General features: G+C 40.6%; 1 protein-coding gene, 2 non-coding genes and 1 pseudogene across 5 annotated transcripts; all 4 read left to right on the top strand.

The window, feature by feature from the left end:
* The first annotated feature begins 26703 nt into the window (after positions 1-26703).
* On the top strand, positions 26704-121160 carry LOC117259856 (acidic amino acid decarboxylase GADL1-like; annotated as a pseudogene).
* trnas-gcu (transfer RNA serine (anticodon GCU)) lies at positions 85149-85230 on the top strand. The gene has a single exon. It is a non-coding gene; the product is annotated as a tRNA-Ser (tRNA).
* Positions 86587-86668, top strand: trnas-gcu (transfer RNA serine (anticodon GCU)). Its single transcript has one exon. It is a non-coding gene; the product is annotated as a tRNA-Ser (tRNA).
* A 7461-nt stretch (positions 121161-128621) lies between the features above and the next one.
* LOC144462836 (uncharacterized) lies at positions 128622-134346 on the top strand. Of its 3 annotated transcripts, none has more exons than XM_078167487.1 (4): positions 128622-129195; positions 130611-130721; positions 131110-131270; positions 134223-134346. In XM_078167487.1, exons 1-4 carry the CDS (start codon positions 129144-129146, stop codon positions 134322-134324), a joined length of 426 nt encoding a protein of 141 aa, XP_078023613.1. In that variant the 5' UTR covers positions 128622-129143; the 3' UTR covers positions 134325-134346. The 3 variants fall into 3 exon arrangements, with proteins under 3 accessions (XP_078023613.1, XP_078023614.1, XP_078023612.1); XM_078167488.1 differs by having other exon boundaries at positions 131110-131284; XM_078167486.1 differs by having other exon boundaries at positions 131110-131284; positions 134193-134346.
* Positions 134347-144179: the final 9833 nt, after the last annotated feature.

The raw sequence follows: 144179 nt of genomic DNA, 5'->3' as shown, positions 1-144179 counted from the left end.
ACACAAACAACTAAACACTTTTCCACCACAAGACACACTCCACACCACAAAACTGTGGTTTTAGGCCTATTCTCACTGGAACAAGTTGTGTTGGATTTTAATGAATTACACACACACACACACACACACACACACAAAACAATAATAGCCCAAGTACACCTGGAGAGGCTAACAACGCCTGATCTGCTTACTCTGATACACACTGTTTTCCTGGACTTCCCAAACCTCTACTACAGACATGTTTTGCCGTAACACAGGGCACAAATATGTAGTTTCATCTCCTAAAACAGCTGGTGTTTATGAAATGTTAGTCAAACAGAGGGAAACACTCCATTTGGTTGACTATTTTCAGCAGCAGATTCACATTTCCTGCTCTTGTGGGTATTTCTGGCAGCAGTACGTGGATATGTGAATAAAAATCAACTCCGGTGTGTGTTTGATCATGATAATGAAGGAATATGTCACTCAGTGCAATAGTATGGTTCACTGATGTGTTCTCAATAGTTTTTGAAAAACAATAGAGCTCTATGGCACAGAGGAAGACAATATATCAGACACACCTAATACTTGTTAGTATGCCGCATTCGTTTATTCTATTTATTAATTTTTTTATGTGATGCAGGCAAACATCAGCCTTATTCACTAAAAGCTGCATTGTTTGTATTAACGATAATATCTTACACTGAACCACTGACAATTTGCAGCCATTTGACACCAGTTTGTCATCGTGTAGTTCTACCAAATGGGAGATAACATAGTAGTCCGAAATTTACCATATTGCACTAAAGTACTTGGTATTATAACATGGAGTCATACATGAAGTATAACTCACTCAGCTACTACTCACTCAGCTGCTTCAGTCTATAAGTGTGGCCTTAAGGCAGGCTTCATAGTTCTGGCATAATAAGCACCAACATATTTCCAGTGGTAACATATCAGCCCAAAATCCCTAGAAAGAGCATCCGCACCTCAAAATTTACGTCTAGTACTAACATTCACCTCCAGGAGGTAGGGTGTGTTTCAGCAAGACAGACAGTAAGGGCCAGGGGGTTGTGGTGGTGGATATGTGTATGGGACATCTCCTTTTTAAGCAGGGTACCAGAGTTTGCACCCCATTACAAACCTGCAATTAACTTTCACCCTTTAATTAACCCTAACCTACAATCTTTGATCAACCATAAACCCTATCTTGATCAGTTTATGTGTATTTTTTCCTTATCTTAACCATACTGTAGTTGAAATGCAGATATTGCAGAAAGTAAGACATTGGTGTTAGATGTAGAAAAATGTTGCTGCTGAACATGTTAAACAGGATTTTGAGGAATAATGATGGGGTACTAACATAAGGATTGCTGATGTTTGAGGATAGATTAAAAAAATCCTATGTCCATTTATCAGTGAGAAATCTGCTACTTTAGCTGTATGAAAAAGCGATAACATGATGCAAAAAATAATGTTTTTAGCCTTGTTGTGGAGACACCTTGAGTTTAGAACATAATGAGTATACAAAGAGTTTGAACACTGGAGAAGTGAACTATGCTGCAAGTGTGGTTTCAAAAGTTTCAAAAGATGACTGTAAGGATGAGATGTTTCTAAGAGAACTTGAAGATTTCCAATAAAGCATCCTTTTAAAGCATCCTGCTTCCTGCAGTTTCTTAACTGAAGCCATCCAACCTTCTGGATGTTTTTATAAGGTTTAAAATAAAAGTCTGTCAGTTTGTTCACATCGCTTGTTGCGTCCAAAACACCAGCATTTATCCCTCTTCCTTTTGACCTCCCATAAGTTGAGATGGTGAGCTGGAATTCTCTGTGGCTCAGCTGAAATGGCGATTATTGGCACACTACTCTGGGCTCTGCACCCTGCCCTGTGGAGCCAGGATGACCTCTGCGGGACGGGGGGCCCAGTGATTGATTAGCTGGCCTGGGAGGACCACCACTCCCCCACTGGCTAGGGCATATGGAGCTGCATGTCCTATGGACAGCTGCGTCGGCAACACTCATAATCACTGTATGTGTGTGTGTTGTCTGTGTGTGTAAAAGAACCCAGCCTTGTTATTCTGTATGGTCATCTCAGTGGCACGTCCTCCCTTAGCTATGCTGCTCTACATCCTGTTGTGCTACTGCTTCATTTTTGTGTTTACTAACTGAAATCAGGACTTTAAATGTGGCTGACTGAATTTGTCAAAACACTCACACAGTAAAAGCTCTAGTACTCCAATCCACTGAAATCAATTGCTTAGCAGGGAGCACAGAAGTCCATACTGAAAACGGACAAGTATTCAAAAGTTCAGCAAATTTAATTTAAAGTAGAGATGCTCCAACCCCTTTTTATTTCTTTTTGCAGCTGGTACCGATAGCCGATTGTCTATGAGATATATCTACCCATACCAATCGTTGTTGTTGATTTGTTATAGCAGCTGGTATTGTTGCATTACAGTATGTAAATTGGACTGCCTTGTACTTTATTGGGATCTCCTCCAGGTCACATCGTAACCTGGGCTATAAGTGCTGTGTAACACTGTACCTAACTGAATGTGAGTGTCAGATGATCACGCCACATCGCGTTACATCGGATGCTCTCTGCCCACATTGGATCCAGTAAATATGGAACTCTATCTCATTATGTAAACAAACCACTTACCAAGCAGCTATGGTCTCAGAATACCCACAGACAAGATGGGTAAGTACGTGCTACCTTATTATTCATATTCACAACAATACTTAGAGGTATTGTTGTAGATACCATACTATTTCATACCACCATTTCCACTTGTTAAACAAGCTAGTTTGCTTGCATCCCACACAATTCTTACCAGACACACTGATCTTCCTGGAGATCTCCCTCCATCCAGATGCCAACTTATTTATGTTTTTGTAGTGAAATAAGGAGGTATCCTGTACGTAATTCCGCATTCAAACCTCAGGAATCAGCTGGTCCTCATCCATTGTGGCTCTTCCAATGAGAGTGACAGAGTGAAAATAGAAAGTTCAGCTCAAAACGGCATGATGCGACACAGTGCAATGAAGCTCGTGGGCAGTTGGGACAGTCCAGTAGAAAGCAATGCAATTGATCTGATTTAGTCACTGACACTTGCTCGAGTCACATCCATTTAAGACACAGTGTTACTGTACAGTGTACATTACAGTATTTCCTATATTCAGATTACTGTTGAAAAGCCATTGAAATAAAAAACATATTCTCACAGAACAGTTTGTATATCCTACGAAAAGTGCATGCACAACATTTGTTATGATCTCCAACAAACATGCGCCCCAGGAATGATGTTACATCCTAAACTACAGTTATGTAATCAACATAAAATTGAAAGCTGTGGTTAGGTTTAGGAAAAGAAACAAGGTGAGGATGTACATTAATATAACTCAAAGTTCACTCAAAATTCTCACGGATCTGAACGTGCGACCCCAAGGGAGAGTCCTGGGTGAAAGTCTGTTTTTTGTGAACTATCGACCACTCCAACCTGCTTCTTTACAAGTGCCCAGGACTGCTTCCTTGTTTACTGCCTTCAGTGCATTGACCACCTGATCGCCTTTATGGTATGTACAAATTTGGGCGCGCTGCTTTTCATAGGAAAGTGTATTAAAAAATGGTGAGAACAGTGTGAAATAAACTGAAAGAAACCTAAGCTACTTTGGGTCTGATACCACCTGCCTCTATCTGCAGTCACCACTCTGTAGCCTCACTCAATGTCCCACCCACAGCACTATCTGATTGGTTACATGTCATGAGTAATAGCCGATCAACATGGAGGGCTGCTGTGTCTCTGATGGACAAAGATGAAAGCGTAGTGTTTCTAAGTATAGCAAAGACATTACCCACCCTACTCTTCTACTGATTGGCTAGTACTCCTTGCCCTTCATTGTTTGGGTTGATTAGGTTTAGGTAGGAGGAGTAAGATTGGTTAGGATTAGGGTAAGAATGTCCAGTTAAGCAAATCAGAGACACAGTAAGGCTGAGAGGGGCGGGTCGTGCCTTTGCTATCCCAGGAAACGCAAAGTCCCCACTTGGACATGGTGGGAGAAGTGACCATGGTATGATAGTTAAGAAAAATGCAGCAAAATGACGATGCGGACATTTCATACACCAGACCTGCTGATGCGCTCATATAAGCAAGCCGTCACTCCATTTGTCACTGTGAGTAGAGACCTCAGTCTGCAGTGCGGTTCATTCACTTCACTGATAAACCAGAGACTTATACAGTACATAACACTGGGTTTCATGATCAAAGACAACTCTTAACCCCGCATTTACCGTTACCCTCTCTCTCTGTCTCTCCCTACACACACACACTAATCAGCGACTAAATGCATTAATCCTGATCTCTTGATCGCATATTGGCCGATGATAAGTGGCAGCCAATCGATCAAACCCTAATTTTAAGTTTCAGATGGTACTAATTAACAGTTCCTAAATAAATCCAGTATAGAAGAACTTGACTGATACAGGCCCGTTTGACACCGTTAGGATCTTTTGGAACTACGACTGTATGCGGTTGAATGAGAGCAAACTCCTGCAGTCAAGATCCAAGATGGATGGAGGGGATGATGTTTTTAACTTAACTGTAAACTAAACCTGGGAAGTAGGCAGAAGGAAAGAAGTCGAGTAAGGAAGAAAGACGAAATGTAAGAAAGTAAGGCTATGTAGGTGTGGGTATTGGTAGAGATTACTGATAAATTGAGATGGCCAACTTTAGATTCATTCCTGTTTTTGTGTCACGTGGGTTTCTCCACTGACCCGCCCCTTTAGGAGACTAGTGGCTGAGTCCATTCATTCCAATGGGAAAAGTGAATGGAGTGGGGATTAGGACCATTTCCTACTTTGTACTGGACCACAAGCCCCAGCCCTTCTAAACATTATGACTGTGATACCGTGACCGTAATCAGGAGAAAATGAACTTTGTTCAAGACATGTCTCTGTTTTAGCAACATACTCTTGTAAGATCTGGCAACAACTGATGTGATCTTATATTCAGTTGCTATCAGACATTAAGCTATCTGATAAAAACAAGCGGCAAAATAAGAAACAAACATTAAATTTGTACTGTATATACTATTGTAATGTTCTGAATCTGATTACATCCTTCCACACAAAGTTTACTACACTTACATATGAGGTGGAGGCATGCAGGGGAGAGAGGACCACTCAGGAGACTGGAAGTCTATACCATTTTGTACTGTTGGTGCAGCTTCTTATGCTTTATCCTCTGTCACAGAGCATCTTTGGTATTTGATGAGTGTGTAGTACCTCACACTATCATGAAAGACTAAACTTTGGTTACTAATGTGGTTTGCTTAGGCTAACCTTAACCAAGAGTTGTGGCTGCCTAATCTTAACCGTACCTTACAGTCACCGACATCTTTCCTACCCTTAAGCTTACCAATGTTGTCATGTGTACATATTATGAGAATTTTAAAATAGTTGTTGTTGGACACATTAAACACAATGCAGGTTTTTACAGAGTTATCCAGGCTTGTCTGGTGATACAGTTGCACATACCCTTCTAGACACACTCAATTTGACTTATGTGCTCTATTCAGCCAACTATGTTAGCAAAGTTTACCAATGTACAATCTTTTCAAATTACACCAAGGCAGTCTTCACTGCTTATTAAAGTTATATACACATACAGTATATATCCCTACACACACAAAGCCCCTCATAACCACCTCAACTATCTATCAGTCATCCTATCACACAAATGCTTGCACCTGCAACTTTTAAATGGACTGACTTCATATTTTAATCTAATGTATGTGGTTTTAAAGTGGGATGGTGGGTCGGGGGGTGGGGTGGAGTATAAAGCAGAAGAGAAGAAAAGAAAAAAAAAACAGATGATTTGCGGAGGTAAGTTCAAGTGGATATCTGTCCGGGGTTAAAAGTGAAAGTAATTCATTACTGGGAGATAGTGCTTGGCGATATTCCTCATCTTGACGCTTTGCGGTGTGGCAGTTGAGAGGGGTGAGGTGAACGGGGGTGGGGGTGGGTTAAAATGGCTGGCGGTGGCGGGAAGGGGCTGGGGGGTGAGTAACATCTACAGGCCCCATTGGAGGAGGAGGAACGGGCGATGAAGGGATAAGGGCCAAATTGATGGTCATATTTTACAGTGGGTCAGCGTGGAGCACGCTGTCCAACACTGTAATTACAAGTTTGGTTAGAGGAGAGGGGGAGAGAGAGGGGAAGAAGAGAGACAGTAGTCTTTGTCATGGCCGTAAATGAACAGCCAGGCTTAATTGAGTGGTAACCTCTGAAGCTGTTGTGCTAACACTGCAGAGAGATGGGGAGATGGAGGGAGAGAGGGGTAAAAAAAAGAGGAGAGAAGTGCTGATGAGGTCTTTTGTGTTCGTCAGTTCCCTGCCTTATCCCTCCCTACCCTAACACTGCTGAAAGCAAGCATTTCACATAGACACAGTCTGTACAAGGCAACATTTTAACACAAAACACTTGAGCTTTAAGGTTTATTATTGATACTAATAGCAGACAAACATTTTTTTTTGCTTAAGGTCCACTTACTCTCACTTACTTAGCCTACTAAGCTCTGGTGCAAAGAATTCTCAATAACAGATGGATTGTCATGAGGTTTGGTCACCATGGTCCCAGGAGAATGATGCACAATGACTGTGATGGTGATCAAAATACATCAACATCTATGGGCTGGCACAAAATTTGTCTCAGACATTAATGGTTACCAGACAATGCATCCTAATGATTTTTGTGATCCTCTGACTCTTTAACTGGTGCCATGAGTTCTGCTTTTGAAAAATGTCTTGACAGTTATTGGATTGGCTAGCTACAAAATTTGGTACAGACGCTCACGTCCACATAAGTGTCATTTAAATGGGGGATGGTGGGGACATCTTATCACTACTTTCTGGAATGACCAATTTGTCTCTATCATATTTTAAAAACATTATTTGCAACAAATGTCCTGAAAAGTACAGTAGCTTGCATCTAGAAATATTAACTAACAAATTAGAATGCTTTGAGAAAGGCTTAAATGCACACTAAGAAAACATAAAATGCAATGTAAATATACAAGAAACAAATGTGCATTGTCCAAAGCAAGTATTGTAAGCTAAAAAAAAAGACCCCCAGCCTAGTGATTGTAAAATTACCCAAAAATGTGCATGTACCAATCAGTAACTTTAACAAAGAGGAATTAAAAATTTAAAATAAATTGTGTTGTTGACATTAATAGGTTCCATCTGCACATTTAAAAAGGTTACCTAAACAGAAGACTAGGTAAGAGTAAATCATGCCTATGTACTGACTCAACAGGGCTAACATTAAATGAGAAAAGTTGATCTACAGGAGAATAAATATTTGAAAACAGTGCAGAATGCTCGAGAGCCTAACTGTATTATATAACATTAGATTTTTATATTTTGAATTGTCACCTGCTGCCTGAATTGTGTGTTCGTCTGACATAAATAAAGACTTTTCCAACATAAAAATTCACCAGAATGCAGGAAATTAAGTGTTTGATGCTCAACTTTTCCTGGGGAAGGACCTCCACTTTTTGCATGTCACCCCTCAACCCAATGTTGAAACTTATCCTACGCCCTTGGTAGCAGTCCAGGCTATGCCCTTTTGATGTGTTATTTCTTGCCGACCCCCTGTAATGATCCACTCTGACCTCACACTGATCCCCCAATTACTTTACCTAAAAATGCTGAAGTGTTGAAATGTTGAAGACTGTTTAAAAAAATGTTTATTTTCATCTGAGCTCTTATGTCCTCACCACTTTTCAACACAAAGTGACATCCTTGCATGTTCCCCACAGGATGAAATGTAATAACTTTGGCGACCTCCTAACATCAGGTCAAAATAATAATGTGTCCAACACCAGCACAACAAATGACATTCCTATCCAGCCTCAGCTGTACTTTGTGTTAAGTGCTAGTGAGCAAATGTTAAAATGCAAGCTAATCTAAAATGGTGACATCCTTGCCTGTCGATGTTAGCATTTAGCTGAAAGTAAAATAACAATTCCTCAACAAGTGGAAAGACACTTCTTAAGGAAATGATATTGTTGTGTTGATTATGTACCATGATGTGAGCACAGTTGTTTTTCAAAAGTTAATTGGTGTGATGAAAAAAGTTTGGTGAACTGTTTATATGAACCAGACCCCCTAGAAGTGTGCAGGTTTTTTTTAGATTTTTTTGGGGGCATTTTTTTGCCTATAATGGACAGGACAGTTAAGTGTGAAAGAGGGAGAGAGAGGGGATGACATGCAGCAAGGGGCCACAGGCTGGACTAGAACCTGGGCCGCTGCGGCAACAGCCTTGTACATGGGGCGCCTGCTCTACCACTAAGCCACCGACGCCCCCGGAAGTGTGCAGGGCTTTAAAGCCAATTTTCATAGTGGCCAAACTGGTGTAATTACATCATCACGTATTATGGCCCAAAATGTTTTTCCCATTGACTCAAAAAAAGGGAGGGCCCACAGAGAGAGTGGGCCTTCTAACAACATGCTGGGCGGAGAATGGGCCCTTATGAGAAACTGTCACCTTGGAAATATGTCTGTGTGAAAAGATGAAAAGTCTCATTAAATAAAAAATGGTAATATTTGCTATGTTTTTCCTCAAAAAAGGCATAACCATATTTTTGGTAAAATAGTCAGTAGCATCTATAATAACATTATACTCTTAATCAAATTAACTATTAAGATTATTAAATTTAATGAGTAATTTCCTATTTTCTTTGGTATTTTTGTCATATACAGATATGAAATGATGATTGCTCTAAAATGTATGTTGATGTTGTCCAATATCATGTGTCTGTTTGATCATGTGACGAGATGATATGCGTATAATAGCATGCACTGGGGCCCATCGTAACTACATTATGTCACTGATTCAGCCCCATAACTTTTGGAAAGTCTAGATGAGCCACATGATTGAATTATCTTATCCCCATTCAAGTTAGCAGAGCCCTAAAACAGCAGTAGCTGGCTTGGTCGGCGGAGGCCTTTAGAGCGCCGGCTATACGGGCCACACAGTGTGGAAGCAATGCTGATTGTCCAGGTAATTTTATATGCGGAAATTGAGACATTTTGGCTTCATGCACCACTGAACAGCTTTCACAGGAATAGAGAGCCCCCTACTTCCAAAACTCTATCCAGGTCTCTCTATACATCCATGCTATCAGTGCATCAATTATGCACTTTTCTGTTTTAATACTATCAAAATTGTCGCAAAATTGTAAAAGCGCAGCTTTTGCATCATAATGCCTTTCAAGAGCGAAACATGAAAATCGGATTAATGAACTGGAAGAATGCATCTAAAATGGACATGTCTGATAAATGTAAAGGTGTGTGTGGTTATTTTGTAAGCAGCATGTTGTCATAATGGCATCTCTGGGGACCACAACTTACACTGAAAATAACATATAACATGCTTAGTAGTCACATGTAGTGCCAAAAGCTTGTAAATAAAGGCAGTGAAATCAGAGCAAAAAGCTTAGGATTCAAAGAGCTAAATTAGATTCTTGCACAATGTTATTGCCACAGAAGCTGTTTGTGCTAAGCTACGATGGACATGTTCATCTTGATACTGTTTGGGGTAGCTAATTGGCAAGGTAAAGCTAGCATGTATAATCCACTAGCACTTGCCTGAAGTTTGTTTTAGCTTATTCAACATGGAAAAAGAAGAAGTTTATGCTTGGTGACAAAGTCCTTGGCGGTTCATCAGCCCTCATTTGAGCAGGAGATAAATCCAGCTACAGTGTGATGAGACTTCATAGGAGAGTGCACAATTTGTACTGAGGTAGGGCTTGTTTTCTCTGCGACAATGATTACATGAACATCTTTGGTTTGATCACTAGAGAGCGCTCCCTCGTTGGTTGGAATCCATGTCCTAAAAGTTACAGAGAAAAACCTTTAATACTTCTCTCTCAGTGTGTTTTTCAGTGCCTCACTCATTCCCTCCTCCTATCTTCTCCATTTCTCTCTGTGTCTTTCCACTCTCCTCTTCCTATCTGTGTCTCTTTTCAATTCTCCTCTGCTCTAATTTTCCCTTCTCATCCCAGCATGTGTGATTGTGGCGTCTCATCACAATTTTGGCAGACATTTCTTTTCATTTTCTTTCCTCATCTCCTGTCTTATTTTTGGCCTCACAGCCCCCTAAACCCTACAACCACCCACCTACCCACCCACCATTTTTTTCTCATTTCTCCTCTGTCTCACTCTTTTCTTGCAATCTTTCGGCTCGTCATTTAGGATGGCTTGTTTCTTTCAATGTTCCAAGGTAATGGTTGAATATAGCGGGCCTGCATCGGAGAGAAAAAGGGAACAATTTGTTCCTTTTGCAGTGAGCAGGGACGGTTGTGATCAAGGGTGTGATCTGCAAACGCACAGGACTGCTCGCACACACACACACACACACACACACACACACACACACACAAACACACATACACACAAAGCGATGATGATGAGGCCATTTCCTCCCTCATCTCCAGATCCTCATCTAACCGCTAATGAAAAACACGACAATTACCCACAACTCTTTGCACCTCAGCCTTCAGCAGTAGTAATCTTGTCGCCAATATGAAGTCAGCTTGTCGTTTTGCCTCCACTGTCCCGTCCTCTTTCCCATCCGTCCATCCCCTCTCTCCTGTCCATTTAGAGAGAAGCTGGGCACCGGGAGTGTTCTGCGACAATGATGACTGCTGCTGGATGGTTGCAAGAATGTGATTGGAATTGGAGATATGATATAGCATTACTTACATGGGCCAATGGGGGACTGACAAAGGCTATATTGAGGGTAATGAACAGTGGATTAAGAGTGAATAATGAAGCACCGAGGATTATCATTTGGTACCATGGGAGCATCATGAAGGTTTCATATTGTTAGTGGAGTGTGTGTGTGTGTGTGTGTGTGTATGTGTGCGTGTGTGTGTGCATGTGCGTGTGTGTTGGCCCTCTGTAACCTAATCTGTAAAAGTCAGCCCTGGTCCAGTATCTGATTTAATTATTATCATTATTCTCAGGTTATCACTATTTTCCAATAAATTAAGAAATACCTGAATTTCAAATTGGAGGCAGTTTAAGTGAAAATTAGAAACAATCATGGCCACATTGTCTGTCGGTGTACACAAGGAGGTGACTTTAAAATTCTGAATTTTAATGAATCGTGTACAGTTTTTCTGTGCGTGCATGATTACATGCATGCATATTTGATGAGGCAATTCGCCGACATGCAGTCCACATGACAGTGCATCATCTTTTCTACCTCTCTGCACCAGGTGACAGCAAGGTGTCATTTATGATGGCACTTTAATTAATTGTGTTTGTCCTGTTCACTGATAGTCATGGACCGCTGGGTATCCATGTTCTGGCTGTTGGGACTGATGCCGAGCACTGAGATAGTGGATAGTGTGTGTGTGTGTGTGTCAGTTGTAATTCTTTGACTCTATGTTTAGTTATTCAGAGTCAGCATTTGCTCCTATTGGGATATTTGTCAGGATTCAGTGGATATTAAAGAGACAGATCACCCTTAAATAGAAAACACATTTTCCCTCTTACCTGTAATGCTAGTTATCAATCTAGATTATTTTGATGTGAGTTACAGAGTGTTAGTAGAGATGTCTGCCTTCTTTCCAATACCATATAATAGAACTAGATGGCACCAACCATCAACCACCAACCAAAAGCAGTAGATGCACACTTCTGTAATAGTATGAAGAAATAATATATATTTCAATTTTTACATACTATTTACATTTCATTTTACAGTTTAGATTGTTTTACACATGGATAATCAAATAAAATATTTGCTTGCTACATTTTCATTGTGTGTAGAAAAAGCATTTCTAAAGTGATTAACAAAGCCTCATATATGGTAGTCATGGGCAGTATCTGTTTCTTCATACCTTCACATCTTCCTGACATTTCATCAGGGTATATGGTAAATTATGGGGTTTGTCTAAAAACAGACAAACAAAAAAAACAGGCATTGTAGCATGTATGCCATTGTCTAACCAACAATGCTGTGTTTCTATTATCCAAATAGCCTACTTAGACAGGTCTTGCTGGATTTAAATACTGATGGCCCACAGAATAATGAACAGATAGGAAATAAGTGCCCTTACCGTTGGAGGACCTGATGACACCTGTTGCTGCTCCAGATGCCGACACATCAGTGGGCTGAATGGAGTTGATGTGTTGAATAAGACTATGAGGCTAATAAACTGCTTTTGTATTAGAAAGAAGACATCCCCACAATACACCATTTATTATTTTTGGGGTGGCAGTGGCTCAGTCCATAGGGACTTGGGTTGGGAACTAGAGGGTCCCCGTCTGGACCAAATATGGAGCGTGGACTGGTAGCTGGAGAGGTGCCAGTTCACCTCCTGGGCACTACCGAGGTGCCCTTGAGTCCCTCTGACATCTGTTCACTTAGTCCCTTTACATATGAAAATAGACATGTCTGTTTCAAATGTTGTAAACATCACTGCCCTCATACTTCCATGCCTCCTATATGTTGGCATACAGCCAATAGATGGCACTAGAGGGCAGAGTCAAAAGTTTCTCACAACAACAAATGTGGCAACATTGGAGGAGGTCGTAATATTGTACCATTAAACAGAGGCAGCGTTATAGACATGTGCACAGACAATTATTTTCATTATTTTCACTATATATTATTATATATTACCGATTTGTTCTGTTCCAATATCATTTAAATTTCTTTGTTGTCTCCTACAGAGGCATCTCGCTTTCACTACGCCACACTGCCCCCACTATCTCTGGTGGTACAGCTCCGTTTTGTCTGTAATTGTAAGCTTTAGAAAACATAGACAAATAGGGATGAAATACATGCAGAGTACGGACATAAGGCTCCATTTGTATGCGTCTCAATATCTGATGTTTAGAATAACTGAGCCCTCATAAAGAGCATCCGTAATTTTTGATGGTATTGAAAGTCACATCTTTGGGATTTCGAAAACTCCGGTATATCTTAACATTGATACGGTCTTTATAATTTTTTTTTAATTTGTAAAAAATAAAGATAAGTAAAATATATATGGTTATAAATATGTTATAATGTGTTATTAAACATTAATTAACTGTTTAATTAACAGTTATTGATCCTTCGTGGGAGGTTTACTATTTTTACTACCCAAAAAATGTCATTATATCTGTTAACAACTCCATTGTAATGTGTTAAATCATAATAAATGATAAAACAATCTATTACATATTATAATAATGCTTGTAACTGCTTTTATGGGGGGGGGGGGGGGGGGGTGGAAATAAAGTGTTAACCATGGAGGTCTCCACACACTTCAGTATCAGACTTGTCCTTCAGAAAGCGGTCAGACTTCTCTGGAAAAACAGATGCAGGGAAGCGGATCCACATGCTTTAGCGCCACTTTGATTATTCATAGAAAATGCAGACTAGGGACTATGGAAGTGAAATGTAGGTGGGTGAAGAAACAGGCAAAGAGGAGGGGGGAGGGGGTGGGAAGGGGCATTGGTGTAAATAAATAAACAAATAAATAAATAAATAATAAACAATCACGGCACCCCTCGCTGCACACACTGCAAGGAACCAATCAGCACCCTGGCTGAACGCCCTGGAAATTGTGTGTAATGAGTAGGAAAAGATTAGAGGGAGCTCTTGCTAGGCCGTAAATTGACATTAGTAAAAGAAAACTCTTTTACTAGGCGGGCCCAGCAGTCTCATTTAGACAACAGAGTAGGGGGGGTAGGGGCTGGGACAAACACTGAGATGGGGAATGAAGTGTGTGAAGACACTAAGATTATAGCTGGAGAGCAGTTTTGCTGTTGTGTGTTGGGAGAATGCTGAATTCAAAGCTATTTTCACTTTCCATATACTTACATGGTATTCTCAGAGGAATGTAGGAGGAGGTCAAAATATACTTGCTCAGGCTTTTTCAATGTTATTTAAATTTAGATGTTGATTGACTGACAATTTATGAATAACTTAATGTTGTTGTAAGTTGTTTTCCTTAAAGGGGCAATAAGCGGAAATGCATCATTTCTAGATTGAAGGAATTAAAAAATCGCTATGTGAAGAACTAGAGGTGTAATTTCATCTGGAGTATAGCATGACGTCACACACCTTCCCTCTGTGTTGATCTCCAGCCCCTTGTTTACAAGCCGGTCTGGCTGCGTGTTCATGTACATTCACGTGAATCGCCGCCTCCTCCCTCCTCTCGGAGCCCTTGGCCCTCCCTCCCTATAAAAGGCTACAGCCAGTGAGCGATGGCAGCGTGTATTTTCAAAGCGAAATGGCGGAGAGCGGAACAAAACGTTCACCCGAAGAGGACCAGGATCCGACATTATCTCTAAAGAAACAACGGTTGCTGGTGAAGAAGTTGTCGGATAAAGAAAGGGACAGAACCCAGATTAACATTGGCCTTGCATTTCCAAGGTGGAGAGCACTGCGAGAGCTAAAGGGACTACAGTTCGACTCAGAGCTAGCTCTTCTTCTCCTGGACAGGTACAACATAAAGTTAAATGTCTGTTTTAATTAGTGTTACAGTAACGTTAGGCACATGTCGCTATGTCGATTCAATTAAATTTAATGTTACAATCGTAGCATGGGTTAATGTCCGGAGTTATTAGTGGCTCTGTCCCAGCAATGGGTCAGGCGTTACGGTTGTGTTAGGTGAGTAGCCCGGCAGCCCAGCTAACATTTGCAATTAGCATTGTAAAATGTAGTCAGGCTAAAACATCGCTCTCACTCACAGAGAAGAGTAGGAACGTTAGCTCCCGGTGTTAGCACTAGCCGGGATCTGGCGATGGCTCTAGACGAGTCGGCTGCCACCGGCTACTGGAGTAACTTAACGTTACAGCTATGGAGCCCTTCTACCAGCTCTTCTAGTCACTGAGCCTCGCCTCCATCTCAGCAAATATATTACATTTATTACAGGTACCATCATCATTGAAGTAGGCAGGGGAATAGCTAAACACAGAAGAGACCGAGAGTGAGTGAAAGACATTGCTAACTGCTAAACAAAGTTTAGACGAGGCGAGTGGGGTGGGGGGTGGAGAGCTGAGGTAGAGGGAGGTGTGGCTCATGATACACTTTGTTTTGGTCTACAGGCAGTACACAACAGCAAACCTAGCGGTGAAACCATTTCGCTTTTTGCCCCTTTAAATCATGCCATGCAGTGATAAGCAATGTTAACCTACACAAGCTTTACCGTCATTATTGGCACAACAGTGATGTAGCCAGGTCTGAGGCGCTTGCATGGTAAATTATGACACTAAAGCTCATCCTCAGTTGTAGTATTGCATTTATACAACAGTTACCAACAAAACAAAAGATCAATATATATTCATATTGTGGGGCAGTTCCCCTTCAAAATAAAATACTTCTTGCTTGTCTTATCTCTGTTTCCATGAAACTACATCGGGTCTGACTAATATCTGGAAAACAATCAGGGTTAATTATATAGGAGTCTGCTCATGTGACTAAGTTACTACTCCAGCAAGGAGGCCAACCCTCAGCAGCCTCCCAGCAACAGGGATATTTCTAGTCCCGATTGAGATGGCCGGTCAACTCAAGCTAACACTGTTTGGGAGCGTGCCTATGTTCCCACAGCCCTATGTTCCCACAGCCCTGTGTTCCAACAGCCCTTTGTTCTCACAGCCCTAACGCTGCTTGGGAGCGTGCCTATGTTCCCACAGCCCTGTGTTCCAACAGCTCTTTGTTCCCACAGCCCAATGTTCCCACAGCCCTATGTTCCCACATTTCCTTTTTCATAAATTTGTATCAGATTTTATCCCCCTTTCTCCAAATTTGGTAGCCAATTAAACCCAACCTATTATCCCCCCTAACCCTAACCCTAACCTTAACCCTTGTGGGAGGATTGGGCTTAAATTGAAGGGAAATGTAGGAACACAAGACCTAATTTTGAAAATGTCCTAGAAATGTGGGAACATAGGGTTTATTTTTGAGAAAAATCTTTGAAATGTGGGAACATAGGTCTGTGGGAACATAGGGCCTAATTTTAAGAAAAATCTTAGAAATGTGGACACATAGGGCCATGGGAACATAGGGCTGTGGGAACATAGGGCCTAATTTTCAGTGAAAAAAAAAAATCTTAGAAATGTGGGAACATAGGGCTGTGGAACCATTGGGCTGTGGAAACATAGGGACTGCTTTGTAGAGACTGTGGGATTTCCCATACAAACTAAATACCACACACACAAATACAAAAGTGCCTTGCTAGCTTGATCTTCACTGTAAACCCTAATTCGCTCACTCAACTTAAAATTTTCATTAATTGTATGTCATATGTACACAAAAACATTGAATACACATATCACAAGTATGTGTTTAATTTCATTGAACTAAAACGATATCTTGTACTTAGCTTTATGTCTCTTAGGATCAGGCACAAACATGAAGTCTGAACCCGGCAGCGCTGTTTATTTCACCACAGCACAACCTTGTGTTAAGCACTCTAATATCCAGGTCTCTTACTGTGTATATGACTTAACTCAAAATGCAAATGTTTATTTTTTTGTTTTTTTGTTTTTTTCCCCACAACATTTACTGTAACCATTTAGAACCATTATGAAATACATACACATTAATCACTGAGTAATGGATAAGAGGTGTGATTTACACACACATTTAAACACTGTTTTCTTCAGCTTATGGCCTTAAACACATTGGGCTCTAGTTTCCCGGCACGGCGCAGGGTGGCACAGGGTGGCAAACCCCGACTGACCGGCGGACAGTGCGCATACGTCACCAAAACCTCACAGGCAGGTTTCCAGAATATCAGGCACATTAATAATGCAATAAATACCCAAAAAACACTATTCAATGCAACTATCTGCAATCAGCACATAAATGTATCTCTATACCGACTGTCCCGTCACATCTGATGTCAGATCAAAGGGGATTGGCACCGTTTGGCACGTTTGGCACGCGTAATGGAAACCCAACCTGATTTGATTAACACAGCTGCAAACTAATGAGTTCACATCCCTCTCAGCCAACCACAAACAGCCACAGCATCAGATAGGGAGTATATATTCAGCATCTGTCATCTTAGAAAAGTCAAAAGAAAAGAAACAGAGTGACACTGCGAGAGAGAAAGAGAGAGCGCGTGCGCGCACACGAGAGAAACGCAACATTGATTTACAATTGTGGTAAGCTCCTCCCAGGCTACCTTTGCATCATCAGCCCATGGAGGTCTGCTCGCAGTTCCGTATATTCGGACACTGCGAGCGTGGACCTCCCGGACCAAAACATCAGTTTCCTCCTGGGAGAAGTTTGGCAGAACAGACAGACAAAGTTAGCGACAAACTGGTGAACAGAGTGGAGCATTTAGCAGCTAACGAGAGAGACGCTTTTCTGAGGAGTTGGTAGAGACCAAAAACAGAGCTAAGATGAGAGTAAATATTGGACTATGCACAAACACAACTCCAAATGAATACTGATCTTACAGTACAGCTTGTTTCTTGTCCCCCAAAGGGCAGGAAAAATAGCTAACACAGTTTTAAAAAATCTAGATCTGCAGGAAGCAGGGATATCATTCCCCTGATGAATATCTTATTATTATATTAACATAAAGATTCATAACGTTTTTGGGCTGTTTGAATCAAATGTAAGGATGCTTTGGCTTTATTAGTGGGTTACAGTAAAGAGACACAGCAGAGAAAAGAGAAGGAAGAGGTAAGTTACATGTTGTGTCAGCTTCCTTTCAAACTGCCAAGAATTTCTGGTATTGTTCCAGAATGACTGGAAGCAAAAATGATGGTGCCTTGCATAACATAGCTGAGCATTCAGCTCCACGCTGATGGTGGTAGAAACTGGAACAACTCAAACCTGTTGGTTAGTCACCTTTCCACAGAAACCATGCAACTTCTCTGTTTTAACTGTTTGTTTGTTTTAATCTTCAGAGGCAACGTCAGTGTTCACTGTTATTGTCTGTCATCACTGGGCAATATTTTTCTTTCGTCTTGTCCTTGTTTTTGATTCTTTAGGAGTAATCTTCCATACTTAACTGTCTAGCTAGCTAACAATGCACTGGACACACAAGGGACCACTCTAGGAAAAGCAGCAGCTGTTGCAAAGCTGGTGTTATTTTACAGCGAGTAAAAAACACCTAAGGTTAACTCACTGTTTAAGATAAGGGAAGTCAAAAGGTATTAAGTTTGCCAGTCAAATGTTTAGCTTTTGAATGGTTAAGGCTTTACAGGGCGATGGCTGGGGATGGGAGCCAGTGCAGTAAATGGAGTGGTGTAGCAAAACTGGGAGAGGTTGAACCAAGCGGCAATTTCCAGGACTGAAAAATGAAGCCAACTCTGAGGTGCCAAAAAATGCTTTTTCAGTTAATAGCCCACTGAAGCTGACTCTGGAAGCAAGTCTGTACTGTGGACCCCCATGTTAAAATGCCTCTTTTAACTTACAGCGGAAATAAACATGTTTACAGTCTGGTACAAAAACTAGTTTTGGTCTCTAAAGCTAATATTCCCCTTAATGACAGTTAAGGGTGGGTGACTTATAACTCCCCTGTTAAAATCTTATTAAGGCTTGACAGGCTGTCTGCAAGGCGTCACCACAGTGTATGAGTCAGATCCACCCCTCGCTCCTTCATAGCTCCACCCTCTCGTCCAAATCTGGTCACTTCTAGCTCCAAAAAACCCAGAGCGCTGCAGCCAAAATGCTGAATTTGAGGCTTCAGAATGAGAATCCACAAACCAATGGGTGTGTCACGGTAACTACTATTTTATACAGTCTATGGGTTAAACACCGGCCAAAAGATGTGCAGGGGCTGGCTGCGGCAGCTTCCATGATGAACATGGCTGTCCTTAAGACAAGGGGGGCCTTGTTTTGCCTCCAGCTAAGCCCTGCCCACCAAAAAACATCATACTGTTTACTAATAGTAAAAGGGTCTATGCCAGGAGTGTCAAACATATGGCCCATGGGCCAGAACTAGCCCGCCGAAGGGTCCAATCCGGCCCACTAGACTAAGACTAAGAGGTGCCAGGTTTCAGGAGCAAGTTAAACAATGCATTGCTTATTTCATGTAAAATTCTGCTTCAGAGGCTTTTCCACCCTGACTAGAATACAGTTCTCTGATATAACAATAAATACTTGTCATGACTACGTTTAAAGATATTGAACATTGTGCAAAATATTGTCAATTAGCAGCTTCACTTCAAAAGAGTCTATATTGGGAAATGTATGGATAAATGCACATGTAATGACAGTGAGAAGTAGACTGACTGAATGTGGAAAAAGACATTCTGTTGACATTGCGCTTATTTTTCTTGACATCTCAGGCTGTTTATCTGTTTTGTAAAAGGATGAACATCTACAGAATGTACTTGAAATTCTTTAAACCAAAAAAAAGGGAAAATATTAGAGCTGATGGTACTTAGGTTATTGTGCAATGGTTTAATTGGTCCGGCCAATCTGAGATCAAACTGGGCTGTATATGGCCCATGAATTAACATGGCAGCACAGGCTGCAGCTCAGCTGCGGAACATTGAAAGAACAGGAGTCTCACCTATTTTCTCTGCTTGATACGTATTTTTCAGCAATACACAGTGAAAATGGTCTTTTGATAATCATATTCTCTTTATATCACCTTTCACAACAGCTTCAATGTCTATGTCTATCATAGACATGAAAAAATATAAATATTTCTTTTAACTCAACTTCCCTTACAAAATAAAAGCCCTCTGACAACGTCTGTGTTGACAGAATCCCTTCATTTGTTAACACAAGGCTTTTTATTGTGCAATATTGTCATGACTGTGTTGCCTACAATGCAGTGGCTTGCATGGCTCCTTGAATGAGTGGAGTACCGGCTTTTAGTTATCGAAATACAGTACAGTACAGCTGTAGGCAGCTCTGCAGCAACGCTGTCTGCATGAAGAACCCACACGTGTGAGCCACAGCATTTCTACAAGGTAGCCGTCATGCACTGCTTACGCAGGCAGTGTGGTCCTAGCATAATGTATTTCATCTCCATCAAAAATCATATTCACTATAGGCCTTATTTGGTACACTTTTGACCTATGTTTCATTTGTTTCTCTCTTATTTGACTGTCTTTTGTTCACATGAATATCAAAAGGCATTGTGCTCCTTATTTTTGGTTTTGTATTGTCCTCTTGCACTAAATAAAACTTATGTGCAGTGTAACACCTCAAGGTACCCAAAATGTAAACTTTTTGAAATTTGTGTCTGTGTAACTGATATATTGATATGTCTAGATGTATGCTTCCACAAGGATTCCGACCGCCATCACCTAGACTGACCCAACGCACACACATCCAAATACACAGCCTGGATGAGTATGTTTCACTCATCTATTTGTATGTGTGTTTATGTTTGTGTTGCACTCCCCACCCCAGCTGAGCAATTCTTGTAACTATGCAGTTGGAATAATAACAGCCTCACCGGCTAATGACGATAATGGTGCTGGCGATTACCACAGCACAAGAAAAGAACGATGGGGAGAGAAGGGGGGAGTATGGATATCGCTGGACAACAAAAGATTGCATAATTTAGTCTTCTTTTTCTTTTCAGTCTCATTCATCCATCCATCCTCACACATTCTTACATCCCATCCCTCCATTTCTTCTCTTTTTTTCCATCTTCCCACATTATGAACCTTCTGTCTCCCTCCACTCCCAGACTTCCCTCTCTTCTTTCCCCAACCCCACCTCCTCCCTCCTCTCTCACCCTGTAACCTCCCCCCTCCTCCACCCCCTTCTCTCTTTCTGGCTAATTTAAAATTTGTCAGACGCTTGCGTCTTCTGGATGGCTGGCCTTTGATATTTTGCGAGCTCCATTTGGCACAAACAAGCCTGCGGCCCTGGTGCATCCTGCTGACTGCTGCACTAGTGGCAGGCCCCCGCCATTTATCTTAGCCCTGGCCACCCAATGCTTACTCATTACAGGAGCCTCGGCACCAGCTTAACCCCCACCTCTCTGCCGACTGCGCGCATGCAAACACACTCAAAAACAGTCAAATGGTGTGTGTATGTGTGTGCGCATAAACATAAGCAAATGCATATCACCAAACGCATTCATACCCCATGGACACATGGGTAGGAGCATGCAGACAGAGGGACACGTGCTTGCAAATTCAAACACACACACACACACACACACACACACACACACACCCTGGGATCATTGCTTGGTAGCCCCCCGCCCCAAGAGGTAAATGGCTACATTTCCCCATACAGTATGAGCCCATCTCTGTATGTTTTATAGTCGAGGTTAAATGCTCCATCTTTTCACCTCCCCACTGGCTTTCAATGCTCTCCACAAGTGTTTCTCTACATGTTAAAGAGAATGTGTTTTCCAGCATTTGAGTTTCCTTTGCCTTTTGTTCAAGTGTGTTTGCTAACTGCATTTAGTGTTCGACCCAGGCACACTGAGACTACATAGAAGCCATACTCTGATTTTATACGCTGACCGACTAAGGAACAAAAGGTTTCCTCAAGCTGTTCTGTCATGCTCGTGGGACAGTGGGAACTCCCCTGTGTGTTTGCAAAAGCTCACACATTACACCCAGCACTTGTTCTCACCAGCAAAGATGCCTCATTTAGAGTTTAATCCCCACCTGATTCAGTGGGATTGTTAATTTCTTACAAATACAGATACAAGGACAGATATTTAAAGATCATCAGACATTTTCAACTTCAGTTATTACTAACTCTACAACACTGCAGAGTTACATGAGCTCCTCTCTATTCTCCAGACTCTACATAGATGATTATAAAACTGATATTATTGGACTATTGGACATTAAAAGCCAAGACCATGCTTGCAATTATCTTCAAATGCTACATGAGCAACAGGCTGGTTAACTCCAGTAAAAAGTCTCCACCAGGATGTTTCTTTAGCCTAGAAAAAACACACTGCAACAGTGTCAGCCGTTGGTGCCAGTGTGAGCTTTAATTCAGCAGTGAATAAGTAAATAAGTGGCTTGTTAGCCACTGAACAGCAGCGGAGCAAGCAGCCATCTCTGACAGAGATGAAAGTTTGGTTTTAATCACCAGCTCTGTGAGACATAAGTTTAAACCTCCAGAGTAAAATGTTGCAGATTAAGAAAGAATTCAGGCTTTAATTAAGGTATTTCTCTGCTTCATTAGTTTACAATGAACACAGGTACAAATCCTAGTTGTCTCAGATTGGTCATTTGTGGTGTCAAAGTTTTTTAAAGCATAAATAGAGAGATTTTGAGCTTTTCAAATGATGATCAGTAAATGTGTGCTCATAAATCACCCTATAAACCTGTCAAACACTGCTGGAGAAATTACTATTATTTGTAGTTGTAGAAAATAAAATGTCGAAATGAAATATTTATCCAACCTGTCACTTTGATTCTAATGTCTGATACACAAATTAACCTTACTGGATTAGAAAATATAATGACAAAGAGTTGACTAAAAGATCACAAATTTTCGTCGACTAAAATGTTTTGAATTTTCGTCAGCAAATACAAGACTAAAACCTTGAGGGATAAAAACTAAAATTAATAAGCATTTTCATCACTTTCAAAATTATCACTGACTGTATAGTGTATGCCTTCTTTTTTTATTAAAGTTATGTATCATGTCTCTTCCCCTCTTCTTCTTTTATATATCAAAGATTATTTATTGCCCCTACTGCTGCCTGTGGAAGAGGACTCAGCTCTAAACACATTCACTTGCTTTGTATATTTTGTGTTTCAGTTACTTGAATGTTAAGCTTGCACATTGTCAACACATCCACCACAGGAGCTATAAAAGGCATTTCCACTTTTTGAAGAAAAAAAAAGGATCTTGCAGTTGCCTTTTATTTGTAATGAATTCTAGTCATCCTAGTTTATAAGCACCACTTAGCAGCCATGTAAAATCCTCTTGGTATCTATGTTTATTGATAAAACATCTTTAGAACTCACTATGACAGAAGCTCACCGTGGTTCACACTGGGTAACTGTCCAGCATCTTGTTTTGTTTTTGTACAGTGAGATAAGTGTATGAGTCTAAATGTGCTTGTGTGTGTGTTTTGAAACAGTCTAGACATCCATCTAACATCATAACCCTCACCCCAAATCAAATCCATTGTTGGCAAGTATTGATTTGCCTCAACTTGTTTCTGTCACATGTAGATGTCACACAACGGTGTACGCGCACACACACACACACACACCTGCCTTTTCTCTCTCTGTTTGTATTGTGCTTCCTCTCAGGAAGAGAGGGCAATTTTTACAGCAGTGAGGCTTTAAGTGGAGCAGAAAATAGACATTGACCTATCTGTTAATATCAGCTTAATCGCAGCCCTCTCTGTCAGGAGCCACTGAATGTGTGAGGACAACCAGAAGAGCACACTCTTTGTATGGCTGAGTGTGAGTGTGTGTGTGTGTGTGTGTGTGTGTGTGTGTGTGTGTGTGTGTGTGTGCGTGTGTGTGTGTGTGTGTGTGTGTGTGCAGAAATACACGGTACATGTTTATAAGACAAATAAGATCAAACCAAAGTTTTAATATTTTTGAAAAGTGACCACGTAACCAAGTTTGACTTCCACCAGGCTTTTGTTTGGTTTCACTGCAGTTTACATGCTTGTTTTTGATAGCTTATTGTGTGTGTACAGAGATATTTCAAAGGCAATTGTTTTTTTTAAAAAGAAACTCTCATAATTACGAATGAACTAATCACGACTTGTGCTCTGGATGCACAAGTGGTGCAAGTCTATTGGTTTATAACAACATATAGATATTAAAGCTATCATACTACAACTGTTACCACGTCATAACTGAGCTGCAAATGCTGCAAAATATGACATGTAGTAATGGTTTCATGTTGTGCTGTTACCTTGTGCTAACTGAGCAGAGAGAGCAGGAGAGCAGCAGACACTTCATCAAACGGCAAGAGCTGATCTGTGGCGATCAGCAGTGTCCAGCTGTTGGTCCCATTACCATCACAAATAGAATTTTCTGGGAGGCACTGAATGCTAATAATAGTAAGCTCAAAATCTGTGACAGCATCACAAATATTTTTGCAAGTTTCACTTTCCCCTGCTATTTTATTGCAAAAAAACACACCTATAAACACAGCAAAATGCATCGCTATTTTTTTTGTTTTTTTTTTTAGAAAAGCTGCTGTGAAATCATGCATTTCAGGCCACAACAACCCCAAAAACAGCTTGCAAAATCCTGCAGGGACTGAATACGTACTCAGCTTATGAAATGTGGATTGGAAAAGTGACAGAGTAACAGGAACCTGACATGGCCGCATTCGCTGGAAACAGGCATTAGCTTCCTGTTGCTCATACTGTAAAGCTTCTTCAGAACTGCTTGTTGGATGATTGGATAGTCGAATACCTCCACAACATTTTAGATGTCACATTAGAGGGGCTGTGCCAATAGATTAATTTTCTTGAAACCCCTTAATTTGCAACCCGTTCTCACTCCAAGGTTGATGAATACAGGTGCGTGATCAGTGACTTCTAACGTCGGAAACCAACAAAGAAAGCTAACCTTTCACATTGGCATGATAAGCATTATTGTTTAATGCTGCCTGTTGGCATCAGGGCGAAATATGGTGTGACAACAACAAAAGTTAAGGCGGCAGACATCCAAGCAGGGTGGTTGGGAGGGGTGGTGGATGCTACCAACAACCTTTCACCTGGGAGACTGGTGTCCCCTTTTCATAAGATGTAAAGCCAAACCCGCTTCTTTTTTCTTAAACTCAACCATGTGCATTTGTTGGCTAAACCCAACCACATGGGTTTGTTGTTAAAGGAAAAAAAAGTCAATTCACGGTGTTGTACAGAGTAGTGCATTTATTTTGAAAGACAGAGAGACAAAACAGAAGTGTATTTTGAAAACGGACAATGTATGTAACAGGCTGAAGTTGACATGGTGTCCCAAAAGGTCAACAACCACGTCATATCTCAACATGGAAAGTCCATGACCAAACGTCAATATGTGACGAGGTCAGAGTGAGAATGTGATGTAATTTGACATTCATGCCCGCTTTAGTGATCAGTCATCTGTGTGGAGGTGAGAGAGGAGACAGGGTTTGAACTTCTCTCTCTTGCTCTTTTTTTTCATTTGAGACACAATTTCTGTAACTGTCCAAATGCTGAATCAGGTGCAGTGCTATGAATCTCCTTCAACACTGACTGATTGAAAATGACAGTTGATGATTTCTGATTTCCAACATGGTCAGACAGCACATCGTACAGACTAGTTGTGTTGTAGCGGACCCTGTCAATCTGCATGAGGGTGCCTGCTAAAAACCGTCCGCTGAAAACAGAATGGAAAGCTGGGTAGACAGGATAAACAGAGAAGAATATCCTAACATCATTTTTGTCCATCACTGTGCCATTTCCTTTCCCATGTATCATTAAGAAGGATTGTGCTGTTAACAACAAGACATAAAGGCAAAAGTAATTTCCTTTTGGTTTTAAGACCTTGAAACATTGTTTGGCAAAAAAATAACTTCCTTGATGGGGAAGATAATGGATAAGACAGACGGATGAGAATTAGGAGTGTTGAGATTAGGCTCACTGTGAAATTTCAAACTTTTCTCAATGTTCGGCAGCTCTGCCACCATAAGTGTATGATTGTGTGACAGCTGCCACAAAAGTGGTTTTACAGAGTTTGTGTGGGCTGCTTGTTGATGACTTTTGGTGTTTTTGGTCTCTCAGTGTTTCATATATATTTATTTGTACATTCTTTAAAATGATATTACTGATTAAACCATCTCTTCTATGTTTGCTCTAGTCATTTTTCTCTTTTCAGTTGACAGGAAGACAACGATACTGCTAGCTGACAGATGAGGTGAGTGAATGACAGTTGAAAGTTAAGTTCTTGCTAAGTAACGTTAATGTTAGAAGCTTTAGCTGTGACACAATGGGTTGAAAGCTACTGGCTAATCATGCATGATGTGAGCTCATTAAGTCAGTACCATGCTCCTGAAGGTAACATTATTTAACGTTATGCAGGTGGCTGTTTCATGACCCAATAAAGTTACAAGAGGTTAGGTGGTGTATATACATGATTAAAAAATATTGAACTTATCATGATATTCTAAATTATGGTGATGCACCTGCATGTTGTACACTAGATTTGATTGAGGTGGGTATTCGATATATAATGCACTGGGCAATAAGAGCATCCCTCTATCTATCTGAACACTATTCAGTGGCTTGAAGCCTTAAACCACATCAAATAATGTTGTTACATCATGCAGCGCTTTATTCACTTATTTGACGAGTACATGACCTCACATGTTTGTGTCATCTACTATTTAATTGTTGTTGTTGCATTACTCTTGCTAGCCTAGAATTTGATAATAATCACATGCAATAATTCAAACCCTTCATTCCAAATTATCTTCAGGCAGTGTTGGACTGGCCATCGGCCCGATGGTAATTTTGGGCCGGGCCTTTTGTTTTTGTTTTTTTTTTTTTAATTTTTTTTTCTTTAGTCACGTCATGATACCTATTGGTACACAAAACTGGTAGATCGGCCCATTAGTCATGATTGATTCTGGGCTGGACCAATTACAGCCGAGGGCCGATGCCCCCTCCCACTTGGGCCTCGGCTGCCAGTCAATCAATCATACAGAGAGAGGAGATTGATAAAATTGAGAAGAAACTCAAAGGAGGTGCGGAAAAAATAAGAGAGAAAAAGAGACAAGCCCTTTAGGAAGATGCTGCCAAATGTGTTAAAATAACGCAGATGTTTGCTGGCTATGGTGGAGCTTCTTCAGCGGCAGCATCAGTGACCACACCCGCACTGGTATCCAAAGCAGCCGCAGCAGGTAATGAGGTGAAGGGGAGGCAGGAGGAGGAGACCCGCGGCCGCCGCATTATATGACGACGGCACAGTCGGTGCGACTGGAGGGGAATTTGAACTTCAGGTAAGAAGTGATGAACAGCAGTCTGCCTGGGTCAGATATGAATCAAGTTTGGTTGATAGTTTATTTTCGTTGTGCTTGCTAACTCTTAACACAGCATAGTTATGAGTAGGCCATTTAACAATTTAGCTGGCTGTTGAGCAGCATGACGGGGTTTCTCTACTGCTCGGCTGTTTCTATGATGTTATACTAGTGATGGTGATCTTAGTGCTTCAGTAACTTTATTTTATTCATTTAGTTAGTTAAGTATAGTCTTTATTAGTTAGGTAGTAAAATATTTCAATGTCTATTAATTGATATAAGTGCACTATGCAGTAATTCTTTACTCTGAAACAGCTAAAGCTCAACAGAGCAAAAATGTTCATGTAAAATCAAATGATTAGGCTAGTATTCATCATAAACCCACGTGCAAATATAATTTAGATTGAATCAAATTAGGATTTGCCAGGAGATGTGATGCTGCTCATTAACATAAAAGTGGCTTGGAGTTAAAAGTAACTACTTAAATGTATTTGTCTTTTATACATAAATATCCTCTTTATTCTAGATAAGTTGTGTTTTTATCTTATTGTTTTTTTACTGACATGTAACAGCAAACTCTTGTGGACAATAATTACCTGTATTTTGTTTTTATTGTGGGCATGTTTCCATTCAATTTAAAATATCCCTTCACTTTTTAAAGGTTGCCATGTTTGAGGAAGTATTATGTGTTGCTGTGCTGTTTATTGATGTGGTGAGTACATAGTCTATGAAAATATTACTAAATCTGTCATTTATTCATTTTAATATTCATCAATGATCATGTCTCACCTCTGTTCCTCACTGTCCAATTTTCAGGATCCCATCATACGTTGTTCATTGTTCAGGAGGTTCACTAGACCAAGCAGCCTTTTGGGTTCCTCTAAGTAAGTACTGTATAGAATAATGTGACTGGGAGGATGGTGTAGGTTTAAATTTATTAGACAAGTACGTATACACCAACAAGACAGTGTACAAGCAGTGTCCCAAGAAAGTTTGTTTTCATTCATAGGCTTCATTGTCTTTCCATCAATACCTGGTGGGCCGGACTAGGCTCAAAATGCCCGGGCCGATTTTTTGTCCCAGTCCAGCCCTGTCTGTGTCTGTTTTTTATAATCTCTGTAGCCCATGCTCGTTTCTTCAACCAGCTGTATGCAGGGATGGAGCCCTATTCCATGGTGGGAAGCTTCATTGCAGAGACCCTCAAACCCAGTCCGTGAGTCACACAACTCATTCTAACAAGAATTAAGTCATACTTGTACATGAAGCAAAGTTTAAAAAATCATGCAAGTGGCATATTGTTTTGAAAATATGGTTTCCATCAGGTACACATATGAGGTGGCTCCAGTCTTTACACTGATGGAGGATGCTGCGCTGAGGAAGATGATGGAGATGATTGGCTGGGAGGAAGGGGGAGATGGAATCTTCAATGCAGGTACAATAACTGACAGATATTCATACTCCTGTGTTTCTGTTTTCTTTTTTTTGATACTTTCATCCAGCCTAGAGTGTTATATGTGCAGCATCTTCAGTATCAATGCAGCAGATTATTTTTTTGGCTTTTCATGCCTTTATCAGATAGGACAGACTCACGCTGGAATTCCACTGGATGCGTGTCCATTGTGGAACAGCTGTGTTGGTTATCCCCTGCTTCTCTGCCGTCCGTCAACACCCACCAGCTGCGTTTGCTGTGCGGAGCGGTGCAGCTTCGTCAGAGTCACGAGGACCCACGAAATCTTGCGAATTCACGCACAATCGTGCGATATAACAAGACGTAGGCCTAGTTTCTATAAACAGAACCACAAAACCAGAGGAGTAGTAGGAATACATCTCGGTGCACCTCCATGATTAACATCTCCTTGTCCATGGTGTCAACGGGGTGAAATGACGTCTGAAAACCTCTGACCTGTTGACTTCAGGCCTGCCTCCGCCCATTATGATGTTTTCAAGGTGTAGTGCAGGGAAATATGATCCGCCGTGAACACTGTGTATTTTATTTTGAAAATTAACTGGATGTTTTATTTTGTTTCTGTGCATGACTTCCTGCCCCGCACGATCTGCTCCGTGCTGAATTGCTGCGTTGTGCTCCGGCGTCTGTCAAAAATAGAAGCCCTGTGTATCTGTTGCGGAGGTCTCTGGAGCGCCGCAGCTGTGACGGAACGGGAACGCAGCACAGCCGGAGCCGGTGGAAACACACACATTGACTAGAATTGTTCCGGGGGGCAGACGCAACCCACACGCATCTGGTGGAATTGGAGGTAACGCCAGAATTCCACTGGATGACAAGATGGGAGAAATGGAGCGTAACGGTGGCGGAAGTAGGAAATAAATTGCAATCGCAGTTGTAAACAAACCCTATATCATTTATTTATGCAAAAGAAAAATAAGCATAAGCTTTTTTTCCACTATTAAAAGTGATTGTTGACCATAGGTTGATTTCTATGCGGTTGATAATTACTCTATATTTTCGAATTTCACATTAATTTCTATATATATCAGCTCTTTCAATAACACACTACTCAACTCGTCTCAGTTCAGTTGGTACAGTGACTTCGCAGGAAGATATTGCTAGCTCTTCTGCTAGATGACTTCGCTAACAGCTCTAACCAACAGCACGCTAGCTAGCCGCCCACATCTGGCCAGGTCCGTCAATGACGGAACCTCGCGGCGTTGTTCTGGGGCTGGGGAATGTGTTGGGGAAAGGTTCCGTTAAAACAGGAAAAATAGGTTGTGCACCAGCGTAAGACCTGTGTACTGTTTGCCTTTTAGGTGGCTCAAGGTCCAACATGTACGCTATGAACGTAGCCAGGTTTTAACATTGTCCTGACATTAAAGACGGCGGCCTCTCTGCTGTTCCACGACTGGTCATCTTCACATCACAGGAGGTAGCCTTTACAGGAATTAAGAGAACATATATTTAAGAGCAACTAGTTAAACATGTTAAGATTTGTTTGTAGGAAATACTTTCTCTCAGTTGAAGAGTGTCAGCAACCTAGATTCTTAACAACATTTTGTGTGACTAGTTTTTTTTTTAATTTTATGACATTTTTTCTTAATATAACTTGTCTCTGTTGTAGATCTCATTCACCTTCATGCCTCTTATGCCTCTTGATAAGACAAAAATATTTTTTTGGCAACCAGCTTTTCAAATACGTTCTCATCCTAATTTGTTAAATACTGCCGCTTTGTCAGTGAACCTGCACGTCTAAATATAATACACTAGATACCGTCCTGGGTCACTTTTGGACATTCAGGGATGGCGTGTCAATTTACGCTTGTTACATGCATACAGTGTTTTCAAAACAAACTTACAATGTAGGTAAAACTCTTCATTGTTAGGTTTCTTTCCTTAGGTTTAGGCAAAAAAACCCTCTGTGGTTAGGTTTAGAAAAAAAAAACAAACCAAAAAAAACCCAACAAAAAACAGCTGTACATGGACTTCCTTCCTCTCTACATTATGGCTAGAGTTGCCATCCATCCAGTTTTTTCCCAGAAATGTTCTCTTTTTTCATCAGCTGTCTCGAGAAAAAAAAAAATCTCTCCCGGGACACAATTTGTCCTGTTTTTTGCGGAAAATGCAGCAGCAGCAGGCCAAGGAGTCCATCCAGAATCAGTGCAATCAGTGCAACAGGCCCCGAACGATGCATAGTGCGTCCAAATTCACACCGGTTCTTCTCTATGGTTTTTCTCCGCGACCGTGCGTCATAGCAAGAAGCCACGCATATCACGTGAAACAGCGGAATTGTAGCTTTCCGAATGTTTTCACAGCGAAAAAAAAAAGATAAAGTTACACTAAAATGATGTATAACAGAGCTTTCATACAGCTTTGCACACACATTACTCTTGGATGGATTACTCGCGAATGCAGGGTCGCACAGACATGCCACGCATATCACATGAAAGCGCAGGAGCAGAGCTTTCCAGTGATACCACACACATCATGTGCTGTCATCCCATCATGCTATAAATACAGATTAATTGTCTACCAAATAAAATCCTGACGAATTTCTTTACAGTCCATTATACAGATCTTGTTATCAGTCACTTCATATAGTGAGGAATATCATATCTTACCACGTCTTAGGCTTGGTGTGTTTCTCCCTGTCTATCCACATTTGTAGTCCGACTTTCAAGATGCAAATATCTCCATATTGTCCAGTTGACACTCCATCAAACTTTGTATGACAAGACCAGCCACTTTACCTTTGCGCACCCAGACAACTGAGGCCTAATTATGCATGCTTGACAGGGCCGTAGTCACCATATACATTGAGGGGGACATGTGCTCCTCCCCCCAATGCCCAATTTTTTGTTTACTGCAAACAAAGTGGCAAATATTATCTTGGAGGACATCATTGCACTTGGTTGACTATTTTTCTATGATCTTAGATGTAAATATTGCATGTTTCTTTCAGATAAAACACATTTTTGAGTTGTGAATGAGTCAATGGAATTTCTTGCAATGATGAAAAAATACTGTCAATCATGTCCACCTGGCACAAACCACATGTTTTGGACAGCTGTGAAGTGACAGAATGTCCCAGCATCATGGTTCTTATATTGCCAGATTCCAGAGAGTCTCCCCTCTTCATATATGGCAGAATATGTCTTCTTCCAGCTTGCTATGGTGAGATACATGTAAAAATGTAAGAATTTAGTAACACAGATTTGTTTTGTTTTTTTAATTGATATAAAAATTTATATAAAATACAGGCACATAGAAGAACATGGAATGATGGCAAATCTGGTCTCCTATGTCCGAATTTCATGTTCATTGGTCAGTCTGAACTGGTAATAATGGCCGAGCCCTCCGCCTCAAACATTTGGTCGAGTGTCCCTTTTTTTCACAAATCCAAGGTGGCAACCCTAATTATGGCAGTTGCTGGCAACGTTACAATGATGGGATGGATTATTACCTGCTGCCTCTAAAACTGACGCGCCTGGTACATACATACCGAAAGGTGCCTCTGTGTGTTGGTGTCTGATGCTGACATCACTGGCAAAGCTGTGGTGTTAAGGTGGATTTATACTTGTGCATCAGCTCTACACAGAGCCTACACTGTAGCCTACGCATGTGGCCTACGCTTTTGTGAGAATTTATACTAGTGTGTTTGTGTGCCAGTGTAACTCTGCAGTTACACCTCCAAAACACTGGGGCGGTGGGGTTTCTGTGAAGTGCTGTAAAGTTTAAAACACAGCCAAAACACACATTAAACACGGCTTTAGAGCGACAAGATTCACAAATAAAGCACTTGTCTTTTGCCGGACGCATATACTCCACAAATACAACATGTTAATGTTATTAGCATCAACCTATGGCATTTTACATTGTGTAAATCGACCTAGCGGCTAGTGGAGATGCCCTCTGAGACAAAAAGTGAATTGTGATGTTGGGCTTTATGAATAAAACTGAATTGTATAGTCTGTATTTGTCATTCAAAAAGGGAAACCGCAAGACTGACAAGAAGGATTCAAGAGGCACGTGAGCACATTAACAACACAACCCAGTGTTTGTTACAATCCCTGTAGATGTCTCTTGGTAAGGGAGGCAACATACAGCCAGTGCAGTTGGGCAAGCACTGCTGTTGACTGTTTAGTGAGCTGGCAAGTAATAAAAGTTTACTTTAAGAAATTCCCTCAAGGCGTTTGAGCGATATCATGTTCACAAGAATAAATTGAACGAAAGGTCACAGTGACCTTGACCTTTGACCTATGACCACCAAAATTTAATCAGTTCATCGTTGAGTCCACATGAACATTTGTGCCGAATTTAAAGAAAGGCCTTCTTAAGATACCGTGTTCACAAGAATGGGACAGATATTCAGATGGATGGATGGACGGACAACCCGAAAACAAAATGCCTCCAGCTATGGCTATTGCTGTTGAGGCATAATAGCAAACAGAGTACACATATGGCCCAGATTCCAAAACCACTTTCTAGTGCATCATACAAGTTAACTTTTACACACACTGAAATTGCTAAGTTAACAGCAGAGTTAACTATCAAACGTTACACAGAGAGACACAGGAGGTGGACTGCTCCAATTAAATCATGGCCACCTCTGGTATTTTCCCAAAGTGGCTGGTACATCAGTGGGAGAAATGGATTGTGATTGGTGGCTTAAGCCACGCCACAAAGGGGAAGGATCAGCGGAGCTGAGGAAGACGGCAGTATGAACACAGGTGGGAGGTATAGAGGTGGTCCCTGGGGGAAATTCCATTGGGGGAGCGGGTGATGTATTTATCTGTTCTAAATGACAGAGGAAGAGAAGGTCTGCCCCACAATAAAACATAACAATACAAAGCTGAAGATCACAACATGTGCACAAGCAAACAGTAACACAAACAGTTATGAAATCTTTCTGCTAAGAACTCTTTAGCTCAATGGCTAAGAGAAATAATTTTACCTAAAGAGTTTGTTTTGATCTCATGCCCCTTTGACATTAGATGTTTGTTCACTTTCTCTTCTCCTGCACTGAGCTGAACTGCCGGTTGCAGTGATTTCAGTCACTGCAGGGCTCTCACCTCTGACACCGATTCAACATGTTCAATCGCCTGAAAAAAGCAAACAAGGGCTGATAAGTGCCAATGGTGCAGGACAAATCGAAAACTAAGGCGACAGACGTTCATAGATAGTCCATCATTGACCAGTGGTGTGTCAGGGCCCTTAGCTTTTCAGCTAAATGGAGAACAGGTACACTTTATATTTTCTATCTAAATGGTAGAAAAGTATTGTTTCAATATATAAAAAATGTACTTGAAGACAACAGTAGAAGAAATGCTCATGTGGGTTGCATTATCATGGTATCCAGAAAGGTGCTCTTTGGTCAGGAAGTGCAGTACATCTTGAAAAAACAAAATCCAAGGCAACTCTTCTCTGGTGCAAAAGTTAAAAGGCCTTTATTAAATGGCTAGTTCATGATGAACATTAAAATCACCAATATGTTTCGGCCATGCTCACTGGCCTTCATCAGGGCAAGTAATATAAAAAATGTAATTATTTTATGATGCTCAGTGAAATGTATTTATGCTCTGTAAACCATTCTTGTCATTGTGCTTCTTCACAGTCTCCTCCATCGCTGCCACTCAGGTAGGGCCTGCTACCTCTTCCAGCAGGATAAGTTCTAATGATGTTAGTTACGACACTGAAGACAAGTCCTTCCAATGCAGCAGGAAGCCGGATGCCTTCAAGTTTTGGCTCATGTGGAAGGCTTTGGGAACTGGAGAGCTGGAGCAGAGGGTGGACAAAGCCCTCGCCTTGGCCAGGTTAGTGTGAGGAAATAGACACATGGAAAGAAAGATGTCTTTTGCCCTTATTTGCAAGTTGTGAGCTGCAAAATAAAGGGATACCTTGATCACCACTTCTTCAAGGTAGTTACAAAATCAATATTGAATATGCAGACTATAAATCTAAGTTAGCATTACTTACTGTGGTACAATGACATTATATTATCTCACTACAATAAATATCAAACAGGAAACAAAATATTTCCATCGCTATGTTAAAACAGATGTCAAACTGTAAACATTAGGTTGTCTATAATTTATATTTTTCTACTTGAAATATAGTGAAAATGTGAAAACAATGTGACCATGTTAAAGGGGTCGCAGGTGCAGAGAATATCACCTGCAGCTCCCCTTGGCTTTATACAGAGTTACAGTAAATTCAGCTCATTATTAAGCCTTCTGGTCCACAACTTAAATATTTGGTTCAGTTTTTTTCAGGAAAAACCTCTAAAAACCCACTGTGCACTACCTGCTTAGCAGCAAACAGCAGACAGACATGGGTAAGATCACATTCTGGTTGGAGTGAAAATCAGATTGATGATATTTTAGATGTCTAATGATGTTAGAATTCCATGTTGTTTGGACACTAATTTTATGATGTTTTGCAGGTGTTGGGTTTTGTCCTCCACACCTTACGGCTCAATGTTGGTATTCAATGCCAAGATGATACTGACATAAGATGTTTGGAAGACATTTCGATTTCGGTAAGTTAACATCACCACAAAAACCAACAAAATATCAAGGTCATCTGTTGTTGGTATTCTTCATCAACTGACATTGGCATTGGGCAATGTCCTGATATTGGATATTAGTCCCCCATTATCACAACCTAAATTTAACCAAATATCAACATTGTAAGACATCGGTGTTGGCCAGTCAGGCAGGTGTCAAGACTTAGTGTGGGTGCACATCTTGATGAGCTCTTTACCACAGGCTAAGCAGATTTTAGTGTCTGCCTGTAAACTGGGAGAAGACATTGATCAGAGAGTCCCAAAGCTGCATGCAATATCAACCCCTGCAGAGCCAGAGAGCCACCGTTTTAGGCGTGCACATGCACTAGCTCGAGACAATGGGGTATCTGTCAATCATTTTTTAATGTGGTCAATCAGAGGCCCACAATTCCCTGTCATTCAAAAACATATCAGTTTTTATTTCAGCCAGTCACTTAACAGTAGTGAGGGTAGTCAATATTTCAAGTAGCTAGCTATGCTGGTGCCAGCTAGTGTCTGCTTATCAACTCCCCGGTCATAACAGACTACAGTAACTTCAACCACTACTTATTTTAGAAGGACCACCGCAAGAAAGCCTGTTCTTTATTAAACGTATTGGGCAATTAACAGACAATAAATCATAGCTGGTTGTTCCTGGCTGCCAGTGTTAGCTAGTGTAGCTAGCACGCTAGCTGTTTAAGCTGACAAGTCATCTATTTTCACTTCAAAATGTAGATTAAAAATGTTCTCATCTGTTGATACTTTGTCATGGGTAAATGTTAAAGTCCTTAGCTTCACATCCAGGAGTGTGTGGACACTGTGGGGAAGCTGACAGAACCTGCCAACATCCAGCCCTCCTTCTGGTTCTTCAAGAGGAGGAGCAGAACACAGCCTGGGACAGCAGGGTTTGCTGGAGGCTCCTGAGGGGCGCAAAGCCAGGCCGCTTGTCATATTTTGCCCAGGGGGTTTGGTGCCCCTGTCTGGTGGGCAAACTAGTTCCTCTGAACCATCCATTTTAGCATTTATCCAAGTCTATCAACAGGCAGCCATGTTTCAGGCAACATTTTAAAGTGGAAATAAACAAATTTTCAGCTAGCTAACGCTGGCAGCCAGAAACAAATATCTATGATCCATTGTCCATTTGATAATCTAAACAAAAAACGTGCTTCCTCATGGTGATCCTCCTAAAATGAACAGTGGTGAAAGTTCCTATATTCTGTAATGATCCATGATTAAGTAGTTGATAAGCACACAGCGTTAGCTAGCGAACTAGTGTGCTAGTAGAAAAGTCTTTTTAAAGTATTTTTACAATAACTAGTATTTTTACAATAACTATCAAAATATATCAATCTCCGTCTCTGCAACATAAAACAGAGGGTCTGGTACTCGCACGTGCGCACATCTAAAACAGAGGCTCTGAATCTTGCGTATGTGCATGCCAAATGGTGGCTCTCCGGCTCTGCAGGGGGATGTTTCTTGCTGCATGGGGGACAGAGTGATGGAGTCCTTTATTACTGTATAGCAGTGGCCCAGTGTATTATTGTGCACAAGAACAATAAGTGGGAAAGCAAAATCCAGAAAAGAAAATAGCAGAAAAGAGAGGGGTTCAGTCTGTTGATGGAAGTAAGTTTTCGCAAGTTTAGCCACAATTTCACACACACACACACACACACACACACACACACACACACACACACAGACAAAGCAAAAATCTCAATGAAATATTTGGCTAATTTCAAAGCTCATCAGTAAAATACTGTAAAAGCATTTCACCAGGTTTAACGTGATCAGTTTATCTTATTTCATGAATCTAAATTTCATGTTTTGAACTTTTCCTCTTACAGCCTGAATATGCAAAGGTTTGCTTTTGGTAGGCTACATTCCTCCAAGTCTGAGGAATCTTCCAGAAGGCCCTGAGCTCTGGAAAAAACTTCACACTGTAAGTAATTAATTACTGAAAAGTGATATTTTAACATGATGACATTAGAACATTTTTCTATTTACCAGCCATGACAATGTCTTAATGGCTGGTATTGTTTGTGTGTGTGTGTGTGTGTGTGTGTGTGTGTCATCATGGCAAATGTGGTTCTGGAGACAACTGTTATAGTGGGTACCACCCCAGAACCAATGTTTCGGTATTTTGCCAGGTGTTTATGTCTGTCTATATGTGGATTAGCACTATAGCATTACAACCATACAAGATACAGTCACAGTACTTTGCAAGTGTGTAGTTGAGATCACAATAAAGTAGTGCTGCACGATTAATCTAATCGCAGTCGCAATCGCGATGTCAGGCTGTGCGATTACGTAACCGCATAAAAGGCTGCGATTTGCGATTTAATATACGCTAAATAAATGTTAACGTGTGTGCCTGTGAACGTGGCTGCCTCTCCTGTAGTGTGTGGAGTTTGTTGACATCACGCCCACAAGCTATCCTGGTGCGTACAGCCGGCGTGCAGCAGTGACCAACACAGACGCTGAAGAAGAGCATGAGCTCGACCAAGAACAGGCTGAGTTGGTGGCGAAAATAAACGTCTGTTACATGGCGATACTTTGGATTCAGGTACGGCGACGTTGAACAGATAGACGTGCTGTTTAGGTGTAAAAGTTAAAGTCGCCAAGTCCCGCTGCGACACGACCAATCTATATCAGCACTCGAGGCGGGACGTGGCGACTTTAACTTTTAAACTTTTACACAGCACATCTTTCTGTCCAACGTCGCTGTACCTGAAAGACGTGCTGTGTAAAAGTTTAAAAGTTAAAGTCGCCAGGTCCCGCGGCAACACCACCAATCTATAACAACACTTGAGACAACACAGCACAGGGAAAAGTAGGAAGAGTGCATGAGAGAGAAAGCCGAGCCGTGTAATGTTAAAGACAAAGAGACAACTGAAAGCCGCCAGAGCTTCATAAAACAATATCCAAGCACAGTTTAGCAAACATTTTTAAGTGTCACAGGGAAATCATGGACTCCATAACAAATGAAAAATTGAGCAATTTTGCTCGGGTTCGGCCCACTTGACATGCTGCTGTGTTGTGCTATGGCGCTGGAATTTGTCATTTACGTGACAACGCCTGAATGCAACATATGCTCGCTCCGCTGTGTGTACAGTTCCGTGCTGCGCTGCTGTGTGAGCAGTGTGTTTGACTGTGCTCAGTCTGTTGATGGTCATTGACACACTGTCTGTCCATAACAATAACTGTCAGGTCAGTGCCCCCCTGATATAATGTAGGGGAAACACTGAATCAAGCAAAAAGACTCATGATACCATTTATTTATTACATTTTATTGTAATTACATTGTAATCGCAATCGCAAATCGCGATATTGTCCACCATAATTGCAATCGCACATTTTTCCCAAATCGTGCAGCACTACAATGAAGTCGTTCAAAGAGTTCAAAGATGGGTGTTGTAAGAACAAGGGGGCAGGAAGTAGGAAAGAATTGCCCCCCCACTTTATGCCCTTGGCCCACATTCCTTTTAAGTCACTTAACACTGTATTGAGGCTGGAGTGATCCCATCATAAGACGGTCTCTAATTTTAGCTCTGCTGATGCTTGAATCCTGTGGTGCTGAACAGTAAATCAATTAGTAGAACAGCACCCCATCCCCAAATATGAAAATGTGTCCACCTCTGTTTTCTCAAGGTGATTTGGACACAAAATGCTGAGTACTAGCAAAATTACAAAGATATTACAAATGTGCTTTCCTGTCTACAGACAAATTAACCACATTTACCAACTTGGATAAATGCCAGACCCTTTTAGACATAAATATCAAGTGACTAAAATAAAAGATTTCCACACAGTTTTTGTGTTGTTTGCCTATTTACATTTATCTTTTTTTTTCTTTTTTTTTTTCATTTTGACCTGCATTACAGTAATTGATTGTTGATGGCCACTGGGAGGCAGTGCAACAAATTGTAAACACAACAATGACACATTATTCCTTCATAAATTTGTTATGGTGAGCTTTTTTGCAAACGGTTGCCTGTTCACTCATCCGGCAGACATAGAACACCATTAGCATTTATTTGGAGTTGTGTGGTCCACTGATAAATGTAAGGCCAATATTTACTCTTCTTATATCTCTGTTTTGTTATCTGTTTGCTGTATCTCTTATGCTCTTGGGTTTTGCTGACATTTTGCACTAGGTTGTTGTCTGTGCACCCTCCTGCAAGATTGTTGATTTCCTCACAATATTAAAGCAACACAATGGAGAATTGCGCTTTTTACCTCACAGGGTCCCCCTACAGATGAAAAGATGGTATTGTCTGTTACAACTGTCGCAAAAATCTTTCTGCATTTGTTGACAAGCTAAGGATACTGGTGAGATGAGAAATAAGTTGCTCTCTGCATGTCAGGGCTGACCTCCTCCTCAGTGTGCGTATGCACACACACACAAACTCAACAGAGTGAAGTCAGACAACAGCAGAGAGGCCGCGGTGCAGATTGAGGGAATATAACTTCAAGATTACTCTAGTTGACGACAACTACGCTTGTTACTGTGAGTAAGTGCGATAAAACCTCTGCCAGCCAAGCCAGTACTTTATCAGTACATGTGATGAGCATGTAGAAAGCCATATTTCAGTCTGCTAAGTCCGCAGTCTCTCATTCACCGCTATTATGATTTACGATCGCGGTCAACACAAGCACATCGCGCTCGTGGTGCTAACAGCAAACAGTTAAAGACAAACTAAAATGAAAGCTGTCTGTATGTAGGTTAACACTTTATTTCAAAATGTACCTGAGGCAGCTGACCTGCAGACAGTGAGTCTCCTAAGTAGAGGGTAACAGCAGTAACAGCGCCAGGTCACCATCGGTCAGGCATCCATCCTCCTCTTTCAGCTCTCACCAGTGTGTGAAAGCCGGGCCAATATTAATCCTTGTTCGAGCTCTTGTTTTATCGCTCACCCGTTTTCTTTTCTTTGTCTCCTCATACAACACCTTCACCTTTTTCCTTTTCTTTGTCGCGTCAGCCATGACAACCACGTCTAACTTCGTTCACCTTGGTTCGGCTACGCTACTTTAAAGAGAGGAGGGGGATATGACGTATGCCGTAAAGCAGCCAAATTTTGTAGTCTTTTTTGTGTCCGGGTTCCTACCCGAATCCCGAAACTGCATAGCGCCAGTGCAAGTGAAACAGATGCTCTCAAGCAATGACGGAGGTGTCATCCAAGAGTTGTATCATCACAAGGATCTTGGATATATATATTTTGAGGGCTCAAAAACTCCATTGTGTTGCTTTAAGTCTCAGCATTCTTTGTAATCTGGCCAAGGTGCTGGAGAACCAGTTTCTCAAAGCACTTCATCGTTTGTTAACTTAAAGGGAAATTTCGGTTTATTTCAACCCGTTTCTTATCGTCCTAAATTTGTTTCAAGTGACTAGTGACATAAAAATAATAGTTAGCATTTTAGCCGTTAGCCTAGATACAGCCAGGGCGCATAGTAGCGTCAGGCCTGTTAAAACGTAAGTGAACGGGCAACCTTCAAGTGCAAAGTTAGTCCACTAAACAAGCTTTTTTTCCACAAAGACCGCCTCATATCGTTAGGATAAATGTCAGAGAACATATAGAAAACAACATGTAAACGTGTTGTCTTACCTTACCGGTGTGCTGCCATGTTAGCTCTGCTTTCCAAAGCTTAAAACTTAATACCTTCCTGACATTTCATCTTGGTGTGCAGTGTATGCAGTATTTGTGTGCGGTGCTTTGATGTGAAAATATGCTGTTTTCCCTGCAGTCTGTCTCTGCTGTTGCGGCTGTTTACAGTCCTGTAACGTTATCCCCAACACCCGCATACAGCTCAGCCGCCTGTTCCATCAGTGGAGACTGACCTCTGCTGGTGCTTGATATGCCCTACATACAATACATATTCAATACAGCCTCTCAGTATGAGTTTAATAGACAGATGAGTGTCTGTATTTTTGACCACATTAAAACTCATTTCTAAATACCCTGGCAAAGGCTACCATAATACCATGTGTAGCCCGGTGTAAACAACAAGTTATTTCCTAAAAGATGGATGAAAAAAATTCAGGAGGAATTCAAGGAAGGAAAAGGAAATTCAACTGAGTAACAGAGTCTAATAAAGAATGAAAAAATGGTTAACAGAGAGCTTAATACTTTGAACTCTCCAATAAGAGTGCCTACACTGGTAATTTTGCTTATTGTGATGTAATTTCTTGGAGAATCTTAAAATGTCTTACATCCCTAAAATCTGTACAACCTAAGCTAAAAGGCTATGTAAGTCAATAAACTACAATAATTAATGAAAATATTGAAATTGTGACATAAAAAAATCATTTAAAAAAGCTAACATTTTTTTCATCAGATTTTACAAAATAAAAACATAAAACATAATGACCTAAAAGATTACTGCTTGACTGTCATGACATGTCAGCTTCATTAAAAGCATAGCTTTTAGCAAATTAAAGCAATAATAGATGTAAAAACACACAGAGACAATGCATCTGTGATCAGTTCCCTAATTAAATTGAAAGTCGGACTACAAATGTGGATAGACAGGGAGAAACACATGCAAGCCTAAGACGTGGTAAGATACAATATTCCTCACTATATGAAGTGACTGATAACAAGATCTGTATAATGGATTGTAAAGAAATTCGTCAGGTTTTTATTTTGTAGACAGTTGATCTGTATTTATAGCGGGATGGGATGACAGCACAATGATGTGTGTGGTATCACTGGAAAGCTCTGCTCCTGCACTTTCATGTGATATGCGTGGCATTTCTGTGCGACCCTGCATTCGCGAGTAATCCATCCAAGAGTAATGTGTGTGCAAAACTGTATGAAAGCTCTGTTATACATCATTTTAGTGTAACTTTATCATTGTTTTTTTGCTGTGAAAACTTTGGACTAGCTTGGTCTAGTCGGAAAGCTACGGTTCCGCTGTTTCACATGATATGCCTGGCTTCTCACTATCACAAACGTTGCGGAGAAAATCCCTAGGGTAGAACAGGTGTGAATTTGGATGCACTATGCGTTGTTGGTGCCCATAGGGTTAAACAGACAAAATTGTAGATTTAAGCACATTTGTTGCTTAAATTTCAGTTGATTAGGTGAAAAGTTGTATGTGAATGTGCCTGTGCTAAGCCAAAGCTAACATTGGTGAGTCACTGTATGAGAGAATAGCATTGCTGACCGCAGAGGACTGTTTACTGCCTGATGAGGATTTCTTCAGCTGCCACCATCTGGTTTCATCAGTGGGACCACAAACTGTTTCTTCACTTATCCTTCTTGATAAAGATTCCAGTGGCCACTTCATAGCTAAGCATTTTTCAGGCCTTTTTTCATTATTATTATTGTTGTTAATATTTTTGCTGTCTGTTTGAATGTCTGTGTGGTACCACAGTTATGTTCAGAGGATAACTTACTTACCAATGTATTTGTGTCAAAGTGACTGTTGGTAGCAGCCAGCAGCCACGCAGTGGCTGCACTGTAAACATATGGGGCAATGGAACACTATCATTGTATTTCCGTTAAAAGTGGGCTCAGATTGTTATAAATGGCTGAAGTGTCTCTTCACCTTTTGCTTAATCTGGTCTGTTTGTCTCATCAAGTGGAAGTCTCTTTCTGAAATCTCACGAGATGTGACTTGTTGTAGAAAGACATGGAAATGTGAGTAAGAGTTGAGAGTAGTAACTGGAGTCATTTACTGAAATATTTGCAGGTAATTACTAAGCTTCAAAGCCCCCAAAACTATATATGGGGCAGCACTAGCTCAGAGCACAAAGAAACGACAGTATCCACCTCAGCAACAGCTTGTTTAACCTGCTCCTATCTGGCATGAGGTAAATTAAACTAAAACTATTGTTTCATTTACTGTAGCAGTGAGAAGCACAGATACACTAACTTAGCCTATAGACTTTTCCAGACTGTGGCACTTATCCATTTCTGTTTACAGCACACATCCTGGCTAATTTGACCTGGACTTCGCCTTTCAATATCCATTCAAAGATACTTTCCAGGAAGGATTGAACATCTATAAAAGTGATGCATGTCCCACCATAACACAAAACGACCACAAGCCTCCTGCCCTGATGACATTCAGAAATGACTGCATAGACACAGGTACACATGCCAAAGTTTGCATGTGTGTGCGCACACCCCACACACACTCATTCAACTGCGACTCCCTCAGCCCCTCCCATCAGAGAAGTGAAGCCTTTTAATTATCTGCTGATTACCTGTTAGATCACCTTAGCTAATGGAGAGCAGCTCCCTGGGGAGCCATCCAATCTAACTCTCATCACACACAATGGGCTCCTCTTCACTGGAGAGAGTAGACTCTGTGTGCGCGTGTGTGTAGTGGATGTATGTGTGTGTGTGTGAAAAAGAGAGAGAGACAGAAAGAGAGAGAGTCCCTTAGAGGCAGATGCTGAAATTAATACTGAAAATAGCCATCTATTTATTCTTTCATACACTAAATTACCATCACACTCTGCTCCACATGCACACACACACACACACACACACACACACACACACACTGTATGGCACTTGTGTATTCTGATTTTGGTGGCAGGCTTCCATTTTCATCAGAGTTAGAGTTAAGATCATCACAGATTATTCCACAACCTGCTTTCATGCAGCAAAGAAAAAAACAAAAAACAACAACAAAAACACTTTGCCTGTATTGCCTTCACTGTTCATTTGCTCTGTGTTTATTGTTTTACACTTGCTCTATAACGGTATATTGAAATGTTTTACTTTAAGTAAATGAAATGCCAAAATGCTGTGTAATAGTGGCAGAAGTCATAAAAGCTTCCTAAAAAATCTGTACTTTAGGGAAAAAAAGGCATCTTTGCAGAGCAGAACAACAAAAGCTGACAACAAAATCAAATTGAGCGCAATCAGTAGGATAAAAAGTAGAACAAAAGTACTATTGGAACTCCTTCCCAGGCAGCAGAGGCACAGGACATGGCATAGATGCCCTTTATCAAGGGCTCTCTAAAAAAGCTGCCAAGTTCCAGGACTGTCTTCAATGGAAAAGGACAGAACTTATAACATACATGTATGGGTTCATGACAGCCCAGGTGCCAGCATAAAAATGGCATTGTACATTTCTGCAAACCGTGTATACATTAGTACATTATTATATAGCAGATACTTTGAAACCTTATGTTTCTTTATCTTTCAAGAATGTTGTGGCTAACGTGTGGGTACTGTTGGTTACAAAAAATAATTTGGTCATGGTTGGGAAAAGATCACATTTTGGCTTAAAAATCCCAGCAGGCAACGCAGTGATGTCCCAGTAAAAAAGAACTGCATTTTGTGGCACTACACCAGCTGGAAACACAGTGTCAGGTAGCTAAAAAATATCGTGTGGTGGCTAAAGAGCTACTGGAAACACAGCAATGACTTGTTGAGACACAACTGGTTTTGCTGGTCTCGAACAGTGGTCTGCAGCTTGGCAGGTATGGCTTTGGTGTCACACCTGAAAAACAGGCAAAACAGCCTTAGTTAATCTGGCCCTCTATAATTTTGAAAGCAGCTGTAGCACTTACAACACTATTCAATTAAGAATGGTGAGATATGGGAGAAAAACAAAGCCCCCAAGCAGACTCTTACAACTCTTCAGTGTATGGGCTGCAGTTAGTCATGCGCGAGAAGTGTCAACAACAGCGAGTTTGTACGAGAGCTGGTATCAGTTTGAACGCTAGAATATTTTGTGTTGACTTGCTTCGCACACACGAATAACTTGCATCATACGCATGTGAATTCACTGAATTGATGAATGAGCTCCCGCTGGTGCGTCCTCTGCGTCATACTTATAATTTGCGCTACTTAATTTTCACATTGCGTCCATCGCGCATCTTTAAGTGCATCTTTACATTGACTTTACATGTAATTTACTTCAGTCCCTCCAGGATCTCATGGCAAAAAAACCTTGAATTTGAACACAACATTGGTCAGTCACCACCTGCACTGCTTGAACACCTGATGGAGAGGTTATCAGCCCATTAAATGCTCATTATCTGCACTTATAAACTTCATAGACATGGGTCAGTAGGGGTCTGCACCCTACTGGTATGTTCAGAAGGCCATTTTAGCCCATTCAATGGCAGTTAAGTGTTGTTTAGGTTTCCTTTTCCTTAGGTTTAGATGCCAAAATAGCATGGTGAGGTTTAGAAAAAGATCATGGTTTGGTGTAAGTATTGGTTTCACATGGGACTGGAACCCTGGTGTCCTGGATTAAAGTTGTGTTTGACCCATCAACCACCCTTCCCTTGCAACCTTTATGTGGACTTTCTCATGAAAGCCCTTTCTGGCAGAGAGTTTTATTTCATGGACAGATAATGGCCTTCTCAACTTATAGTAGGTGTGACAGGCCCTATTAACCCACATCTATGACAGTTATCAAACTCACCAAGGTATTGGTAGAAATTAATAATTTGTTCACTTTTGGCCAGAACTTACTGCACAGCAGGAGTTAAGTATGCTCCATTTAACTTCAGTGGACAGTTATTCTAATTAGTGACTGTATGAGGTTCGACGGAACTCAGCTGTGTTTCAATGGGTCATTGGCTGATGGTAGTACAAGAGATGGAACATAAATTGGTGAAAACTTTGGATACTGTGATTTGTGGACACCTGTAAATTCCTCTGAAACTCTGGAATCTGGAATCGTGCTTGTGCAGCAGAAAAACTCTTTTTAGCAAGTGCACCAGCAGTGAACTGCTGATTTTCATAAAGCCCGATAATAGTGTCCATTGCCCCTGAACTGTGTCTTAGCTGCCACACTCCCCATACACAGATAGATCCATGAGATCATGTGAGTAAATATGAACATATGTATGCTACTATTGTCAGTGACTGTCTGTAACCCCCTATTTGCTAGCTGTAATAGAGTGATCAGCATCATATAAAGCTTACAGCCCAGCACGGAATCAGAGCTGAGTACCCCCTACTGTCCATTCACATTTGACTGGGTCAGCCTCTTGCTTCAAGAATTTCTGCCAAGGATAGGAGGAATTGAGCAGGATGGCACTGAAAATACATGACATCACTAACAACCATCACATCATGTGGCATCACGTCACGTCATTGCCATGTCCTTTAGGTGCCATGATTCCCTCTTGCTTCTGTCTTAGTGCCATTCCAATCATACTCATGGTAAAGTACAGGAGGAAACAACAACCTAATGAGGATGTAACCATAAAGCCACAATTCCCTGACATCCTAATCCAGACCTGGGGCCAAGTGAGTCAAATTGAACCAGTCTGGAAAAAAGTCCAGGCCTGGCACCAGGGGCTATAGGTTACAGTGTATCGCCCCTGGCCAGGGACAGAATGAAAGACTCCTTTCCCCCATGTTCCCTCATCAGGGATAGCCTGGCCTGCCATCAGAGTAATAGTGCTACAAACACAGAGGCATGCTGAGATGAGAGAGAAGGTTTCCCAAAGACGCCTGACTGCAGCATCAAACAGGAAAGACACACGGGACAAGAGATAGAGGAGGAAGAGAGAGAACGAGAGAGAGAGGGAGGGAGAGAGAGGCCCTGGAGTGGTGCCAAGTTCCCAAGGTAGTGTACAAGTATCTTTAGAAGCCGGGCGTCTTGTTAGCTAATACATTACACCAATCACGGCCGGCTATCTTAAGCTACAATTAATCTGTGCGCTGGCACAGGCTGATAGGACAGCAACATGCTGTTTCTTAATTAAAAGCAAACGGATTAAAAATGATTAATAACGGTATTAAATATTCTCATGGACTACAAGCGAGGGGAAATCGGGGGGCTTTCTTATGCGGGCTTAAAACGAAGAAGTCATTAACGGCGGGCCCAATCTCCCTAAGCCAGGGCTTTACTTTGTTTGGGATCACAAGTTGCTTACTTCATGAATATGCATTTTGCCCCTATCAAGTCGAGACCAAAAGGCAATATCGTGGTGTGGCTGTGGTGTGGTATTTTTTCCCCTCAGTGGCTGTGAAACTTTGAGTTTTTGATTTGTGACATTTCGTGGTCTGCCTTTGTAGCTGAGGCCTCTGTGTTAACTGGTTCCTGGCCGCAGGCTGCCTGGCTTTGACAGAAAATGTCAGTTTTTTCTCTGTGTATCAAATCATGAATGTAGGTATGTCACGTTTGGGATAATATTGAGTGTTTTTGCATAGGGGTTTTAAAGGTTTTTCCCTGACTATTGACTATACATGACTATTGCTGTTGATGCTGGATAACTCTGGACCATGCAGTATATTAAATGGAAACGTTGGTCACATGTATCACTTGATAGATGTTTCAAAAATATATATATATCACAATATCTGCACTTGGTAGCTACAGTATGACCAGGAATACAGAAAGTTTGCAGTTATGGCAAACAAATGGAATGGTTTGGTTAGGTTAAGGCAACTCAAACACTTGGTTTTGGGCAGGGAAAGAGAGAAACTCGTAAAATGTTTGGGTTATGTTTAAAAATCAAACTTGAAATGTTCGGTGTGTGGGATTCAGCGGGGTATATAGACAGAAAAGGAATATAGAATTCATGAATAAAATCACCTAAAATGAAGAACTGTGTTTTTGTTACCTTAGAGTGAACCGTTTGTCTACATTCGGAGTGGGTCCTTGTCCATGGAGTCCACATGTTATCTCTACAGTGGCCCAGAGAGGGCAAACTAAATACTGGCTTTGGGCCATTTGTGTCTTAATGTCAGCCACCATAGTTCTCCCATAGTTTCAGTTGACTGCAAAGGGCAACCTCACCATTCGATACAACTAATGGCTCATTTATGCTTACCATTAGATACAACACAGATGGAGCCTTCTGTCTGTACTCTGCGTTAATTTCTTCTGTATTTGTGCATGTTTTCTAAAAGTGCACGGATATGGACAAAACGGAGCAGTACCAGTGGAGACTGTGGACATACTTCAAGCAAGATACAACCATAGAACATGCCAAAAACACTTTTAAAATGGCTTAATGCAACGCAATAATAATATATCTACAACACTGCTTTCTATAAAAGGTAAATTATTACGACCTCCCCCACCATCGTTTGTTGCTGTTAGAAACTTTTGACTCTGCCCTCTACTGCCATCTAGTGGATGTATCTATAGCAACATAAAGGACACATGGAGGTATGTGGGCACAACATTTGAGATAAACGCATTTATTTTTGTGTGTAAAGGGAATATAGATGAGTTTAAATTCCTCCCATTAGACCTTTTACAGTTGAATGTGGCAGGACACCATCTGCAGTCTCTTACACGTGAAAGTTAGATGTGCTACACTTCCACCATCATGACTACTCAAGTGGCAACCTCTGGGGTGGAAAATGAAGCCAACACAGAAGTGCCAAAACTGTAGTTCTTTGATTGACCACTTGAGGCTGGCTCCAGAAGCTGGTCAAGCCCTGTAGACCAACATGGTAAAATGTCCAACTTTACAGCGGAAACATGGTTACTTCTGGCTCAAAAAACTCAAGATGGCAATGGCCGAAATGCTGAACTTTAGGCTACTTTAGGGGTCCACAAACCAATGGGTGACGTCATGGAAGCTACATCCATTATTTATACAGTCTATGCTACTACACATTACTTTTTGCCTCCACATAGAGAACACATCCTCTACTGGCTCTGAATGTAAACAACATTATCATCATCATAATCAAAATTCTGTTCAACACAAAACTTGACCTGTACAAGAACTGTTTTTATGGTTAATAATGGCCCAACAGCAAACTGTCGGCAAAAGTGTTATCACATCAGATAGCTTCTGTGACTTTTGTGGGAAAAAAGGGCTTTTAACTAGTAAGCAACATACTACATATCATGACTGAGCTGATGATGGCACTTTCAGTCATAAGTGAGGAGCTCCACTGCTAATAGCTTCATTTTTAGTCTATAGTAATGATGACTTTGTGTAGTCACTTCAGCTTCAATATTCAGTTTTAATAATCTTTTCAAGCACATAGTGAGACCCTCTAACTACAGTTGGCAAGAAAACGTCAAATTTATAAATATTAACAAATTAATGGCTATTCTCGTTCAGATCCCCTGTCCATTTCAATGGACATAACTGGATGTCTAGATCTGTGACTACTGTCATCTGACTTCACCCATATACACAAACTTATTAGATGGTAATGTCTATAAACAAATCACAGTGTTCCACATCATCTTAAGTGAATTGCAGTAGAGCAATCTTTTAAATAGAAAACTACTGTTGTACTTTGATTCTCTGTTGATACAATCATTTTATAATGCATCCTGTTGATTATGTACACAGAATACTCATCTCAGGAAGTTTTCAACAAACTGTTCTCTGGAGAAACATCAGAAATAAAGGATTCAGAGCAAAAAAATATATAAAATGTGTTTAAAAGCAATACATTATCCACTGATATGGGTTAACCATTCATGAAAAATGAATTATATGCTTTTTGTTGAAATAAAAAAAGTCTGTTAAGACCATGTATTGTAATTTTTACTATTAAGTTATTTCTGTGTTCAGATTCGCTATCCATTGGAATGGATGGAAAAAAATGACACATTACATTACCATATTTTGTAAAGATTGCTCCCACACCTTTAGAGTTTAAGGTTTTAGGATAAAGATCAATTCAACCTTTCCATAATTTATACAGTTACTCTACTATGAAAACTGGGTGTAGTTCCTGCTTTTTGTACATGTATAAAAATTTTACATGTAGTTCCCGGATTTTCATTAGAACTGGTAACAGCCTTTTAAAATTCGTATTGGTAAATTTTGTACATGGGCTTCCTTCAGTATAGGAGTGATACATGCCCTGTGTCACCCTAATCAAAATGACACCTGAACATCATTTCATAATTTAAATCCCAGCCCTTTACACAAGTCAGGAGAGCCCTCTTCCCTCCAACAAGAGGCTGTGAATAGCATCATTGTGAGCCTGCGACTACAATTACTGCTTCTAAATTCAGCATTGCTGTAATCAGGCCCTCTGGTTCTGTGTAATTTAAATACTCATGGCTTGTGTCCAATGGCTCCTGTGCCAAGCCCAAGTGTTAGTTGTAATTGACCATACAAGCCTTTTCTCCCCTTTTCTCTGCTAATTTCATAAGTGCTATTTTTAAAATGTCAATTATAAAGCAGATTAATGTATCTTAATGTGAGATTAGATGCATTTTGGCACGAATCACAGGGCAATCACATTGGTTTGATTACATTTCTGGCCCTATTATTGAATATAAAAGGCCTTTCTGCTCCAGTTTTACGTAGCACGAGCTAAAAGGGCACGCTGGTGGATTCTGAATGTTATTCAACCAAACATGCTGCAATTGTTGATATGGCTCCTCTTTGATTATGGCATTTTAGAGGAGTTTTTCTTTGCCTAACACACACTCCTACACACTCATACCTTTGTAACAACTCTGAAGGAGAAACAAGGTGTTGATGTTGTCATTCCGGTGAGAGGTGGACTTATTCTGCCACTGAGGCCGAATAGAAAGAGGTAGCTTGCATCCAGGACACTATTCTCTTTAGAAACCAATTACTTAAATGCTTCTCAAATTGATTTCAATTGCCTCTGCTGCCAGGCTGTCTCTTTTTCTCCTCCTCTGTTAACATTTCAAACTTTCACACCTCTCCTCTATGCCTTGTCCTTTTCTTCTTTCCTCTTTCTGTCTCACCCTACTCATTTTTACTTTTTGGTGTAGTGGGTTTTCTATTCTTTCTTCTTCTTCTGTTGCCTCTTTTCCAACACTTGGAGAAAAACAGGCCTGATTATTATCAGCTTCATGTTTGTCTTAGTGAGGAAGCAAGCAGCAGAATAATAACATTTTCAAATCATAAAGATAATGGCATTGCTTGCTTATGATAAAATGCTGGTGCTTGTGGTGTTTACTCTTGAAGTGCATGTTTGCATGTGTATCCCCTCATATATGTGGATGCATTTTTGAGCTTTTGAGAGCTTGTGTTTGTTGTTTATGTTATGTTGTGTATGTGTGTTGCCGTGATTCAATTTGTTCTTTGTAAACCCTTTGTAGTGAGATGTTGTTTTGATGTGATCACATGACATAGATAGAAACAGGTGCTGCTCTGTCATTTGTTAATTAAATCTACAATATGTATTGTGGTGTTCATAAGAATCAGCATGTAATTATCAAATTTATACCTCTTCTTTGGCATAATTATGGAAAATAATTTGGTAGATGACCTACTCAACATATCCTGATACAGCAGTTTATATGATATCTAACAAAAAGCCCCCTCACCAGTTAGGTTAGGTTTAGTTTAAGGAAAATAATAATTTTTGGGTATCATCACTGGAACGTTACATACTTAATGTAATGTCACGTATTCAATGTTATTTTACAATGTGACATTGGGCACATACGTGCGTAACTTAAATTAACTCAATGCTGACTTTTGCTTTCACATATGACACAAACTGTGGTTTTTTCATTCAAAGTCCTGTGCTTATTTGACTTGTTCGCCCCTCCGGACCTCTGTTGCTCTTTATACTACGTCACCTGACTTCCTCCTTTGCTCCTGTCCTATGAGGAATGACACCCTGCAGTGCATAGGTGAGTTATCACAGCCTCCTGGCTCACAAATACGTGAGTTATATACTAACTGTAGAGCATTATTTAAATGTCAAACCAGTTGTCCTGTCAGTCAAAATAAAACAGCCCATTGGGCATTTATTGTGAAGGAGGATAGAACCAGGGTGAAAATTTAGCTGGAACAATCCAAACATTCACCCCACATGGTTTGCAGTGGGTGGAGGGTTAAACATCACCTACAGAAAGGATGTTCTGCTTGTTTCTAGGTTAGGATTCCTTCAAACCTCTTTTCCACCAATATGGAACTGGTTCAGTTCCGGTTCCTGCTCCTAATTTTGAACCATTCAGAGCATTTTGACAAAAAATAAACTAGTTCGGAACCTAAAAGTTGGCTCCCAGCTGGAACCAAAAAATAGCGGATTTTCCTTACTGATGTGACAACATCAGTAGGTGTGTAGGGACTGCAATCTGAGCTGACTTTAACGTTAACTCAGCTTGTTTCTCTGAGAGTTGGCAGCAATGGGAAACTGTATATCATTAACCTTTAGTTTACTATTACTGTTGTGTGTCCTGCTTAACATAGTTTGATGCATTTTAGTTTCAATAACAAGGTTGCAATGGATCCATCCCTTATCTGGGGATTCAAGATACAACATTGAGAACAATGCATATTGATGGCATAGTAATCAATGCCATTTTTAAAACCTATAGTATATATGCAGTGCCTACACTATATGCCTATCAATCAATCAATCAATCAATCAATCAATTTTATTTATAAAGCCCAATATCACAAATCACAATTTGCCTCACAGGGCTTTACAGCATACAACATCCCTCTGTCCTTTGGACCCTCGCAGCGGATAAGGAAAAACTCCCCAAAAAAACCCCTTTAATGGGGAAAAAAAAACGGTAGAAACCTCAGGAAGAGCAACTGAGGAGGGATCCCTCTTCCAGGACGGACAGACGTGCAATAGATGTCGTACAGAACAGATCAGCATAATAAATTAACAGTAATCCGTATGACACAATGAGACAGAGAGAGAGAGAGAGAGAGAGAGAGACAGAGAGAGAGAGATGCAGGTAATGACAGTAGCTTACAGCAACATTATTGAAAGTAATAATATTATAGTTATAGTTCTGGCTACTGTGGTACAATATGTTGAAAGTATGTATTAATATCTGACAATAGTCATATGTGTATAATAACAGTAGAAGTATGACTAATGACTAATGATGGCAGCAGCAGCAGGAGGCATCTGGCAGGACCACGGCAGCAGCACAACCACACATGTCACGCTGTCCAGGCACCGCTGCGATAAAGATGATATTGCTCTCAAGAACTCTGATTTTTTTTTTAAATGAAACGTAAATGATATAAAAAAAACAACAACTGTACCCTATGGCATTAGTTATTATAATAAATTGTGTTTTAAATGCAGTTTTCATTATTAACATTTCCAATACGGTAAAACATGAAAATGACCAAAAACTGGACAACAGTGAGAAGGCTGAATATTATAGATTCATGTTGTTCACAATGATTAGGTTTTTCTTAAATGGTGCCCTTTTTTTAGACATCATATCCTGGTAAATAACAGTATGAGTTTGTCACAACACACACACACACAACAGTCACACACAAGATGACAATGTGCCGATTTGTCTGTTAAATGGTGATGTGGATTGATTGAGGAGGCTGAGCTGAACACCTTGGAGACTAAACAGCCTGAGAGAGAGATGGAGCTTAATTGATGATCAAACACCCACCAGGTGTAAATGGCTGTTTTCGCTTCATCTGTGTGTGTGTGTGTGTGTGTGTGTGTGTGTGTGTGTGTGTGTGTGTGTGTGTGTGTGTGTATGTGTGAATGAGTTTCTCCACATGCACCTTTTGTACTTTGTGCACTCAATTTAAGTGTCTACATGCATGACAGTCTGTGTATGTGTGTGCTTGCAGTATTTCCATACAGGCCGGACAAGAGATTTCAAAGACCTGTAGATGTTCCATTCAGCCTTGCGTCTTTCATATTGACCTCAGGGTGACAGGAGGACAGAAAAACACATGCTCTGTACCATCAAGATGAAAGCAGGGACACCATACACACACACTTACACACATGGTGAACAATCACGTTTTACAATGAGCTCTCCAAACTGTTGTGAAATTCAAATTCACCCTCAGCAAACACTTCTCCACAAAAACACCTCTTTCATTCGACAGTGCGGACTGCAGAATATTCTCTCCATATCAGTTAATAGAAAATGACTATAATAGCATGTGAAAGGAAAGAAGGGAAAAAATAGTATCGTAATGAAATGTTATGCTGCAAAAGCTGACTCACAATGTGATTAACAGCCTTGTATACAGACCACAAAGAGTCCTGCTGATTTTAATGTTAGCCACGCTACTGGTTGCTTGTTGCAGGCAGGTGTGGGCATGTCCATCAAAGTAATTGGTGACGTCCATGAAATTTGTCGGAAGATACCACACTGTGAATTTTGCAGTCTTAGTCACATGTGAAATTAAAGAGGATTGTAACTACTGCTTTACAAAAACCTTCTAATTTGCTAAAAAAAGAAAAAGTATTTTTTTTTCTACTCAGCTATCAGGAGCAATTTGGGGTTCAGTATCTTGCCCAAGGAAACTTTGACACGCAGACCAGGAGAGCCAGGAATGGAACCACCAAACTTTGGATTAGTGGACAATCTGCTCTACCTCCTGAACCACAGCCACCCTCAAAGATTCACAGCATGTTTTAACTTCCAAGTCGTCACATGACAGGTCAGTCAGGGGCCTTATGCTTCGAACTATGAGGCTCTAGGTACCCCTCTAATTTCTAGTTTTGGACGGCTGGTCAATTGCCATTTGTTACATGCATAGTGTCTTTTTAAAATAAACTTGTATTTTCACAGAAAACATATTTGGTGAAATTTAAAATGGATAAAATAAGTATGTTTATTACATAAATTTACTTAGTAAGTAAGTTAATGAGAATGTCGTGATGTATGTAGCATAAGCGTAAGGTAGACTTACTTGGTTTGTGCCTGAATACCTGGTCAAATGTGGCTTGACGAGGCTGGCTGCTAGCACTAGCATCAGAGGCTGTGCTGGCTAGGACTTTTGGATTTCAATCAGACCAGATAGTTTCATCGCTGAAAGGGCCAATGAAACTGGACCCCTGTCAGCTTTGGGTCCAGTGTCATTGACACATTGGCTTTAAACATCTAATCCTTTCATATTTGTACGGCTGTAGTCTCCTGGTCAACTAGTCGATTATTTGGTCGCTATGCTCTCGTCCGACCAAATTCTCATTAGTCGAATAATCGCCGTGTTACTTTCATAAGGAGAAAAGTGCTACATCAACAGCTTTCCAGCATTAAACCATTATTTCCTGCGGCAGGGGGGACAGGCTAAGTTACCTGTGAAAATGGGGGTGTTTTCAAAACACCCCCGTTGTTGACAGAAAGTTGAACTCGCCCACCTTCACGCTCAGCGTCGCAGTGACGCAGACCTCCTGTCTGTTTCTGTTAGCTGAAACCATTTCACTCAGTTGAAACGAAGCTTGTATTTACTTGTATTTCACAGATAAGAAACAATAAATTGTGAAGACAGTAAAGCCTCCACTAAAATAGCATTTTAAGTCTTGTGTGTGATTTATCCTTCAGGGATTTATACTTTGGGATTTATCCCAGTTGTTTTGTCAGTGAATGTTATGAGTTGTAATGGAGCCACATTGAGTGCCTTACTTTTGTTGAATGTTGCTGTTGTCCCTGGTTTTATATAAGAGGAAAAGATCGCTAGACGCTAGGCTAATTTATATAATGTAAAACGCCATAGGCTTGTGCTAATAACGTTAGCATGTTGTATTGGTGGGGGAAATGTGTCCAGATAAGACAAGAAGACAAGTGTTTGTCTGTCAGTTCTGCAATTTATAGTGAAGCCAATTTGCTTGCTTGTGTTTGAAATTGTCCCTATTAAGCCATGTTTAATGTGTGTTTTGAATCAACTATATAAATAAAGTTTGAGTTGAACTAAACTTTACGGCACTTAACACAGTCCTCCACCGCCTACTAGTGTTTCGGATGTGTAACTGCAGAGTGACACAGACACACCACCACAGAAGTAAAAATAACGTGCAGATTTATTTTTTCCCACGACTAATCGATTAGGTGAAGATTATGTGCGACTTTAGTCGACCAAGATTTTCTTTGGTTGACTACAGCCCTACATATTTGAAAGTTAGGCTCTCTCATGTGCAGAGCATTTCTGCAGGTATATTAATCATTGAATAATATCTCATGAATCCATCTGATTCTGAGAGAGAAGTGGAGAAAAACGACTCAAGCCAAATCACCACGCGTCAGCCGACAACGTCCCAAAATGAAATTTTGAGCGTCAAATGCTTTATTTTCTGCTTCCCAGTGAATTTGGTGAATTTGTTTTTCTGATTGGCTCTAGGTACTGCACATAAGGTCTTTTTATCTGACAAATGAGTGTTATTCATGATATGCAAGGTGTGTATGTAAGTTACATTATGTGTATGTAGCCTACTTATGTACAGTACAGGCCAAAAGTTTGGACACACCTTCTCATTCAATGCGTTTTCTTTATTTTCATGACTATTTACATTGTAGATTCTCACTGAAGGCATCAAAACTATGAATGAACACATGTGGAGTTATGTACTTAACAAAAAAAGGTGAAATAACTGAAAACATGTTTTATATTCTAGTTTCTTCAAAATAGCCACCCTTTGCTCTGATTACTGCTTTGCACACTCTTGGCATTCTCTCCATGAGCTTCAAGAGGTAGTCACCTGAAATGGTTTCCACTTCACAGGTGTGCCTTATCAGGGTTAATTAGTGGAATTTCTTGCTTTATCAATGGGATTGGGACCATCAGTTGTGTTGTGCAGAAGTCAGGTTAATACACAGCCGACAGCCCTATTGGACAACTGTTAAAATTCATATTATGGCAAGAACCAATCAGCTAACTAAAGAAAAACGAGTGGCCATCATTACTTTAAGAAATGAAGGTCAGTCAGTCCGGAAAATTGCAAAAACTTTAAATGTGTCCCCAAGTGGAGTCGCAAAAACCATCAAGCGCTACAACGAAACTGGCACACATGAGGACCGACCCAGGAAAGGAAGACCAAGAGTCACCTCTGCTTCTGAGGATAAGTTCATCCGCAAGTTAACAGCAGCTCAGATCAGAGACCAGATGAATGCCACACAGAGTTCTAGCAGCAGACCCATCTCTAGAACAACTGTTAAGAGGAGACTGCGCCAATCAGGCCTTCATGGTCAAATAGCTGCTAGGAAACCACTGCTAAGGAGAGGCAACAAGCAGAAGAGATTTGTTTGGGCCAAGAAACACAAGGAATGGACATTAGACCAGTGGAAATCTGTGCTTTGGTCTGATGAGTCCAAATTTGAGATCTTTGGTTCCAACCGCCGTGTCTTTGTGAGACGCAGAAAAGGTGAACGGATGGATTCCACATGCCTGGTTCCCACTGTGAAGCATGGAGGAGGAGGTGTGATGGTGTGGGGGTGTTTTGCTGGTGACACTGTTGGGGATTTATTCAAAATTGAAGGCACACTGAACCAGCATGGCTACCACAGCATCCTGCAGCGACATGCCATCCCATCCGGTTTGCGTTTAGTTGGACCATCATTTATTTTTCAACAGGACAATGACCCCAAACACACCTCCAGGCTGTGTAAGGGCTATTTGACCAAGAAGGAGAGTGATGGAGTGCTGCGGCAGATGACCTGGCCTCCACAGTCACCGGACCTGAACCCAATCCAGATGGTTTGGGGTGAGCTGGACCGCAGAGTGAAGGCAAAGGGGCCAACAAGTGCTAAACACCTCTGGGAACTCCTTCAAGACTGTTGGAAAACCATTTCAGGTGACTACCTCTTGAAGCTCATGGAGAGAATGCCAAGAGTGTGCAAAGCAGTAATCAGAGCAAAGGGTGGCTATTTTGAAGAAACTAGAATATAAAACATGTTTTCAGTTATTTCACCTTTTTTTGTTAAGTACATAACTCCACATGTGTTCATTCATAGTTTTGATGCCTTCAGTGAGAATCTACAATGTAAATAGTCATGAAAATAAAGAAAACGCATTGAATGAGAAGGTGTGTCCAAACTTTTGGCCTGTACTGTATGTATTCATGGCTGCTGGGTACCAGGTGACCTGTCAGGTGCTCTGTCAGGTGACCTGGCCTTGTGGCTATTTGAAGGTGTGCCTCTGCATTGTAGTTTGTCTGATGAAGGGCGTGAAGCTTGAAACATCACCTCGGGTGTAATTTAATTGAATACTTATGGGAGCATATTATAGTGTGTGGACCCTGTTCTTCCATCTCTTGTATTCACCAGTTTGTGCCTTTCCTGTAGTTTATGGTAGAAATGCATTTACTTAAAGGAAAAGAAAATTGAGGCAGCAGCTGACAATTCAAAATATAACAATGGAATGGAATGCAGTAAGTCTCTCAGGCATTCTGTATTGCTTTCAAATATTTATTCTCCTGTAGGTCAGCTTTTCTCACTTAGCTAATTAACAAATAACTAATACCTGACAATTCTTTTTTTTTTTGCATGAAAAACCTGCACACTCAATCTGTCAGTCTAATTTTCATCTCTACAGAGTGATCCTGCAATCACAGACTGTTTTCTACTACAGGCTTTCTACTACAGGAAGGTCTTCAGTTTCCTGCCAAATATGTCACCTAATTGGGCCAGGAGTACTGCTACCTTCACCAGCAGCAACTCTCCTGCTCTAATATTTCAGCAGAGAAAGGAGATGCCTCCCACGACACTCCTCATCAAACCAAAGCCCTCAGTGTTCTCCCTGTCTAATGCTCTGCGCCTCGCACCCTGAAGATGATCAAAGTGCTATTTTTCTAAATTCAGGCTTTTTAACTTCAACAGTCTTAGAAGGGATGAGGCAGATCATACTAAGATGATGAGAGAGGGAGAGTGAGATTGAGTGTGTGTCTGTGTGTGTGTGTGATGGGGTACTACAACATCTTTGTAGTCACTTCGTCTATTTTTTTTTTTGCTTCCTAACTCTCACACTGGGCCTGCAGATAGGTCAGCTCCATTACCAATCCACCGGCCCACAAATATTTAAAACAAATTGAATCGCACACCCAATACCCATCACAATTACGGCAGGCACAATAACTAAATTAGCAATTCAACACAATAATTGGAAATGCGGCTTGCCTGGACCCGCAGGCCTCCCTGGAGGGCCGGCTGATCTGTGGAGGCACGTCAAGCCCGCTAATTCCACAGCTAATTACTGATGCACGGTGGAATGAAGTTGTTTGTCTCCCAAATACCATTTTCAGTTCACGGCGAGGAACACGGGACCGTGCTGAGATAGACAAAAACAACAAAGAAGCGAGATACAAGAGTGTGGTCATGTTTTTTTTTGTCCTTGTTATGGTCTCGTTCATTTGTTGTTCATTTGTCTGTGTTTGAGTTTTACTTTATTTCCTGATGGTGATTTGTTGGTGTGAAAAAGCAGATTGTGATGCAGGTAAGGTTGCTTGGAACTGTATGCGCCACCAGTATTTAACAACTGATCAAGTTAAACAAAAAGTCAAGTGGGCTGTTCTGTGTCTGCCTATCTATTGCAAGCATAGACTGTATATAAAAATGGACGATGCATCTACACTTACCCCCACTGTACAAAAATGAAGCCGCAATATACCAGATACAGCCGCTGCCATCTTGTGCTAGTCACATCATTTGGAGCCAGGATCTGCACAGTAGCCGGTATCAAATTCCCACCCATGCACCTTTCCAAACAATTGTGAGCAGCACCATTGATAGTGACCATAATGACTAGCACACACCTGTCAATCATGACCTCAAGCCCCCTTTTTTAAACATTAAATTACTAGTTATAACTGAATACTTGAACTTATGTCAGTGTGATAAGAACTACCTAAAATAAATAAACCACTTTAGGAAAAATGTATTTGATGTGTACTTTTAGTTTGGCCTATGTCCCATCTTCTAATATGGAGGGGGCAGGATTTATGACCTATACTGCAGCCAGCCACCAGGGGGTGATTGAGATGTTTTGGCTTCACTTTTGGCTGTCATATCATCCATCTTTATTATACAGTCTATGATTACAAGGTTTTTATAATGGAAATAGTGTATTTTGGAGGCTGACGCTACTCCCTGCAGTATAAGCAGTGTTGTGCTCTGTATTAAAATTAGGCTGCCCCTGACTAAGAATTTTCCCAGTCAACCAGTAATCACCATTTAGGGCCATTAGTCGATGAGGCGCCTGCATGTTTGCAATATTAATTTGATTATCAAATTATATATTTTGGGCGGGGCAACACAATGGTTTGAGTTCAAGATCTGAGAAAGAATAGCGAAAATAACATTGTTAAAAGTGTTCTACATTACAGAGAAATACAAAGCCGTACTAATGAACCTTCATTAATATAGGCCTATATTTTGTCTACAAGTGCATGTCACACACTGAGCAAGCTGGCTGTTAATTAGGCTGACGACAAAACAGTAATGATTGTGCTAAGTGGCTAATGGCCATGTAGCTACTTACATGTTTCAGATGATACATCATGTTTGTAGTCGACACATGATAGGCAAATGTTTGCCTGCAGAATTTACATACCATCTTGGGTTCGTCCTTCACCTTCTCAGAATGATCCCACACTTTAGATTTCCTGCCCAACATGGTATACACTAGCCTGTGTAATAACTGCAGGTACCAGTAATATTAATTAGGGGCTGTTTCTATTAGGGGCTTTATCTTAAATGTTAAAGCCTCTTTGTGTAGCATTTTTATGTTATTATTGCATCTTGCATGTCATACATTTTGTTTTTTTTGAAAAATTACACAATACTGGTGTATTTTGGTGCAGTGGACTCAAGACAAGTAGATTGTGAGATAAAATTTCTATTTCTCACGTCAAGAATGAACTTCCATGCCAGTGTGACCTCACAAAAATACATAGAATGATCACAAGCTCTTAACACAACAGTGGTGGTGGTGTAATGTGATGTAATGTGTCAAATTATGTGGTGGCAACACTTGGGTTGAGACACCAAAATTACAGTTTAAAAAAGATCATGTGTAATGGTTAAAATAACTACATTTTTTACTAACAGGATGTAAGTATGTTGTAATGTACATACATAACATAATTACCTAAAGGATGCAAGTACATATAGTTAAAAGAAGTCAGAAAGTTCAAAGTCAAAGAAGTTTACTTTAAGTGTCACATGGGACATGGACAGCGGTCTCCTGGGTGAAAGTCTTCTGTCTGTTTCGCCCATCCAGCACCCTGACCTCCTCTGTACATGTATTTTCTTGCTGTTTATATTACCTATGGGGTTGTGATATTAAAACCATGTAAACCACTCTTTCTGAAACAAACCACATCTGCTGGAAGACTCCCATCTGAGCAGATCAACACTGTACAGCATGAAACACATCTCAGACTGTGATAGCAACAAATAGGGACAAAACCTCACATTACTTTTCAGTCCATAGTCTATAGATTAAGACAGTTTTGATTAGTGGCATGGCTACACGGCCAAACAACATGTCTTATTGATAGATGTTAGTATACCTCAGATAAAGTGCTCATTGGGCTGATCCTCCTTTTTGATGCCATTGATAATCACTCTTACTTTCCAAAATGGACAGTTCAACATTCACCCCCACTGTGGATATGACTGGTCAGGTAGCAGAGGTGAGAATGTAGGCATGTTTTGAACTTTCTCTTTCCAGCTTTCTTTTTTCATTCTTTAAACATCTGTATCTGTCACTTTATTTGCTGAACAACCGAGTGCAACACCGTGAATGCCTCAGAGGAGAGACTGTCCAAAGCCCTTTGTTGTTATTCCTATTTGTATTATTCACTACATTGAGACTACAAAGATGCAAAAGACACAGAGTTCTTCTTTTGAAACAAGTACTTTGCCTTTGGACATGTTTGAAAAACACACCATACAACCTAGTTTGTTCAACACATGCTCGGACCTTAGGGCTTCAAGACGTACAGTATTTGAGACTGATTGAAAACATACAAAAATTCTGAATAGCATTCAATCAAAACACTGAACAAAGCGTCACATTTACTGTGGACCACTTCCTCCTGTATTAAAACTACTTATTATGGTGATTTAGAGCCCAACCAAAAGGCTACATTTGCTAATATTCCTGCAAACTGCTGAAAAACATTTAAACTTTACATCATTTCTCTGTCGTTGCTATCACACTGTTGATATAACATACTCAGCAGCATCATTACATTATTCAACAGGGGAGCTGCACAAAAGCACGAATCTGCATGTTTACATTACTGCATGCACGCCAACCTTAAATGAGTTGCATAGTTCTATATGCACAACTAGATAAAATGATTACTTTAGATGTAAATGAGGAGTTCAGATGAGGACTAGGCTGTAATCTGACAGAGGCATACAGGGGTGCAGTGGTGATGGCTGGGGGGAGGGCTTGTCACTGAGGTTTCGAGGGGCGAATTAGCGGCCAAATTTACCATGTCGCCACATCAGAATTTTGTTGCCAATCAGCCTTGAACATAAACGACAGTGCAAGAAAACGAATACATACGAGCGAACGGACAGGGGGGTTGTGGGCTGGGTGATTGAGACTGCCTCTAATTTGGATCCTGTCCTCGTAGCCCCGCTAACTAATCCTCCCCATCTCTATTTATCCTCTCAGAATCTCATCGGGGGAAGCAGGCGTATATTAACAGCTGGAGCTATCTGAAGGGCTCCCTTTTGAGACGTCGCTCGGCTCGCATGTGGAGAGCTTAGCCACGGCTAAGACCGTCCGGTGACACTTCCAATTGAACGTATAGATTTGTTGCAGAGTTTGAGGGTCTAAGGATGGCATGATAGCCTAATCTGATTGCTTCGGGGCTGGAGGGGTTCGGGCCAAGTTATGGATTTATACAAGAGGAACATAGACAAACAGTATGACCCTAAACTGTCATTGTTGGGCTGGATGTGCTGTCATGAGACTCAGTGAGTAACATGATCCAGGGCCTGAGCTGTAGCTCACTGAACTCACTGCACCAAGCCCGATGAGTGGAAGAGTTTGAGGAAGACGAAACCCAATACTTTGCAAAATGTTGTTGTGGACAAATTACAGGAAGTCTGGTAAAACTAATACACTCAGAAGTAGATTAGACAAATAAATGAGGTCATTGGTGTCAGATTAGTTTTGGTTTTTATGATAATGCGATGCAATTTGATTGGCTACAAATTTATGATTGAAAATATGTAGAAACAAGGGCATATTTATTAGTGAGGACAAAGGTAACTCTTCTATTCACATTCCTTAATACAGTTTTTGTCTCTCCTTTATTTATTTTTTTTACCCCGATCCTTGTCTCTTTGGCAGCCCTTCCTCTCAGGTTTAATCCAGATACTCCAAAATTGTATTTGACCATGCAAGGTAGACTCTCAATACCTGACCAGAAGCAGATGAAATCAGACAATTAGGCCACAAGTTGAACTAATTTTCCACCAGTTTATCAAGTCAGACATAGAATGATCCACAGTACATCCTGGAACTGCTCTGACCGAATGAAGACACAGAGTTATGTAGGTAAATGTATGGGAAATATATAATCAGAAACTATGGAATGTTTGTCCACACTGGAAAAATATGTCACAGATATTTAGTGGTCTGTGTCCAACAGAGAGCATACTCTGAGACAAAGTTACACAAACTTATAAAAGATTAATTTAAAAGTTTACATGAAAACAACATAATATTATGAAAACATTAAATATGATAAATTGAGATTGATTTAAAAAAAGAAGAAGAAAAAAAAAGATCCATCCATCGGCTGAAGGGTCTCATCTCAATTCAGTTTACATCCATTTATTCTGGAGCTTTGCACCATATCACGTGGTTTTCATCAGCAGACTGACTTTGCTCAGTTAATGAATAAATTGTAAAATGTTCAAACTTCCTATGATTCTCAGCACCTCTAACACCTCTAGTCCATATTCACTAAAAAAATGAGTCTGACACTTAATCCTTGACCTTTGATTCAACGGTTAACTATCTAAAGTCCCACTTGGTTTTTCTGGAGCTTTCAATCACATGATACTCATCAGCAGAAAACTACTTGCAACTAACCCTGAATTCTTGAGGTGCAGAGTTCTCCAGTCACCCTAGGCTGTGGGTAAAAACTGGGCTACAGTTTGTTTCTGAGTAATCTCACAGTACAGATGTACACATCAATCTATACTCTCTCTAAGGATACACATCACATCATTCCAACTAAAGTAAGTAAGATTCAGTGTATGCTTAGTTACATATAAAAAAGTAAATTAAACCAAGTTAACCAGAACATAATGGGTGCAATAACTGAGATTACAGATGTTAGAGTTGAACACAAATACTTAAGTCATTAAAGGCAGTCACTGATGCAATGCTTCATAGTTGGTAAAACTGCCACAACTATATGTCATTGTTTTAATTTTTGATTTTTGCATAAATGTAGTATTTTGCTGTTTTTGAGTTGTGAGCCAACACTATGTGTCGTCAGGTCTTCAAAGGGGAACACCACCTAAATTAAGAGTTCAAAATTATTTCCATGGCCTAGGAAATTTCAATCAATATTATCGAACATGAGCTACTCTCTCTCTAAGCCAGAAACCACAGATGTAAGTCTAAAATGTAAGTGTCTGGAGCTGCTTCATACACAACGAATAGGAGACTGATTTCATGGACCCACAGAATGTTTGCTGTCTTTTTTTTTTATACCCAAATGAGCTTTTACTCTATTAGTGCTCTCAGGTCTGAAACAGAAAATGTACCCATATAGTCAGAACATTTCCCTAGGTGCTCTTAGTGTCATCTATGACATCTTTCCCAGTTGACTGTTTATGGAGCAGCTCCAGACTTTATGCCCTATGGCATCACAAATGTCAATTTCAGCACTCTAGCTTTTGGATTTGGGAGAGGGTTGTTCATGTTAACTAATATTTTTGGACTGTCTTAAACCATAGGAATTGCATGTATGAATTTTGAAATTGGGCGTGGTTTTCCTTTAAGTCATATCCATGGAACTCAACTTGATATTTTGTTGGCTTACTGCAATTATGAGACTCTCATGTCCCTTTTTATATTATAGTCTACCAGTAGACTGGACAGATGTTAAGGCAATGACTCGTGTTTTTACCAGGATGTCATAAATAGATATAGAAATGCAGGTGGCAGAATAGTGTTTTAAATGTCTCCAAGTGGGTTCAATTAAGTTAGTCTTTGCTACTTCCTTCAAACATTATTTTATGCCTGTCTGTGATATTTTGGTCAGAATATACTGCATCTCAGGGAAAGTAATACTACAGACATCGGTACCATTTTCCCTATTGTCCCTATAGTTCTTCTTGTTTTGCTGTTGGTCTAAAGTGATCTTAGCCAGTTTAGCAAGGGTTGAGGTGTTCTCACTTTTACCTGCAGTGGGACAAGGTTCTTGGAAATAAGTATTCAGATCAAGAGCATAATATACAATACTCCACTACAAGTAACAGTCCTGCATTAAAAATACTACTTAGTATGTGAGTATTATCAGTAAGATGTACTTAAAGTATTAAAAGCAAAAGTGCTCATGCAGCAGAATAACACTTGTGTTTATTATTATTATTATTATTATCATCATTATTTTTAGTTGTTGTTGTAGTAGTAGTATTGAATTATTATACTGATACTGTACATTAACATTTAAGCAGCATTTTAATGGGGTAGTGTGAGAGGGAGCTAATTTTACCTGCTTTGTGCACAGTTAGGTAGTAAAGCATCATATTCAATGAGGTGATCATATGTTTTGTATGTTAAATTTTACTCTGCAAAGTAACCACTATATGTCTCAATGTATGCTTGAAATCTGGTTGAAATACTAATATTTTTGTGTCACTTCAATGTCTAAATGATGTTTCAGAGGTTTTTCATCTCTGCAGTTCTCTGTGAAACAATGACCACGTCCAGTATTCTGATCCATTACCAACTGTACTGACCTTCAGAGTCGAACTCTGTTCAGTTTTACCTTCTTTCTCTGACTGCATGAACCACACAACAAGGTCACACAGACAGTCTGTCTCTCATTTCTAAGAACGTCCCGGCTAAAAAAGCAAGCTACTCACTCTGCCCAATAGAGAAAGTCCCCCCCTACACACACACACACACACACACACACACACACACACCAGCAGCAGCAGCACCCTATCTTCTTCTATTCCCTCTCCACTGATTAAAATAACCTCCACTCCCGTCGGGGAGGAGTCAAGCTATTTTAGAAATAAATATTCCCTCGGCGGACAGACGGGACAGACTGAGATCTGCTTGTGTGTGTGTGTGTGTGTGTGTGTGTAGGTAACCTAGTGTGCTGATGCTCAGCTGGGTCCCCCTGATGCCTTATCTCTCCACCCCCCACCCCCACCCCACCCTTCCACCCCCTTCTTGCAACATACACACACGCGCGAGTCTTTATCACGACCCGACACTTGGGCTCGGGCTGGTAATCAGAGCAGCGAGCGCCCCCTCTTCCCCACACCCTCCCCCTGCCCCCCCTTTCCACTGAGGGAAGAGGCGCATTCTAATCTCAACTGTTGCATATCTAATACTAATTGGAATCCTGCAACTGGGTCACTCTCATTGTTTTTCAAGTATTGTCAAGTCGGTGGTGGGGGTGGTTGTGTGTGTATGTGTGTGTGTGTGTGTGTGTGTGTGTGTTGGGGGGGGACATATGAAACAGAAATTACACCCCACCCCACACCACCACCATCCCCTCTTTAGCTGGAGCGCCCTTGATTGGATCCTCTTGCTCACTTGCGTGTGCGTCTGAGACAGAGAGAGAGAGGAAGATACAGAGATCAAAGAAAACAGATGTGTTTCCTCGTAAAACAGCAATGCACACACACACACACACACACACACACACACACACACACACACACACATACACCTCTGCTTCTTCCAGTGCCATGTGCTTTTTTTTTGGATATTCACTATCTGACACTACCTGGTCTCAGAAGGTTGAAAGCTGGTGCTGCCCAGACACCCATGGGTGCAGAGCAGACATGAGTGGGTGAATGCTGACACCCCTCCAGCGGCTGTGGTGAGTCTGAACTGTGAGCGGGGGTGTTCAGGAGCGATGCGGTCATTAGTGAAAAGAACGATGATCAGTGAGTCTTTTGGGGAAAGGGAACAAATGTGGCTGTTTTGTCTTCTGGTGACGGACTAGATTTTGTACGGATGGTACATGTGTTTAAAATGACTTCCTTTATGTGGTAAAAACCCCTCAAAACAGATTTTAGGCACTAAAAACATTGGAATCAATCAAGTTAAAGGAATACTTTACCCACAAAAATGACTATTTGTGTATCATTTACTAATTGCATTATGTTGAATTTGTGAAGAAAATTGTTTTTCTCACATGCCTGCATGGTGAATGATGAATCAGATATTTTGATATAGTTTTGCTGTCATTAAATGCGGTCCCCGTTTCCTTAAATTCATGTTTTTGGATTCTTAATTTCCAGTGAGGGCCTGCAAGAAAAACATTTTCTTCATACATGCAAGGTAAGATGTTGAATAATTAACATACAGATGGTCATTTTGTGTATTTTTTTAAGATTCTCCTGCAGACACTTTGTGTCATGTATACTTTTATTTTCCTAGAAAAGTAATTTTACAAGTATGTAATCAGTAAAATTGCATATCCATCATACAAGGACATGGGACATTTTATTTCAAACTTGTAATAAATTAAAAGAGACAGAGACAGAATTTTTGAAAAAGGTAAAAATTGTTTTTGTTGTATTCAAAAACATTGGCCCCTAGATTTAGCACAATGCAACCAGTTTGTAAGACAAGATTTCTGTTTTAGCCTTCAAGGCTGAAAATAAATCTACTGATATTATCAGGGTTGTTTTCCCAGATTTGGCAAAGCTCCTTCAGAGTTATACTGCCCATGATGAGTATAACCTTATGTGTAAAATTGTTTTGAACTTGGTGTGTAAAATTGGTACATTGATAGTTCATTATTTTTGGAACAACAAATGAAACAGTTCAGCATATTGGGAAGTCTGTTTGCTGAGGTGCAGTAAGAGCCTGTTGTCTGCAGCTCTTCATCAACATCTCACTTTGGCTGTTCCTGCTTTTACTCTACCTGCTGTATGATTAAACTTGTCTTTATTGAAGAAAAGCTGCTAACAAAGTTTTGCTAATTCAGTGATAAACACATTTCATTTCCCATATATTCTTCACAATAAAAGTCCCCGTTATTTTTCATTAGTTGAAAAAGTTTGAGTTTTTGAGCAGCAACTTCACACAACTTCTAATACAGCGGATAGCAACCATGAAACAGTGAGATAAAGCAGATATCTAAAGTAAAAATAGGATGCAGGAGAGAAACTAAACTCCAAACCACAGAGATTCAGTTAGAAGCTACAAAAGTACTGAGAGCTGAATACATACTGTAGAGAATTTCAAAAACATCTTCCACTTTGGTCTGCTGCCAACAGAGGTGAGCAAATTCTTGCAACACACACGCTTGTTTTGAGGGGGAAAATCAGATTGTCAAGGGTTGGCTGCGGTCGGCGAGATGTCACCCCTAGCAGCTTGAGTGTGGTTGGTCCGGTTTTTGGACCTACTCTGAAGAAGGTACGTGTCTGGTGCAGCTCGGCATGGCATGGTGGGTCTAAACTGATAATGAAAATGCAAATCAGCGGGGCATGGCTTGACTTGGTGTGGCCAAAAGTGACAGTGGAAAAGGCCCATGTATGATGTACAGGCTGTAACACACAACACATACAATCAGATTGTGCTTATTCACTTTGACATTGTATTCATGTGAGTCATATTCTGTTTGTACTGGTTAGGGGTCACTAGGAGCAATTCACTTTTTCGCACATGACCAAAGATACTGATTGCTCTGACTGGACTTAAACAGGACTTAACACTGTATCAGTCAGATTCATCCAGATAAAATAACCAACCAAACAATCAACTAAATAGAGGTATTGTGGTGAGCAGGTGAAGTCAGTTTGAATTTGGCTACACGTCTAAAGAAAACTGCTTATGCTGTCCCAGTCCTGAACCAGTGATTGGCACTCACAATTCACACACATAATTCATAATTCACCATGATAACATCCACCTGCCATACATTGCATGCTATGTTGTAACTCATCCATACTGTTTCACTATTTCACTGTTTCATTTCTCTGAAAATGTATTATTTTATTTTATTGTTTCTATTGTAAACTATTTTATTTATTTATATTCTGTTCCATTTTTTGTCCTATTTGTTAGTTGCCCTCTGAAACTTTCACTTCATGTGTATTTGACAAATGTGAGTTCATTTGTGTACCTTCATAAATACAAGATAATGACAAATAAGTTTTAAATGAGTGAACACAAGAGAATGTGTGGTTATGGTATGGCTGCAGTATGTCGCTGTGCCCTCTGTGGCCTGGAAACCTTGTGCTTTGTTCCCTGTGGCCACTGCCAGCCTCCATAAATATGGAAACTGAGAGTGATTCAGGAGCTGCTGCCTGGTCTGCTGTGTATCCATTGACATGTTGCTTGTCAACTGCGGGGTCAGTAAACCTGAGGGTTGCAAAAGCATTTAAGCAAAAGGAGAAAAATGCTGATTTCTAATATGCTAAGATATTCTCATGCTTATAATCTTTACTGTAAAGCCCTTTCCTTTAAAATTATTGATGCTTGCAGCCTGCAGGCTGTCTCTGATGATTAATCGAGTGAAAAAGTCACAGTTGGCTGTTCTGTACCTGGGTCCCCATGCTGGAGAGCCTGGAGTAGGAAACCCTTTTGTTTTAAAGGGGTGTGGGACGATATGCTCGCAGTAAAACAGATAATCCACATCCACTAGAAGTCTCCATTCTCCTTGACAGAGGGATAATGCTCTGTACCTGCTGTTATATCTACTGCCATCTTCTCTCTCAGATGTGATCGATGCTGCGGCTCACGCTTGCCATTTAACAGATATACACCATTAACTGTACCATGGCATCCAAATCTAACCGGAGGTGCTTTCCAAAGGCCAGTAAGTAAATTGAAATGTCTTTCTAAAGCTTGATCTTTAGTGGCCTTTAAATAGAAGAGAAATATCACGGCACGAAAGAGAGCGAGAGATAAAGTGGAGGCAAGAGAGAAGAGAAGTCAGGAAGTGAGAGGGGTGTCATTCTCACTGAAGTCTGTGTAGGAAACAATATATGGGAGATGTAGTTCTTTCTGTGCTCACAAAGTAATCATTGTTTCAATTTCTTACTGCAACTGATGTAGCGGCTGCTGATTCATCTTAGAATGTGAGAAATAAACAAACAGGTAAACAGGTTTTTCAGAAAGACTGATGAAAGAATGCGACTGATGAATTGTATTGAGTAACAGAAGCAGGAAAGGGCGTGATGTCAGGTCTATATTATATTTTGCTACTGAACATAAGATGATCTCTGGACAGCTGAATGGGGTCAGTGACTATTTCAAATTCAAACACAGCATAATCACATGTGAGTATTTCAACACATTCTCATCCCAAGTCGTCACATATTGCTCCTTTGTCAGTGGACTTTCACGTCTACATATTACACGCTGCAGTAGTATCCTCCTGCTGTTGATGTTTCAGGACATTGCAATCAACGCTGAGACATCAACAAAAGCACATGGTTAGGTTTAGAAAAAACAACACACTCTCACTCCGACTTCTTCACATATCGACGTTTGGTGATGCATTTCCCATGTCCAGATATGACATGCAAGGTACCCTGGGTGCGCTGATTGTTGACGTTTTGGGATGCTGTGTCAAGTTCTGCCTGTTACATGCATTGTCTTCTATAAAAATACACTTCAGTTTTCACAGGAAAGTTACTGTTTACATAAAGTCTCTTTCAAAATAAATGCACTATCTCAACACCACAAATTGATGTTTTTTTTTTCCTTCAACTACTAGTGCACAGGGTTGGGTTTAGGCAACAAAAGCATGTTGTTGGGTTTAGGAAAAAAGAACAGGGTTTGGCTTTATGGGACGTGAGCACCGCTCTCCGAGGTGAAAGTAAGTGTTTATTCACTCCCACTAACCAACCAGGTTGGATAAAACATGGTTTGGCCCTATATTCATATGGGAGGTGAACATCGGGCTCCTGGCTAAAAGTCTGGAGTTTGTCAGACCCACCCACCAGCCTTATTGGGACTTTCCAGCTCCTTATAGTGTGCCGTTACCGGCACTGACAACAGCAAATCATATTGCCGCAACAGGTGCCACCTGTCTGTGTCATGAATTGACCCTGCCTGTCCATGTATCATTTTGCTGCAACAGGTGCCGCCCGGCTGACTGGCAGTGTATCATACCAATGCAAAAAGGGGCTTTTGGTATCAGTGTCTGACACTGAAATCACTGACAAAGAGACAGTATTTGACGACTTTGAAATAAGAACAGGCTGGTATTTTTAACAGCTGCTTCGGGGGTGTTGCTTTGTCAGGGTCAATAACACCAGCTTTACCCTGATGTAAAGAGTTTCGACACTGACAGATGTCTGTCTCTTAGTTAAGTGCCTAATAACTTCAATCAATCAATTTCAATTCAAATCCATTCAGTACAATTCAATTCCATTCAATCCAATTCATTTGTCACATATAACTACAAATATAATTTCAGTGAAATGCAGTTGTCAGTTCGGTCATTTTGTATATTCAAAATATTGTAATAATGATAAATAAAAGTCAGTGTTTAGGATCAGGCAGGTTCTTCCACCAGGATCTTTGTGGCCTGAGGGTAGAAGCTCTTCCTGAGCCTCTCAGTGCGGGTCTGGTGTAATTGGTTACCTCTTCCAGACCTCAGCAGAGAGGAAAAAACATTTATCGGGGTGGTTGGGATCTTTAATGATTCTCCTGGCCTTATTTTTGCAGCTTCTGGTATAAACATCCTTTATGCAGGGTGGATCAGTGCCTATGGTATGTTCAGCTGAACAAACCACTCTATGCAGGGCCTTGTGGTCCTGTACGGTGCTGTTTCTACACCAGGTAGTTTGCTCCCCATCAGGATGCTCTCGATGGTGTGGGAGTAGAAATTCCTCAGTATTTGAGAGAATATCTGGAATTTCCTCAGGCATCTCAAAAAAGCTAACACTTTTATACTGCATATAAGTCACTGAGAGTTTGATGGGGTTAATGGTGACTGTACAAAGGACAGAACTGTTCACAAAACACCCTTTGGTCAAGATTAGGAAAAATGTGGTTCTGCTAATGTTAGTAAACAAGTTGTGTCTCAGTCACTGTTGAATTTTTAATATTAAACCATGACCTCAGTCTTATTCTAACTTCAATGAAGTGCTGCCATAAAATCACAAGTCAAGATTAGGTTGCTATGAGCAGATCTTGTATTATGAAACATATGGAGAGCATATGAGCATTCGCATTCATTAGAGAATGTTTTACTGATTAACATTTTGCCACTTGCCAGATATGTTAAGAGATATTTCCTCATCATGCTAAAAGAAAATTTAATCTGAACAGTATTACTGTATGTTTCTTTTTCTTTCCTTTTTTTAAGATTATTAAAGGTTTGAAGATTTTTGGGCAGATTTTTATTGACTTTATTGATAGTGCAGCTGAAGATAAACAGGAAAGGTGGGGCAGCAATATTCCTCCATCAGCTGCAGCCTGATTATTATCATTATTGTTATTATTATTATTATTATTATTATTATTATTATTATTATTATTATTAGGGTTTATTTGGTATGGACATCACAATTACTTTGGACAAACCAGATGCACTGCTTGAGTGTCTTAGCATACATGCTAATTCTCAACACTTGTCCACAGGAGGCTTTTTAAAAAGTACAATAAAATATGTATTAAAATTACAAGGGACAACAACATGAGCTATAAAGCAAAGACAACATAATCCAAGAACAGAACCAGACCTGACCCATTCATGTGGGCACTGTTGTTTAGATTTGAGCCATAGTTTGAGTCCTCTGTTGAAAATATTGCCACATGTCTCTAATTTTAAATTAATAGGCAAATAGTTCCAGAGTTTTGCCCCCTTCATAGAAAAAACAGACTGACCAAACGAGGTCTTGTGTACTGGGACAAGACAATCACCAGTGGTGGAGGCTCGTGTGGTTGCTCTGCCAGAACTCTGATTCCTAATAACTACTTCAGAGAACAGGGGTGAAACATGATTATTGAGACATTAAAAACCAGCTGAAGACTACTAAAATGTACAAAGTTTTCAAAGGTGAAAAGGTTGTGTTTTCTTAAACTATCACAGTGATGCCATCTCATAGGCTATATACCTTGTCAACTGCAATACGTAATGTATTTGCAGGTGCAAATTAGTAGTTTATAAAAGTGATTACTGCATTTTAGCTTCCTGTAGTGATCTAAATGTTTTAGAAGCTTTGTCAAAAATTGACATTTTGGAGAAACATTTACATATATATATATATTTCATATATACCTTTTTACTTTTTAATATACACATACATACATTGTTAGAAAAAAAATTGATGGAAGTTGAAATGAGGGTTGAACATTAAAATGATTTACAGTACCATGGTTTAGTAAGTCTTTCAAGGAGCTTCAGAAGTTGTGCAGTAAATCTGCAGCTGTGCATGAGTCCCACATAACTCACTCAGGCTGTAGCTGATGGAGGAATATTGAGATTGCTGCCGTTTTCTTACATTTTTCTCCTCTCGCTCTGTCATCCCTTTCTTGTACTTCCTCCTTGATATTTTCCTAAATGACTGTAGTTTACTTACTAGAAATATATTGATGTCTCAAATGATACAATGTTGCTTTGGCTCACGTCTTCCTTCCCTCATGCAAATAAAACAGATTTGGATTCAAATTAAATTCTCTTGCTGTTTCTCTCTCTCTCTCTTTCTCTCTATGTCTCTCTTCCCTTCCTCTCTCTTGCTGTGAGAGGGGAGAAGAACCAATGGGCCCTATCGGCCCCTGAAGACCAGCGCCGTCCCCCCATCGCTCACCCAACCTCATTAACTCGAGCCCCTACACACTCCCTGTTAGTCACAATTCAGAAAGCATACAGTTCAGAAAGCATACACCACACACACACGCACACACACACACAGCAATTAAAAATGCAGCCTTGCATATTTGCATGGCATTTATGTTCTAGCACAGTAATATTGACACTCTAACTGGCGGCTGTAGTAGAAGAAATCTGAAATATTTGCAAACAGAAAGACACATTAGATCCAAGGACCTCCCATTTGACATATTTGCTCCCACGGACTCAGACGGAAATCATTTTTGATTTAGCCCCGAATAATAAACTTCACAAATGATCACAATTAGAGAATGTAAAAGCCTGACTATTGTAATAAGGTTTTTGTAACACTACTATAATGAATTAAATGATCATGAAATTACCTATTTTGTCATTTTGCAGGGGACCCAGTGGACCCCTCCTCAAGGACCCCCTGCATGTCCCCAGACCCCACTTTGAGAACCATTGTCCTAACATTAGCTGGCTGTATGGCTCCCAGGGACAAAATCTCCTGAAAAGGATGATTATACTGTCACCACTCTGTGTGTGTGTGTGTGTGTGTGTGTGTGTGTGTGTGCGTTTGCAGAAACCCTGCCTCATCTGTACCACAGCAGAGACTGTGAGGCTCCACTAGATGGCAGTGTTGTGTGTTACAGCACACAGCTTTGGTACATGAACACAACGACATCTCATAGGCCTGCACAGGAGTGTATGAAGTGCACTGCATAGCTATGTGCACATAGTGACAAATAAGTATTCATATGATCCATAGTTTAGAGTCATGATTAAAAACAGAGCTATCATAAATGTGATGAAATGATGAGCTGAACAAAGATGACCGTCTGCTCCGACTCTGAGTACAGCCCTTCCAAAGCGATCTGTAAGTAAAAATCTAGTGCTGCAACTAAAGATTAATTTAATCGCTTGATCTGATGATTATTTTCCTAGATACATGTCCATCACAGTTTCTCGCAGCTCAAGGTGATCACTTCAAATCGCTTGTTTTGTCAGACTTATAGAAATCAGAAATCAGAAAGCATAAGTGATTTAAACGATTAATTGATTAACGAAAATGTTGCCTATAAATTTTCTGTTAGTCAGCTCATCAACTGATTGATCATTTCAGCTCTAGTTAAGCCTCTTATACAATACAAGTTGTGCATTGAAATCTAATATGACCACTGCAATGTTTTCAAATAACTAAATGTGTCAAAACCATTTCATTTTATGAACACTGAATTCAACGTCTGGGTAAAACCTCTTGTGGTGCCTACATTAGTAATAATAATGATAATAGTACATTCTATTTGTAATTTGTAGTAACTCAGCATATATTGGAAACTTTAATTTGACATTTCATAAAACTTGTTTCTCTGTTTGGGAGATCAATATGTGAAATTCCTACACACAGAATACAACATGGATCATGACTGAGATCATTTTAAACTCATGTTGAAATATATTTCAAAGGAAGGATCGGACACAGAGGATCAAGTGTATTGTTTTATCATCCTACTGTTTGTATGTGTTTGGATCTACATTTTTGTCGAATTGTGCTTTAAGGCCCATCTATCTAGGGATAGGCAATCAAAACCAGCTGAGGCCATAAATGCTGTGAAACGTGCAATTGGTATATGCTATGTAACTGTCACTAAAAAATAAACATTAATAAAATTCATTTAAAAGAATTGCAATTTTTTTAAGTAAAGTAAGTCCTAAGCAAATAGATTTTGACACATGAACACTGTTTTCTCAAGCTTCGTACAGACAGAAGAGAGGAGTACACTTTGACATTAATGACATGAAATGAATATGAAAAAAGACATGAATGCTAAAAGAAAAAAATGAGGAATACTGTAATAAAAACAGAGCACTGTGCAGTGAATCTGTCTACAGAAAGTTAAAGTCATTCACTTCTCAGGTTCTGCAAGCCAGTCACTCTGAAATTCTGACCACTCATGTACTGAAGAGAATACAGTCCGAAAAGCATTCAGAAAGTCTCTGACACACTAATATATGCCACTAAAACTCAGGATACTACTGTTAAAACTTTTCCATGGCCGGATTAAATGAAATGTGTAGTTTTTCTTTGCCTGAACATATTTTTTTGTGTGGTAATTAATTACATTGAAATGAGAATATGCAACGTGTAAGCATAAAACAGAAATAATAAAGCTTATAAGATCATTTTTCCACAGACAGTACTAAATTAGAAGATATACTTAAGTAAGTATAATAATAAGGTAGTTGAATATTTTCATTTGATGTTATTTTATATTTCTAGTGCAATATTGGATTTATAAATTTTTACTTGTTGTTACTTTGCAGATTAAGGTTTTACATGACATATGATTATCTTGTTATAGAACAAACTCAAACAGAGGAATTTAACATTAGCCCCACCTTAAGCTGCATGCTTACATGTAAATGCATCAGTGACACACACTCAGTTAAATATTGTTATATAGCACTTTCTAAAGGCCCTTTCTACAAAGAACTTTTTCTTGGAAACTTGATTACATTTTTTGCTAACACTCTTGTGCCGTAAAATTTGGGACGCATGACTTTTACTTGTAAATAAGTATTTATACAGTGTGATTTTGTTAATTTAATATAAAAAATCAAAATGAATACAAACTGTAAGATCAACTTATAATATACATTGTTTTAGAATACAGCACTTAAAAGAAATATTTAAAAAAAAATAAGATATTAAAATGCTTTGTGCTCATGAGCTCATGAGCACTACAAGATTCTAAAATGCATAACACTCTGAAAGGGGCTATTGTACATTATGAATAGTTTTCACATGTATGTAAAGAAGTGAACTTTAAGAAAGTATTTTCAGCAAAACGTCCTCATTGGAGAAAAGAAAAGAAAAAAAGCTAGTTGACACAAAGTGAGCCTGATGATCTCGGGGCCTCAGAACTCCAGGGGCCCTGGGGCAGTTGCAAATTGGTAATTGACGTAATTTCAGCAGTGTTCTGGTGTCAAATGAGAAAAAATGTTTAGAAATAACAATATTGGTCTGATGTGTCGATCAAACATTTGGTCCTATATGGTTGAACAGAACAACAAGAGTACTGAGCTGGTGTTGAAATTCTGTCTAAATGGAGTTCACTTTATTAACACCTATGATTGTGAAAGAGGGAATGATGAGAGAGAGGGCATGCAGCAAAGAGAAAAGAAGAGTTGCCTCCAGAGGATTCTGTTCTCATTAGGCTCTTACTCCATTTATTAATAGCCAGTCATTGGGGTTGCAGGGAAATTTCCGTTGCCTGCCACTATGCATGTAGGAGTGATTTTTCTTTCACTCAATTGGCTTACCATTGCACTATTCGGTCTGAATGTGTGTGTGTGTGTGTGTGTGTGTGTGTGTTTTTAAAGCACCGCCCTCTCTCTTTTGTTTCTCTCCCCTTCTCTCTGTCATTCACACTTCAGTGGAAAGCTGTCAAACTTATTGGGAAAGTAAGACTGGTGTACAAGCTGATAAAAATGTCCTGCTATTGGTTGTCAGACCTGTCAATAATGTGTGTGTGTGTGTGTGTGTGTGTGTGTGTGTGTGTGCGTGGAGCTAGGTTTTCTCTCTGCTCACTCGTTTAATGTTTTATGGGGGCTGGAGAAGTCAGATGGTTTGGATATATTTCCTTGTTGTTTCACATTTTCACTGTCAGTTTTTCAGTGTTTAATTCTCTAAATGTAGAGATAAGATCGGTATTATTTCTTTTTTTTTAAAAAAAAAAATTGTTTTAGTGAATTCTCTTACAAGGGCACATTTATCCACACAAATCTTTTGAGTTGAGTTCAACTTTGGTGAACTTTGACAAGCACATTTGTGCCACACTGGATATTAGCACCTTGTGTTTTATTGTTTGAGGGGACAGAGTGTCAGAGGCAAATTTTCTTTTCCTATGTTGACTTCGTTGGTTGGGTTTGTCAGGTTTAACCAAAAGTAGTGAGATTGGTTAGGGTTAGGGTTAGGGTTAGGATAAGAATGTTGGGGTAAGCCAATCAGAGGCAAAGTAGGACAGGCCATACCTTCACCATCTTAGCAGAGCTACATTTGCATACCAGATGGTCAAAAACTGAAGTGACCAAGCTAGCTAGTTAGTTAGCTAGTTAGCAAGCTAGCTTGAAGAGCTTTCGTGACTAACGCGCTGGCATGTTCATAGCTTGTGTGTTAGCTGTTAGCAGAATTTTTTTGGTATGAAATTATGCTGATCTTCCACGCAGTGTGGGGCCCACAGAGCAAGTGCACTAGAGACGTGCAGTGGCCAAGTGCGGCTTAGCGGCTAACTGCTGGTTTAACTTCTACTAACTTGAATGGGGATAAAAATAATGTAATCATGCAGCTCTTCTAGACTTTCTAAATGTTATCAAACAGAGTGGATCAAATCCAGATAGTGAAACAAGTTATTTCACCAGGGTTGTGATGCTCAAAATTGTATCCACTGATTTGCAGATGTCTTTTTCACAATATAAGTCTTTGAGAATAACTCTTTCTGTGCCAAATGGCATTATGTGATGGACCGGGAAGTTGTAATCCCATGTTTAGCCATGATGTAAAATTTGCTTCAAAGCCCGGTGCTGTTCCTGGGAGCTTGCTCTTCTCCCTTATGTGGCCCTCAGCTCCACTGATTCCTGATGAAGAAATAAATCTTGGATCACAGATACATAATTTCATTTTTAAAAATGGCTAAGTAATTTCCTAAAACAGCTGGTGATTAAAGTTTTTAACAAACATGTAACAGTAGGAAATAAATTATTGGGAGTTCGCCATGGACTGATAACCATTCAGTGCCCTGGTGATTACTCATGGCATCATGGCAGTATATGTAGGATTCACTGTCAATTTTTCAACAAATTAAGTTTGAATAAATTTGAACTAACACAGAATTCACAGCCCACATGGCCTAATCATAAACTGTGTTGTATAATTGAAGTTCTGTTAATACGATATACCTCCATACATCAGTTGTGTAATAACATTACTTATATTACTTGCACAGTTGCATTAATAACCTAACTTGGTTTGCAAGTTTTCTCCATTTCGCTTTTGCAACGACAACAGTAACAACCTATAATTTACCAATTAAGCAACATGCGACGTTCAGACGGGCAGTACCTTTTTGGAAAGCCCCCTCTGGATTAGGCACAACATGGCACAACCTGTTACACACTGAGAATCTTAAATTTCATCATTACAGATCCAAAATGTATTTTTCCCCACATTCAAACATTAGTTGAATTAAAAAAAAAACAAAAACATAGGAATAAAGGAACAGTGCAACAGTGTGGCCTTTTGGTGTGTTTTTGGGCAACAATGAAGCTCTGTGGTGCATAGGAAGAAGATCAGGCTCATACATTAGGCAAGTATCCTATTACTACAGCATTTTACAAAAGGTACAGAGACGTGCTTCACCTCTGGCCAAACTAGCTGACACACTGGAAAAAAAAATGTAGTTTTAGAAAAGTAACCACACAATATAGATCATGGTTATGTAAAACAGCATTACATTTAAATAGTAGTAAGGCCAAAGACTGAAGCCACTGTTCATGTGCTGTTTCTGTGTGTGTGTGTGTGTGTGTGTGTGTGTGTCTGTATGTGTGCTTATTCTCCTCTGCCATTTCTAGTAGAGTCCATCACCATCATCAACAACAGGGTCAACCAGAGGACGGCCATCCCTTATTTACGCACACACACACACCCACACTTACACACACACACACAGTTCCACTCACACTTTTCCTGCATTGTAAATTTTGCAGTAGTGTGTGTGTGTGTGTACAGGGTCATTTAAATGAACAAGACTTACAGTAATCTGCCCTCTGACTCATGTACCATAAAAGACAAGTTGTGTTATATATCCAATCAAACACACACCAAAACACATGCACTGCAGGACAGTGGTGCCCATTCCATTACGATATTGTTGTGCTATTGTTAAGCACCACACGCACGCACGCACGCACACACACACACACACACACACGGACAAATGCACACACAAACACAAGAAATGTATGCACACACACCACAGCACCCTAATCCACAATCTGTGTTTGAAATGCAGGGCCAGGGTCAAGGATTACAATAAACTCTGATGATCAAATAATGCAGAAATTCTTATTCCAGTGGAGCCCCTGATCGTCTCTACTCCAGAATACTCAACAAGGAGGAGGAGGAAAGGGAGAGGCAGGAGGAGGAAAAGGGGGGTGGAGAATGAGGGAAAAAAAGGGAGAGGACAATGAGGGAGAAGATGAGACATAGGAGCAGGGAGAGGGAGGGAGGTAATGAAAAGGACACAGACAAATGTGAACAACTGTACGTTTCATACATGTTACATGTATATGAGCTCAGTTTGTCATCAGGAGGAGGAGGGGTTGTTGGATTGTGTGACACTTAGGTAAGACAACAACAGCAGTCCACTGTTCAAGACCAACAAAAGCAGATGTTTTTGTGTCAAGGACACAACGTGATCACACAAAAATACATGAAATGACCATGACCTTTGTTAAATTACATGGTGGCGGCACAGTTGGGTTCAGGCACTATTACTACTGTTGTTCAATTTAAACAACTCTTGTTTTTTATGTATGGGATGTAAGTATGTCATATAGTGACATAAGCATGTTGAATTAAAAGAAGTCAATGCTGACTTATAGTTTCACATGGGACACAAACAGTGGTCTCCTGGGCGAAAGTCCTGTGTTTGTTTGACTTATCCACCACCCAGACCTCCTCTGTACACTGACTCACTTATTCATTGTACTACCTATGCGGTTGTAACATTAACCAGAGGCCACTGCATGATGCTATTTAAATTTTTGGCCACCACACAAAAAGACCCAAATTTTCTTTCTATTACCATTGTTTCTGTGGTGCTGACACAAAATTTTAACACATTTTGTGCCACCACCTTGTAATTAGCTGCTGGATTCTAAAAGCTTTCAGATAGCCGAACCAAGTAGTTTTTGTGCCTAACCACACAATAACCACAACATTGCCACAACATAAATAAGGAAAGCTTCAACATATTTGCTAAATATGAAACATACAAATGTAACATATCTGTGGTTTGCAGAAATGTACAATACCGACATTTATTCTGATTAGTGGGTTGCAAGAGAAGAATGAGGAGGAAAGATGCGTTTAAGTATAAAGAGGATGAGCTGACAGGAAGAAAAATAAAGTAGAAAGCGAGAAGAAGATGGACAATGTCTAAAGTTGAACGAGGGTCATGGTGAAAAGAAAACAAATATATATGAAAATAGATTATTATTTAGTGTGACAAGTCAATTCAAAAAGTAAAACAGATGCTCAAAAAAGTGAGCACCTATTGATAAATGGATGTGGTTGGTGATATACTGACGTGATGATATGTGGCTTCAGGAGCGCTTCTAAATGACAGCAGTCCTTTCCACTGTGGAACCAGTGGATAGACTCATTACACATAAAGCAAATATTTTACTGAGGATTACTGAACAGTGATTGTGATTGTTTCCTGCATTTGATATTTCTTTAGGGGCTCCCTAAAAGCATTTAGAAACCAGCTGTTAATCTTTTCATTTCTCTCAAAGAGATAGAAAAACATGCATTCGGCTTCTGTGTTCCTTTTTGTGTTCTGAAGTAAAGATAATGCTTTTGTAACCTACAATGTGGGTATTATTTTTTTCAGTGTCCTTCATTCCTATGATTATGATAACATTGTGCTCAATAAAAACAGTTGCTGCGATCTGAGAACACAGTGATGATATTACAGTGAAGTCTGATGGGGCAAGAAGGTAAGAAGGTTGTAAACAAGTCAAGTTTAAAAATCTTTTTGGACACAAAACTGAAAAGGAGCAGTTGAAATGTTGGTAGTAATGATTTAAGGCTCTAACAGAACAAACATTTTTCATAGTACAGTGTGCACTCAGTACAGTCCAATGTATGGAGACCAATATCCAACACCAACTTATTTTAAGAATTTAAAATAGTTAAAAGCCTCTGACAATAATGTGAACAATATAAGGAATGGTGGAAAGGTGACAGTTGAGCATTGGTTTCAGTGGGATCAAAGCTTGACGAGAGAGGAGGAGGAAGAGGGAGGATGAAAGGAGGAAGAGTGACAAGGATACATCTGGAGATGACAAGGAAAACAGCTGATTAGGAGGAAGAAGGAGGCAAAACTAGGCATGGAGAGTCCTGAGGAGGACCTGGGGAGGGAGGTGAAGGAATCATCCACAGTACAGCATTTCTCTCTCTCCATTCCTCCTCTACATCCTGTTCCTTCCATGTCCACGCTAACGTGGATCTTTGCTGAGCCTGTGGCTGCCTGCATGACATGGACAGGCTATCTGCCATCTGTGTGATCTCTGATCAGATAGCGAGACTGTGTATGAGTGTCTGCCCACATGTGCATGACTGTGGGTGACTGCAGTGGCCCTGTGGAACTGCTATCTGTGTGTGTGTGTGTGTGTGTGTGTGTGTGTGTGGTGTGTGTGTGTGTGTGTGTGGTGTGTGTGTGTGTGTGTGTGTGTGTGTTTGTTTGTGTTCGCCGTTTGCTCAGGTTGTGAGCATACTCCATAAAAAAAAGAGAAACGTGTGTATGTAATTGCATGAGTGTGTCTGTGTGTGTGTCTGTGTGTGTGCGTGCATGTGTTTGTGTGTGTGCTCATGTGTGTGTGTGTGTTTGGACCCCTTGCTCCCTCCACTGGGCATTAACATTCATGGAGCCAGCAGGGCATGTCAGAGCCCATAATGACCCCAGAGAGAGGCCCTGGGCGAGGGGAGGGCCAAGGAGGTGCCCTGGGGGTTTGGGTGTTGATGGAGGCCTAGAGGCAAGAGGTAAGAAACTGCTGTACCGAGCTGCCTGACAAGGTCTGTGTGTATGTGTGTGTGTGTGTGTGTGTGTGTGTGTGTTTCTGTGTTTTCATAAAAAAAGAATATTGCCAAAAGCTTTTTGCTAACTAGCTAATCCACTTAATCAAGAAATTTAGAATCTTTTTTTACATATTATTGTCCTGGAAATGAATTCATCCATGCAAATGACTTCTTCTTTAGGAGTGTTAATCAAGCAACAAAGCAGAGCAGCGTATACGAGTGCAGATCTAAAGCACTCCATAACTCTGTCGCGTAGAGTGACAATTAGTCAGGGCCAGGCTTGGAATGTCAACAAATGAATTGATCCATAATCACTGAAAGAATGAGCTCAGATGCTCCATCCACTCCAGCTGCCTGTTGCATGCTAAGCAAGGGCTTCATCACTTGAACTATCTCCCTGTAGTGTACGATTGTGTATGTCTATCTTCCTGTTGTTGACCAAGCTTTTCCACATTTTCCAGGCCAATACATGTGTTTACATGGAGCCATGTATTCCTTTTGCATTCGGGTTGGAAGCCCTACCTGAATAGAAATACTCCTTGTAAACACCTCAACCCAAATGAAAACAGCCAACCCGAAAGAAAATTTAATCGGGTACACAGGGGTGGAATATTCCTTTTCAGAACCCGAATGGAAGAATTTTTCTGGCTCGTTTCCTTGCCATTCTGGTGCGATGATGTATACAGCGTGCATAGCAACGGGCTGAGATAGAGCAGTTGGACTCGTTGCACTCACCGCTTCCATTCGCCACAGCACGGACCTCTATCTCTCTTCTTCGACCTTCTACCTCTCTTCTCCTCCTCAACAGACGAAGCATTAGCAGAACAAGGTTTTTGTCGTGCTGCTGCTTCAAGCTTATAAGCAAAACAAGCCCGAGAAAAGCACTAAGAACAGCATTGTCAAGCATCTTGTTATCTGAAGCGAGAACTACAGTGTTTTCTTCCGGTACACGTACAATCCGCCACGCCCCCTATCCAATCAGAAACCCTCCCTGCCCCAAACCTTGCGCAGACCCAAATAAAGGCGATTAAACTGATCTCCCATGTAAACCCTAATTCGGAATGAATATTTCCCATGTAAACTACCTGGAAAGACTTTAATTCCGAATGATTTCATTCAGATTTATTTCATTCTGAATGAGAAGCCATCATGTAACCGCACCCAATGTGAAGACACTGGAAGGTGAACAGGGCTCGTATTCACAAAGATTCTCAGAGTCCTCTCAGAGAGCTCATAACTTAGCCTAAAAATTCCTAGCAAGGAATCTTAGCTTAAGAGTGATTCAGGAAGTTTCTGAGAGCAACTCTGAGCAAGGAGGGGACAGAAACTTTTATCTTAGTGAGGAGGTGTGGTTGATCCCATTGCTAGGTATGACGCAGTCTTCTAAAAGCTGTGATTGGTTGTTACAAAAAGGAAAAAAGAAAAAAAGAAAAACAAATGCGCTCCTAGTAATGAATGGACAGTGAAATCAACCGATCATAGAACTCAAAGACTGTATTAATAAATGTGTAATTGTGAAAATAATTTTATGTCAGGATGATGAAACTCAGCAAAATTAAATGAATTGTTACACAGCTTCAAAATGTTAGAACCCCCATTCACGTGTCGATTATTGTATTGATTTGCTTATTGTTATGTTTACTCGCCATGCTGGTAATTTTACTACTTAATCTACTTGATATTAATGGTGGACGCAGACTCAGCTGTCAGCAATTGCTGTGATTGCTGGCCTCCTTGTAAAAAGCGGTTTGATTTGGCAGAATGACCAAAACAGCGAACGAAATGGAGAAAAAAAGAACCAGAAAGCCGAACTGGACAGAAGAGCAGTGCCTACTGTTGGCACAACTCGTGGAGGAGAACAAAGGAGTTTTAAGAGGGAAATTCGGTCCCGGGATCACAACACAAGGGAAGAGGCAGACTTGGGAGCGCATTGCCCGATAAATCAATGCATCGTTCCCTCTCCTTTTACGCACAAGTGATGAGTGTGAGAAGCGCTGGTACATGCTGCAATCTAAAGTGGGCGTTATTGCGTTACTACACTGGGTGGGAAAAGTAAGCTCATCCCTGATGAGGTCAACCACAAACATTATCCCTGCACTATCAAGCCGGTAGCGTCTTATTAAATCACTGTTGTTCAATACACAGAGAATATCTCTCCTTCCTCTCTGTCTTTCCGCCATCTTCTCTGTTTAAGACACTCTTAGGCTTCTTAAAAGTCCTCCTCCCTCCTCTTAACATTTTTTCACCTTAGGAGCTCTCTTAAGGCCTAAGATGCTTTGTGAATAACTTTTATCTTACCAAGGGAAAATTCGAAAGAAATCGAATTTTGTCTTAGAATGACGTCACTAAGAGCTACTTTTAGTCTTAGCATTCTTTGTGAATACGGGCCCTGGATTTTACTTTTATTTTAAATGAATGGAATCATAGTTAAGGTTATGGACTCCATTGTGCTCTGCACAAGTGGGTTCGAATACACCCTGTCAACCAAAGAGCAATGTAAGCAGGATTCTGAACCACTGGTTTCACTTCAGGCAGTGCTCCATGGTAGGTCACTCTGTCCATCCAATTACTGCTTTGTATATCACTTACTTTAAGTCATTATCTCCTCAACTGGAGGTAAAGCATGTGGAGAATGCGGGCATCGATCTTGCTACCTCTTCCATGCTAAGCGAACGCTCTACCATTTGAGCTAATTCCCCTTTGAACACTGAGGAACTGCATTGCAACAAAAGTCAAGTTATGGTCAACTTGGTTTGCTTTTATGGTATCCGGCTCGCTGGTCACCTGAAAAGTTGCATACCAGAGATGAGGTGGCTGAGCGGTTAAGGCGATGGACTGCTAATTTATTGTGCTCTGCACGCGTGGGTTTGAATCCCATCCTCGTCATAATCCAGTATACTTTAAGATGCCCCAAATATTGCGTGTCAACAAAATAACAGGCTCCATTATCATTGGAACACAAAATAACAGGCTCCATTATCATTGGAAGAAAAAGTTCAGATCCTCCGGACCATGTCCAAAGCAAGCTGACTAATGATAAGAATGCAGTTTATGTGTGAAAGCGAGTGCCTGACCAGATTATGGCCCTCAAGAGCTCTGAAACACAGGAAGTTGCTTCATCTCATCGCCATCCTCTTTTGCGGTGGTAGACATCAAAACTGTCATCACAGCTATGATGTGGTCTTAAACATACCAGAAACCAAAACACAGATTTATTTTTCCATTAAACTGGTGCAAGAAGTCCCACTGTGTTCTTTAATTCGGTCTATTTTTGCAGTGATTACAAACACAGTACAACCTAAAGTCCTCGGGAGACTGAAGGCATCGTCCCAACTACCTCTCACATGCTAAGCAAGGGCTCCACCATTTGAACTAACTGCCCTGTACAAAGTACAATCGTATAGACCCACCTTCATCGACCCGTCCACCTCCCCTCGATGTCACACTTTTCTTGACTTTCAGGTCCAATGTAAAGACTCTGGAAGGTGACCGGGATCTGACTTTCACTGGAAAACACACGGAACCGCAGATGATGTTTCCCAGGTTATGGCGATGGACTGCTAATCGATTGTGCTCTGCCTGCATGGGTTCTAATCCCATTCATAGTTCAGTTTACTGTAGGATAAAGCAAACACAGGCCAGCCTAGGTCAGCCAAAAACAGGGCTGAATTCACTCCTGCAACGAACAGTCTGAAGAGAAGTGTCCTTGCGTGCACAGTGCCGCTTGCTCAGTGGCATGGATGTTGCCATGTGGTGGAGACAATTTTGGTTAGAATTTTTGGTCTCCATAAAAAACCAAAGACGATGGGTTAGGAAAGAGGGCCATTCTTACAAGATGCACTCTGATTTATTATGGGCTGATATTGCCAGGAACCAACTTGCCCTGTTGGATGGACACATTTTACATGCTGTCAACCAAAGACCAACATAAGTAAGCTTCCAAACCACTGGTTTCACTTCGGGCAGTGGGAGGTGCTCCACAGTATGTCCCTCTGCCCATCCAATGGCTGCTTTGTATATCACTTACTTTAAGTCATTATCTCCTCAACTGGAGGTAAAGCACATGGAGAATGCAGGTGTCGATCCTGCTACCTCTCCCATGCTAAGCGAGTGCCCTCTACCATTTGAGCTAATTCCCCTTTGAAAACTGAGGAACTGCATTGCAACAAAAGTCGAGTTAGGGTCAACTTTGTTTGCTTTTATGGTATCCGGCTCGCTGGTCACCTGAAAAGTTACATACCAGACGAGGTGGCCGAGTGGTTAAGGCGATGGACTGCTAATCCACTGTGCTCTGCACGCGTGGGTTCAAATCCCATCCTTGTCGCAATCCAGTATACTTTAAGATGCCCTGAATATTGCGTGTCAACAAAATAACAGGCTCCATTATCATTGGAACATAAAATAACAGGCTCCATTATCATTGGAAGAAAAAGCTGTCCATGTCCAAAATAAGCCAACTAATGATAAGAATGCAGTTTCTGTGTGAAAGCGAGTGTCTTCACCAGAGTGACCAAGAGCTCTGAAACACGGGAAGTTGCTTCATCTCATCTCCATCCTCTTTTTGGGTGGTAAACATCAAAACTGTCATCACAGCTATGATGTGGTCTTAAACATCCTAGAAACCAAAACACAGCTTTATTTTTCTTCACCAGAGTGACCACATTATTGCCCTCAAGGGCTCTGCAAACACAGGAAGTTGCTTCATCATTATGGCAATGATTGGGACAAATTCAGCATTTGACAGTGGTGTTGAGGACTGGGCAGCTTACATGGAGTGAGTGGAGTTATATTGTGATGCATATAAAATTGAAGAGGAGAAGAAAGTCAGTGTCTTACTGAGTGTCATGGGTGCAAAAACATACAGGCTGCTGCAGAGCTTGTTAATGCCTGAAAAGCCAGCCAACAAAACATTCAAGCAAATAGTAGACACTCTTCAGCAGCATTAGACCCCAATCCACTGGTCATTGCTGAAAGATTCAAATTTCACAAATGGAATCAGAGTAAAAATGAAAGCATTTCTGAATATTGTGCGGAACTCCAGTTGCCGGTTTGGAGAAGGTCTGTTGGATGCAATAAGGGACAGGTTAGTGTGTGGCATTTGTGAAATCACACAGAAGAAACTCCTGTGTGAAAAAGACCTTACATTCAAGAAGGCCTTAAATATATAATATCAATGGAAACTGCAGCTCGGGGTGCATCAGAGATACAACAAAAATCTCTGGAATATGCTACAACTAAAATGTCACTGAACAGAAATGAAAGAAAGAAATGCTTCCGTTTTGGCAACATGTCACACGACCCTGATGACTGTTAGTTTAAAGACAAAGAATGCAGAAACTGCAGCAAACAGGGTCACATTGGAAGAGTATGCAAAACTAGCAAACAACTGAAAAAGGACAAAACAAAAAAATAAGAAATCCTATAAAGGGAAGGACAGAAATGTACATAAAACAGAAGAAAACAATTCTGATGAAGAAGACTCAGATAAAAGTGAAAATGTCATGGCTGCAACTTCACAGTGTAAAAAAGACTGATGATTTCAAAATAATATGGATTACTCCTCAGGTGGCCAGTGTGAGATTGAAAATGGAGTTGAACATTGGCTCAGTCCTAACAGTTATATCTGTGTGTTTACAGAATGCAGTGTACGTGTGAACTCACTCATTATCTCCTCAACTGAAATTAAAGTATGTTGAGAATGCAGGCATTGGTTGAGCTAATTCCCCATTTGAACACTGATTGATTGCATTGCAACAAAAATTGAGTTCGGGTCAACTTTGTTTGCTGTTATGGTATCTGGCTTAGTGGTCACCTAGAAACCAAAGATGAGGTTGCTGAGGTTAAGGCGATGGACTGATGGACCATTGTGCTTGTGTTCTTGTCAGAATCCATTTCACTTCAAGCGGCCCTGAATATGACAAGTCAACAAAATAACAGGCTGTGTTCTTCAATTCAATCATTTTTTTCAGTAATTCCAAACACATAGGAAAGTAGGGTCCCCTGCTGAATGCAGGCATCAACTCAACTACTTTTCCAATGCTAACAAGGGCTCCACGATTTGAGCTGATTGCCCTGTACAAAGTACAGTCATATAGCTCCACCTTCCTCATTCTGTCCTCCTCCCCTCAATTCCACATTTTTAGATATTCAGGGCCTGTGTAAAGACTGGAAGTTGACCTGGATCTGACTGAACTGCAGATAATGTTTCTGAGGTTAAGGCCATGGACTGCTAATCTATTGTGCTTTCCTGTGTGGGTTTGAATGCCTTTTTCACCCCAGTCTAACTGACTTTAGTATATAATTCCCTACAAAGCTCAATTTTGCAATTAAATTGTAAAAAAAGAGTAAAAATCAAATTTATTTGCTTTCTAATACCACGCTGCTTTGTCACCTGAAGAGTAAGACACCAAAGACAAGGTTGCATATTTGTTAAAGATATCAATGTACACCATTGATCCCACAACTGGTATTGTTTCCAAAACTCTTTGTTGGTTGGATTTTGTTAAAAATTAAGGTTAATCAGTGCTATGGAAAGTTGAATGCAGAATTAGTTAAATATAAATGAGATAGAATATAATACATAATAACAGAATTTAATTAAGATTGAATAAAGCATTTTTTAAATTTTTTGTTGGTGCTTTACATTTTATGTTTTTCCCACCTGATTAGCAGAGGCACATATTTTTAACAGCAACATAGTATGTACATTACCATGTTAATAATCTTTACCATGATTAGCCAAATCTGATGTACCCTAGCCTCCTTTCTAATGTAAATGGAAAAGCTGTATTTGAAATGTGACTTACCAAAAACATAAAATAAATTATTTCAAATTGCAAATTAAACTAAATGACACATTTGATAAATAGGCTGGGGACAGCCATGAAGGGAGAAAAGCTTACATTTCCTTATGTCATGTGTACATGAAAGCCTGACAGCATTGGCTTCTATATATGCATGCTTTTTTGCTTCATATTCATGTAGGCCACTGACTGTGTGTATATACAAGTGTGTATATAGCACACACAGCTACACACGCAGCTTTGTTCTCTGACAAAACATTTATTCTGCACACACACACGCTCATGGAGCTTGGTGGTCATCCCCCAACCCCCAACACGGTAAAGGTCAGTGCCTTCTTTGATGTTGCCCCCATAGATCACCATTATTACTGTAGTCTATTGATTCCTATGGAGATTAGGCCTGCAGCCGTGGTTCTGGGTGACTGAGGCTGAGGTCAGGGTCTGCCTCCCCTAGCTTCGCTTCGGAATATAAAATCCAGCTAACTGCTACCCATTGCTCCGCATGCTGAGTTTGGTCTGAAGGACACAAACAAATATATATAGGAGGCATGAATGCACATACACATCAAACAGATTACACATGTACTGTAGCTACAAGGGCTCTGGCACTGTGGGGTTTTGTAGGCTGATGCTGATATATTAGAATTAAAGCTGCACAAAGCCATTTTCGTGCAGTTGTTTTTGGTGTTGAAATTCAAAACCTTTAAGTTTGACAATGACAATTCTTTATCCCAAGAATAACAAGAATTTCATTCTTGGCACTTAACCTCAAGAATGACAATGACGCTATTCTTGGGGTAAAGAATATAAGACCAGATTTATACCATGAAACACTAAAATCCCCATGACAACAACGAATAAATAGAATAACAGTAAGACTAATCATATCCGGCATATGAAACAGAAGATGTGCTTTCAAACTCTGCAATGTTTTTTTTTTTTTCCTGAAACACGACCATTTTGCAAAAGCAGTTGGAAATTAGAAACCGTCTTGCAATGGGATCACACCTGCCACTGTAATGTGGTCCAAGCAGTGGCGTAAGGTAGTTACAATGGGCCCCACTGCACGCTGTTTACAAGTTATGAAGCACACACACAGAGTCTTAGGGCAAATATATATTTCACCAAAATTGGGTCTTACTGACGCTTTTATGTGATATCTACTTGCAGATGTGCACAGACTGTCAGTACCTAAACTAGCTACTTTAAATCTATCGTCTCATTACATGATTAAACAGAGACTTAATATTAGACAACAATATTCATATTACCCAGCAATCATTACATATCTGTATATGACAAAAACTACAAAGAAAATAGGAAATCATAAGTTTAATTGAATTGTTTTAATAGTTAAATTATAGTTTTTTATAGTTTATGTAGAATAAGCATATAATGTTGTAATAGTTTGATACTATTTGCTGTGAGGGTCCTAAGGACACAGGGATGTTGTATGCTGTAAAGCCCTGTGAGGCAAATTGTGATTTGTAATATTGGGCTTTATAAATAAAATTGATTGAATTGACTATTTTACAAAAACAGAAAACCAAGATGGAGATGGGTTTGCCTGTTTTAGGGCATATATAGAATAATAGCCTCCTCCATATTTCTTACCCTCCTACTTCTGGCACCCTTGCTCGGACCATCACACCCATCCTCAAGATCAGCCTTCATTTTCATCTTAACTACACACCTTTAAAGTTTCATGACTGCATCTTGACTGCGTGACTGCATCTACCCACTGACCGACAAATACATACATACATATATACGTATTTTTAATATATATGAAAACCTGGCAAAGTACTCAAAACCGCTTATGTGGAATTTGTCACTACAGTAGGGGCCAGCGGGACCACATTTTGCCATGATCACACACACACACACACACACGCACACACACACACATACACACAAGGTGAAAACTATACCAACCCGGTGTTGGGGCTGGTAATCATTGCATTGTTGCAACATTTATGCACTCAGCTCCTGATTCCAAATAATACACGGCAGTAGCCAGCCTCGTCCATGTTAACGCATATGACCCTGACCCAAACCCAGAGTGCTTTGCTACTGTTGTTAAGCATTTTGTCACACTGACCCTGAGGTCAACTCACTTCCTCTCGCTGCCTGTCGCTGTGGCGACAGTCAGTGAGGGCTCTGTGGGAGCGCTGCTGCATGTGGCTGTGCTCACATCAATCATGCTCACTCTAAGATGGCAACCTTTCCCACCTTTACTAATGCTCCTTCCTCATTTGTAGCCAGAGCCAAGCTGCTCTGAATAACCCTCAACCTCCCCTCAACAACATAACCTTGTACAGGTGAGTGTTTTAGAGATACTCAGGTGGTCTGTACTTTTCTTTAAAGTGTCTTATTTGTCCTTTATGGCAGACTGGAAGAGGAGAACAGATAAAATGGAGACACAAAAGGATCAAGACATTATGCAGAGTATTACTACCACTTAGATGAATAGTATCCTTCAAGCTTTGGTAGAGTTTTCCACTGATCAGCTTAGATATTGAAAACAATCTTTGTGTCTCCAAAACTTTAGCATTTACTAGATCTTGTCAGCCATGTTTGTGGCATGGCCCTGAGAATAGCAATAAAAATGGTCTGTTTTGGTCAAGACTGGAATATCTCTTACTATGGGATGGATTGCTATGAAATTTCCCATATGTATTAATGCCCCCCTCTAGATGGACTGTATAACTTTGACCAAATTTTATGATCAAATGACTTGGTGTGTACCGCTTATTAGCTGGAGAACATTAGCATTTACCTCTAATCACTGCTATGTCTATGTACAGCTTCACAGAGAAGCTAATATGGCTCTAGACGCATAAGAACATATTTAAACATTCTATAGCTCATGGTCTAAAGTGTATGGTGCAAATGCATTTAGGGCATGTCCAATTTTTGCTGGTTAAATGGTGCACAATCTGGGTGCAAAGTCAGTCACAAGGGGCAGAGGGTTTTTATTCTGTCCCTTAATTCATCCTAGGTGTGTTTTCAGCATAACATAAATTCAACTAATCAGAATGTCATCCCCTGTTCTCTTTGATAGGCTGCTGTGCCAGCACTTGTGTGTCTGTTCCATGTTTTTCTCCTCACTGACTTGGTCAATCCATGTGAAATTTGGCACAGTGGTAGAGGGTCATGGGAGGATGCGAATGAAGCAATATTACATCAATTGGCCAAAGGGGGGCGCTATAGCAACCGATTGAAATTGCAAACTTTGAATGGGCATATCTCATGCCCTGTATGTCCTAGAGACATGAAACTTTGCACAGAGATGCCTCTCCTCATGAGGAACAAATTTCCCTCAAGAACACATAACTTCCAGTCATATAGATTTTCCACCATTTTGAATTTTTTTGAAAAACATTTAAAATCGATCTCTTCCTAGGAACTTTGACTGATCTGCATGAAACTGGGTGAACATAATCTAGGGACCAATATCTAAAGTTCCCTCTTGGCAAAAGTTGGAAAGCTTAGTAAAACTGAGCTTCTATAAGGCAATGAATATTGCGGAGGGCGTGGCTCATCACATAAAGGTGTATAACATCTCAAGGGTTTCACCCATCACCACGCAACTCTGTAGGCATATGACCACACATAATCTGAGGGGACCCCTCCATTATTGACTCGATCAAACAAAATGGGGGCGCTACAGAGCTAATTTCTTATCTAGGCCTAACAGCCATATCGACTTTTACTAAACTTGGTAGATATGTAGAACAGGACGCCTCTTTTTTTGGTGGGGGAAGCATGACAGGAAGGATGGGAGAGAGATAGCAAGGAAGACATGCAGCAAAGAATGAAGGCCGGATTCCAACCTGACCGCTGCAACAAGGGCTAGACGCATCTTTCCCATGTGAACCATCAGTGCACCCCACTTTTAAGTCAATACAACATATAAACACTTTAACTATCTGCCTTTCACCATGGTACCTCTAATGTTCTACTACTAATGTACAGTTTTAGCCCACTAACTCTCCCACTATTGGCATAATATAAACTGTACATGGGCAACGGTGCACTCAATGGGTATGGACTAGTCTGAATAATTTCCCCTTTCAACAACAGGAAAATACTGCACCATTTTGTTTTTAGACCAGGTTTTGCCTCAGGACAACAATACACCAACAATGCACATGACCACACCTCATTTTACGACCAACACACCGATGGACACACAGATGGATGCAAGTACTTACACAATGTGGATGCTTGCTGTGAAAATGACAACTGCGTCGGTCTGAAACTAGGAATGACAGTTGTGCTGCCCTTTGTGCCACTTTTCTGCCAGCTGTAAGATAGGGCCCCAAGTCTGTTTTGTGGTTTGTAATAAAAATGCTTATCAACAACAACATTTTGTTGATGAGCATCTTTTTGTTTCTGACATCACCCTTTTTCTGTGCTGACACCCTCTCTATCTCAACACATCTCATTAAAAGTGAGGGGGTGTAATTTTCCACCTGATGTCTTAGGTAAAGCCTGAGCACAGCTTTGGTGCTGAAGGTGAGGACTCAAGTGTGAATTTGGGGCACAGGATGGGATATATGTTGATGCTAGCAGAACTATCAGAACACAACAGCTGACTCCTTTCTAGTCAGTGATATTTGCAGAGGAGCACCACCTTTCTATACTTTGCTAGCAGGGCTAGCTTTAGCTTGTAGGAAATTCATCTTTGGCATTAAATGTTCCCACCATTGTAAGTATACAAAGCCAATTACTGAAAGAGAGGAATCCAAGCAGTCTTAGGTTATTCAAAGCGATTCAGTGGGTCTTAGAGATATTAACTCAATCAACAGTGGCAATTAAATGGTTATGAAAAGCAGCACTATGCTGGCTTAATTTATTACATGGGAATGTAGGAGTACATTCATATACTAGTAGGACACTGTCATTTTAGCTGCTGTCATAATGTCCTCCTATTAAACCTAATGAGAATCCTTAAGAAGTTGTAAAGCCCTGGCAGTGAGCCTATAATATTGTTTTTGAGTAATATGAATACATAAAATTTGACTGCCCTGTCTGCTATAATGCTGCTCAGCATGTACTTGTCTTACACTGAGAATACTGCCATTAAAGAAGAAACAGAAAGACACAAGATGTGCCTTTGTACATCCATTGACATTTCACATTTCATATGAACATTGGCTTGGTAGATTAATGTAATATTGGCTTTGAGGTCTTTTAGCAGCACGAGGAAATACACCTTGTCAGTGTTTAGACTGAAGCTGCATTCAGGACAACATTCCCATTGTTAATAAACATTGCCACACAGCAAGCAGAAACACACCCGATCAATAGTGCACATTGTATCTGGCTCCTCAATTTCAGCACACTTGTTTATTGGCTTTGATATGATAGAGTGACAAAGACAGTGTATACTGCATGTTGAATAGAGTTAAAAGAATGTGATGCTTGAGGGACGGTGGTGTATTTGAGAGAACAAATGTAGATTTGTGCAGCAGCTTGTTTTGCATGAATCCAGTGGGCTGGAAGAAGGGTTATTATGCTGTAGTTGTCTCTGCTGTTCATAAGCAGTGTTGGGGAAAAGGTGTTACAAGTCATGTGTTACAAAAGTATATTATATTTTAGCAGTAAAAAAAGTAATATAATGTGCTACCAACAGGAATTTGGGGAATACTATTACATTTCAATGTCATGTAATGCATTACTACCCAAAATAAACTGTTTATACGTTTCATTTTCAATCATCCACAATGATCCACACCACTCCACTTCTGTCAGTGTCCCTACAACTGCAGAGTTCCCGTTCTTATGCATAACTCTCTTAGGTGCTGAGAGACACACTGGGAACAGGCAGGTGGGTCTTACAGGTCCAGTGTAATAACTCAATCTTGTCATAGTAACTGACTCACATGTCATTCTGTTTGTTGTGCGAACTTCAATATTTGTTTATCGTGTTTCATATCATAGACCCACAAATATTTATCCATATCTCATAATTATCAGACTTTGATCCTCTGCCTGACCCTCCCTGTGTCAAGGCTATTCATTTATTCTAAATGGTCTAGGCTATTTAATTGCTCTATATCATCAGGCTATTATTAATGTAAGCAGGGGGTTTTAATACAAAGTGGTAACCACTGTATGTGAATACATGAATGGGTCAGACCTGTGCAGCACTGGATTTGAAATGAACTGTAATAAACTGGAGCATCTGTGCTTTGATTACCTGCTGTGAAACAACATGATCCTCATCCATTTAAAATGATCTATAGTTCTTCTGAGCTCATTTTGGTCAAAGTATGTATGAGTAGTGTAATAAGTAACTTATTACTCTACACAAAGAGTAATATTGTAAAGTAATGTATTACTTTCAAATGAAGGTAACTAGTAATATCTAATGCATTACATTTTGAGAGGAACTTGCAAAACAGTGGGTGTGATGTTTTTTTGTATACATGAAAATGTGCTGTAAATAGTTAAAGCCACAAGCATGTTTGAGAAAGACCATGAGCCTGAGTGTCAGACTGAAGCTCCCAGAACCTTCAGTCTGACATTGCCTCCATTGAAGGCGATTTACAAGGGGGAGGGAATTTGATTTTTCCCTAACCAATCAGTAGAGATCAACGACTCACCCAGAATCTGACGTCATTAGTATCCATGCCTCGGGGGTGCCGAAAACAAGCGAGCATTGCCCGTTTAAAATGTCTCCGTCGTCGTGCATGCCCAGCTGCATCGCCGTTAAATCCAGTTTAGCAGCTTCCTTCATTTGGTCCTCCATTAACGCGAGTAGTGGCAAAATACCTCGATAGCATTGTTAATGTGGTCTGTAGGATCTGTAGAGGTCGCCATTGTTGCTATCCTCACCAGTTACCCACCGACTGGCTAGTCGCTAGACCCGCCCCCACCCCCAGCGTTCATTGGTCCTTCCATCGTTTGGACGAGATAAATCGCAAATTCATTGCAGTATGCCAGACCAGAGATGCAAGCCTACTCAGTTGAGTGGGCGGGGTATATGGTCTGGAACCAGGCTACATGAGCATGTGTTTTTATAGTACTGAGAGGAAGGTTGAGAGCAACAACATTTCTGACCCTCTGGTACACGGATCTAAGGATGGTTTGTCTGTTCATGGACATGGACAAGAGTTTAAAACAGCAAAGTGGAGGTGAAGATGAAGGAAAAATTATGTCTTTCAGCACACAAAAATATTTGACAAATTAAAGGACAAATCAGCATCAAGTGTGTAAGTAAGGTGTTTTCCCATGACGAACCTCCAAAGCAATTTCGGTGTTCCTTGTTCTCTAAGCACTGCACAATATGTGCTTACGTGTATAGGAGCTACAGAAAAACTGCTCAGACATGCTGACGTAGAGGATTCCATTAGTTGATAGAAAAGAATATGTGTTCCCTCGCTCCTAGACACTATTTTCTCTGAACTGCATGTGCCAAAATTGCTAATATTTCATTTGAATAGTACTGGACATCAAGTTGTCTCTTTGCAGAAGCCACTGAGATCCTCTTGGCAAATCATACCATTACATCTGCTCGTCATCTACTCTATCATTAACATTTGCTGCCAAAAAACTCCATACTGATGCCTGTGCCCCCACAGTAGTAGTCCCTCATGTCTAAAATATTTTATGGGTCCAAACAGCAGCTCCAACACAACTTTCCTGGTAGTTTTCTGGTCTTCCTCAGCCTGACCATGCTATTGACTAGCTCCCACTATCCCAAATCTTTCCCTAAGTTTTGCTGCGTAGGTATAACTGCAGCTAGAGCAGCTACATGACCCGCCCGTTAGTTACATGACCCGCCCACCACACCTACACATCAGTCCACAATCAGCCCCCTCTGCTCCTTTGCCTGGTAAGGCATGGTAAGGCTACATCTCATTACTTGTAAAGTGACTTGACTTTAAAGTGGATTACTGCTACATTTGGCCTCCCCAAATTATTCACATTTCTTCCTCAACCATTTGCATTTTGAGCCACGCTAGTTGCTGCTTGGTCAGTTTTTTGGTCTATTCAAATTGAAATACGTCAATAACTCTTAGTCTGTCCAGTACTTTGGTTTATGACCAATGCCTGCAAAACTAATGGCATCAACCTCAGCTGTAATTCTGTTAAGTGCTAATTGGCAAATGTAATGCTTTGTTACAAAAACTTTAAAGCTACTCAACATTTAAATGACTTTGGAGGAGTACAGTACTATTAATGGCAGATCACACCCATCTATATCTGTCCTGCCATTGTTCAAAGCCTCTCTGCCTCTTTACTGAAAGCACATTGTCTCCATTACAACAAGAGATCTGTCCAAGTCAGCAGTGCACATGGACAGAGGTAGACAAGGTCTGTCCAACAACCCATCTGGGTTCCAGGGTTAGAAGCTCTTAATGCTGACTGACCCAACACCTACCCAGGTGAGTGTTGGAGAAACACTTGAACACAGTAGACTGAAGGAATTCATGAGCTAACCCTACCCCTAATTAAAAAATGGTGCATGAAGAAAATCAACTTTCATTTCGGGAATTAGACTAACACCATGGAATCTCCTCAGAGTTGAACAACACTTCGTAGCTAATTTCTGCTTTTTTAACACTTGCATGTGCACATGTGTTTGCTGCATGTGTGTATGCTTTAGCATATGTCTGCACCTTGCTGTGTTCATACATGTAAATGAACAGATTATCTGCTCATGTCTCTCAAACATACACATCCCTCTATATACCTTGCATGCTCTCACATTGAAGGGTGCCAAATGTGGGTGTTTGCATTAATAGTGTGTGTACAAGGCTATGTTCACACACACACACACACACACACACACCAGTGTATGGATATCAAGCTGAGCCCCTGATTTCCACTCTGACACATGATTTCCCTGGGAAGCCTGCGATACCACCGGAGAACAAAAGGGGACCTGAACGCAGCCGAGTGCCTATCTCCAGCACACGCCACTGTTAATCAAAGACAATTAAAAAGGGCCCTGCCAGCAAAGGCAGCCATGATGATTTATGAATAAATTACTGGGCTCATTTGTATGCCATAGATCATATTTGTTGGGCATGCTCCCCCCGTGGAGCAGGATCGGGGTTTCTCCGAATTACTGCGTAGAGATAACAGCTACAGTATCTCTGCTGGGTGGGAGGGTGATGGGGGGATGAGAGTTCAACCTGTCCATGTTATCTAAGAGAAATAGAATGTTCACAGAATATGTGGTACAAACTTCTAATATGTTCTCCATTGTGAAGCTCAATCTGGGTGTGGACAAATTAATGGGGTGGGGTGGGGTGTGGGGGATGGCAAGTTAACAAGGGTGACACATTTTGGTAATTTTGCGAACAAAGAGGATGGTGTCCCCCCTCAAAAATTTCCTATTGGTTTAAGAATTTTAAACCTTTTTCTGAAAAACTTTTTTAAAAAAGGTAAAGCAAAGTGATCACTGGAAAACTAACAAACATTTCCAGCTGGTACCTCTGCAACAAAACCCCAGTCTGATCTGCTAGCCACTGAGCAGCTTCACTAGAGTGTGTACCAGGAAGTTGTATTTGGCTGGTCAAAGAGATTTATACTAAACCATGCCATAGAGCAGTTTCCAGACAACTGTCAATATGTTTACAGTCGACAAGGAACAGGGAAGTGGCAGGGGTGGAACACAGTAAAGAACATTAAGTATATGAATTTGAAAGTGTGTGCAACGTGATCAACAAGTCATCACAAAAAGTAATACACAAAATGTGAAATTAAGCCGTTAGTGCACCTGCATGGCCTGTTTCTGTCTTTAAACTTATTCAACTAGAATTATCACTTTGCACTCCATGCACCAGTCAAGTTGCACTAAAGGTTACATCCATGTCTGTTAAAACATGAATGCTTCACACACACACACACACACACACACACACACACACACACACACACACACACACACACACCCCGGCAGCCCAGAAGATCTATAACATTAGTGTCACCAATTCAGTATCTGTCCAAATGTTTCTACTTTATTTTCTGAAATATGACTTTGAGTAATGGCCAGAAGTGTTTATTATGATGTCACAGTGAAGTTGACCTTTGACTTTTTGGACATAAAATGTCATTACTTCATAATTTTATTCTATTACACATTTCTATGAAATTCTGTAGGAATTAGTGTGTGAATTCTTGAGTTTAGGACAAAAACATGTTTTGTGAGGTCACAGTGACATAGACCTTTGACCACCAAATTCTAATCGGTTCATCGCTGCATTTCAATAGTCATTCAACATGCTCTCATTAACTTCCCCTCGGGGGAATCTCCGCCACCATCATAAGTGCTATTCCAATTGTCTGAAAAAGTGAAGTGAACTTTTTGAGATCGACCCTCAGAGGGCTAAGGGAGTGAGTGTCTCTCCAGAGGTCTATATTGACCCACAATGCACTGCAATTGATGCAAGAAAATACATCCATGGTTAGATGGCAGGAATGTACGTAAAACTCTGGTTGCACCACCAAAGAGGAGGAGAAATATATTGAAAAACAGGTAAAATAACAAAAAATCAATAAATGTACTATTCAACATGCTTTTGTAGTGTATTATCATTTACTCTGAAGCTTTGGAACAGATGACCAGTTAGGGGCCCAGGGTCTAAAGTATATATGGTCAGGGTCAAGAAGGTATTTATGGCCCAGGGTCAAGGATTGGTGAAGTCCAACTAGAATGTCTCTTTGTCGTCTGTTGTGCTTTGTCTCACATTTCACAAACACCACCAGGTCTATATAAGCAGGGTATTTGGGGCTGTTTTTCAGAGCAGTTCATATTGGCTTCGAACCCTCTCCAAGCAATCTAGATGCTTGATAGATGCTGTACTTCTTGTAATAAACCTTTTCTTTATGCAAGCAAGACGGTGTCATCGGAGTCTCCTTCATCACCTTCACATCATCGCTATTTAAGAAACAACACTTTTCAAATAGGTCTGTATATAAAAGGTAGACAAAAGTGTATAGATTCACTTGTCTATCAGCAGATAGTTTCTCAAGAAAATCTCTGATAGCTTCATATTTAACTGAAAAGTCACATGGTCAAATGCCCTAATATTTACTTTGTTGTACCATTATGTAATTATATTCCAACATTATCTGTAGACACATGGGAAATTTGCTGTTTAACAAGACATCATAAACTAGCTACATAATATTAGTTATTTAAATCATGATACAGATCAAACATAAATTTCTTTATCAGAAACTGATGCAGGTCTATCTGATGATTTGTTTAAAAAAAAAAAAAAGAAAGAAAAAAAGAAAAGCAGTATAGTGCTAATCCCACAATTGGCGGTCAATCCTTTGTAGTTGGGCTGAAAGTGAACGAGGGAATGTGTGTTCCAATTAAATCCCAATAAAAAGGTGTGTTCCGTGTGATGTAAGCTGTTATGTAATACCAAGAGCGGAGGGTAAGTGAATGACGGCAAGTGGAACTAAACACAGCGTCTAAGTAGATAAGTGTCTAAGTGCCAAATCTGAGGGAATTCCATCTAGGTGTTATTTAGATATCGCATTCATTGGAATGAGGTGAACGAGGGAACAGTGACCTTGACCTATGGCCACCAAATTATTATCAGTTGATCATTGAGTCCTGGTGAATGTTTGTGCCAAATATGAAGAAATCCCTAAAAGGTGTTTGAGATATCACATTCACAGGAATGAGACAGACTAACAGTCACCTTGACCTTTTACCACCAATCTTCGGACCTGTACAGTTCAGTTCTTTAGCGGCCAGGAGTAAAGGTAAGGGGCTTACTGGAGACGAGGTAGCCGAGGCGAGGGGTCCAGAGCCGGAAGAGCCAGCCGATGATGCAGAGGTGCTGATGAGGAAGGAGCAGCAGAGGAGCCGGGGCCAGGCGGAGGATTTGAAGCCAGGAGAGCAGACCGATGAAGCAGAGGTGCCGGTGAGGAGCGGACAGTAGGGAAGGACTAAATAGAGGCACTACTCTTTCTTTTATTTTGATACTTAGCTTTTCAAATCAGGAATCTTAGGAATTTAATGAAATGTGTTAAACTGCTACATCCCAATAAAAACAGTTGCTGTTAGATGCAAAAATAATCTGAAAGAATAATACTCATAAAGACCATCAATTTGCTATAAAAGTGATAGTCTGTCATTCTCATTTTAAATAAGCAAATACATAATATTAAAGATTTCTTAATGTAAGCACCACACTGGACCACTCTTGACCACTCTCCATGTTGACATATGATACCCTGGGTAAGTTGGTTGTTGATGATCTGGGATGCCGTGTCAACTTCAGCCTGTTAAATGTACAGTTTGTATACAGTCTCTTTCAAAATAATCGCACTGCGTTGGTACAACACCATGAATTGAGGTTTTTTTTCCTTCAACAAATGCATGTGATTAAGTTTCGCTAACACGCACATGGTTGGGTTTAGGCAACAAAAGCATGTGGTTGGGTTTAGAAAAAAAGAACATGGTTTCTTTCAGTGATTTGTGGGCCCATTCACCACTCGCCCCACTCCAACTTTCGCCCCCTTACCTTACGTTGTTGTCCTGCTGTGTTTCCCGCCGATGATGCCGGGCACCGTTACACCATAACGATGACCAGCTGCATATCATGCCGACATGAAAGGATGCCGTTGTTTTGTTGGTGTCTGACACTGGAAGTCACTGCCCAAGTGCAGGTATTCAAAGACTTCAGAGTGAGACCAGGTTGTACATTTCTGCAAACCACATTTATGTTACATTTATACATTTCATACATATCATATCAATGTTTCAAAAGTAATGTAGATCTGAAAAGGGGATGGTGGATGATGTGAGACCTAGGTGAGACAGAGGCCAAGTTGCAGACCACTGTTCCACACGAACAAACAGCAACACTGGTTGTGTTTTAGCGAGTCATTGACACGTTTCCAGCGAGGAATGTGCCATCAAAACCAAGTATTTTAATCCAAAACATGATTTTTTCTTAGCCATAACCAAGTGGATTTTGTGACTCAACATACATTAACTACAGCATTGTTGAAATGTTAAGCTTCAACATATCAGCTACATAATAATGTACAAGTGTTACAGATGTACAATGCAAACCTCTATTCTGGTGACTGGGTTGACCAAATCCTGTGAAGTTTGTCGATCAGTGATTCTGAATTTAAAGCAGCTGTGCGGAACTTTACGTTTTCGTTGATTATAGTGCCCCCTTTGGTCGAAGCGGTATGACACCCACAGCCTGGTGTTGTAAAATTCCGACTGCAGCCAGCATTCGGCTTCATTTGCAAAATCTTGACTGCAACTGGCAATTACCGCATGCATTTGTTTTGGAGAGCGAGAGGAAAATCATAAATGTTCTGGTGTAGCTCTGAAATTCTTATGAACTGAGGACAACTGCCTGCTGTATATTTATGTTCACAGTCACAGATAATTTTGTGGTGTCTGTTGTAACGTTACTAGACAAAAGCGGTTCACATCAACGTTACATTTAACTTGCTTATAACTTCCACGTCGTCATATATTGAGGTGAAACAACGTCTAACAAGTTGCGGTATATTCTCTAAATAAAAACAAAAATTACATACCTGTCGATTAGGAAAAGGGCCAACTCGGGATCAGTTTTAAAACCTTTCAAATCTCTCAGCTCTCTCCACTTCGTAAATGCCCGACCGAGGTTTGCACACGTTTGGGCTCGAGCCCTATCACTGTCCCATTTAGCCTTCTTCTGTTCTTCTGTTATTTTTCTTTTGGATGGTGCTCCTTCTTTATCCGCCATGACATCGAAAGTACAAGTCCTTATAGATACATCTGGTAAAACTGTTATGTGTTCAGCAATGCCCGTTACGTACCGCTTACTTGAAGAACACTCTCTGTAAACACGGCTCTTCTTCTTCTCTCAATTTATTGGCGGATCGCAAACTTCCAGGTGCATACCACCACCTGCTGTACAAGAGACTACTCCCTACTACGTCATTTAGCCTGTTTCTGAAATCCTACTCGTAAATACGGCTCCTTCTTCTTCTGTGGTTTAATGGCTGCGGGCCGCTGCGGGCATGCAGACTTACTTCCGCCTCTGGGTGCCGTATTCTGGTTTGCTGACTTCCGCTGTGTCCGACCCGAGCCAGGCTACGCTAAATAGCCATATAGAGAAAGGCTTTTTTGTCGCTGTTGGGTTCAAATAAATATGTGGATCTTCAAGGGGGGGTGATACGAACTAGGGACAGTTTTATTAATGGTACAAAGTTCCACACAGCTGCTTTAAGAACATAAGAAAATTTTAATACCTCTACTATAACTGAAATGTCAGAAATACATTTAAATAATGACACAGTAGGAGTTACCTGTGCACTGAAAAAACATGGTTGGAAAAGCCATTCTCCCTGTGTTGATTATGTCAAAGCCATCAATTGTGTTGGGCTGCTCTGAATCTGACAAGATTAAGTCCATTCAGTAATTGAAAAAAGTCAATGATTATTTGTAGGGGCTTCTTGAAAGAAAACAGCCTCACAAGCCTTCAGTTGCTCTATTTAGTAATTTGGAGATATTTTATGTGCTTTATTAGAAGATGAGATGCAAGTTCCTATGATGCAAACAGCATGGGTTTTACCTATTAGCAAAAATGCAGTGGAAGCAAGACACTTACAATTTGTTTGACAAAAAAAATCTCTATAAAAAAAGGAGCAATCTTGTGAATCACAAAATTTAAAGAACAAGCAGTTGAATTTCATATTCTATTATCAGCAATAAATGTATCAGAGGAAACTTTTAAAGGCATTCTGTGGGATGTACAGCAGGTGTTCATTAATTATGACTCTGCTGTGACTATGTTGGTTTAACGAGCAGGTAACTTGCATTCATCCATGGCAGTGTATTATATCTCTACTTAATCTGCTGCAGCCATAAACATGTATCAGGTGTTAAGATGTAAAGAGGAAAAGTGTCTGTTGGGTCTAGCAAAGACGTTCAGACAGGTTGAATGTACTACACAATTCCACCCACATGGCGTTGAGTCAAAATGAACCCCTAGTATCAAGAACTATAGGAACCTAAAAACTGAAAAATGTGGCTGAAACCATAAGTTGTTTTTTAGCCCATAAGGTGGACAAAAATGGCTCCATGCAGCTTAGCCTGATGGATTATTTGTTTCATTTGGAACAATGGTTTAACTAGAATAACTTACCAATATTTTGATTGAATCTGCCTAGAGACAATAATTCACACTCAACTTTAAATGTGACCATTACAAATAGGACTAAAGACATGAACAGCCTGGTTGCCAAAAGAAAATATTGTGCATTTCTGCAAACCATGAATATGTTACATTTACATTTTCATACATGCAACAATGTTTCTAAAGTGACATAGTATAAAAGCTGACTCTGTCATCTGGAGGAGGAGGAGATTGTGGATGGCGTGACACCTAGGTGAGAAGCCTGCCAAGCTGTACTGTTCAAGACCAACAAACAACAAAACTGGTTGTGATTTAGTGAGACCAACAAAAAATTTAGCAAGTGATTGCTATGTTTTCAGCAGCTTTTTTAAGGCACCAAATGAGGATGCTTTGTAGTGAACTATCAGTTTTTACAGCAGTTTTTAAGCACCAAATGTTGGTGTTTATGGCAGCACATCGCTGTTTTTCCAGCAGGGATGGTGCCACAAAAAGCAGTTCTTTTATACTGAGACAAAGCTGTTGTAATAAGCGACAACAAATTATGATTTGTTTGTGTATTTAATCAGTTATTTGGTTAGTACTTAGTTATGCAACTGGTGGAACTGAACTGTTGCCCATCAGCACAAACATTTTCCTACACATGAGCTTGATACTTTGTGTAAGCTAGGTCTAAATAATATCCACAGACCAGCTTGCTGTTTTTAGAAAAATGTATCCCATAAGTCACTCTTAATGTAAAAGCTGACTCTTGGTAATTTATTAAGTGTGTAACTCGTTGTACTTCAGCTTCAAATCATTTAATGTGTGTGTAATACTTTTTCCACACAATAAATTGTATAGCCTTAATTCTGGAGCTTTCTTACTATGTGCTGTTATCCAAACTAACATGTCTTATTTTTGAAAATGTTTCACTTTAACAGATACACTGTTTTACCTACAGACCACAAATAGATGTTTCTCAATAACGCTGCGCTGTCATTGGCTGACAATTCCTGTATTTAAAAGTACAGGAAGGTTGTGAGGAGGGGAAGGTTTCAAAACAAGTCTCTGTTCTGCTTCATTTTTCTAGATTTGAGGTTTGTAGTTGTTTGATAAAATAGTGTATTACAAGAGACAAGGACTTTATCCTCAAAATTGAACATGGTTTTGAAAATACTTAATAAAAGCACTGGCCCCACTGGCCCCACTGACCCAGTTGTCATCTTGGACCAGCTATCACAGCTAAAGAGTATACTATACCAGCTTGACTAGCTAATGGGCAATAGTGACCAGCTACACCACCCAGCTTAACCAGCAATTTTGCCCAGTTAACGTGTCCAAAAGCCCTCTAAACCAGCAGACCATCCCAGCCTGAGATTGACCACGATGGCCAGCCTAGGCAACCAGCCTGGTCAGTCTAAGGTTTTTTTTTTCAGCAGGGTTATTATCATGTACATTTGTCTGTATGTTTCCATTAATTGTGCCACCAGTGAAATGAGAGTCTGTTAACAGTCACTTTGGCAGGCTGTGTGATTGCAACGAGTTAGTTTGATCAGACAGTATGTCACACCATTGTTTCCTGCTCTTCATGGATGGTCTCCTGTAACTTTTTTGGCAAGCTTTCAGACCTACCACACAAACAAGTTTTTTTGTCTATAATTTTTATCTTCTGTGAATTATTATAAATAACAATTGTTCTTATATTTTCTGTATATACAGTACAGGCCAAAAGTTTGGACACACCTTCTCATTCAATGCGTTTTCTTTATTTTCATGACTATTTACATTGTAGATTCTCACTGAAGGCATCAAAACTATGAATGAACACATGTGGAGTTATGTACTTAACAAAAAAAGGTGAAATAACTGAAAACATGTTTTATATTCTAGTTTCTTCAAAATAGCCACCCTTTGTTCTGATTACTGCTTTGCACACTCTTGGCATTCTCTCCATGAGCTTCAAGAGGTAGTCACCTGAAATGGTTTCCACTTCACAGGTGTGCCTTATCAGGGTTAATTAGTGGAATTTCTTGCTTTATCAATGGGGTTGGGACCATCAGTTGTGTTGTGCAGAAGTCAGGTTAATACACAGCAGACAGCCCTATTGGACAACTGTTAAAATTCATATTATGGCAAGAACCAATCAGCTAACCAAAGAAAAACGAGTGGCCATCATTACTTTAAGAAATGAAGGTCAGTCAGTCCGGAAAATTGCAAAAACTTTAAACGTGTCCCCAAGTGGAGTCGCAAAAACCATCAAGCGCTACAACGAAACTGGCACACATGAGGACCGACCCAGGAAAGGAAGACCAAGAGTCACCCCTGCTTCTGAGGATAAGTTCATCCGAGTCACCAGCCTCAGAAATCGCAAGTTAACAGCAGCTCAGATCAGAGACCAGATGAATGCCACACAGAGTTCTAGCAGCAGACCCATCTCTAGAACAACTGTTAAGAGGAGACTGCGCCAATCAGGCCTTCATGGTCAAATAGCTGCTAGGAAACCACTGCTAAGGAGAGGCAACAAGCAGAAGAGATTTGTTTGGGCCAAGAAACACAAGGAATGGACATTAGACCAGTGGAAATCTGTGCTTTGGTCTGATGAGTCCAAATTTGAGATCTTTGGTTCCAACCGCCGTGTCTTTGTGAGACGCAGAAAAGGTGAACGGATGGATTCCACATGCCTGCTTCCCACTGTGAAGCATGGAGGAGGAGGTGTGATGGTGTGGGGGTGTTTTGCTGGTGACACTGTTGGGGATTTATTCAAAATTGAAGGCACACTGAACCAGCATGGCTACCACAGCATCCTGCAGCGACATGCCATCCCATCCGGTTTGCGTTTAGTTGGACGATCATTTATTTTTCAACAGGACAATGACCCCAAACACACCTCCAGGCTGTGTAAGGGCTATTTGACCAAGAAGGAGAGTGATGGAGTGCTGCGGCAGATGACCTGGCCTCCACAGTCACCGGACCTGAACCCAATCCAGATGGTTTGGGGTGAGCTGGACCGCAGAGTGAAGGCAAAGGGGCCAACAAGTGCTAAACACCTCTGCGAACTCCTTCAAGACTGTTGGAAAACCATTTCAGGTGACTACCTCTTGAAGCTCATGGAGAGAATGCCAAGAGTGTGCAAAGCAGTAATCAGAGCAAAGGGTGGCTATTTTGAAGAAACTAGAATATAAAACATGTTTTCAGTTATTTCACCTTTTTTTGTTAAGTACATAACTCCACATGTGTTCATTCATAGTTTTGATGCCTTCAGTGAGAATCTACAATGTAAATAGTCATGAAAATAAAGAAAACGCATTGAATGAGAAGGTGTGTCCAAACTTTTGGCCTGTACTGTATATGTAAGGTATCTCACCTGTGCCTACTCACTGCCATGATCTCCCTCGCCTCGAGTCCCGCATCAGACAGTTTCTGAATGGCGGTGGCCCTCAGGCTGTGGTTGGTGTAAGATGTGTGCATCCCTGCCTCTCTGCACATCTTAGATAACATCTTTGACAGCTGGTTTACTCCCAGGGAATGTTAGTATACCAAAAGCTGTCTGTCGCAGCTGCTACCCTCCTGGGCTGCAGGTAGAGGGCTTTTGCATCAGGTGGAATTTTGCTCAGGTGATTTTTGAGCAATGCCACCGGGCAGAGGGGATTTCCTTCTCTGTCTCTCTCCAGTGGGTCTTCATAATTTTTGTGTCTTCATTGAATGTCAGGGTGAAATACTTTGCTCCATTTTCGTCAAGTTTGAGGATGAATGAGTCAGTTTTGAGATTGTGATTCCCCTCTTTGCCACTGTGTCCAGATTGCAACTGAATGTCGTACCAGACATTGTTTGGTACCTTGCAGATTTTCTGGACTGGTTGCAAAATATTTTAAACTGCGCTGGTTTTCAGGTGAAATCGGAAATCTCTTTCACAACATCTTTGAAAATGTTATGAGCTGATTCTGATTCCATGAACAGCTGACTGCAGGGTTGTTGATTTAACCCTATGGGCCCGAACGACGCATAGTGCGTCCAAATTCACACCTGTTCTTCTCTATGGATTTTCTGCGACCGTGCGTCATAGCGAGTAGCCAAGCATATCACGTGAAACAGCGGAACCGCAGCTTTCCAACAAGACCAAGCACTTGTCGCTAGTCCAATGTTTTCATAGAGAAAAAAAATGATAAAGTTACACTAAAATAATGTATAACAGAGCTTTCATACAGCTCGGCACACACATTACGGATGGATTACTCGCAAATGCAGGCTCAATGCCATGCATATCACATGAAAGCGCAGGATCAGAGCTTTCCAGTGAGTAGCCTAATTATGCATGCGTGACAGGGCAGTTGTCACCATATACATTGAGGGGGAAAATGTAAGAGTTTAGTCACATGGATTTGTTTTTTTCATTGATATAAAAATTAACATAAAATACAGGCACATAGAAGGACATGGAATGATGGCAAATCTGGATAGCCTAGATTGTCCTAAAAAAAACAAAAAAAAAAACAACAAGATATAGCATGTGTATGTAGCCTTTATAATGACTGTAATATGAGCTTACAAGTAAAGGCAGTAAAAATACCCCAAATAGGGTTAATGATTTAAACCAGCCTGAAGCCCGAGTTAGCTGCTAATGCTGTCAAGCTCCCCTTTAGTTGTCTGGATAGATCCATGAAACTGCCTCAAGACTGTACTCAGCTGGGTCCTCTCAACAGAATGAATGTCAATGTTTAGATTTTTTAGATTTCACCAAGTCTGAAAGCAGTTCTAAGCCCACGCTGTTTGTCTTACGGTGTTCATTTGTTGTTCATTTTTTCTCTTGTCGAGGTCAGCTGAGCACATGTGAACACATCTAGAGGTTTGAGATGAAGTCTCCAGGGGCTGGTTGCACCAACAGGGCTTATGCCTGGTCTTACGATAAGTTGGTCGTGTTTTGGCGTTGTAAGTCCAACCTCATAGTCAACCCCTTACACCTGCTGCAGCATCAAGGCTTCAGCCTTCTTCTCATTAAGACCAGGAGTAAATGTTATGCTTAGTCAGGAGCAGGCACTAAGTCAAAATCTCAACTGTTTCTCTATTTTAGCAGCTGGATACACAACACAGGAGCCACAAAAGCTGAACAGCAGCCCACGTTTCCTTTCTCCCTTTTATCTAGCTGACTTACAAATGTAAACACGTCTCGTCTCATGTCAGTTTGTTGAATGAATGACCAAACAAGCATTTATCAGTGAAAAGTGCACTGCTGATGTCCATTCTTAAGCAAGATAGCAAGCTAATTAGCTGGTCAGCAGCAGCACATTAGGCAGCAGAATATCCCTTCAGTCCATTCCAATACTGGTGTGGTCCTTACTCTTTAATACCACTGCTATCAATACACTGTCAGTCCATTTGTTGTGAACTGCAGCCAAGTTTGTTTACCTTTTTTCTCCTATTACGTGGAGCATCACCTATCAGCTGGGGTCAATCAAACACAGACGTGGTTCTCCCGTGCAGCTTTATTAATCTTTGTATCTCAATGTACATGAAATTTCCCTTATTTTCTCTGATGCTCCATAATAGTGTTGCAGCAAATGACAAATGATTGGAAAAATAATGACAAGGCATTGGGAAAATTTAACAATGTGTCCTAGTAACACGTGCACTGCTAGGCAATAGCTGTAGTTGCTGGGCATTCCCAAAGTTAGTTAAGGCTAGGCTTGTGTTTGGTTGGTGCAACTGACATGAAGTTCGTCCTTAAGACTGGTCTTTACAAAGTCCAACTTAGCTTTTAGGACCAGGCTTAGTTAAGAACAGTTGGTGCAGCTGGCCCCAGGCTTCTCTCCTTCCCTTCATCCTCATCTGACAACCATTCATAATTTACACTAGGTCTAATTAACGGTTGAGGACACCTGTGAAATGGAGTGATACATAAAATTAAAAGTCCCAGTGCTGTTACACTTATCAGCACTCATATGGATTGTCTCTTGTCCAATCAAATTACTTGGATGGGATGGTTGTATAAGCTTAACATAATATGTATTGTATAAGTTTAACAAGCTTAAACATGTTCAAGAAAAGTCTACCAGAGTTGATGTTTGAAGAAAAATAAAAAGACAAAGACATTCTTTAGGGCCAGTGTACTTGCTTACAGTTTTGAGAGAACCCTACAGTATTAGAAAAGCAGTAATTACAGCGAGTGTGTGTGAGTGTCTGTGTCTGGGATAGAAGTTGACCTGGGGCTGCTGCTGGAAAGGACTGCAGCAGTTGGAGCAACACTATTACAAATGGTGATCTGATAAGCAGAGATGGAGGCAGAGGGAAGGTTTGCAGTGCTGCTGTGTGGAGAGGAGCTGATGAACATCATTAATCTGCTAGCTGGTGTGAATCATCACTCATAGATTGGTCAATAGGTGCCTCACTCACCAGCTGGCCTCTGGAATCCAAAGAGCATGGAGAGAATGAACGAGGAAACCCAAGATCCACTACTGTGGTGAGTGTGGTGAATGAGACTGAACACTTACCATCATGCTGACTTTGAGTGGCAGGGTAATAGCATGAGTGAGTAGTGACAATGTGCATTTTTCTTAGACAGCTCTCTGTTTGTTCCCTGTGATGCAATTGACCTGTTCTTTGTGTTTATAAATTTGTTGTCACAGCCAATATACCTCATATCACTGATCAGACTTTTTTTTTCCAAATCTCATGCAGTTTGATGCAACTTTAGCATTGCAATGTTTTTAAACATGTACTCAGGTTCATTATAACTCGGGTGTTATTTCTATAGTTTGGCCATCAGTTATTTTGTGTATCGTAACCTGTACTCACTGAAGTCATTGCCGGGAACTAAGTAACATTGCTTATAGTCAGATGAAGCAAGAAACTCTATTGTTTAGACAATCAGAGATAATTTACATTTAACTTTATTTTGAAGTCAAACTGAACATTGTGCATGAGTATGGTTAGTAAGGTAAGTCAGAGCTGAGGCCATGTTTGTAAACTGTGGCAGATGTTAACAACACATGGTTCTGAAAATTTAACAATTTGTTTTCACTTGTCAACACAGTTTACTTGGGGTTTGTTTACAGCCTGTATGACCACTCTAACAGCTTGTGTGGGGAAGGACTTCTTTGTAGCAAGTTTGCTATGCTCTCTAATCTACTTTGTGAGTGAAATAGTGTTTCTATCATACAGGTTAGAAACAAAAAATGCACATCAGAACTAAAAATGAGCTTAGGTTAGGACATTGTGCACAATGTACAGAGCCTTTCTATCTCAGTATTAGATCATGTAAATGAAATGCAAATACACTGCTCAAAAAATTAAGGGAACACCTAAATCACACATCAGATCTTGATGAACAAATTATTCAAGTTGAAAATCTTTGCTGATGTACATTGTGTGAGAACAAAATGTGTTGAAAAAAAAAAAGGTCAACGACAATGGATTCAAAATCACACTGAAAATCAAAGCAAAAAAATAAAATTGTAGGCTGATCCAACTTGTGAGATGCAATTCAATGTGACGTAGTAGTGTGTATGGTCACCTTGTGCCTGTATGCTAATATCTGGGCATGCTCCTGATGAGTCAGCAGATTGTGTCCTGAGGAATCTTCTCCCAGACCTGGATCAGGGCATCAGTGAGCTACTGGACAGTCTGGTGGTACTTGGCGGCGTCAGGTGCACCAAACGTCCCATAGGTGCTCAATTGGATTTAGGTTAGGGAAATGAGAGGGCCAGGAACCCAGGGTTCACTGCACCAATGTAAGGTCTGACAACCACTCTGAGGATTTCATCCTGGTACCCAACAACAGTCAGGGCACAGTTGGCTATGACATGGAGGTCTGTGCCATCCTACAAGGATATGCCTCCCCAGACCATCACTGACCCACCACCAAACCGGTTGTGCTGGACGATGTAACAGGCAGCATGACATTCACCACAGTGTCTCCAGACTCTTTCAGGCCTGTCACATGTGCTCAGTGTGAACCTGCTCTCATCTGTTAAGAGAACAGGGCACCAATGGTGGACCTGCCAGTTCTGGTGTTCTCTGGCAAATGCCAATCCAGCAGCACAGTGCTGGGCCATGAGCACACTTCCCATTAAAGGGCATCGGGCCCTCATGCCACCCTCATGGAGTCTGTTTCTGACAGTGTGGTCAGAAACATGCACACCAGTAGCCTGCTGGAGGTCATTTTGTAGGGCTCTGGCAGTGCTCCTCCTGTTCCTCTTCGCACAAAGGAGAAGATACCGGTCCTGGTGCTGAGTTGATGCCCTTCTGTGGCCCTGTCCAGCTCTCCTCATGTGACAGCCAGTCTCCTGGTATCTCTTCCATGCTATTGGTAGACATGGAATGCATGTTTTCATTAGTGTATTATTACTTGAAAATAAGAATTTGTTGTTGTTGTTTGTTGTTGCTGTAGCCCAGATGGACAAACTAAGCACTGGCTCTAGATAGGGCCATTTGTGTGTCACCCACCCACATTTTCATGTTATTCCGCCACCCATTGTTATTAGCAGTCCCTCCATGACGAGAACGTCAGAAAAACATCATTTCAAAAAAAAAAAAAAAAAAAAAAAAAAAAAGCTTGATAGAGAGAAGCTTGGATGCTTTATGTAGTGTTTTCACCTGTTTAAATCAGCGTGTTTGTTTGTTTTGGAAAGAAGGAGACCTCTGTGGATAATTCAGCTCCTGGTTAAAACCTCCTGAATGTTTGGATCAGAAACAAGGTGAGCACACATCAAATTATCACAGAAAATAGATGAGCACACATTAGCAGGTGCTGGGCTCGCGGCTTGTCTGTGACGCGCCGAACAGCGAAGGAGAAACACTAATTTGTAACCTGAAACTGCTTTATTCTGCGTTATACCGGATTTAATCACCAGATCCATTTGTTTCGGAGAGGAAGAGACCTCTGTTGATAAATCGGTCAAAACTTCCTGAACAATGAATTCTGAAAGAATTCAAACCAGGAGAAGTTTTAGCTGGTTGAAATCAGCAATCCTCACTGCTACATGTACTAAATCCTCCTAAATCTTACGCACTGTTCTTTTAAGACATTTAATTAACACATTGCAGTGCAACTTAAAGGGTATTCAGGAATAAACAAGACTGATTTTTAACTAACTGATGTTTCCCCTAGGCGCTGCAATATTCATTATTCTCCAAAATATCAAAGTTTGTGATAGATCAAAATTACATAGTGGCAGTTTAGATGGTCTGCTTTCAGTCTTAGAATTACTTACAGTCACTGACCATGGGATCAGCAACAAAAATGGAAGAAGAATGAATGTTCTCTGTAAGTTCAGTGGCAAATGTATTATTAGATATAGATATTTTCTTTTGCACCATGAAAGGTTTAACCTAGTGGTGGTATTGGAGGAAAGATTGGGCGGTCTTAGAAACAGTGGAGTTTGACCTTTGGGTACAATGAATCTCCACAGCATATTACATGTCAGTTCAAGATTTTTTTTTCTCTCTTGTACCTCATCAAAGACTAAAGTGTTGGTCAAAGGGTAATTTTAACAGACTGATCAACTGACATTACCATCTTTAGGCTCCTCTAGCCAGGCAAAAACACTGATAGGGAAGACTAAAGGCAATATTATGAGTATGAAGAGTGTGTTGTGGATTAATTGGCTCCCCTTGAACCAATAAATAGACAGTGGTGTTAATTAATGTCCAGTAAAAATTGCTTCCAGTAAAATCAAAGAAAATCCAGAGCACTCACAGCACTCTGAAGAAAAACAGGAGCCTTATCAGAAAATCCAATGCAAGAAGGTATATTCCATGTTCAGCGATGACATCCAAATAAACCCATTTCAGTTGGTGGTCCAGACCAAGAATTGAACCAAAAAGCCTTGGTACGGACCTTTACACCCAGTCTCTCTCTCTCTCGCTGACTTTCTTAAATTTTTAACCAATCATATGTGCAGAATTACTGTTAATTCACAACGATACAACATCACTTTTTACCTCATGTGACGCCTGGAAGCCCCCTCGGACTGGTTAAAATTGGTTGAGTAAGTTGTTTACATCTTTTACCCAAAAATGTCGACTTCAGCAGGTTTCTTTAACTCTGATCTTACCCGCCGCTCTTTCATGTTTCCCAGTTATGTAGGTCAGGGTGAGTGTATATGTGTGCAGGTGCTTGGACCAACTTTCAGATGTGTGTATTTTCCCAGGGTGTGTATGTACAGTGTTGTGTATGGGACTGCTCAGCTGCCCTAGACCCCAGTGGTACTGTTGCTGCAGCTCTCCTATCACTCTCTGCACAGAAGCTTAGCTTTACTAGGAGGGCTTCATTCTACCATTAGATTTGGATCTTACTTGGCTTGTTTTCTTTTTAATTCACATAGTGATAACATATTGATGATGCAAGTCAACACACAGTGCTTATGTTTGGATTTTGATGCTCTTGATTACCTTTCAACTCACTTTGATATGATACGTGATTATCAAACAGTCACTTTCAACTTTGATTAATGTTTAAAACTAAACCTCAACAAGTGTGTTGTCCAAGTTATAACAATGCTATGTAGATTCAGATAGAACCAAATAGAAATTCTTTAAAATGCAGTCCCATCTATTTTAAAGGAGAACTACTCAATAGTATAGTTTGGCAAGTGTTTAAATGGAATCTGAACCGACTACATGGTGACACATCCAATTGGCAAAGAGCTATGAACACCAATATCCAACAGGCACCAGTTCCAAATAGTTGCATTATGTAACAAGAGCAAGCTACCATCTGGACTATTTTCTTCTCTGAAATAGGGGCAAAATAATTTGAAAGAAAGATGTCCCCCAGTTTATCAAGATAAATGCTAAACCCTAACTCCATTCTCACTGGTACATAATAATTTGCCAGAAAAAATGGGAGAAAAAGCAGTTAGTGTTGAAACAGAAGGCAAGAGCCAGTTGTTTCACGACTAAGTTGTGTGTGCAGCTGCACTGGATGGCCAAGCAAGCTCAAGAAGATGAAGCTTTATGGTCAAATTTGAGTGCCTCATTGTCTATACATGCATTTTATTGGTGTGACTAAATGCTCCAGATGCTCCTCTCACAAACGACGTGGTGCAGTAAAAGCCAAATTAATAGCCATTATCATTCACAAACATTTGTGGCCAACAAACAAGTGGAGGAGACTGCTGCTGAGCATTTTAGAGACAAAACTCTTTTTTCACTAACTCAATTGTAGGCGAGCAGCATCAGCAATGGATCAGCAAAGGACAGGTAAGGTCATTTATTATGACTCTACAAACAGAATAAGAACAGGATTTATATCTGAACCAGGAGCTGTTTCTGGACTTTTTTGGTGCTCTAGACCAAAAATTGCCACCCTTGAAGGAAGTGATTGATCTTTCTGTTGCTTAAATGAAATTAACAATCTGGTCTGATTATGCAGTGTGTTTGTCACGTTCAAATTATGACACGGAACAAAGGAAGCCTGGCTATTTCTACCCCTTCTATATCTGTTTATTTCTTACATTAATCAGTTTCTTAACATCTGTACAGTAGTGTGTTGGACTGCTTCACATTCCATAATGTGTCATGTCTGTACTGAGATGCTGGAATCATCTGGGTTGGACTTCCACTTATGTCCCTGACCAGATTTTATGGGTCAGCATTTATTTTGATTCAACTGACTACACATTATACAGCTTACAGTGCACATCTAGTCAACTATAGGACTATAGGAACCCAAAGCCGAAAACTGGTAAGTAGCCGGCGTCCACCAGTCACACACACACACAGCAAAAAGCTCAATATTGTTCAACAGTACTGTGAGGGAGTAGGCGGAGGGCAATGTCAGACGAGCAGGGGATCCGGAGCCGGGAATACACACGAGGGAAGCCATCACACGTGCAGAGCTGACTGTAGACAGGATGGCCCTGGCCAGCAGCGATGAAGTGTTGATTCCATGGTGTACACACAAAGGTGGAATGTGCAGCCAAGTGGCGAGGCAATCCAAAGCACAGGAAACAACAGGCAGAAGAGCAGGTTAACTCACTACAGAGAGCTAAGTGACGGTCTCTCCAAACTGGGAACACACCGAAGCAGGGCTCTTGGGCGAGGACAGAAGGCTGAGTGGTTTACTGGGGGGCAGATGAAGCAGGAGAGTCAGGGGCAGGCATGGTAAGCAACAAGGAAGCAGTCCGGGAATAAACACTTGCATGTTATGACATACAACAATCTGGCAACAAGAATTTGTGAAGCCGGGGTATTTACAGTGGCAAGGAGTAATGATCCACAGGTGAGCAGATTTGGCTTGATGAAGTGGGTATGGTGGACCCGCAGGAGAGGAAAATGTGTGGACAGGTGACAGGCTGGCAGGTAGGTGTGGCGAGAGGCGAGGAGAGTGGAAAACTACTGAGTGAGCTGAGAAGATGGCATTTATGGCAGGTCAGAAATGCACACTGTGACACACTTATATGGATTGTATCCTGGTTTTAAGTCTTTCCAGGTTCTGATCATATTCAGGGTATGGTATTTCATAGAAGATAACCACAGTTGTTCATATCCATGTATTTGTTATTCTCATGCATTTATGTGAGCAAATTACTCACTGGGTCACAAAAAAGGTGGCGGCGAGTAGTTTTAATGATATGACAATGAGTTTCAGGCCCCAGCAGAGTTTCCCCCTGAAGTCTCTTGTAGTCACCTCTCAGCATCAGGTGATGAGTGCAGTGTCAGCAATGGGTTTGATGAAATTAACTTTTTTTTTTAGTAGACTGGAAGTCTGAAGGTAATTACAAAAAATGTGTTTCTACTTTTTGGTGCCCCTCAAGCTGCTGGCACCTTCGGCAACCAACTAGATCCCCTATGGCTAAAAACAGCCCTGCCTAAATCAGCTGGTGATGGTGGTGATACCAGTGAGTAATAAAGCTCTTACTTGAAAAGGTTCCCTTCTCCATGTGCTTGCTCAAAAAGTCCTCTAGTTGCAGTTGCTGTATTTGACTGCAGAAACCACAGGATGTGTCAGTGGTTGTAGTAAATTACAGTGCATCCAATGGAAAATATCAGGGAGTTATTCTAATAAATGTTGACATTTAGTACAACCAAGGCTCAGCCCACTTTCTATGTATTTATCAGAAAACAAGCTCACCTAGCCCATTTGAGCAAAAAGGCAATTTTCTTTCCATTTGCAAATTGTTATGTCCAGGTTTTGATATGCCAAAGGAGTACATATCCAGGCTTCAAGCTCCAGGAACATACATTCACACACAGCCAATACAATTAGGAAGAGATGGGTAACCATTTTAGGGCCTTTAACCGTGACTAAAGGTAGGCAAACACCTCTCTAGTTTTCCTCCCCGACTCCCTCTGCGCAAGACGAGCTGCATTTAAAGAATCAATTAAGGTGGAGATGGAGAACATTGCGACTGACCTTTCAGAGAGGGAAATTAAAAGAGCACCTCTAGCTCGTGGGAAAAATGAGCGGTGGATAAGAGGGTTCTTTCTGGCTGCTTTTGCCTTTTAAATACACTTACAGTCAGTCTTTTGTGGGAATTTGTTTTGTGGGAAATGAATGAGCAGGCCATATGGGTGACATTTACAGAGCTGGTCGTGCGAAGGCGGGTCATGGTTCAGTCGCTCTACTGTACTGGATGGAAAATTAACTGAAGCCCACAGTATTAATATGGGTCACTCCTGAAGTGTGCGTCACTGGGCATGGCTAGACTGATGTCTTTGGGGTGAGCCATCAATATAAAGTACAGTTTGGTTGACAGTTATCTTAGTAAAGTAAAGGGATGTGTATGCCCCCTGGGAGAAGAGACATGCTGTAAGTTCTCAATAACATAACATTATCTGGATAAATATTATACCTCTCTGCATGACTGCTTTTGTAATTTAATTGCTGATCTTTCTACCATCATTATTCATATGTATTATTTATCCTTTGTCATCTTCCTATAACAAGATGATCAGCCTTCAAAGTGAGGATATGCATTTGGGACAGCAGGCTGTTCCTCGTAAACTATTCGTACATGTTCCTACAAAAAAGTAATTCAACCAAATTTGTACATATCTTACATAATCATGATGCAGTAATTCATGCACAACCTACATATTTTTGGAAGGCTGCAATTACATGACCAATGTGCTGATGGAAGAAATACAAGAAATTGGTTTTAGTCATTTCACCATGTTTCTTTTCCTAAACCTATCCTCAGTAACTTTACATTAATTACGTAACTTTACGTTAAGGACGTAACGTTATTTGTGGGGCACTAATTTGTAGTGTGTACATTTTCGTAGGATATCATACAAACTGTTCCAAAAGGATATGTTGGGGACAGCACTTCCTTAGCAGTAGGGGTAAAACTCAGTCCCCTTCATACCTAACTCACACTCATTCATCATTTAAGGCTATATATAAACAATGAAGAAATTCTTTGAAACACACATGGAGTGTAATGCAAAACTACCTGTAGGTATCTAAATCTGTTAATTTTATAACATAGTATCTGCATGGAAATTGTCTAGAATACCTAATTTTCTGTTTTCCATTGTCAATTACAGTCTTCATATAAGGTTAGCTCCTTGCAAAATTTATAAAATGAACTGTATTTTAATTCCACCTTAAAAAATATCAAGAGGTAAACTGAGTTTAATTAAAACATGTAACTGTTGATAGTTCGGATGGACATAAATAATACCATATACATACATACATGTTTTTTCTTTAAAATAGGAGGTGGCACAAATAGGGAAAAATGGTCTGAAGTGCGTCTGATAAAAATGAAAATAGTTGTAAAAATAACAACTACAACCATTTGTCCTGCTCACACTGTTAACATTAAATGTACAGCCAATCATCACTGGATTTCTTTAGGTTCTGAACAAAACATGTAAATATGGTGATAATTAGGCAAGATCTGAAGTTACACTGTACACTATTTTTGTATTATAAATAATTGGATTTATGAATGTTAATTCTTGTTTGAGATTGGAAAAGTGTCAGTTGGGTGACAGGCTAAATGAATGGAACAAAGGAATGTTTGCATGTTGTTCACATTTGTTCATAGCTTTTTCTGAATAATGTGTTTGTGTTAGGTATATCACACTAACACACACCAATTCAAATGTAAGCGAATGAGCTTAGCTTTAAGTATTGTTTACTCATCCTGTGTAGCATATGTAACTGGTGAATGGAAAGATGATGAATAACAACATAAAATAATTGACATCATATGTAACACGTCTACATGAGTTGTCATTTATAGGTAAAAACAACAACAACACACACTTCCAATCCACAGAGTGGACCCAACACAAGGTAATATTAACATTAACATTTAACTAGTCCATACCCGTTGAGTGCACAGTTGCCCACGTACAGTTTCACATGGTGTGTGTTTGGGATACCCATTAAGAAGAGCAATGTATGATGATGTTTTTGATAGTACGATTGCTTTATTGAAAGTACAGTAGATTGACCACGTCAGTGAGTAGAGAAACGTGGGACAGACAGAATGACACACTGACAGTTTCCGTGATTATGTACAGAATACCATGCCATGACTTAGTCATACCAAAAATTAGGAAAAACAACAACATTGGTCCACAGGGGGAGCCACAGCGATCAGTCGCATTTTAGCCATTTTTAAGCATTTTTCTGTTGTTATAGCGCCACCCAGTTGCCAATTACAGTTAAATTTCTCCAGTCACCTTGAGGTGTCCTGTTCTACATATCTACCAAGTTTAGTAAAAATCCATATGGCGGTTAGGCCTAGATAATAACTTAGCTCTCTAGCACCCCCATTTTGTTTGATGGGGTCAATAATGGAGGGGTCCCCTCAGATTATGTGTGGTCATATGCCTACAAAGTTGCGTGGTGATGGGTGAAACCCTTGAGATGTTATACACCTTTATGTGATGAGCCACACCCTCCGCAATATTCATTGCCTTATAGAAGCTCAGTTTTAGTAAGTTTTCCAACTTTTGCCAAGAGAGAACTTTAGATATTGGTCCCTAGATTATGTTCACCGAGTGTCATGCAGATCGGTCAAACTTCCTAGGAAGAGATCGATTTTAAGTGTTTTTCAAAAAATTCAAAATGGCCAAAAATCTATATAACCGGAAGTTATGGGTTCTTGAGGCAAATTTGTTCCTCATGAGGAGAGGCATCTCTGTGCAAAGTTTCATGTCTCTACGACATACAGGGCATGTAATATGCCCATTCAAATTTGCAATTTCAATCGGTTGCTATAGCGCCCCCCTTTGGCCAACTGATGTAATATTGCTTCATTCGCATCCTCCCATGACCCTCTACCACTGTGCCAACTTTCACATGGATTGACCAAGTCAGTGAGGAGGAAAACTTGGAACAGACACAGACACACACAGACACACACAGACACACACACACACACACACACACACACACACACACACACACACACAGGACCCGTCATTTTTCTCTTTTGTATATTACTCTTGCTCTTTGAAAAGTATATCTTATGGGATTAATCCATTCATTGATGGAGTAATTGGCAGAACACTTGATTACTAAAATAATCAATAGCTGGAGCCCTACCTTAAAATATCCACATAAATGCTAACTGCTAACTCTATTACTGTGTTATAGAGCACTCTGTGCCTTGATTAAGTGTTTACATACTGCTTTTAAATACTAAATAAGGAGAGAGTACAGTAACATGTTGCAGAATAGCAATTTTGCACTACAAAAAGCTGCTAATTGCTTATTAATAATCAGCTGCCAAGCAGTTCCTGATTGTGAATCAAATACACAACAGTAAGCTCCTTGTGAACATACTATGTCAGTGAAGTCCTCAACCAGCACAGTGAGATTCCCGGTCCTACTGTTCTCTGTGTACCACCCCACCACCAGTGGTCTGTGTCAGCCCTGACACCCAGCCTGCAGCCCTCCTGCCTGGGGCCCACAGTGGCAGATGGCCAGGACAGGCTGCGCTGAGCAAGGCACTGTGGGTATGGAGAGAAGCCACAGGATGCTGAGACACACAAACACACACACACACACACACAAAACACACGCACCTGTGTTCATGCAAGGGTTCAGACGGTGACATTGATACTGTTAGATTGAAGTTGAAAGAAAGCTGACACTGTATTCAAAGTATACTTGACTTGTATTCAGAGTGTGTGTATATATATATTTATTGGGCTGTTCATATGTATACCTATGAAAAGTAATGCACCACAATTCGAACAAACAAAATACATATTACTAGTCAGTATTTCATTTATAACCCACATACTCAGGAAGTGACTAATGCGTTAACGGGTATAGAGAGGAACATTGCATAAAGTGTGAATGTCTGCATAAGGATGCAGGTTGGGGTGGATGATGGAGTTGGGTGATCCATATCTGTGGGTTAATTAATGTGAGCACCCTTTTCATTACACATAGTCATTTGAGCAACTCTTACCATAATAATATTGATTACTGTAGCTTCAGTGTAGGGCAGATATCTGCATGGTACATCATTAAACCAATGCATCTTACCCCAGCGCGCACACACAAACACAACTGGCTGCAGGGGGTTGGGAGATTATCCTCCTTGTCACAAAGTTGAGGCTAACACACACACAGGCGCAGAAAGCCACACACAGTCTGAGCTCTGACAAACACAGGGAGGCTGGGGTGTCGACGCACACTGAGTGCCACCTGTGCCCAGGCACGGAGAGATCGAAGGCCAAAGTCCTGTGTCTCTACAGGGAGGATAGACTGGCACTGGTGAGCAGGTAGGCATGAAGGGAGCCAAGCCCACCCTGTCCTACTGTATCAGCTGGCATCTCGCAGATTAACACTTGGATGGGCAGATAGGCTTGTTAACACATGCTCCCATCCACCCCCGCCTACCACACACACACACACACACACACACACACACACACACAAGCACAAAACAGCTAAATCCTCCACCACAGAGAGCAGATTTCAGGCTCATCGTCTCCATTCTGTCAGGGTGGAGACGTGAAGTGATGGCGGGTGTACCAGAGCGATCCCAGTCAGGATTAGCAACACTATCATGGGTGGGAATCGGTGGAGAATAGGAATCTGAGCTGTGCTGGGGGGTGGAGGGTGGAAGCAGTGAAGGTGGGCAGGGGTGGATGGGAGAGCAGGTTGTGGACCAGAGAAGTGAGGCAAAGATTAAAATGTGTCAGCTGACAGAAATATTGATAAAAAGGATGATGTGATATCAAGTGATCATAACAAGAGGTATTCTGTGAGTTCTAGACTCACAACACACATACAACGTACAAGCTGAATAGTGTCACTTCATCAAAGCAGGTAAAGATGTTTATTGCTTAGCACATTTGTTTAACTGGTGATGTCATGATTCTATTAATGTAATAAACTGAATGCCAACTTTCAGCCCTTTCACCAGTCTGAAAATCATACCATCGTCAATTAGGCAGAGTTGGTATATTAACTCATATAACATTCTGGAGTAAGGACACTTACTGCCAACACTTAACTACAAATTGAAACTTAAAGTAACCATCCAGAGAAAGCTGAACTCTTAATGTCCCATTTTCTTTCTCTCATATTTTATTATAGTGCTTAAAAGCCACTATGTGTAGAATTTCTGTGATTTTGCCATATTTTAAATCATCTTAATGGCATATGTTTTGTGGAAATTTACATAACCCCAGTGTTTCAGTCTGTGTTTTGATTTCATTTGTTTCTGTGTTCTCCGGTCAGATCGATGGGGAAGTTCATTGATGCTGTCTGCCACGTTATCTTCTCTGGCACTACAACAAAGTTGGAAATGTTTTAAATCTCCATATGGTGGCTTTAAAGGACCTGACCCACCAAGCCAATGGTCAATGTTGGACCATCGGTGAGTGTCTGTCACCCTAGTCAGTGCGGTATGTCCCACACTGTTGCCCCTCACTGGTCCGTTATTTTTTTTTTTTTGGCTGATTCAGCATGTTGAATCAGCATCAGCAGAGCCCATCGGTGAATGAAATCAAGCTCAGCACATGAGAAGAGAAATGGAAGTGAGGAAAGCAAACAAACAGCTTAAGTCAAGAGGGAGTGAGATCAAAACGAACTAAATATGGTGACATTATGTCAGTGTGCTAACTGGCTAACTAGCGTCAAGACTTTTTTTTTGGTTTCCCTTTTGTATGAAGATTACAGACTACCGCCGTCTGCTGGTGTGGAAGGTTACTGCCTGTCATGCACATGCAAAATGTACGCGCTGGTTGGCCATCAGCTATAGTCTCTGCAGTGTGTTCATGTGCAACTTTTTGGCTGAGACACAGGTGGCGTGAGGCAATGCCACCATCGGTTTTTGATGCCACTTGTTCTCTGAAGTTGGTTTAGTGTGACTCTGTTCTAATGTGACATTGAAACAACCAAACACTGAATTTTAGGACCATTGAAAAATGGTGCAGGTAAGAGCAGGTAAAAAAAAATTGAAGCAAAGGCAGCGAAGAGTCTCCATAAAATGGCAGATACATGTTTTAGTCAAAAACATATCTTGCATATTATTAACTGAATAAAGTGCTGGTACTGTAGTCTGTCCCCTGAGATTATTACCGGTGCTATGATGAAAAATAGCAGTGCGCACAATTCCAAAAATCTTAGACAATGTATCCGATGTATCATGTATGTATCAGTGTATCATCCAACGCTCCAAATGGACACAGGATACTGTGTAACTAAAAGCTTAACTAAAAGCAAATATATATCTGGCTGCGGATCTCTTCTCTAGAGACGACTTGCCACTCCGTTGGACTTGTTGAACTATAAAGCCAGAGTCTATTCGTAGTCATAGAGTGGTATTAGAATGATGTTTCTTTCTACTCACAAGTACAGAGACCAAGTAACACAGAGCACATGAACCAGACATCAGCCAAAAGTTTAGCAGCCATAGAATTAGCGTTAATTAGCTACCGCTGGTATAATCTGCTGCTGGTGGTTTGTCAACTGAAAAGCCTGTTAGCAGGATCTGAATGTTTTCTACAGTTGCTCCTGGCAAATGAAAAAGAGGGAGGAGAGATAACACGTTTGATAAGAGATTTGGAGCTTAGCAAATCTGGGTACTTTGCCGAATGAGAACCAGATCCAATATAAAACCAGCCAGCAATGACAACCAAAATAGGTCATTTGTTTGTGTGCAGGTCTTGCATACCATGAGTTGACATAAATCACTAATGTCAGTTCACTACCTAATATAATGCTGTTGTACAAATACAGAATTCTTGAAGTTGCACTGTATCATGATTGGGATGCCAGCGGTATAAACCCTGATAAACTGTATGTTTGTGTCTAACTGCCTCAGCCAACTGACAGAGAGCTTTTACTGACTCAACATGAAAGGTATTTCTTTATCTGTCCAACAGCATCTGAGATGAAAAGATGATAAATAGCTCCTTATATGCGTCTGCAGGGTCATAATCCTCCTACTGACCAACATGCAGCCTTCAGCACTGCCTCGCTACAGTATATCATGCTGACATCAGAGGAGTGCCTTGTCTCTCCATCTCTTTGCCCCTGTATGTTTGTGCTAACACTTTCCAGTTGTGACAAGGGATAATGATTGGTGAGCCACAGATCTGGGATCCCATCAGTTAAAACTACTCACAGTGACAGCTCTCCTACAACAGAAACACACAGCAAAGAGCTGCTATTCTCTCTCTCCCTCTCACCCACCTCTTCTTACAATCTGATATCTCCTTTTTTTCTCTTCACTTCCTCTCTCACCTTTTCTCATTCTGTCACCTGTACCCCTCCTTTTTTCTCCCATTCCCCCCTCTCCTACCTTGTTTCTGTCTCCCTGCATTTTCCCCAGCACTGGAGTTTAATTCAAGGAAGAGACAACTACAAGTTCATTATCAAGCAAACACCAGCCAACCCTCTGTGTGGCTGTGTTTATCTAACCTACCATGTCAACCCCCTCCTTCGCCACCCCCCGAAATGTTGCTGCCAGCTGATCCACCACTTTATCACTGCTATTACATCACCATCACTTCTGGTGGCTAAACACTGTTGTCCACACATGCACATAAGAATACCTGCTATGCATGCATACATGCATGGATAGACTAAAAATCACAAACATTCACAAGATGTATTCAGTTTCCAGTGAAGCATTCCTCCTTTCTCATTTGGGTTATACAGCTTTATGTCAGTCTGTCTAGATGGGATTAAAACTCCATGTTTGGCAGGCGGATGGTGCTTCGATCAATTTCACTGATCAGTGCATTGTACTGCTGAGCCACAGATTGTCAAAGGACTCACAGGAGGGGGGCAGGTAGGACCAATCCAGGAGTTCTTTGTGCTTCTATTTACTCAAAATTCCCCATCATATGGAAACAATGATAACTACCAAGAAGATCATGAAATATCTTGTGTACAGTCATCTGTTTGGAATTAGGATGGTGCTGGAGGAAAGCTCACAAAGTAACAAAATGGAAGGGGTTAATCATCAGGGGAGCTTGAATGTGCTCAGCAAATTTTAATGGCAATTTGACTACAGGTACAAGTGTACAAGTAAAAACTTGAACTCTTGTAAACCAATATGAGAGTGTATGGAAAGACAGAGTGGAAAGGTGAGAAGAGCAAATGGGGCAGAACACCAGTGGTTAAGATATGGATAAGACAAACAAACTAAATTGTGCAACAGCTGAAAATGGACAAGTATGAAAAGGAACAGGAGGTGTCAAAACAGCAAACTGTGGAAAGAGTGAGATGATAGCAGTTCAACCAACGTATGTTAGGTTAGGCAAGTAATTAACTTAGGTTAAGGAGAAGAAACATGGCTGGGCGTCTTACGGTTTTAGCAAGTAAAGTTACATAATTTAGGAAAAGAAACATGGTGATGACAAACCTTGAATTTCATTTAAATATACTATGACGAGCTGAAACAATATCTCAATAATAAAAATTAAGACGAAATCTATGTTTAATTTTTATTGACAAGATGTGATGAAAATGTTAGTGGTGGATGAGAACAGTCATGCTTACAATATTCTTCAAATGCCAGATGTGCAACAGGCTGGCAAACTCCAATCAACAGTCTGTGCTACGATATTTTCTGAGCCAGCAAAAACACTTTCACACCAGAGGAGTGTCAGCCATTGTTGCGAGTTGTGACCTATAATTCAGCAGTAAATAAGCAGCTGTGTGTCTGCCTGTGCATGGTGGAGCTGCTGGATGGATTTGTCAAATTTGTTAGTTGGAATGGTGACCGTTAGCAGTTAGCTCCACTTGTTAGCCGCTGAACGGCAGTGGAGTAAGCAGCCACCGGCCGCTGTTCTTCACAGCTGATCCCTGCAGGACTCCACTTAGGTCCGGAAGGTCTACAGAAGGTTTATGGCTTGATACTGTTTGACAGGCAGGCAGGATGCTCGGTTATCTGTGAGTGTAGCTGTGTTGTAACAGTCTGAACTCAGATCAGTTTTCTCTGACAGAGATGGAAGTTTAGTTTTAATAACCAACTCTGTGAGAAGACACAACTTCACACCTCCAGACTAACATGTTGCAAATTAGAAAGTATTCGGCATGTTATTAAGTTATGTTTATCACCTCCTGCCTGGACTATTGTAATGGAGTCCTGTTTGGGCTCCCCAACAAAGTCTTGGACAGACTGCAGTATGTGCAGAACTCAGCTGCAAGGATTCCCACCTGGACCAAGCCATGGCAGCACGTCACCCCCACCCTCAAACACCTACACTGGCTTCCAGTCAAACTCCTCCTCCTTGCCTATAAAGCTCGCCATGACCTTGCCCCACGGTACCTATCGGACCTCCTCACTGATTACACCCCCTCACGGAACCTGCTGTCGGCTGACTTGGGTCTCCTCAATGTCCCTCACACCAGTAGGCGAACATTCGGGAATAGAGCCTTCAGTGTGGCAGCCTCAACCCTCTGGAACAGGCGCCAACCCCGGACATTTTTAAATCTGCACTGTAAAGACACCTGTTCACCCTGGCTTTTGGTTGCTAGATTGTTACTTTTGTTGTTGTAAAGCGTCCTAGGGTCTCTTGAAAGGCGCTATATAAGTCTAAGTTATTATCATTATAATTATTATTAGAAAACATAATGATAACAAGTAATGACTAATATGTTTTTGAATTTCCGTTGACCAAAACTACACTAAAACTATGAAGGATAAAATTTTATTTATTTTGCAGTGTTTGGTTATTTTAGTTGGGGTTTATGTTAAATTGCATGTAGGGGAGACCGGGGTAAGATGAGCCACTTTTCATATTCAAGATCACTACATCAAGGCTATTATAGTTTTGTTGCTAACTAATATATGTGCATATATTTCAGGATGTTGTGCATCCTTACAAACAAACAGAATGAGTGTAAACATAACTGTTTTGATAATATAGCATGTCCAAAAAAAGTGGTCTCGTGGCACAACTTACCCTCTCTCCCTCCCTCCCTCCAGTTATACATGTCTCTACTGAATTAAATAAGACGCTTCTTCAAATCCATGTGTATTTTTATTTATAATACACAATTCAACAGGTACAAATCTTTTTTTAAATTATTATTACATATAACAACTTCAAAACATTTTAACATAGGCCTGAGAATGCCTTAAAGGGCGCTTAGGAAGAGAACCTTAACAGCTGTGTTTTTGGAAAGAAAACAGTGAACTAAATCCGTAGACGTGAATCCTAGTTTGGTGTCCTTGCTGACAGGAGGGCCTCCTTCATCCTCTCTGAACTCCTCCCTCCATCTTACTCTCGTTCCATCCACCCCCCTCCCTCCTTCCATCCATATCTCACCTGTCCCTTTACTCAATATCCCACCTGTCCAGGTTGCAGGGGAAAACAAACTGCTGGGACTCTGAGGTTTGGGGAGTTTTGCGATTACATCGCTTCTTGGGAAGAATCCCTCATCTTTCTCCTTGAAAGTAAAGCTTGGTTTACCATATCCAGCTTTGCCTCTTCTCAGAAACTTACGGCTCACCTTACCCCTGTTCAAATTGCTCAACTTACCCCATAGCTACCATATTGACTTTATTAGCCCCCACAGCTAAAATGGTGCACTTTCATGCTAGCTGTACTACCTAATTTTGTAGTTAATAGATACCACAATTGATGTATAAAACAAATTAAAAATTATCTATTTTGGTCTAAATACAATCCCCATGAAACTTATGATAGACTAAATTCACTTTCATGAGTGAAAAATGCTTTTTTGGACATAAATCTCTAACCACTTAACCCATGTGGGTCTTATCTTCACAGACTCCATAAAATGATGCCTTCCTCCTAAATATTTGGTCACATGCTCAATTTCAATTACGGTTTCCTAGCGACAAGGGGTGGCTCAACTTACCCTTTGGCTCAACTTACCCCAGTCTCCCCTAGTGTTTCTTTTTTCCCGAACTGACCCTGAACTGTACACGGACTCGCCCCAGGCAGTAGGGTAATCAGTGCAAGGAGCCACAGGTGGTGGCAAGCACAGGTGTAACAATTTTCTTTTGTAAGCGGCAGTAAAGCAGGGAGCGGCACAAAAGACAGAGGACCCAAGCGAGTAGCCAGCCACCAAGAGAGATCACCACCACCACCACTGCAGGAGAGCACCCACACGCGTTGTGGCTGCGGGGCCAGACAGGTGTGGAAAGAATATTTGTGCTGCTGCGTTGGTGGGGGACTGGCGGCTGTGCTTTCTGTATCCTCCAGGCAGATCCAGTGTTGGACCGTGGGACCTGCGGAAAGAGGCGGTCCTGGCTAGTTTTAAGTTTTACGCCCTGGGCGAACCATCCCTCGGCGCCAGTGCTGGTTCGGGGCCAGTGCTTAATTTGGATTTTTCGGTTTTCCTGTTTCGACCGACAAAAGAACTGGCTCTGGGCCAGAAAAACCGGTTCCAGAGTGGCACCACTTCTTTGCTGGACTAGAAGAATGAACCACATACGTCACAGGGAAGGGGGCGGGGTTATTGAGCTACTCAGCCGCTGCAATGCTGGAGGCGATTGTGGACAAAAGCATAACGCTGCCGCAAACGGACCCCGGTAAGTTTCTTTTCAAACATTTTCACCTTGCACATAGTTTATTGGTTTATTTGGATCCCCATTAGCACGGAAAACCGTAGCTATTCTTCCTGGGGTCCACAGCCATCACACATATACATTTTTGTTAGTGTACATACAACATACAACATAACATCACATGATGCCACAGAAAACAAAAGAAAAAACAGTTACAAATAAGCAAACAAACACCAGACCACAAAATACAGACAGGACAAGCTCCCAAGTTTGAGTTTCACTTCATGACAGATAGCTATGAGAATGTACATAATCTACAAAATGTCTGTACTATCCACAGAAAGGTAAGAGTGACATCCCATATTCCCTCATGAGAGACACAATAATTTACCAGTTGATTTCCCATTGATATGACATTTGCTCACTTTTGCACATGCATACAGCCAACACCAGTTCTTATCTCAAAGGCAGTAAATCCCATACCATTGCATGCATCCAGCACTCTCACACTCATACATATCAATGGCAAGTCAAACACAAACTTTCACTACCCAGCAGTTTACCATAAACTATTAAAATTATTTATAAAATATTCTTTGTTAAAAGATGCTGTTTTAATAAAAATTTAAACCTGATTTTGCTGTTCTCTTGCTTGATATGACTTGGTATAGAGTTCCATTCTTGTATTGCATGGTACATTATTGTCCGTTTTATTGCATTGGTTCTTGCTCTGGGTAGTGTAAAATTTCCTCCTGTTGCTTGCCTGGTTGTGTAATTGTGTCTCTCTGAGCTTAAGATTAAGTTGTTATATAATACAGATGGAGTTTTTGTAACAAAAATATTTCTGAAAAATACCAGAAGAGAATAGAGAAGTCTGTTTTTAACCACTAACCAACTGAGAACTTCATGCATTACAGCAACATTTGTTCTTAAATCACACTTTAGCACAACACGGGCTGCTCTATTTTGTACCATTTGCAGTTTCTTTATTTTATCTCTTTTTGCATTTGACCATACTACAGGACAATAATCGATATGCGACAATATTAATGCTTGAATTATCTGCTTTTTTGAACTATTTGTTAGGAGTTTTGTACACCTTTTAACAACAGAAATGGCTGTTCCCATCTTCGCAACTATCTTATTTTTGTTTAGTTGTTGTTTAGTTTTACCAGTTTCTTCAGATAACAGCTGTGTCACAATTAAGGGCCCACGTCCCTCGGAGAATGCAGTCCTAAATTGGGACACAGCTATTGTTTGTGATGTCTGCTTGGCTTAATGTTAAGTGATCAACAGGTTAGCCTTGCTAACATTAGCTAACGTTAGCAAGTTACTTAGCCATGGGCTCACCTACCTGCCCACTTTCAGTTGGCTAAACATTGCATAATGTGTAGGGGACAAGTCACTGTTTAAAGCGTTGTTTTTCATGTGGTCTACAGAGTTACCTGCCATCGAACAAGGCAATGCTAACTTGGAGCTAACATCGCTACTCCACTGCAGCTTGCCAACGCCATCCAGCAGCTCAGGTCAAAGCCACCAGACCAGACCAGGTAAGAGTTGTTGTGCTGTTTATCCAGTAGTTTGTCTCACCAGACACTATGTAAACATGGAGATATACCTAAAAGTATGACTTGATAATATAAATGTGTGCTGTGATAAATGAACAATCATTCATACACAATCCCCTACCACCCATGACTGCTGCCATTGAACCAGGGCAGCTACATACTCCAATCAGCAATACTATGCACAGTTGTCACTGTTACTTTTATACCCACATCCTCATTCCAATATGGTGTGAGGTCTGTATACTGTGTCGTAAGACTAGTGCTGATTGTTGAGCTGACACGTTTGTTACATTGTACTGCTGAACCTGTGTTTATCTACTTATGACTTAATGACAAACTTTTAAACTGATTCTTCTGTTCTTGTACACAGGGAAAATGAAGAGAGACAGCAACACAGAGCTGCTGGAATACCTGGAGAGGGCAGATGAGAGGTTCTTGCAGCACAGCAAGGACCTGAATGATGCCCTGCTTCAGAAGCTAGAGACTGACACCAGTGTGTTTCTTGGACATGAAGTAGTCCAGCAAACACAGGTAAAAGTAGTCAGGTAAGTAGCAACAAAACAGCAAAAACAATGGAGAGTAGCAGCCATAACATGTGCAGCATACACAACCAGAACTAAATAAAACAAACATTTTAATGGCAGGTTTTTAGGAGGCACCACCACCGTCCTTTCAATCTCCCAAAAGCCATTTCCACAACCGACCGTGCACTGCTTAATCTGTAGTTATAGGTGTGTTGTTCAGGGGTCAATCTGCCAGTGTCCGCAATGGGCTTCATGAGCCAGCTCTGCATGGGGTAGGACAAAAATGCATAGGTAAATAAGCATGTTGAGTGGAGAGTGATCAATACTAAAATCAATATCCATCATGCTATTTAACCCTTATGCCTCATTTAATAAAGTTTTGCATGTATTGAAAAATAAATGTGTATGTGCATGAGTGTCTGTACATAAATGTGTGTATGTGCAGATACAAACAGGGTCTTGCAGATCTGCATTCATAGCATGTGAATGTGCTGTACATTTAATGTATGAGGAAATGTACAGCACATTTGAAGTGTAATTGAGTTTATTACGTTCTATGGGTTAAGAAAATGAGGTTACACATAAATCACTGACTTGTATTTTCATACAGTTTGTTTACATGCATTTCAAATAGAGTTCATTTCACAGAGTTAAGCATCCTCTTTTGTCCAGCTGAAACTACAATAAACTAGCCCTCAGTTGTCTAAATAAGTACACATAACGTTACACATTTGCATTGTGAATTAGCTCTGCCAGCTAACGTTAGCTTACAACAAAGGCTAACATAATCTCACATTGAGTGTTAGTAAGAGACAAACCGTGTTAGGTTATTACCTGTCTTCTGGAACATAATTGCCATCCATACAAATCTTGTCGAGCAGCACAAATACGATGTAGCCTATCTGCCGTGTTTGGATGCCGATGAAGCCTCGTAGAGCCAGGAGTAACAGCTGCACAAGTACGTGGTCCGCCGTTGTTGTTGCTGTTGTTGTTGTTGTTGTTGTTGTTGTTCGACGTAACTGACGTATACAGTGATGCAATGATGTGGCATCCTAACCACCTCGAGCCATGGAAAAGCAAACTGGTTCTCAGCTGGTTTGCAAGTTGAACCAACTGAGAGCCAGCACCAGCTCAGCATCAGCACTGAAACTGCTTTGGTCAAAAAGGGATAAAAGAGAGAAATGTGAACGGCTCGTTTCTTCTCTGACACACCACATACGTGTGTGCCGCCATGGCTCGGTTGTCCAAGTACTACTTGGGCAGTCACGACACCAACGAAAGAGGAAATTACTGGACCTGGAGTCGGACTTCTCTGTCGCCGGTAAGCCGTTATCTTGCGCCGCAGAGCACTATGAGCCTCTGCCGTATTCCTGTCTGTGACCGCCGTTCAACCCACAACTGCCAGGATTCGCCTTGCCTTTCTGCTGCTGGTTGAAACGTGATAATAGGGGTGCCCCAGTGCCCACTCCACTAACTTGACATGGAAATGAGCGGTAGTCTAGAAAACTGGTGAGTTTTGGGTTTTTTTGGAGGGCGCCCTCACATAGATTGCGCCCTGGGCGGTCGCCCACTAGGGTTGCCACCTTGGATTTGTGAAGAAAAGGGACACTCGACCAAATGTTTGAGGCGGAGGGCTCGGCCATTATTACCAGTTAAGACTGACCAATGAACATGAAATTCGGACATAGGAGACCAGATTTGCCATCATTCCATGTCCTTCTATGTGCCTGTATTTTATATTAATTTTTATATCAATGAAAAAAACAAATCTGTGTTACTAAATTCTTACATTTTTACATGTATCTTACGTGTATCTTACACGTGTCCCCCTCAATGTATATGGTGACTACGGCCCTGTCATGTATGCATAATTAGGCTGCAGTTGTCTGGGTGTGCAAAGGTGAAGTGGCTGGTCTTGTCATACAAAGTTTGATGGAGTGTCACCTGGACAATATGAAGATATTTGCATCTTGAAAGCCGGACTACAAATGTGGATAGACAGGGAGAAACACACGCAAGCCTAAGACGTGGTAAGATACGACATTCCTCACTATATGAAGTGACTGATAACAAGATCTGTATAATGGATTGTAAAGAAATTCGTCAGGATTTTATTTGGTAGACAATTAATCTGTATTTATAGCGTGATGGGATGACAACACAATGATGTGTGTGGTATCATTGGAAAGCTCTGCTCCTGCGCTTTCATGTGATATGCGTGGCATTTCTGTGCGATGCTGCATTCGCGAGTAATCCATCCAAGAGTAATGTGTGTGCAAAGCTGTATGAAAGCTCTGTTATACATCATTTTAGTGTAACTTTATCTTTTTTTTTTTCGCTGTGAAAACATTCGGAAAACTACGATTCCGCTGTTTCACGTGATATGCGTGGTTTCTCGCTATGACGCACGGTCGTGGAGAAAAACCATAGAGAAGAACAGGTGTGAATTTGGACGCACTATGCGTTGTTCTGGATGGACTCCTTGGCCTGCTGCTGCTGCATTTTCCCCAAAAAACGGGACAAATTGTGTCCCGGGAGAGATTTTTTTTTTCCCGGGACAGCTGATGAAAAAGAGAACAATTCTGGGAAAAACAAGACGGGTGGCAACTCTATCGCCCACATAGCCCATAGCAAAAACCGTCCCTGCCCGCAGAACCGGAGGGTGGACTGTAGACAAAGGGAAAAGACTTATCATCGGCCACGGTTGAGGGGAAGCCACGTGGGCTTTTAGATGGGTGTGATCATGATGCACCCCTCTTGCAGCTAATTGTAGCCTACCCTTTCTGCCCATTTTAACAAACCATTTTAATCAGCATTTTAACCAGGATTTTAGACCCTAGGAATTTCCCTTTTTAACTTTGGAACGATTTTAGTCAGACTATTTATCCCCGCTGATTTTCTGTCTCCTATACATGTGTCCCAACCAAAGAGTGACTGGTTGCCTTGTCTCATCCTCCAGAATTTGGGATCTGTCACTTACGGCCAGGCTGGAGAGCGGGACCAGTACAAGGGACTGTTTGGACTGCCAGGAGAGACTTTGAGCTGGGTTTTAATCTTATAATAAACCTTGTGTTGAACTTTTACTCTGACTTGTTTTTTAACTCTGCTCAACCCTGATTTTAATCAAGAACCTGTGTTGTTTTTTAAAATAGAGTCCTAGACTCTCAAAACTACGTGGCTTTGTTGGCTTTTTAATTAATACATTTTATTTAATCATTATCTTAAATTATAGACTTCCCCAACCTCGCAACACAATCACCTGCTCTATTTACACATGGACTCAATCAGACATTACAAAGACTTTGTACTAGAGAGCTGGCAGGGTAAAGCCCATTTATTGTCTGGCCCAACTGATTAGGACATTTATGTTCTCACATTTAGCTCCTTTGGGTAGTGTCTAGATGAGTTCAGGGTCGCAGTGCATGTGTGAGAAGGGCTTGACATACTAATTTTCACTTCATGGTGATGTCTAATAGTGAAATGTTTTAGTTTGAGTTTGAACCACGTGGTGAAGAAGGTCTTCACTCTTAAATACATGCAAAGTGAACACCTGGTAAATGATAGGATTTTATCTCCCGTGTTAGAGTTGCACAACACAGACACGGTGATCTTCCTCATTGTAAAACAAATGGGATGAGAAGTTGATGTAAACCCAACCTGTCATTGGATAGTAAAGAGGAAAAGAAGGTGGTGGGGGGCAGTAAAAAGAAATGCCTAACGGCTGCACAGATGTCTAGCAGTGGTGATATATGAGGGATCTGGGAAAGGGTTGGTGTGAGCTGCCAGACAGCGGCTAAGTGATTAGGGACGTGTGGCGTAACCCTGCGCCATATTTAGCCACGGCGGGCGCCCCGTCCCCTGCCATCTCCCTGAGGCCCAGCGCCAGATGTCGAAAGCTGCTGCGGCACGCCTAGCAGAGCAGGTTGGCAGCAGGGTGGCGCAGCAAGTCTGGGTACTGTGAGGAAAACACACACCTCCTGCCAACTGCCTTTCATTCACTCATAAGCAAGAATCCACACTACATCAATCAGTATGAGATACTCTTGGCATTTTATTTACATTTAAAAACAATGTGGGCACACATATTTGCAGAAAACGTATTCTTGGATATATTCTAATGAGATGTTTGCATAGTTTTCTTTAGGATGGCAATGGTCTGACTCAGTTCTGAATTAGAACTGCTTCAATTAAAAAAAAAACATATTTAAACTGGGGGTTGGTACTCTTCTAGAAAATATTGAGCCTCAAACACATTTTTTTGCATTTTGGTAATATTTTGGTAATAATGCACACTAATTTGTGCCTTTTCTGCATCAGTTTAAGTGCCTTAGATTTTGTCAATAAGTCCTCTGCTACTTTCACCTCCATCAGACCAACTCCATTTGTACAGAGAAAATATTGTATTGCAGTGGTACTGAGCACATTTATGCTTCCTGTAGGATGAATGAATGAGAGATTAGTTTTTTGGTGACTTGGGTAACTGCTTATCCCACTGACACGCTTATTCTAAGTTCCTTGCATAAACACATCACTTAAATTACTTAAATGTACACAAAATGTCCATCGCATGTCATTAAATGGTAAACAGTCCTCTTACTTTTGCCTGGCTTGGTTCCAGCACTATGGCAGAGAGCAAGACATCTTGTCAACCATGGGCTAGAATGCTATGAAATATAGTATGGATATTGGTGATCCCCAGAGGATGAACCCCAATGTTTTTGATACCTAATTTGTTAGGCCAGAAAAAATCCACTTTCTGACTTTTCCAGCATTTTGGACACTCCATGAATCAGCCCCAAACCAGAATGTCAACTTTACAATAGGTAGATAGAATGAAATTTGCCTTTTGATCTATGTGACTGCAATAACCTTTCTCGAACTATAACCTTCAGGCCAACGATTTTTTCACACCCCATTTATGGTAGGGTGCAGGCAGTAGCAAAATCTTTGTTTTGACACATTTACATACTGGGTTGTGATGAAGCTCAATAAATCGTGAGTTTGAGTCTTATTTGTTGTGTTATTATTTATGCTCTTTTTTGTTTAGTGGCTTCAAACTTGTTCAAAAAGTCTTCTTTCAGCAAGGAAACAGTAAAAAAGTATTATTGGCTGAGAACATCAGCTATGCTATCAGTTGCTTTAATTGCAAAAATAATCAGATTTCAGAAATCCCCATCACTTGAACCATGATAAACATGTTTAGGCAGACACACACACACACACACACACACAATCGCACACAGCCTTAACTCACTGATCTCCCTGCAGATGTTGCGCTAACAAGTGTCCCCCAATTAGTCATTCTCTCTCCCTCCTTCTGCTCCCCCTTTTTTGTTCTTTCTCACTCTAGGACACTCTGCCGGAGGCTGACCAAGATAAAGTTTTGACTGGCAGGACCATTTGTTTTAATCAGGTGTTTGCAGACGCTTCCTTGACCTCCATTAGTTGAAGTTTTAATTGAAATTAACCCCCACTACTACCCCAATTAACCCACGTCCCCCCTGACTGGCGCCCGCCCTCGTCCCGAGCATCTGTTTCGGGGTGGGGGAATGGGAGTCAGAGCGGGGAACTGGAGGGGAGGCTGGGTTTGCACGACCGCTGAGGATGCGGTGTTGTCACCCGAAGAGAGGCAGCATCACATCGAGTGCACACCAACTGCGCCTGGCTCGCCACGAAGCCCCGGGGGGCCTTATGTCTCTCTGTCTACAACATTCCAGCAGCGAGGCTACACATGGCTTAGTCTTGGCCAGCGGGAGGCGGGGGAGGTAGGTAGAGGGATGAGCCCAAGCATGGGAGAGGAGGATGAAGATGTCCCACAGGGGGGGAGTCACAGAGAGGAAAGAGGGGAAAGTTGGGAAGATGAGAGAGTGGAGAAGTAGTAGAGGATGGGGGAGTGGGATGGGGAGAGGGAGGGAGGTGGTAATTACTGTACAGCATGCTTTCTATCTTAAGCCCTCCTGCTGGAGATAAGAGTGTGTGGATAGAGTGAGGAGTGTGTGTGTGTGTGTGTGTGTGTGTGTGTGTGTGTGTTTGTGTTTGTAGCCTCTAGCACCTGCTTCCTTGCCTGTGGAAGGTCTAGAGTAAGGAAGCTGTCAAAGTGGCCCCTCCAGCTCAGAGCTGAGACTATTGAGTGTGTACACGTGCTGGAGTATCTTTGTTTAGCCTTTCTCCATGCCCGAAGAGTATTTGTACAAATAGAGCTTTAAAGTGACAACAGTATAAATCTACAAGCACAATCAGTGTACTGTACTGTCAGGACCACCACTGGGTCAACAGTCGTTTAAAGGAACAGTCCATTAAACATCGATATCATGTCAGTGCAGGCTCTGTAAAGTTGATATTTACTTCCTGTCAGAGGACGGCAGTTGTAGTCAGTAACAATGGATTCCAGTGGTGACCCAGAGTAATGGTACATGTCCAAAGAAACTTTCCAAATTTCTTCACTAGTAACTTGTAGGATAGTCAAGATATCTGCTCAGAATTTTAGTGGAGAATTCCTCTTAATGTTTCTTCTCAGTTGAGGAAGATATGGCTGGAATGCAAAAACTGTACCACTGAAATTTAGATTCCAAATTTGGAATTTTTTTTTGGGAGTTTTTTTTTTTTTCCTACAAAACTCTGGATTAGGGATGACATTCCCATATTTATATTACAGTGGTGGTATGTAACTACTGTTACTCAGTTACTGTACAATTTAAGGTAGACTACCTCTACTTAGCTTATAAGTCCTTTGTATAACTCTGGAGAAAGATAGTTGATTGTTGGGTCTCATCGTAATGTATTCTCATAGGACGGTTCGTATGATATCCTAAGAATTTGCACCCAACGAATGATGTTATGCTCATAACGTACAGGTATGTAATTAGCATAAAGTTATGGAGGTTAGGTTTAGGCAAAAGTTACTGTTTTTAGGTTCAGGAAAAGAAACATGGTGAAGATTTACTTTAAATTGACTCAAAGTTCAGAGGGATCCGAACATGTGACTTGAGGGGAAAGTCAGGGGCGAAACCATCCACCGCCCCAGTCTGCCTCCTTACAAGCACTTGGGACTGCTTCCTTGTTTACTGCTGTCAGTACATTGGTCATGTGATCGCAGCCTTTCAAAATACATGGGATATGTACAAATTTGGTTGCATTGCTTTTTATAGGAAAACGTACAAAAATATGTGAGAAAAGCCTGTTTCATGTGGTTAAATACAGAAATTCTAGGTTGGTGGATCAGTCCAACTACCACCCCAAAGCATCTGTATTTGACAACCTGGGGATGTGACTCAAAAATCAACTATCTTTCTCCAGAGATACATACAGCAGCTTTAAGTATCCTATTACCATATGCTACTTCATTCTCCTACTCGACTGCATTTGTTCAATAGCTTTTCTAATTAATTTGCAGGATGTGATTGGTCATAAAAATTGACTTAGTCATTTTATCTTCAACTTCAACCCAATAAAAAATTAGAATTAAGCTTTATTAATGCATCAGTAATAATAGGCTATTACTAAACTAATTCTATATAGAGAAGTGTATATATATGTATATATATGTGTTCATGTTAATGTGTCTTTGTGATGTTTATGAGTTTATGCGTGGATATCTATGTGCCCATAGATAGACAGATAGACAGCTGTAGTTATGTTTGTATATGCATATTAACTAGGGATAAGTAAGTACACTATTATCTGTATCTGTATCTTTATCTGTTCAACCAACTAAATTATCTGTATCCATATCCGGTTCAGGAAGTGAACCGGAAGTGGGTGGGGTTTAAACAGGAAGTTTGTATTTTAAGCCTGAAATTGATATGGGTTGATCATAAGTTGCTTTAGTTATTATTAATTGGAAAGGTATTTACAGAACAGCCTCAGAATTGAGCTACAGAACATTTTTATCACAAGAATACAGGATGTATGATGTTTTTCAGTGGGCAGGGCTTAGCTTGAGGCAAAACAATACTCCATAGCCAAGTTCTGTTGCCTTGTTTTAGACAATGGAGGAGGATGATGTGAGTGGTGCATTCAGACACACTCTTTCCAAGTGCTGGAGCACACTTTGGCACAACCTGAGGGGTATTCCAGGTAGGAGGTTGAACAAACTCTGAGTCTAATCCTGAACTCTGAGTTGACTTACCCTGAGCTGGGAAAGTCTGAGTATCCAGTTCCTGAACAGCTGATTTGAATTAGCTCAGTCAACTCTCAGTAGGTACACCTTGAGTTAAGTGCGTGCACAACCACAATAAAAAGCCATCATCAGTGCAGCCCCGATTCCTCAATTCACCATGGCAACCGGAGAGACACAGCGATCAACTTATTTTACATTTGTGGAATTGGAGGTGCTCATGAATGCCTACAGCAAATATGAGCATATATTTTGTAAAAAAAAACACTGTTAAAGCTGCCAAGGAGAGAGGCAGCATGGGAGAAAACTGCTGCCTGAGTCAATGCGTAAGTTTGAATGCACTAGTCTATTAATTTAACATTTAAGCACACTTAATTAAAATCGTAGCATACAGGTGAAAAAGTGGTGGAGTGGTTAATAAAATCTGATTTTCAGGTGCAATCTCACAGGGGAAAAACACACTTGGAAGCAGCTTAAAATGAAATGTAAAAACATCAGTCATACAGGTAAGGCATATTTTACTTGACCATGACTGTACCTTTCTTTAGTTTGATTCATATTTAATTTATTAAAAAAAGTAGCTTAAATAACCTATCATTCAGCGGCTATTTCATTATGTACTATAGGTCACTAATAATTTAAACCCCCAAAAATACTGTTTCAACTTTTCTGTCCTCTTGTCTAATATCCTGCTTAGTAACATTTAAATTCTACTCAGCCAACAGAAGGAAGGCAGAGGCCCACAAAACATCACAGATATCATATAAAAAGCTACCTTTTGCAAAAAAACGTAACGTGATGCGCAACATTTTCTCTGATGAGAGCGCACGTCCGCGGTGTGTCAGATTTGATATGTGTGGCCGGAGAATGTTGTTGAGGTAAATGATTGGGTCTAATGAAAAATGGTACCGTTCAAACAGATATTTATTGGGGAATAACAGCACATCTAAGGCTTTCTGGAATACTCCTTGGACTGTTCGTAAATTTGGAGCACTGTCAGAATGTTTGAGCCATGAGTCCTTCTATTCGAGCTTCCAATAACCCAACAAGACAACATTTTTAGACTCCTATGGAACCCACAGCCCTGTGGTGGCAAGTCATGTTTTGCCTCCAGCTAACAAACTGATGTCATTGTGATGTCTTCCCTTTAAAGGGTCTATTATGTAATAGCTACAGATCAATGTTTTTGAGTAAGATAACTATTTAAGGAACAAAACATGAACATAAACTTGAATGAATAAACTTCAATACATGCATACATTAAGTACAAAGTAAAAGTATGAACTAGATTTCTCACATAACTTATTTTAGCTTGTGGGATGTTTTCCTACACAATAAAACACAATGTGTATTCATTATTTGGTCTGTGTGTGTGTGTGTGTGTGTGTGTGTGTGCTTGTTACCTGGCCGATATGAGACATGACACAGCAGCAACCAAATACCCACTTTGATGTTTTATTTTGGTTCAAGGAGCATGGATATCAACACATTTTACTCGGGTGATACTTGTGCTCCTTAAAAGTGCATTATCTGTCCCGTATACTCGTTTCACACAAGTATAATATATATATGTATATATATATATATATATATACACATATATATTATACTCGTTTCACACAAGTATAATATATATATATATATGTACATATAAGTATATATATATATATGTATATATATATATATATATGTGTGTGTGTTAGGGGTGTTAAGATTCATCGATTACATCGATGCATCGATTTATTTTCCTACAATCTAACTGCATCGATAGAGCCTTGGCAAGTTGTCCCACACTGATGACGATATCGCTGTGAAATCGATTTTATCAATTACTAAGCATTTGTGCGTTGTATTTAAGCACGACAACGTTATATACATGTATTTTTATCACTTCTAATCGTAAAGTTGCTTGATTCGCTTCACTCTCCCTGAGTGTGACGTCATCGACATGTGCCGGTAGTGCCGACTCAAAACAAAACGAAGCATGGCTAACAGCAAAGAGGAGGCGGACGAGCTGGAGATTTTCAAGCCGAATTTGAAGTCGAGTGTGTGGAAACACTTTGGTTTCTGCAAAAAAGGAGGTGTTCTGGACAAGTCGGTGGCTGTCTGTCGAATGTGTGCTGACTGAGTAAAATAACAGAGAAGAAGCAGGGAAAACTACTGTCCATTCAACCTGATAGGTAAGGTTGCACTTTATTTTTGTATATTATTGTACTCCTTTTATACTGAGTAAAATGACAGAAGTAGCAGGGAAACCTACTGTCCATTCAACCTAATAGGTTGCACTTTATTTTTGTGTATTATTGTACTCCTCTTATACTGATTGAAAATCACAAGAGAAGTAGCAGGGAAACCTACTGTTCAGTTGTAATTCAGCCTGGAGGAATGTTGATCACACTTTTTTTTCTTTTCATCAGCAGGTTCTGAACTTGTGATAATTATAGTATTTAATAAAAGGTGAATGTTTTTGCCATTATTCGTTGTGTTTACTTATTTATATCCACAATTAATTAATCCCTGATTCTCTTTCAAGAAAAAACTCCCCTGCACTGTCCCCAGTATTCAGGTATGTATTTCACAGTCACACTGGTTCAGTTTTTGGCAAAACAAAAAAAGTTACTGAATCAATTTCTAGCCCTTGAATCGAATCGAATCATATCGTTCTAGATGAGCCAAATATCGTTCTTGAATTGAATCGGAACCATGGAAAATGATATGAATTGAATCGTTGTAAAAATGAATCGTTACACCCCTAATATATATATATATATATGTATATATATATATATATATATATATATATATGTACAGTAAATATACAGTCAATCAAGGTAGATCGAGAGTACATAAATAATAACATAAAACAACCAATTTAAAAAGAACAATATATAATATAATATAAGAAGTTAAAAACAGTCACAGGTAAAATCAGTCAGGTTTTTGGTGAGATTTCAAGCTTCAAAGTACACCGCAATTAATTTGTTCCAGGTGTGTGGCACAAAGAATCTAAAAATAGTCTTTCTGAAATCACTGTTAATTCTAGGAACCTGCACTACTAACCTCGACTTTAAATCGTATATGGACTGCACTTATATGATGCTTTTCTAGTCTTGCGACCACTCAAAGTGCTTTTACATACACATTCACACCATACATGGTGCCACCTGCTACGCAGTGATTATTTACACACATCAGAGCAATTTGGTGTTCAGTATCTTGCCCAAGGATACTTCAACATGGAGACTCAAGGAGCTGGGGATCAAACTGCAGATCCTCAGATTAACGGACAATCGCTGTACCCCCAAACCAAAGATGCCCGTATTGTAATGGACTTTTCTAAGTGTGGTATTGTTTCCTCTACTGAAGAGAATAATCTGAAAACATCTTCCACCACTGTCGTTTTGAGACATTAGTCTGAAATAAACAAAAAAAATCAACAAATAAAAAGACAAGTGGTTCCATAACGCTCCACATCTAAGGTTGTTGCTTTCATCTCAGAAACAGAAGCACATTGAAGCAACCCAGTCATCAGAAGAAAATGTTGGCATTGTATGTTTCTGTGAACCACAAACATGTTATATTTGCATGTTTCTTACATATCATATCAATGTTTCTAAAATGCTGTAGTATTTGGATGGATGCCATGGCACCTAGGTGAGATGCCTACCAAGCTGCAGACCACTGTTCTAGACCAACAAACAACAAAACTGGTTGTCTTTTAGTGACCCATCATTGTTTCAAACTGCTTTTTAGCCACATAATGTGGGTGTCTTGTAGCGACCCATGATGCAACACTTCACTGTTTTCCACTGGGGATAGTGCCACAAAAAGTGTTTTTTTAAATTGATTAATCATTATTATTATTATATTTAATTTTATCAAGACATTGCTGCATTTCCTACCAGGACACTGCAATGAGAAGTGGTTGTTTTTTAAAGAGACATTGCTCCTTTTCCAGTAAAGATTGTGCCCCCAAAATTGGGTGTCTTAAACCCAAACATGGTCTTTTCCCTAACTTCAGCCAAGTGGTTTTTGCGCCTAAACCTAACCACATGTTAACCACAGCATGGTTGAACAAAGTTTCAACATATTTGCTACATTATAATGTACAAATGTAATGTATCTGTGATTTGCAGAAATGTGCAATGCCTTTCTTCTGGTGATTGGGTTGGTTGCACATGGATAGTCCTTATCAGAATGTCCTTCTTTACTTTTTTTTTTTTTTAGTACACTTTTAAATTGTCAAACAAGTTTTAGAGAAGATTTTACAACAGCATACTGTCAACAAACAGACAGCACTTCAGTATATAATCATTATAAGAAAAAGCACCATAAGCCCGAAAAAGCACAGAACCTGGCTGTTTGCTGCAATTAGACCTGTTCTAAATACACACAGCACAAACAAGGAATAATACTACAGTTATCAGACCAAAAGACACGTCCTGGACTCCTGAACTTTTAACTTTCAATCATACTGAGCACCTCCAGGGAAAAACACAGCTAACATGTAAATGCTATCATGGCATAAGAATCAATGAGTGAAACAGGAGCAGTGGTTTTAATTTCAGTAATTTCAACTGAACTTGATAGGACTGACAAAAGAAAGACAACCACAGACAACACAAAGGACATCACTACATGTTATGAGAGTGACAATGATTTAAGTTAACTAGGTTCCTTTTTGTAAGATTCATAAGCATTAAAAATCTGATCTAAGGTCCAAAATATCTATTTGTCAAAGCTCTGATGTAAAAATGTTTCCAGTCAGTGGTAGCAAGGTGGCAAGGTAGTGTAGGGAAA

This window comes from Epinephelus lanceolatus, chromosome 4, assembly GCF_041903045.1.
Source record: "Epinephelus lanceolatus isolate andai-2023 chromosome 4, ASM4190304v1, whole genome shotgun sequence".
Taxonomy (NCBI): Eukaryota; Metazoa; Chordata; class Actinopteri; order Perciformes; family Serranidae; genus Epinephelus; species Epinephelus lanceolatus.
The sequence above is the reverse complement of the archived record's forward strand: the minus strand, read 5'-3'. Positions and strand labels throughout refer to the sequence as shown.

Bases quoted from the DNA above. Each gene is read 5' to 3' on its own strand.
- LOC144462836 (XM_078167486.1), top strand. From the start codon at position 129,144: ATGCTGGAGGCGATTGTGGACAAAAGCATAACGCTGCCGCAAACGGAC. The intron at 129,196-130,610 runs GTAAGTTTCTTT...TGTGGTCTACAG, and splicing joins GCTGCCGCAAACGGACCCCG to AGTTACCTGCCATCGAACAA. The intron at 130,722-131,109 runs GTAAGAGTTGTT...TCTTGTACACAG, and splicing joins AAGCCACCAGACCAGACCAG to GGAAAATGAAGAGAGACAGC.